Source organism: Mastacembelus armatus, chromosome 3, assembly GCF_900324485.2.
Source record: "Mastacembelus armatus chromosome 3, fMasArm1.2, whole genome shotgun sequence".
NCBI lineage: Eukaryota > Metazoa > Chordata > Actinopteri > Synbranchiformes > Mastacembelidae > Mastacembelus > Mastacembelus armatus.
The window spans coordinates 17,686,244-17,830,422 of NC_046635.1; the positions used below are offsets into that span (position 1 = coordinate 17,686,244).

A 144,179-nucleotide genomic window follows, 5' to 3' on the forward strand; every position below is an offset into this window, starting at 1 on the left:
TTCACTATAAGTCCTTTTACCTTGGAATGACCTGATTGTCCCACCATGTGTATGTGTGAGTGTCACTTAATTTCCATAGAGGTATGTGGAAGTGCATTCAATCTACTGCTCGAGGAAAGACATGGACACTAATACAGGCGCAGAGGACTTGGTCCAATGACAGAGAAAATTCAGAACATTAAAGCCCTTTTTGTTTTTACATCTAGAAAGACATCATGCTGACTTAGTTATAGTGATTTACCATGTGAAATATTACTTGGCACATGCCTGTATAATATTTGATATAAAAAATTATTATTGATGCAAAGACCTTATGACAAGTCACCTATCTTCACCATTCTCATGTTCTGTATTTCATATGCACATTGCATAAATTAATTATAATAACCATTTACACAGCATTTTAGGTTGCATGCCACCAGGATTAATTCTAAACTAGGTTCATTGAATTTCTTGTGGCATAAAACAAGAAGGCACTTTTTTCCCCTTGCATCAGTGGTGCAGTAGTTGTCACATTTTCCATAAAAAAGAAAATCAAGACAAACTTGGATCAGTTGTAAAGGATGCTTGTGTGTCTTCCTATGTTTGTTTTTTTTATTTTTTTCAAAACCAGTTATTATTATAATTGTAGGTGTTTTAAACACCTGCCACCTTCTTTAAAAGCTACAGTGAGGGAGTTTGCACACAAAATGCACATGCACACACACACACACACACACACACACACACACACACACACACACGTAAAATGAGAGCAATAGGGAGCAATAGGAAAATTGCTTTTTCTTGCTCTTTCTGTTTCTCCCTCTCTTTTTCCATGGTCATTTAAGAGGCCCAATCAAAAGTGTGTAAAAAACGCTCCACATATTCTGTGTGCATTAATCAATTGCGGCAGCCTCTCTCTTAGTTCTCAACCCTGAATCAATTACCAGGCTTTTTGTGGCTAATGTGGCACACATTACAAAACCAGGGAGGCAGTAAAGGAACATACAGGGATCAAGGCATACGACTTATCAAAGCTAGAAGTGCTGTGTCTAGGATAGATGTTCCTCGTCTTTCTATAAAGGAGGAAATTTGTTCAGAGTGAGGGCACTGAGGCTGGTCATTGCTCCTTTAAAAGGATGTGTTATTTAGGGTGAGAAAGAAATAAGCTGGTGTGAAAGTTAAGGTTAAACTACTAAAGTAAGTAGTGGGTATGATTATATATATGTAAAGTGTGGACACTACTCAAATCTGCTATCCCCAAATGACAGGTAAGATAAAAACAATGAGTTGAATCCAGTGAAAAAGTAAATGTTTAGGGTTTGCTAATTTTAAAAACAATACTAACAGAAAGGCACATGCCTTGCCAGACCTGATTCTTTTCCCTCTGTTTTCTCTTTAAATCCTTATTTTGTTTTTCCCCATTATCACTGTATCACTGTTCACTCTCAGCCTTCTTCCTCCTCTGAGTCTTCTATCTGTTTTTACCCTGTGCTTACCCTGTGCTTTCCAAACACCTGTCTTGTGCTCACATAAAAGATAATTAGACGCAGTGACATCAAACCTTGCAATGACAGTTACACCATCTAGCTATGCCACGCAGTATTCTCTCCCAAACAGGAGAGGTGAGGAAGAGGGGACAGAAGCGAAAACCTTGGACCAGTTGAGCAAACGTTCATTCTACAGTGTGTGTACTTGAATTTTAAAAGCTACATTAAATCAATTATATTGCCAGCATTTTACCACCTCAAAAACATTGCCAGAATCAAAGGGAACATGTCTAAACCAGATTTGGAGAGAAATATCCATGCATTTATCTCCAGCGGGTTAGATTACTGAAACGACCTGCTCAAAATGATCTGTAATAGACATTAAAACAGCTTGTGTATAAGTCTCTTCATGGCTCAGCACCACAGAACATTTCTGATATGTTGATGCCATATGAACCATCTTGGACTCTGAGAACATCAGGGAGAGGCCTTCTGCTTGTGCCAAGTCAGGACTAAACAGGGAGAAGCAGTGTTACGGTTTTATGCAGCTAAAATCTGGAATAATCTTCCTGATGATGTTAGACAAGCCTCAACTCTGACAGTGTTTAAGTCCAAGCTAAAAACTTTTCTTTTTAACTCTGTATGACAACTGAAAGTGTTTTATCTGCATTCATTCTCCTTTACTTTAATTTCAAGTTAATTAACTATTTGCTGTTTATTTTAATTTTTGACTTGTTTTTTATTTCTGTAAAGCACTTTGAATTACTCTGTGTATGACTTGTGCTATACAAATAAATTTGCCTTGCCTTGTCTGATTCATGCATCTCTACTCTATTTATTTAAATGATGCCTTACAATTGTAGAGTATTCATCATTTATTGCCCTAATAGGAAGATAAAGGACAGTCAGCACAGACAGATGCGTTTCTCTAAGTAATTACATTTTTTATTTTATTAGTTATCTGCTTGGAAACAGTGGTGAGAACAGTGGCTAAAGCACTATGTCCCACATCTGGCTGGGTGCCTTTGCTGCAGGTTGTACTCCTCATCTCTCTATCCTCACTATCTGTCATAACTTTATTTAATAAAAAAAATTTCCCGTCTCACCCCTATGGGTGGTGTGTGTCTTCCTCAATCTCGGGTCCTCTACCAGAGGCCTGGGAGTTTGAGGGTTCTTCGCAGTATCTTAGCTGTTACTAGCAGTGCGCTCTTCTGGAATGAGATCTCTGATGTTGTTCCTGGGATCTGTTGGAGCCACTCTCCCAGTTTGGGGGTCACAGCCCCGAGGGTGCCGATTACCACGGGGACCACTGTTGCCTTCATCTTCCACATCCTTTCTAGCTCTTCTTTAAGCCCTTGGTATTTCTCCAGCTTCTCCGTGTTCCTTCTTTCTGATGTTGCTGTCACTTGGGATCGCTACATCTACCACTACGGCTTCCTTCTGTTGTTTGTCCACCACTACTATGTCCGGTTGGTTAGCCATCACCTGTTTGTCGGTCTGTATCTGGAAGTCCCACAGGATCTTAGCTCAGTCATTCTCCCTCACCTTTGGAGGCGTGTCCCATTTTGACCTTGGGACCTCCAGCCCATACTCGGCACAGATGTTCCTGTACACTATGCCGGCCACTTGGTTATGGCGTTCCATGTACACTCTGCCTGCTAGCATCTTACAACCTGCTGTTATGTGCTGGATTGTCTCAGGGTCATCTTTGCACAGCCTGCACCTGGGGTCCTGCCTGGTGTGGTAGACCCCGGCCTCTATCGATCTTGTGCTCAGGGCCTGTTCTTGTGCTGCTACGATCAGTGCCTCTGTGCTGTCTTTCAGTCCAGCTTTTTCCAGCCACCGGTAGGACTTTTCGATATCAGCCACTTCTTGTATCTGTCGGTGGTACATGCCCCTGGGTAAGGACACCAGGGGAGCAAAACACCAACTACTGGTGGATAAAGCGGTCGCTCGAGACTGTAAGACCAGGCAGACCAACCTGTGCACCGCCTGGATTGACTACAAGAAAGCCTACGACTCAATGCCTCACACATGGATCCTGGAATGCCTGGAACTGTACAACATCAATAGGACCCTAAGAACCTTCATAAGGAACTCAATGGGACTGTGGAAAACAACCCAAGTAGCCAACCTCAAGCCGATAGCACAAGTCTCCATCAAGTGCGGCATCTACCAAGGAGATGCTCTGTCCCCGCTGCTGTTCAGCATAGGCCTGAACCCCCTCAGCCAGATCATCACTAAGACTGGCTTTGGATACCGACTGCAAAATGGGGCAACCATCAGCCACCTCCTGTACATGGATGACATCAAGCTGTATGCCAGGACCAAGCCAGACATCGACTCACTGATCCACACCACCAGGATATACAGCAACGACATTGGAATGTCATTCGGACTGGACAAGTGTGGTCGAATGATAACAAAGAGAGGGAAGGTTGTCAGGACTGAAGGAGTTGAACTCCCAGAAGGCAGCGGATGTTGAGGGCAGCTACAAGTACCTTGGAATCCCACAGGCAAATGGGAACCAGGAAGAAGCCGCAAGGAAAGCAGCCACAGCCAAATACCTACAGAGAGTAAGGCAAGTCCTAAGAAGTCAGCTAAATGGGAAGAACAAGGTCCAAGCCATCAACACCTACGCCCTGCCGGTCATCAGATACCCCGCTGGCATAATAAGCTGGCCAAAAGAGGACATAGAAGACAAGGACGCTCTTCACAATGCATGGAGGACTTCACCAAATCCAGCATCCTGAGACTGTACGCTAAGAGGAAGGAAGGGGCCGGGGACTGGTGAGCGTCAGAGCCACCATCCAAGATGAAACAACCAAGATCCATGAGTACATCAGGAAGATGGCCCCAAGCGATGGAATACTTAGTGAATATCTCAGGCAACAGAAGCCCGATGCAGAGGAAGAAGAGCAAGAACCATCATGGCAGGACAAACCCCTGCACGGCATGTACCACCGACAGATACAAGAAGTGGCTGATATTGAAAAGTCCTACCGGTGGCTGGAAAAAGCTGGACTGAAAGACAGCACAGAGGCACTGATCGTAGCAGCACAAGAACAGGCCCTGAGCACAAGATCGATAGAGGCCGGGGTCTACCACACCAGGCAGGACCCCAGGTGCAGGCTGTGCAAAGATGACCCTGAGACAATCCAGCACATAACAGCAGGTTGTAAGATGCTAGCAGGCAGAGTGTACATGGAACGCCATAACCAAGTGGCCGGCATAGTGTACAGGAACATCTGTGCCGAGTATGGGCTGGAGGTCCCAAGGTCAAAATGGGACACGCCTCCAAAGGTGAGGGAGAATGACCGAGCTAAGATCCTGTGGGACTGCCAGATACAGACCGACAAACAGGTGATGGCTAACCAACCGGACATAGTAGTGGTGGACAAACAACAGAAGAAAGCCGTAGTGGTAGATGTAGCGATCCCAAGTGACAGCAACATCAGAAAGAAGGAACACGGAGAAGCTGGAGAAATACCAAGGGCTTAAAAAAGAGCTAGAAAAGATGTGGAAGGTGAAGGCAACAGTGGTCCCCGTGGTAATCGGCACCCTCGGGGCTGTGACCCCCAAACTGGGAGAGTGGCTCCAACAGATCCCAGGAACAACATCAGAGATCTCAGTCCAGAAGAGCGCAGTGCTAGTAACAGCTAAGATACTGTGAAGAACCCTCAAACTCCCAGGCCTCTGGTAGAGGACCCGAGATTGAGGAAGACACACACCACCCATAGGGGTGAGACGGGAAATTTTTTTTATTTTTTTTTATATATGTATTAATGGGATGTTTTATCTTGGTGAATGAATGGATGAATAAATAAGCAAAGAGATCTCCACCAGTGGAATCAGGCTATCGATCAACTCACCTTTTCTCATGGAACTGACCATTTCTTATTGATTATCAATACTTTTACCACCTAGGCTATTTAAAGGTGAGTAGTTACAGGAGAACTGTTTCTACTAATGAGCATGAAAGTGAGTCACATTTAGTGTAAAGTATATTTTTTGTATGTTTTAAGGGCTGTGATCATGTCTTTTGAGTAGATAAAATGTCAGTTTTAGTTAACTCTTGTTATGTTCACATATTAATACTGAATGGACAATAATGTTTATTTTTGGTGATTATCATGCTGGAGCAGATTTGATAAATAATCAAATGTGGCACAAAAAGAGAAGAAAGAAGAGAAGAAGTTAGCACTGGTAGGAAGGGAACAGAAACCTGAGCTGGAGGAGGAGTGGGATAACAAAAGTCCAGGAATAGTGGCAATCGATGGATAGACAGATGGGTAGATGGATGGGGGTGGGGGGAGATTTGAAGCAAGGGAGGAGAGTTGAAGTGTGAGATGAGTGGACTCTTGGGTGGATTGGTGATAGTCTTGCTGACTGTCTGTGAGAACAAATCATTTCCAAAACAAGGGGAAAGGAACAACAGACAAAGAACAGTGTGTAAAAAGAGACAGGCAGGGAAACTATGAGAGGAGAGCAGAGGAGAGCAGATGAGAGCAGAGGAGAGGAGAAAAATATCTCCAAACAGACGTATGATGACAAGCAGTGGAATAAATTGCAAAGAAGTATAGAGGAATGCATAAAGATGAGACATGAGAAGAGGAGAGGTTAGAGCCTGGAAGAGAAAACATATGTAAGAAGTTGTTAAAGTTGACAAATATGGTCAATGTCAAGCACAGTCTTACAACAGTGTCCTCTATCTAAATCTATTTGATCTTAAACTATCATGTGGGCTTTTCTGCAGTGTTTAGATGATTGCAATACATACTTTATGAAATGCATTATTAGTCTTATTAACTACAAAGCAAAAGCTGTGGTGCCACATATTTAATAAGTGAAGCAGATGTTTAAACCACTATGTTAAAATGTAATATGGATGTGTTCAACAGGTGATTGATTGGATGTTCACATTATATGTTTGCTTAATTAATCCACAGCATCTATGCTGAACAATTTTCTGGAACCTTTGTACCAGTAATACATCTGTCAAAACAGCATATGAAGCAAATTGATAGTAAAATCATACTGCGGTCCAACTGTAAACACCTTGTCAGTGCAATGTGACATTTTATAAACTGTCACAGCAATGAGAAAGCAAAGCTGGGTGAAGAAATTAAGCCATTTTTTCTATGGAACTCTGAAGTTCCCAAATTGAGACAATTTATTTCACAAGTAGCATGTAGAACCACAAAACAACAAACGCACACACACATGCACACAACCACACACACACACAGTTCTAGAATAGCTGTAAAAACAGGTATTGATGAGAAGACCTAGTCAATGGCCATCAGAGGAAAACAGAGAATGCCATTAGCCAGCCAGTCAATCGCGAAAGCATTCTGGGTAATCCTAGCACACACATATATCCAGACATGAGGATACAAACATCAACAGTAAGAAGACAGCCCTCAGGGCATCTTATCCACAAACTCACCTAAAAATTAAGGCAGGATAGCACTTAGTCCATTACTTTGCTCTTAGTTATTTCCTCATGCTCTGTCCCTTGTCTTTTTCCATTCATGCTCTATGGGCCCTTTTTCCCTCTGGTTCTGTCTCTCATATCCTTGTGTATTCTCTCAGGGGTAGAGTGTTGGTTGGTTCTTCCTAGGAGGTTTTAAGCAACTCTCATAGTGCTTTAGTTTGTGTGTGTGTGTGTGTGTATGTGTGCGCGAATATTGGGGATGATTGTGCATTAGCCAGCCAGCTAATCAATGGGAAAAACCACTGAGCCTGGGCCTCTGCTTATGTTACCATCAATGCTATTTATAGAGAAACACACATGTACACACACACACACACACACACACACACACACAGAAAATCACAAACCACATGCTGTCACATGTTGTTTATATGGAGAGTTTGACTCAGGTCTTTAAACTGAAACTAAACTTGAATTTAGTAAGATATGGAAAGAATCAGCAAAACACTGAAAGCTACAGGGAAAAATTAAAATACACAATTATGCGGAATACTGTGCCAATTAACATGCTGCATTCCTAGCATGCAGTTCCAGTCAACTCAATGTGACAGACTACGTAGTGGATAACAATATTCTTTCAAATTTAATGCAAAATCCAAAGAAGCATTTTGAAAAAGACAGTAAACACAGACACTCAAATTATGTGGTCCGCATATGTAACAACTCAGACTTTCTTTGTGGTCATTACCTTTATTTTGTCAGTCACCTGGAGACTGATGGCAGCCTGTTGATCTGGACTCTTCACTATATTCACTCCTTTTGCTCTTATTTTCAATACACAATGTTTTAGTGACTACTTCACTACTTTCTCTGCCCCCCTTATCTGTCTTTCCTAGTGGGAGTGAGATTAACTTCAACCCTGGTTTTACTTATCATACTGTAGCCAGCACAACCCTGCAAGGGATAGAGTGGAGCTAACTACATCCCCATTCAACAAGGGGGGCAAACACTATCACTACTACAACTACAAAAACCATGTATGCATAGGCATACTGCATGTGCCTACATGGTACACTTTATTGATGTACTGCCCAAACAAACTGTTGATACTGAGAGGTAGAGAGCCATATCAAAATCTAAGGTTCTTTTCTTGAAGTATTCAGGTTTCTTCATTTATCATTCAAAGGCCTCATTTGTCTATGAAAAATCATCATTACCTTGTGAGCAATGCAGGACCACCTTGAAAACCACTATGCTGTAGTACAATTCCTGGTATAAAGACACACAGAATTTCACATTTTTTATATGTGCATGCTTATGTATGTTGTTTTATGTGTTTGGCAAACAACCTTCCTCATGTGTATGGGTGTATACTAATTTATGTGCACCTATCTTTGTGTGTTACCCAGAGGTCCCCCCTCCCTCTGAAACACCAAATACACAAACACAAACATTCACACACAATCAGTTAGAGCTTAATGAAGCAGAACTCAGCCTAGTGCCCATTAGTCTGATAATTAATAATTTCTCCCTGTCTCCTAACACACTTATCAACTTGCAGAAGAGGTTGTGTGTATGCATGTGTATCCGGGGTATGTGTGGCTGTTTGTGCCTGCCAGTGCCTGTGCACTCTGGTAGATAGGAGATGTTTTGAAATTGCAAACATACAAGCATATAATTGTTTGCGCTGGATGTCACTTCTGTTATGTGAAAACATGTGAAAAGTTCTTTTAAATCATATTGGCCATATAGCCAACACATGACAGTGTTGCCAATGCTGGATATGAAAAACATAATGCAGATTGACTGAAAATGACTAAAAAAGGAAATGATGAAATGAATCAATGAACCTTTAATTGTCCCACAGTAGGGAAATTCCAAATGTTACAGCAGTATATAGAAATGGATGAAAGAAATAGCAGCAATAATTAAAAAAAAATAACTGTAAATGTATTTACAAGGTATATACAATATATATAATATAATAAAATAAAATAAAATAAAGTAATAAAAATATAGAATAATAAAATGAAAACAAGGGGAAACATATTGCACTCAGGTGTAATAGAATATTTATAGCTTTTACAGTTTCGGTCTACTAGGGATGTGGTCTGCCTACTTGGAGCAGTGCTGGTTGTACAGTCTGACAGCAGCAGGAAGGAAGGACCTGCCGTAGTGCTCTGTCAAACATTTGGGATGGAGCAGTCTGTCACTGATAGAGCTGCCCAGTGCCCACGGTGAATCTGACCAGTCCACCTTACTGCTGACATGAAGACCCAGGTAACTCATAAGAGTCCTCACTCTCACTGTCCATTCCCCTGATGTGCACTGGTGTTGATAAGGGGTGTCTTCTCCACCAGCTCCTTGGTCTTCCCTGCATTAATCTGGAGATGGTTCCTAAGGCACCAGTCTAAAAGGTACTGGATCAGTCCTCTGTACCCCACCTCACAAAGCTATCAGAGAAACAGTTGAGTAAGCTGTACATGAAGTCTGCAGTACACAAGGTGAAGAGGGACAGTGCCAAGACAATTCCTTGTGTGGCCTCTGTACTGCAGGCTGCCATGTCAGACAGTCCCGTGCACTCACATACTGTTGGCGGTTAGTAAGGTAGTCCAGGATCCAGTCTGACAGATGGAAGTTCAGCCCCATGTCTCCCAGCAAGTTCCTCAGAAGCCTCGATTGTATGGTGTTGAGGGCACTGAAGAAATCAAAGAACATGATTCTCACAGTGCTCCCAGGCTTCCCCAGGTGAGAAGGAGCTCTGTGGAGGTGAGGGTGTAGGTAGACATTGCTGGTTGTGTAACAGAGGGGGGTTGCAGCTGAGGAGCAGGAGGATGATCAAATCTATTGAAAAACAAATTGAGATCATTCACCCTCTTCAGGTCCCCCACAGTCTGGGAGTTGGACTTCCTGTGGCCTTTCAGACTCCAGTGATGTTGTTCTGCTGCAGATGTTCCTCCTTTTTCCTCCTGTAGCTGGCTTTCCCCTCCCAGATTTTCCTCCTCAGCTCCCTCTGCACAGCTTTCAGCTCATAGTCAATTCAATTCAGTTTTATTTGTATAGCGCCAAATCAGAATACAATCATCTCAAGGCACTTTACAAAAAACAAAAAAACCCAATCCCTTAAATCCCTTACGAGCAAGCATGTGGCAACAGTGCATCTCCAGCAGAACCAGGATGAGTTTGGGCGGCCACCTGTCTCGATCAATTGGGGTGGATGGATAGAGAAGAGAGAGAAAAGAACAGCAACATCCATCTTCTATACCCGCTTTTCCTGGTTCAGGGTCACGGGGATCTGCTGGAGCCTATCCCAGCTCTCTCTCAGGTGGAAGGCAGGGGTACACCCTGGACAGGTCACCAGTACATCACAGGGCCACATAGAGACACACAAAGACAGACAACCTCACACACTCACACTCACTCCTACAGGCAATTTTAGAGTCACCAATCAACCTAACATGCATGTTTTTGGACTGTGGGAGGAAACCGGAGTACCTGGAGTAAACCCACGCAAGCACAGGGAGAACATGCAAACTCCACACAGAAAGGCCAGGATGCGGGATGCGAAAGGATCCCGGGAAAGGATCCCGGGATGCGAAAGGCCGGGATGCGAACCCACGACCTTCTTGCTGTGAGGCAACAGTGCTAACCACTCAGCCACCAAAGAACAGTAACAATAAACAACAAATAGACACTGCAAGTTGGTGGTCCCAGTAACTGCACATCAGTAACATACAGCTCCAGGACCAGGGACACCTGCAGAAGGTACAGAGAGAGAGAGAGGGAGAGGGAGAGAGCACAAATTAGGAGAGAGAGAGAGAGAGCACAGGGTTAGTGACATTCAATGGTGGAAAATACATGTAAGGGGGAAGAAGAGGAGGGTAGTGGAGGGGAAGGGAAGGGAAGGGAGCGTTAGGGTAGGGTAGAGTCGGGGAGCTCAGTGCACCGATTCCTCAGGCAGTCTATGCCTATAGAAGTATAACTAAGGGAAAGGTTTTAAGGAAGGTTTTAAGTCTAGCCTTAAAAGGGAGCTGGTTCCACAGGAGAGGAGCTTGATAGCTAAATGCTCTGCTTCCCATTCTACTTTTGGAAATCTGGGAACCACAGGTAGACCTGCACTCAGAGAGAAGTGCTCTATTGAGATTATATGGTACTATGAGGTCTTTAACGTATGAAGGAGCTTGATCATGAAGGGATTTGTATGTGAGGAGAAGGATTTTAAATTCTATTCTGGATTTTACAGGGAGCCAATGAAGAGAAGCTAATATAGGAGAAATATGATCTCTCTTGCTCTGGCTGCAGCATTCTGGATTAACTGGAGGTTTTTTATGCAGATACTGGGACATCCAGATAGCAATGAGTTACAGTAATCTAGCCTTGAAGTAAAAAATGCATGGACTAGTTTTTCCGCGTCAATTTGAGACAGGATGTTCTTAAGTTTTGCAATATTGCGCAAGTTTAAGAAGGCAGTTCTAGAGATTTGTTTTATGTGTGAATTAAAGGACATTTACTGGTCAAATATAATTCCAACATTTTTCACTGTTTTTCATACCTGTCTCCTGATCTCAAGGCCCTCATTTTCTCCTTCACAGAAGCCATAATGTCATTGTTGATCCAGGGTTTGTTGTTAGAGAAACACTGCAGAGTCCTTGTGGGTACAGTGTTTCCCACACAGAAGTTAATATAGTCTTGTCCATCTTATTAGGGAGAGGTCTTAATTTTCCAGTAATGACGGAGGGATGAACAGGTCTGTACCATCTTCTTCTGGCACAACATAGAGCACCGGCACGACATCCCCCTTATCTTTCTCCTCAGCTCCTGGTGGATGTCAGGTCTCTCCTCAGGCAGCACCACTGTGTTCCACATTGCTAACAGCTGATCCCTTATGTAAACAATAGGGATCTGCACGCCATCTCCCAACACGGTCGTAAACAGTGAAAAAAGTAGTTTGAAGACTAAAGCTCTAACATACACTTACAGACCTGTCTCTTCACTGTGATTTCTGAGGTTACATATATATCATTATCCTCCTGCTGCAGTGTCAGCATTTCAAGAGAGAGCTGGAAAAACAATTGAAAATTATGTACTGTGATGTTTTGTACTGGGATCAATTCTGCATCCTCCTGCTCCTCCTGAGCCCTTCCCTTCTTTCTCCTCTTTTGTCATTTATTTTTACTGCTGTGATTTGGATATTATTGGAAATAGACATGGATGCAGAGGCACTAAGCAAAACTAAAGGAAAAGGTAAGACAACCGTGCTAGCTTAGCCTAACACTTGGCTAAGTGTTTTGTAAAGGCTTACAGTATTTCAAAAAAATGAGATAAACTGCAATCACAACGCAACACACACACTTAATTAATACAGAGCCAGGCCAGTGCTTGCAAGGAGAAACACACACACACACACACACACACACACACACACACACACACACACACACATATTCTTTAAAAAAAACACATTCACATAGACAAACTTCAATTTGCTTAAGAAATTAAATGTCTCACTCCGTTCTCACATTCAACCAACTTCATTACTTCCTTCTTTCCTTTCTTTTTTGTCCTTTGCAGTCCCCTTATCTCTTTCACTACACTAACTCTACCTCTATCCCCTCCTTCACCTCCCTTCTCTCTATCTCTGTGAATAGAACATCAAAAGCCAGTGAGTTAGATGGGGAGTGACAGTGTGGCTATTGGTATGCAGGCAGACACGTCTGCTCCAAAGTGTTAGTCTAAAGGCCTTGGCTAAGTGTTTGTCAAGACTTACAGCTATTGTTCTCTCCTGTCAGATCTCAGCCCTCTTCCTTTTTTGCTCTCCATCTCCCTCTCTTGCTCCACTTTTGTACTTTGATGAAGAATTTTATTGCTGTGTGTAAGTGTGGGTATGCAGAGGCCAATATGAATCTGTGTGTGTGTGTCAGTGCTGTTTTTATACAGTATGTGGATCTGAACAACAAGCAAAGCTCATCCACTTGTTGCAAGTGGGGATGACTGGACTGCAATAAAGAGAAAGTGAAACTCTTTCTGTGTCAAGGTGATGATATGACATTTCCCCAAGGCTCCACAGATGATCTAGTTTTGACTGGATAAAAAGTGCTCTGTATCTTTGTTTTGTCAGCACAAAATGAAGCTTAAACTATATGAATTAGAATCACAAATGACATGTGCCTTACATCCTTCAACATAAATTCAGTACAACTCTTCAAACAAATGGTCTGAAAAGGCCTCCTGCTGAGATGAGGTAAATATGTTGGAAATTGTCTCATTTTATATAATGTAATTACAAGTTTTGATTGTGTAAGAGAAATAATATGGAGTTATGAAGTTATGAAGAGTTAATGTTTTTGTTTTAGTGATCCTATGAAGCTTCCATACTGATGTCAAAGAAACAGGAAGAAGAAGGTTTATCTGGTGTTTAATAAATGGTTATAAATAAATAGTTACTGTTCCAGCTCAATGCGTAAACACAGTCTACTCTCCGTTCTTGATATGTGATCATAATTAGAAAGAATGTGAGACCAAGACATTCAATAAGAACTGGACATAGCCACTACAGTAAGTAAAAACACTCACTCAAGAGAAAGATGACAAATCACAATGGAATCATATGAAGACTGTGTAAGACAACAGATAATTCCATCCATCCATTATCTATACCCACTTATAGCTAACCAGGGTCACAGGGATCTGCTGGAGCCTATCCCAGCTCTATATGGGTGAAAGGGAGGGTACACAGTGCAGGGCCACATGGAGACGAACAACCTCACACACTCACTCATATGGGCAAGTTAGAGTCACCAATCAACCTAACATGCATGTTTTTGGACTGTGGGAGGGAACTGGAGTACCTGGAGTAAACCCACGCAAGCACAGGGAGAGCATGCAAACTCCACACAGAAAGGTCCCTGACGGTTTGCGAACCCAAGTCCTTCCTGCTGTGAGGCCATCAGTGCTGACCACTAAGACACTGCCCCAACAGAGAAGTAATTTGTGAGATACAAAACAATAAGAATCAGATAATATAACTTGGAGAGAATGGACATTATTATGCTGCAACATGATGTAGTAGATGCATAAAGTGATGCTAATTCTATGTAGTTTTAACGTAGTCACATCATCGCTTCACATAAAGCTAGGATGTGCAACAAGCTATTTTGGTCTCAAGAAGATGACATTCATGTTGAAAGTTTGCTACACTTTGTGTCATAGACCATTTCTGTCTAGAATATGTATTGAATGTTGTGTGATTGAAAAAGATTCAGCATGGTGGACTACACCTAGCATGGCACCAGAACCAGGGCTCTGAGATGTGATGGCAGCATTGATAACAAGAAGGCACTGAAATAAATTAAGAAGGGCCTGAAAGAGATACTAAGCAGGCAAATAAGTGTAAGAAGAACCAGGTTGTGTGAGGTAACCTCAAAAACTAATAAGATTAGTGGCTTGATGACTAATAAAAACAATCAGACAGGGTTGCATGATCTCATAGATTACTTCATGCAAGCAAATGATGATGTTCTGCTGCTGCCTGATGATGAAAAGCAGAGCACTTCAGCAAATTCATGTCTAAAGTTGAAAAACTGCTGCAAGGCAACAGAGTGAAGAAGATGTGAGGCCACATGGCAGTGCATCTATTACTAGAGTGTCGGCAGAGAGGAAGTTTGGCTTCTGTTTTGGAGGAAGCATGGTAAGCAGCCATTCACAGAGTTTCATCATCATCATCATGGTTACAGGAACAAGCAGAACATGCTACAGCCTCTCTGAAGCAGAAAAGGGTGTTGGATATGGAGGAATGTAAGTTGAAGGTCAAAAGAGAACAGCTGGATATTGAGATTGCCTTAGCTGTTTCTACAGCTAAAAAATATGAACAATGTAAAAGTGACACAAGCACTCATCTTAAACCAAATTTAGCAGACAATCTTCAGTTGAATTATCAACATTCAGTAGGTAAAGATGATTATTGTGCTACTCATGAATACCCTGACCAAATGAATTATCAAACAGAAGGAAAATCAGCACTGGGTAAGCTAATGTATGTGGCATGAATCTGTGTGAAGTAATCCAAAAACAAAATTACATCACAGAAGTGTCAAACAATAGATGCTGTGCTAGAGTTTAAGTCTTTCAAAAGGGAATTTGAACATGCGATCCATGGCAAAGCTGATAGTTAGAGTTACAGATTTTATTACCTCAAAGAGCTTACAGAGGTGTGCCTAAAGAGTTGGTCAGAAGTTGTAAGCACATGGGCCCTGAGGAAGGCTACCTAGAATCAAGGAGGCTGTTGCTATATCATTACAGAGATTAACTAAAACCTAAACTAAAAATTGCAAAAGCCCTTACTGACAAAGCCTTTAACCAGCCACATATTAAATCGGATGATGCTAAAGCGCTTCACTCTTTCTCCCTGTTTCTCACTGGTGCAGTAACGCAACACAAGAAATAAACGACCTTGGATAAATGTGGCCTCCAACTACCCTTAGACTCATTGCCTCCAAGTCACCATATAAGATAAAAGAAATGACAAGATGAAAAAAGAAAAGTGGAAGGTGGGGAAGGTGCACAGGTCTTGTGAGATTCATAAATAGGCAAGCCAGAATAGCCTTGGATCGTCTTTTTGGGGACTTAATGCTGAGGAAAAGGGCACCCCTGTTTAAACAAGGAAATTAACAGAACTTCCAGACTAAATGAAAACACATATTCACACATATAAGTGTTGCACCAGTTCTACATAAAAGGTTGTCAGAAAACAGTAAGAATTCCTCTTGCCAAGCAAGTACTGTCTTCCACAACCCATGGATGTATTGTGAGAACCATCACACACTAGCTGAATGCTGCAAAATTAGATAGCAGCCCCACAAATAAAGGTTAGAGTTCCAGGGATATTGGAGCAAAGACTGCAAGAAAAGAGTTTCACGTGAACACTGTTCCAAGAAACGTCCATGCTTCACTTCATCAAGGATGAACATGAGCAACATGTTAAGTGCAGTCAAAGAAATGTTTCCTTTCTAATTAGACAGCATTCGTTAGAGGTGTGGAGCTACTGGGCTGGAAAATACAGTTTTGTCTTGGCAAGCATTCCTCACAGTGCATGTTCCTTTTACAGCAGAAGAAGAGCTCTTGGCTCTCACTGTACTAACGCTAAAATGTTAGCCCTACCACCAAAATTTAATCCTATAGACATGGGAAATTCATAACAAACTACCTGTTAGCTATCCTGCCCCTGTTTTTGCACACGGCCGAACAATGCATACCCAAATTAAACTAGCTGTTGTCTTTACATTTTAAGGGTTATATTGATGACCTTGGTGTCATTTAAAGGAAAAGCTTTCCAGTTTATTATTTCATGCTGTAAAATATGAAATATGACTCCACCCGTAGTTGCACCTGCTGCGTGCCCAGCGTTGTCAGGGAGACGGTACAGTAAGGCTGCGGGCCGACACGCCCAGTCCCGCGGTGGTACTGGGAATAAAGTGGCTTCAGAGACAAAACCCCTATATTGACTGGAACTCGGGGAAGATACTCAATTGGAGCCCATCCTGCCTTAGCACCTGTTTACACAATGCAGTCACGGCTGAACCGGCTCAGCCACAAACCATGTATAAGCCTGATTTGTCCCTGGTTCCGGAATGTTATCATGACTTACAAGAGGTGTCCAATAAGTACAGGGCAATGTCTCTTCCTCCCCATAGACCTTATGACTGTGCCATTGACCTCTACCCTGGGACGGTCCCTCCCAGGGGTCGTCTGTATCCCCTGTCTCGGATGGAGAAGGAGGTCACGGAGAAGTACGTCCAGGAGTCCTTAGCCTCAGGGATTATTAGACCTTCCCGGTCCCCAGCAGAGGTGGGCTTCTTTTTTGTGGACAAAAAGGACAGGGGGTTAAGACCCTGCTTAGACTTTAGGGGCCTTAATGACATCACTATTAACCCTCTGGGGTCGACGCACACGTCGGCGCGTTTTGACGCATCTTTTCCTGTTAAGGCCGAAAGAAACTTAAATTACTCCGTCAATTCTGATCGTACAGATAAAAGAAGTATATCATTCAAATCTGTAAAGGGTCTAGTTTTAGTGGTATACCATCATAATAACAACAAAACGTTGTGCTTTTTTTAAATAAAGAAAGCCGACAGGGTGCGCTCTCGGCCTTTTCTGTCTCTGCCATTTCTCTTCACAGAGGTGTAAATAAAACAACCACAATCTCAGCGAATACTTGGCTCATAAAAATAAGAATTATATGGCTAGAAAGCTTGAAATGTTTTCTTTTAAGTGAAACAATTCAAGTCGAAAACAAATCATCACTTTTTATTTAATCCATATGAACGTAAGGAGAAGTCCGTTTTTTCCTGTCTCACCTCATTACAGGTAATGCGGTCCCACCTTGTACACTGTCCACTGTTCACATGTAAATAATCTCAGGCGTCACGGGCGTGAAGAAGCGCTTCTTGTATTCCACACAGAGACAAATAGTTTAGTTTGTCCTCAGAGTAAAACACTGATTTTAACTCAAATGAGGATCGTTTGGCTCCTCATTGTGTTGTATTGTACAGCACTAATCCGTCCCATCTACATTGACTGAAAGGCTCATTATGCGCGCCTTTGTCTGGTCGGTCAGTGCGTCTTTTGTGTTCTCAGGTAAATCACATGACTATTCATCCTCAGACACACCCTCTTGCATATGGCCTCTCTGGACAAAAAGTGTCTTAGAAAATTTAAATCAGTGTATTGTTTACTGTGAATGTGTGAACAAGATGACATTCACAGCACTCTGAAGTAAACACTTTAGCCTACAACATGCTGGTCTCCAAAGTCTTGTGAACCAATGTTCTGTTTGTGTTTTATGGTCTTATTTCAGTGAGTAAAAAATTGTAGTTTTTCACTAACCATGCATAAACACTTTTTTCTCAAAAACACAATCATGTATAAACTTGCTGCTCACATATTATTGTAGACAATTTTGTGCTGATTACAGTGTTATTAGACTTTAGACATTAATATGTTCAAAAGACACTGAAAAAAGCACAAATGTGAGGACATGTCAAAATTTGTCCAGGCCCCCAAAACCTCCTCAGACCCCAGAGGGTTAAATCCCCCATCCCCTTCGCCCACAATACAGTATGACACATCGTTGGAAAGGGCTTTTCATTGGCTACAACATACGTCAGTCATCATTGACAAACAATGCGACTCACTGATTTTACTGTCATTAGAAGATGTTCTCTCTCCCTGACTGGGTTTGCTCTGAGTCATGACTCCCATTGGTTTTTGTACTTACTTACACTGTTAAATGTAATAAACAAGTTTGATTGAGGGCTCGTGCTTCACAGAAGTTTGTTATGTGTAGTTGTAGTGAATAAACGCCAAAATCAATCGTAAAACGAACCGGATTAAAACCTTTCATGAGGAGGATGATGGTTTTATGGATTTACTACCCATTTGGACGAAAAACATGGATGTGCTATGTTCCCTGTATTCTAATGAAAAAAATGATATGCAACAGTTGCTGTGTCAGTGCATGTTTGGATTTGTACACATCAGCAAAGGTAAGAAGTGGTGTTTGTCCAGCATTTGAACTCTAGTTAAACATGAGGAAACTGTAGTCGCTGTGATAATTCAATCCTAAATCGCTTTATACCATTGGAATCGTGAGACTTGACAGACCTGCTTTCAAATGATATATAGTTTGTTGGACTTTATTCAAATTGGTAATACATCTGGAACTACAGCCCAAATACAGTTTTCGGTCCACCCCTGGGTTAGAAATCTTAGAAAGGAACATACTTTATGTCAGTTTAGGTAGGAATAAAAATTACTGGGACCAAACATAAACCCACACACCTAACTATCATATATAAAGCAATATATTCATTGCTCTTCATAACTTTACATTTTTTCATCAATCTTTTCAATTTAAATGTATAAAATTTTGACCTTACAGTAGATGAACCAAACTTTTTTTTTAGCATTATATGGAGTAAAATGAAAATTGATAAAAGATAAAATGAACAAGCTTTTATGAGATTCACAACTAGTAAGCTGTTATATAAATTTTCATTTTGGACAAAATATACCAGCAGATTTTTAAAAGTTAGTGGGCCATTTTGGGCCCTCCCTTGACCCTAGGCCCAGAACAACTGAACCAGTGTTCCCCCATGTTGGCGAACCCTGCTGGTATCGAAAAAGAATATTCCCATGGAACAGGATTTAAAGAATTGACCTATGCTGCATGGAATTGAGCTGCCACACAGTGGTTAAGGACTCCTAGGAACCAATGCTTACAAGGCTATGGAACCATGGGAATGTGTTCACAGTGACAATGGAGGACCTTATGCAGTTTGAATGGTCGTAGGCTGGGTAATTGTTGGTCTTCTTAAAAGAACCAATAGCACTAGCTCTGTTAAGAAAGTAATACCAAAGCATTTCTGTGAATCATATCAAATGCAGTAGAAATACTGCTACTCCAACAGTCCAGTAATGACCTTTCTGAGAAAGTTAGTAAAGAAAAACATGAAATGTCAATGTGACATTCAGGAAACTAGGTTTCCGGTTTCGTGATTTTATTTTGAAGGGACAACGGGAAATGTTTTGGCTAGATGTACTGAGGTTTACATGATTGCTGATTTGTGTCACCTGTGGACCTATGCTTAAATAGCAGGGATTGTGTGGACACAAATTGCCGGGTTGTCTGCTACCATACTCTCAAGCGACGGATTTCACTTTAGCGGTATGAGTCCTGAAGTCTAGGCCACTGGAGTGATCGGAGGAATCACCAGTTCACGGCAAGTTACTTTGTTACTTCTCTCATTAACTTTTGGATACTGTTCTAGAGAAGCTAGTTGGCGTTTCTGCACATCTGGAGATCGGAGGAATCACCAGTTCACGGCAAGTTACTTTGTTACCTCTCTCATTAACTGTTGGATACTGTTCAAGAGAAACTAGTTGGCGTTTCTGTACAGCTGGAAGGATCAGAGGAATCCCCCGCTCACGGCAGTTTGATTACTGCTATCAATGACATTTGGATACAGCTCCAGAGAAGCTAGTTAGCGTTTTTTGTACTGCTGTTTCCCACGAGGCGGATTGTGATTCGACGAGGGGGACGCTTTCTCTTAAGTGGAATATTTTCTGACAATTCGTAGACGCTCGGTCTCCTGTCTCTATCGAGGAACGAGGGGATTAGGAGGCACATGCTGTGATCTCCGCTCCTCAGGAGGCTCAGGTGCGTCTACTATCTATTAGTTCCGTTTCTCAATATTAAAACCAGTCTCTTGTGTTTTTCTTTTTTCCCAAGCCTCGAAACTACCGGGACCTCTGACTGACCACAGAGGAGATAGTACTCCGTCAGATATTGCTCTGCGGGCATTATACGGACACTTCATCCCATCTCCGAGGACCAACTCGGCGGTACCGTGTCTGGCCCTCAAAGAAATCACTTTCTACATACTCCTCATCTGGATTGGCATCCGTCTCCTTTGGTCATCACTCACCTCCACGTTTCATTACCTGTACTTACCAATAAACTTTAGTATACCTCTATACTCTACTTCCGGGATCTTATGTTGATGGGGTCGTGATCCATACAAACCATTAACAAAAACATGACAGTCAAGCGAAGACATTTAGTTCACAGACTTTGTTTCTAAAACAGCCAAAAAAGTTAGGCACTATAGCATTCAATGAGTAGAAAACCTGAATTAAAAACTTGTCAAGGAGTATTTACATTATTCAGACATAATCACATTGCCATAATATCAGACATAGAGGCTATGTATCAGCTGATTGAAAGTACCACCAGAGAATATAGAGCTGCTGTGTTTTCTCTGGTGGTCTGCTGGGAACTTGAATGAACCATTACAACAACATAAGATGTTAAGCACTTGTCTGGGGCCACATCTTCCCCCAACTGTGCTAACTATGCCCTAAACAAGACAGCTTAAGATGCTAAAGATGCAATGGCACCTTCTGCAGTGAATCCAGTACTAAACAACATTTATGTCAATGATTGTCTCCTGTCTCTATCAGATGAAAAGCAGGCATGTGCCCCACAGCGATGGATGCACAATAACAGAGCTGTTATTGCATTCATTCCTGAAACAAAACAAAGGATGTCAAAAGATTTACATCTCAGTCATGACACTCACTGATGAAAGAGTACTTACAGTCAATTGGTGCACTGAACCTAATTCTTTCAAAATAATAAATCCAAAGGGCAGGTTACCAACAAGAGGTAGCTTTTTGACATGCGTTAGTTCTATTGATGATCCTTTGGGATTTTTACCTCCTGTCATAAAAACAAAAACAATCTTGCAGGAACTGTGTAGAAAGAAATTCTCATGGGATCAGAATATCTCTACTGAATTAGCTCACAAGTCCCTACAATGGCTTTCTGAACTCACAGCATCTGCTCTTGCTGTGACAATTGACACGCTCATGAAGAATGAGCTGCATTTACCAATGGAAAATTCTCTGATTTGTCTTACTGGACTCTTCTCTGTAATTGCTAGAGCTGAGTGTTGCATTTGACACCACTGACCACAGCATCTTTTTACAAAGACTGGAACATGTAATTGGAAAAAAAAGGAACAGCATAGGATTGGTTTAAATCTTATTTATCAGAGAAATTCCAATTTGTTCATGTTCATGATAAACCAAGAGTTACGAATGTAACTGCGGTTCTATGAATCCTGAATGACCGCCAGAGGGTGGTGCTGCAAGCACTGAATGTTCCCTTCACGCGTGAGCTGTTCGAGTAATTACACCAAAAAAAAAGTCACCTGTGACTCCGGATGACCCCCATAGGTGATATATATTCCGGCATCATCCGAGGCTCTTTTCTTTCAGAACCTTCTCGCGCTAAGGCAAGGATTCTGAGGGACAAGAGAGCTCTGGCGGTTATTCAGGATTCATAGAACCGCAGTTACATGCATAACTCTCGTTCTATTTCATCCTTCCTGACCGCCAGAGGGCGGTGCTACAAGCACTGAATGACTCATACCAGTGAAGTCACAAGGAATCCTGAGTGTATACCTCATGGAGTAGACCCCAAGGCCTCTGGCCTGAGGACCACATCCAGTGGCTGAGGGGTTACAACATTCACCCTGTAGAACCTGGAAAATGTGCCAGGTGATGCCCATGAAGCAGCAGCACATATAGCATCCAAGGGTATACCTCTCAAGGTATACCATGATGTGGCGACGCCACTGGTGGAGTGACCCGTCACGCTCTGTGGCAGGGAGTGGTTGCCTGCCTTGTAGGCATGAAAGATGACATCAACAGTCCAATGGGAGAGGCGCTGCTTGGAAAGAGCGTGGCCCATCTTAGGACCATCACAGCATAAGTCAGCTGGTCAGACGCTCTCACAGCAGCTGTAGCCGCAATGTACGCCCAATTTCCCTCCATCTCAGTATCACTGACTGAAAGGGCATACAGCTCGCTGACGCGTGTTGCTGAAAAAATGGCCAGCAAGAACGCAGTTTTACGTGACACCCACTTCAGCCCTGTCTGTAACAAAGGGTCGAAAGGGGGCCTACATAGAGCCTCCAGCACCAGAGGCAGGTCCCATGCCGGGGACCGTCAGTGGGTGCAACCGTCGGGCACCCTTCATAAAAAGAGACACCAGACCATGACTTCCCACTGTGGTGTTGTCCACTCGTGCATGGACAGACGTGGGGTTGCGCACATTAAAAAGTCCATGACACCTTCAGAAGTCGTGCAGACCTGGTGCCCCCCTGATGATTGGTGTGGTAGATGGACGAGATGTTGTCCGACCGTATAAGTACATGACTTCCTCTCAGGTAAGGCATAAAATGCTTGAGAGCCATATGGACAGCCTGCAGCTCCAATACACTGATATGGTTGGTGTGTTCCCCTACGGGCCACTGCCCCTGTGCTGCCCTGTGATGCCACACAACTCTCCATCCTGTGGGGCAGGCATTTGTAGTCACAATTTCCCTCCGGGACACCACAGTGCCCATAGGAACACCCCTGGACATGTAGGTCTCGCTCCACCAAGAAGCTAAGGAATGGAGACATTGCCCCGATACCCGGAGGTTTCGACTCCTGTGACGCTTGGCATCCAGGTGGAAGCTGTTCAGCCATCTCTGAAGGGGCCGCAGAGACAGCAAGCCCAGAGGAACAACGTGTGAGATCGAGGTCAGTTTGCCCAGAAGACGCAGGAATGTTATGTAGGGCAGTGACTTGCCCCGTCTGAAGCGACAGCCCGAATGGGAGCACCCTGAACTGCCAGTTCCCTGGTATGCAAAGCGGAGGAACTGCCTGTGCTGTGGTGCAATGAGGACCTGAAAGTACCCGTCCCTGAGGTCTATAGATGTGAACCATTACCCACTGGCGATGGATTGCAATACCTCTGCCGTGGTTAGCATATGGAATGGTAACACTTTCAAGTACTTGTTGAGTCCTCGTAAGTCTGTGATTGGGCGAAATTCCACCAGTCCTTTTTGGAATGAGGAAGTGGGGAATAGTAGCCTCTGGGTTGCAACAGAGGGTCTCCTTGGCCAGGAGGGTGGATAACTCCTGGTCCAGCACCAGGGCTCTTGCCGGGTCGCTGATGATAGTCATTTTGACCCGGTTCGAAATAGGGGGCTGGCATCGGGCGACGGGGAGGACGCTGGGCCCAGTGGTGGACGGGCTTGATCATGAAAGCCCCTCCCTGCCTGCTGCGTCCAATGTTGCTGGTAAGGAGCCGTGGCAGAATGAGTTCTAGGCGGCAGCCGGGTCTTGGGGGCTGTCGTCGGAACTCTCAATGTGGGTGGAGGAGCCAAGGATCTACTGAGGCCCGAAAGCTGCTGCCTGTTCTCCCGAGCTTGAATGGTTCACTCCAGCACCTCAGATGCAGCCGAACCAAACAACTGTCCAGGTTCCACAAGGACACTACGGAGGATTTTGCGACTCTGCACTGCCAGTGCCGACTGTGCCAGCCATACCTGACGGCAAGTCTGGACTAGGAATGACATCATCCGACCCAGCTCACGCATCAACAGGGCAAAAGCCTGCAATGCTGCATCACTAAACGCAGTAGCAGAAGCAGCAGCAATGCTGTCCTGATAAGAGGCCAATAAGGCAAACATAAGGTGCGCCAGTGAATTGCCAAGACGGCCAGCACGTGCACTGGCATCATAGGCCCTTGTCAGAAAGTCATCCGTGACTCGACACTGGGGTCGTGGGCACCGGACAGTTGGGTGCAGTGCCTCCTCAGGTGTCACAATGAGGGAGTCGATAGCTGGCTCAACTGCAGCATGTGTGCCAAGCCCACCTCTGCTGCATTGTGCATGGACGCCAGGACTCGACCATCGGCTGACAGCCGTGACTGGGCTCCGGGGTCCCTCCAGCAGGCATGTAATTCCTTCAGGTGGTCCCTGGAAGAGGGAACGACAAAAGCCGTAGGGGCCCATCCACGCCTGAAGAAGGCGCTCGGTGGAGCCGAGTCAGCCTGCTCCGGGTCTTCTATCTGCAACTGCTCCAGGGCTGTGCGCATTAGGCATTGCATAGAATTACCACTTGTGTCACTCAGTGTACTCCAACCAGAGGACAGTGAACTCGCTTCTGAAGCCCGAGAGGCCTCCTCAGCATCCTCCATAAACTGGGAGGCTGAGGCTGCCAACGAAAGAACATCATCCTCCAGCTCCAAACCAGGCATAGGCGAGGAGGACAGACCTGCTGTCACTGTTGGAGGGCCAGGATGTTGAGCTAAGAACATAGATCTCTTCTCAGCTAATTCCGTGGACAGCCGCTTGACCCTCGAGGAAAGCCCACATACAGTTTTGCCCTCTTCCTAGGGGGAGTTGTTGTAACTTTGGGCTCAGCCAGGCGTCTTGACCGCCGAGGTGGGGCTAACGCCTCTCGCCCTGAGGGGGGAAGGTCATCCCCACTCGCTGACGACAGCAGTGTCAACCTAGCTAACCTCAGTGCACGAGGCATGTAGCTGCAATTCATGCATGGGTTGTCAGACAGGCCTTCCCTTCCCCGATGACCCCATCGGTCGGAGAAGCAGAATTCCGCCCTCCAGGAGCTGCGACTGTCGGTTTCTGGACCTCAGGTATGTGGTTATATATCTCGTTTTCACCCTTGCTGGTTTAGATGCTGGGTATTGTAGGTTTGGTGGAGATGAGCAGCAATGCACTTTTATGCAGAAGACTTGAGTTTGCTCCCATTTTAAGCTGCACTCTAAGATTGAGATGGGAATTGCTTTTAATTTTTGCTGTTAGACTCTGCATATAATAAATCTTTAAGTAAATAAAATTTAAGCTATAGCTTGAGGGTCAGATATTTTGTCAGAAAAAAATATGTTGGCTGGAAACATTTTACTGATATGTAATAATGTATTGGCAGTTGCCCTTTGTACATGTATAGGTTACACAGCAAAATCGCCAGTGTTAAATTAAGTGTGTGAAGTGTTTATTTTACAATCGCAATTTTGCTGTTAAGGCATGTAATTCTTAAGAGGCTATACTGACACTGGCCATAGACATTGTTCTGATAACTGACCAGTCTTGCAAAACAAGGCTGTACGTTTTCACTGAGATTTAAATGCAGTTTTCAAAAGGTATTCATACCATCTCCATGGCAACCACCACACCCCCACCCTATTCTGTTCTGGGGAAATTCACTACAATTTACTATGAGGGAAAAGGACTTTATTTTTATTCCACACAGCCAAAGGACGAACAGAAAAGATAGAAAGTAAGACAGAAAATAAAAACAGTGCAATGATTTCAGCTCAGTTTAAATTTATTTTATTTGTATAGCGCCAAATCACAATAGAACCAGATTCAGTTTGGGTGGCCATCTGCCTTGGCCGATCGGGGTGAGTGGATAGAGGAAAGAGAAAAGAACAGAAACGGTAAAATACAGGAGTTTTTCCTCTCCACTGCGAAGTGCTGCTCATAAGGGATTTGTTGGGTTTTTGTAAAGTGTTTTGAGATGACTGTATTGTGATTTGGCGCTATACAAATAGTGATTTGAAATGAATTGATTTGACTTACACTGACTTGAATTGACAGCACCACTTTGTTAAAATACCTCGCCAGAGATAATGTTAGATTAGAAACCTCTGTAGCGAATAGAGTGTTACTCATCAGAAACAACACCAGATCAAGCAAGTGGATGTATTTCAACTCCAATTTGACAATTCTTTGAAAAGAATCAATGCAGACTGATTCATGAAATGTCAAATAACAACTGCAGATAGCCACTTGTACTGCTGCCTCTTGGCACCACTACAATGTGCATGCACGCTATGTGCTATGCAGATCTTTGCTTGATGACAAAGGCCTGAACAGTAAGCAAAAACAAAGTTTAGTTTTTATTAGTGCAGGAGTCCAACAATGGTGAATGTTTATTTACTACAAGTGACAGCTTTATACACAGCAAAATTGTTTCTTCTGAAGCATAGTTGTTGTCATTCTTCAAATTGTCTACTGTCTACCCCATTGTGTTGTTTTTCAAGGTGAAAACATTAGGTATGTAAATGGCAAGCTTTTCAGGGCTTTTTTGCTGGACCCAGGTGCAGGCAAAGGTGGGATGAAAATATGCAGGGTTATATTGTCAGTAGTCTCATAAACTTCAGGTTTTGTACTTTGGTATGACTTTCTGGGTCCATCAGTTAGCTTTCTGTTGCTTTATTTCTCGTAGTCCCTGTGTTTAATTAGTTTTTTAATGTACATACTGTATATGTGGACTTTTCTTTTGATCCTTGCCAGATTCTCTGTTTCTTCCTGTTGAGTTTACCTTCATGTTTTCTTCATGATTCTCTAGTGGTCTGCCTCGTTGTTCCTTTGTTGGCTTCCATTTTGGACTTCTATATTTTGCCTCCGTCTTTGTTCTGCTTCTGTGTCTGTATGGACTTTGCTCCCAGGGTATGTTTTGGTTTTTGTTTTTCCTCAGATTTTCCTGGACACTGTAGTTGGTTCTTTGTGTTATACTGAAATAAACAGTGTTCAGTCTCGCCCTGCACTTGGGTCATCTTGTCTGTCTGCACTAGTGAGCTAATCCTTAATACAAAATGTAACATTGATGGTAGCAAAATAAACCAAAAAAAAAACTAGAGTGGCCATACATACATGAGAAACCTCCAACCTAGAGCGTGAGCAACATACAGCAAGTAGTAACCTAGAACATAGATCGGAAAGGATGACAAATAGTGAAAGTAACACAGACTGTAAAAACTAGGATCTGACCACAGGGAAAACCCAGGTATAAAGACAAGAATCAGTCTATTCAAACACAGTTGAAAACAATCAAACAATGAGAAACATAAAGCAGGGGAACATGAACAAGAAACTAGCAGTATCAAAACAAAAGCACCAATACATTACTCTCACCCTCATTTTAATTTCTCTACCAGATTCAATCCAAGCTTCCCTCTGTTTCTATCTGTTAAACATGGAGTGTTTGTGTGTGAGTATAAACATTACATTCCTAACAGGAATACACTCAAGACCTGGAAACAAAAGCAACTCTTTCTTTGAAGTCCAACCAAACGTTCTATAGGTTGAAACTGTTAATCACTGATAACCCTGTAGAATCTCATTCTTTTGCCCGCCTCTGTTTGTCTCTTCACCTCATACCACTCTTCCTTTTCTGTAGCCTGGCACTGGCACTTTTATTGTCTTTGTGTGGTTCTCCCTCTTGCTTTTCATTCAGTCAGTTTTCACAAGAGGGTTAGCATCTGAAGTGGTTTTTAGCAGATCATGAGAGTTGACTGTGTGTGTAGGTACTGTCAGTGGTGTGAAAGTGAGCCTATTGGTCCCACTAAAGCAGATTAGGAGTCAGTTTTGGCAAAGGAGGATGGCAATTCCTTTAAACCAACAAAGCAGTTCCATTAGCCCCACACTGGTCTTCCGACAAAGAGATCCCATAAGACACTCAAAGAGTCAGTACACAGTTAAGCATACACACTCATACATAGTACATCATCAAATCCTCATCAGGCCTCCAAGATATTAACTAGGCAGCTGGTCAGTGTTTCTCAGTGGTTGCAGGAGAACTATTTAAATTTCTAACAAAACTGCATTAAAGAAAAAACAACTGGATAGATTTAAAATTAAAAAAGATTATTAAGATAAAGAGAAATTTTAACTTTTTGCATGATAAGACCATGTTTTTCTGTCTAAGCCTGATAGAATGTATATGCATGCCATGTTTCTGTCATCTGATCATCTGGGGCCAGGCCTCCCAGTCAGTAATTGAGTCTATAACATGATTATACACTTAAAGATGATGAATCCAAAGCCAATGAAATGGCATCATAGCCACATTTTGCAAAAACATTTTTTTTTTTTTAAGTTCTCATTTATTAAAACAATTTAAGTGTAGAAATGGCCTTGTTTGTAATGTAATCTCTCATTTTATACAAAAATGTAATAATGAAGGTGTAAAGACTAGAGGGGCAGTAAGCAGGGACTGTAGAATTTAGTGGTTCAGAATTACTGTCGGTCACTCATCTTTCTCAGTAAAAGGCTCATAATTTTGGAACATGAAACTTGTAGATTTGTTACAGGACTGTGTCTTCATTCGCCACCTGCTTTTGAATGACTGTCACAGGACTGTGTCCTCATTGGCCAGCTCCTTTTTCAGTGATTCAGAAAAACAAACGGAAGTGGAACAACTAAAAATATTTCATAGTTGATGTTTACCACATCAAATATCAATATGCATGTGTGTGTTTTTGGCAACCATTGAATCTTTATTTTTATTTGTCTGTGTGTGCGCGTGCAACATATCTGTGTGTGCGCTTATGTGTGTGTTGAGAAGTCTCTGTTGGCAAAGATTAGGGACTCTTGTCTCTCAGCAAAGATTCAACCAGCACAAAAAACCCGTGCACACACACACATACACACACACGCACACACACACAGCACAGCAATGTGTAGCAAACCTAAATTTGAGATTTTTTCAGTTTATGACTATTTGATTACTTCAGGAGCACCAGATCCATTTCTTCTCGGTGGATCCACCAAATCACGTTATAATTAGATATACAGCTTCAATGATCAGTCAATATTGACATAGTCAATGTCTAATGGATGAATTCTATGACTTTATCATTTTCACAACAAAAGAAGCAAGAGAGCAGAACTAAATTTGTGTAATTTAGTGGTTTAGACAGGAGTTCATAAACACAATAACTACTGGTGTAATGTGACAGAGGGTGAAGCAGCCGATGAGCCTCGTCAGTTAAAATGATTTGTTTTTTTAAATTCTGAATAGTAAGGTTGTAGTAAGGTCAGGATTTTACTATGAAGAAGTAAATTTTGAGGGACACAGCGGGTTAGACAGTGGGGACCCATACGCCCAACGTGAACCAAACAACAGAACTCCAGCATTTGACAGAGAACAAGAGAATAACTCAAGCCTACTGTTTGCCAATACTCGGTGCCCAATGATCTAGTGGCTTGTCCTACCTATGTGTAAACTGACATCCAGGTGATTCTTTGTTTGTCCACCATGTCATCACAGGGAGGTACCAGGACTGTTCCTCTGAGCTCTCGAGGGATGCAGACCAGTGAATGGCTGATATTGACTTTGATATTGGACAGCTAAATTTGCAAAATAGCTCTGGCTTGACTGGTAAACTAAATAAGAATTAAAGCTAAAATTAAAGATCAAAACTTGTGCGCAGTTAGAAAAAGCAGTTGCAGCTTGACCCAAAGGAGCTGGTCCTAGCCGTGGCTTCATAGAAAAGGAATTTAGAGAGATGTAAATATGAGGCAGTGGGAATCAGAGAGCTAGCCGTTAAGATACACAAGCTTCTCAACTACAAAAATAAAGATATAAAATTGAACATTCATGACAAATAACTGATTCTGAGCAGTACACATTTGTCGTACAATTTGTGCAATGTAATCTTTTAAGCTGTGGCTTGTAATTACCGTTTTGCCACGCAGTCCAGAGTTCCTGAATTTGCCTCAGGAATTTATGGGTATCTGATAAGTTAGTTAACACCGTGTCAGTTCTCTTCTTTCCTGAAGAATATCCTTTCATCTGGTCAACAGATGTTCAGTGTCTCTGATGCGGTTTCGTAGATCAAGGCAAATTTTCCTGCATCCTGGTCATCAAGTGACCATCAGGACCAGTGTAACACTTTAATCTCAAGGGTTATTGAAAGTTCATTTCTCTGCTGGTTCTTCGTGGTACAGGTGTGAAGCATGTTTTAATAATAGCATCATTGAAAATCTTTACTGTACTTTACAGTGGTAGCAGTAAATGTTTACATTGCCTAATAGTGCAAATACATTCTGAACCACAGAGATTCAGGTAGAAACAATAAGTGCTCTGGGAACAAAGTATAGCAGAGTTTCAATAGCACATCCACATGTATTTAGTAATATGTTCAACGATTTTGAGGGAGGGACCACAACAGGTTGCTTGCAGTTGGCTTTGTTACAGTGCTGGAAAATCAATAAATATTCCTACAAAACCAGGCTTTGTAAATACCTCCTATAACAATCTATTTGATTGGTCTAATAATTGATACATATGCACATTTTCTTGTCTGCAGCCTGTGTTTGAGTGTAGTTAAGGTTAGTCAGCTAATGGCACAAGACTACAGTCTCTAGTGTTACAGTTACACACTGTGTGACTCTTTAGGATCAGTAGCAGCTTTTTCACCAAAATAGGGGTAATCTGATACATGGTCAAAAAAAGTTAAAAGTTTTAGTGTGTATGGGCAGAAGTGGGCACACTGAGACACAGAAAATAGAGCAGACAAACTGGCAGACAGACAGCCAGACTAACAGAGAGAGTGGCAGGCACACAGTAGATTTGGGCTCTATGACCTGCTGCTATGGGATACAAACAGAGACATGCACAAATACACACAAGCACCAGTTGGAATATACAGACCTGCCACTGAACAGGATTACCTCTGTCATGGGACGACTGATATCCCCTCATCAGTGCATACACACACGCATCACATCATAATGGTTCACTGGGCAAGCTGATAACAACGTGTGTGTGTGTGTGTGTGTGTGTGTGTGTTCAACATGTCTGTGTGTGCACTTATGTGTCTCTGATGACAAGGATTAGGAACTCTTGACTCTCTCTCAGCAAAGAACCAACCAGCACAAAAAACATGTGCACGCACACACACACACAAACAGAAGCAGCGGTAAACTACAGAGTTCTGCTTTGGATTTCCTTTTAATGCGTGTTACAGCACATATGTGACTCTACAAAATAAAATATAATCCAGTTGATTTTTATAAGTAATGTGGCAGATGGGCATGTCACAGTGATATTAAAATATTTTCTAGAACTAATTTTCACTCTAATTTTTGATTTATCTGACCTGCTTACCAAAAAATGAGATTGTAAAAACAAGTGGCTGGACATCCTGTGTGAGCTTAGACTAGAGTAGCTGCTCCTTCCAATCAGCCTAAACCATCTGAGGTGATTCAGAATTCTGATTAGGTTATCTTCCTTTGGAGGTTTTCTTTGGACAACCCAACTGAGTAGGCCCAGAATATGCTAGAGAGATTATATACAGTATCTCATCTACCCTGGGAACACATTTGACTCCCCGAGGAGGAGTTGGAAAATGTCGCTGTGGAGAAGAACATCTGGACTGCTCTGCTGAACCTGCTGCCATGAGCTGACCCTGGAGAAGCTGTTCACAATAGAAAGATGGATAGATGTTTTTCTTTACCTGCTATAACAGTTGTATAATTGTGTGTATGCTGTATTTTACTGGCACAAAAATGTCGAAAGACCATTATATCCTCACAGTTCTTTTAGCATCCTATTTTTATTCTCTCATTAGTAGAACATGTCGACTATAAAAATGCTAACAAAAGAAAAAAAAATTGCCACTGTGTCCCAGACAATACTAAGACATGATAAAATTCCCTATGTAAGTGTAACGTAAGCTCCTTCATCATTCATTAGACTGCACCTGCATGACCTTTGATTATATCCTTTTAGTATACAAAAATAAGCTGCTCATTCATGGACATATTTGAATCACTTACAGAGCTGATTGATCAAGCACAAACATACACTTAGACTATAGACTGACTATATACCAAACATGCCACCCCTTTACTTCTTTGCAACTAGGGACCCATCTAATGTAAAGAGAAGGAAAAGAGGGAGAAATGCAATGGTCCAAAATATAGGAATGGGAATAGCATGTCAGAGTGAGAGAGATGAATGGTAAAGAAAAAGAAAAGGAGCACTTAACCCCTGGTTAGTGGGGTCAGGTCCCTGTGGTTGTGCAGGGAAAAAGGTCCCTGCACATACGCACACAGAAATACAGACACAGCAGGAGCACATGCATACACACAAAGTCGTTTTTCACACCCTGTGCATTTACATGCAGACTCTTTTTTGTGGTTTCAATTCTTGAGAGGGACATCTGGCTCTGTGAAGATCTCTCACTCTACACCTCTTACACTTCTCAGTTTTCTTCTCTCTCCCTATCCTTCTTACATACGCAAACACAAACATACACCAGGTACCTGAAGACAAGGGACTTGGCTTTCAGAAAGGTCTAAACAATAAATTTACAACCCCTGCATCTCCCAAAGTGGTGGTTATTCTCTTAAAGTTTACCAATATTTTTATAGCTGTGTATGTGTGTGTGGGTGTGTGTGTGTAGTTGTGTGTATGAAAAGAGAACACAAAAAGAGAGAAATGGAAATAAAGACAAAAATGAACCAAATGGAAAAAAACAGAGATACAAACAGAGAGAAAGGGAGCAAGAGTGTAACTCAGAAAGGGGGGGGCATCAATTATTTAGTGAAGGTAACATGAAGCTTCCTTGGATCAGGCAAACTGCCTGCTTGTCCCCAGAGAAAAGAGAGAATGAATTAGGGTGAATTTATTAGAGACCATGTGTGTGCCTTGGTTTCTACTGTGTGGGTGCAAAGCCAAACACACACACACACACACACACACGCACACACACACATAGAGATCTTGAGAATACCAAACCTGTTTCCAGGTTCATTAATAAAACAGCAGCTTTTTATATGTGCGCTTCCCCTTGCTGTATTGCCTTTCATTCTCTGTTTGTTTACACACACAGTGGGATTTTGCTGTGTGTGTGTATGTGTGTGCGTGTGTGTGTAAACCTTGACTGGGATTAGAGGATAGCTGTTTGTTCATCAGTCAGACAATAGTTGACCCCACTGAGGTACACATAAAAATGTTTTGTCATCAGTAAAGGGTAATACCACTCAACTGGAGCTTTTCTGTGTAAATTCTTCCTGTTGATTCAGACGGCTGAGCCATCATTTCAGCAGTTTATAATAATATAAGGAAATTATATAATATCATTTATTTGTAGAGGTTTGTAGTCAAAATTCTATGGAAAGTTTGTAAATGTTTTGGCCTCTGGCCTACAATGGGATCATTCAAGTTTACTGGAATGGAAAATATGAATGAGAGCAATGCTTTCCTGGGTGTTCTCCCTCTGTCTACCTACCTACCTCTGTCCATCAGTCTTTCTGTCTAACCTTTGTTACTTTTCTCTAAACTTTGCTCTTGAACATCTCATACCCCATTCCTTTATGCTATCTGGGTGTCATTTAGGATTGATTCAGAAAATACGGCCCCATGTTTTGTTCACAAATTCAACAACAAATCATTTCAAAAAAGGTACTGCTCTGAATGAAGAAAAAGAAGAAGTAATTAAAACTGGTGAAATAAACATACAGCATCATTACGTGTTTCTATGTTAAGTACGGTGGAGAATGTTAAAAAAATCCCCCATTACTTATGCCAGTTTTCTCTTTCTTGAGGCCCCCTCTTGCTTTGTTTTCACTTTGTTTTGTCTCATCATTATTTCAGCTATCTCTACAACCTACTGTCTTTCTACCTGTCTGTTAATTCCCTCTTTTTTGTGTATATGTGTATTTAAAGCATCAGCTGAATACCAAATCTTCCACTAGCACTTACTCGACTTGACTCGACTCAGTTTTTTGGGTTTCCCATTGGGGAACTTCAGACTGTACCTGGTAGAAGGTACTTTTTTAGTACCTCCTCGGCTGAGGTTCCAAGTGAGCTGAGCTGATACTAAAATGTGACGTCATCACGCTGCGGGCCACCGATTATCCAGGGAGACATCAATAGAGGAAGCATAAGTGCGACATCCGACCGTGTCCGACACAAGAATTTTTAAAAACCTGCAACAGCGACTGTTTGTCTTTCCATTTTTATCATCTTTAGCAAGGCAAATGGCTAATGCTACTCGCCAAACAACACCGTTGTCATATGAGGAGGTGTGAATATTTCTGTGCTTGTTGGCATCACGGTAGTTTGGCGCCGCCATGCTATGATGGATTGATGGAGTATTACTCAACTGTAATGGAAAATGACCAAAACAGAGTCAAGTCGAGTAGAGTACAGCCGAGTAGTGATGAAACTAATTTAAAAACGGCATAAAACTGCATGTGTCAGCCTCATGTCGGATTGTGTATGTTTGTGTATCTGTGTTTGCACATTTGTGTTAGTGTGAATTAGTGATTGTCTTAAGAATGTGAATACATATAGCTGACTGAGTAATTCTGTCTCCAGTGCAGCAGCTGCATATTATCTGTACTGCTGCTGTGATGTGTGTGTGTGTGCATGCACGTGTGCATGCGCATGAGTGAATGGTATCTGGCAAAAGAATCTAAACAGTTTTCCACATTAGAGAAAGGGAAACGTCAGAATGCTATTGTAAGAGATCCACTTCCTGTCTGATAAGCAAAAATCTCTTCTCTCGTTCACACACTCCCAGACACACACACTCACACACAGACATACCCAAAACTCCTGACAAGCAAAATTTGCTTTCTATTTAAGACCGCAAAACAGAGAGGTAAGATCTTTTTCTTCCTTCAGGGTTCACATTGTGAATAGAAAAAATGAAAGGTACAAATGTAGAACTTTACTGATGATACTTTCCTAAATAATTTGAGCTGAGAACTGATATGGAACACAGGTTTTATTACAACTAATTCTCTTTAAAGCAGACCTGTGGACATTTTCAGTCTTTACTTACCAGTTTTAATGCTTTCTAAGCAACACTGAATATGTACAGCCTAATATTAATATAACGATGAATACAATTGATTACATTTGAAATTTGTTTCTTTTAGCTTTTCTACAAAATTCTAGGTATAATATTAACTGTAGACTTTGGCATTTTCCTTTGTACCTTCTTTCATTTAGTCTTCTCCTTGCTACAGTTTTCGCCCATATTCTCTTATTTAACCAACTTCATTACCCTGTCTTCTCTTCTTGTCCCATTTTCTCATTTCTTACATGCATATTGCTGTTTTCACATCCATCCATCCACCCATTTTCTAGTAAACCCACGCAAGCATGGGGAGAACATGCAAACTCCACACAGAAAGGCCGGGTTGCGAACTCATGACTTTCTGCTGTGAGGCAACAGTGATCACCACTGCTTAAGAAAAATGCTGAAAAAAAAAAAATGGTTAGAGATGCCACGAAGTAGGTGGCAATGCCTTAACCGTATATGTGTTGCAGGTCACCAGGACCAATTCCATCCTTGTCAAGGGGAGTGCTAACCTTCTTACCTTTCATACAACACCTGTTTTCACATTGTGTCCAAAATTTACTTTAAACTTTTACCTCCTCCCATCCAGGTTTTCACTAAGGGGAAATAAAGTATGCTTTAGGGCCCTGCATCATTGCCGTATTTAGTGTAGCGGTCACATTATGGCTGAGCCTATGAACAGACAGCTTTTACACAATATTAACTAGGCAACTCATTCAGTGCACTTTATCCGATTCAAAAGGGTGGGAGGACGTATTTGCTACCAGGTGAACATTTATACCATACATACCATACATTTATACCATCAAGAACAAGGTACCACAACAGTAAAGTACAGACTTGCATGGAGATTTCATTATTCTGTTCACATTTAGGTCCCAATCTGTGATGCCTATTTGCTGCTACTCAGTGTGGTCAAATCATCCACTTATATTTTACTAAATGTTGACTAAAAATGCATTCGACACATTGAAAGAAATGTGTAGCCCACTACATTTGACATGTTTTACTAGTTCATTTGTGCATTGTACTGATTGTACAGTTGCGTTACAGATGGAGTTTTTTCCCACACAAAAGATATTTGGCCAGCTTGCAAGAGCCACTTTAAGTTGTCCTCAAGTAGCTCTGGGAGTTAGTCAAATCATCAAATTTATGACCTATTGCTAAGACACCAGCATTGTTGGTTTTTTTTATTTTATTTTTTTATTTTTTTTGTGAAGTGCCTTGAGATGATTGTCCTGTGATTTGGCACTATACAAATAAACTGAATTGAAATTTTATTGAATATATGCTCTATCTCCGCTGCTGCTCTGCATAGGCCTGAACCCCCTCAGTCAGATCATTACTAAGACTGGTTTCGGATACTGACTAGGAAATGGAGCAACCACCAGTCACCTCCTGTACTGATCCACACCACCGGGATCTACAGCACCAACATCGGAAAGTCATTTGGACTGGTGGTTGGACGATAACAAAGAGAGTGAAGGGTATCAGGTCTGAAAGAACTGAACTACCAGAAAGTAGCACAGCAGATGTTGAGGAAAGCTAGAAGTACCATGGAATCCCAAGGCAAATGGGAACCAAGAAGAAGCTGCTAGGAAAGCAGCCATTGCCAAATACCTACAGAGAGTAAGGCAAGTCCTAAGAAGCCAGCTATATGAGAAAAACAAGGTCTGAGCTATCAACATAATAAGCATAAGGCATAATAAGCTCGCCAAAAGGAGGAGATAGAGGCCACTGGTGTCAAGACAAACAAGCTCCTCACAATGCATGGAGGGTTTCACCCCAAATCCAGCATCCTGAGACTGTACACTAAGAGGAAGGAAGGAGGGCGAGAACTGGTTGAGCGTCAGTTCAGTTCAATTCAATTTTATTTGTATAGCGCCACATCACAATACAAATCATCTCAAGGCACTTTACAAAAACAAAAAACCTAACAAATCCCTTATGAGCAAGCACTTGGCGACAGTGGAGAGGAAAAACTCCCTTTAACTGAAGAAAAAAACTCCAGCAGAACCAGGCTCAGTTTGGGCGGCCATCTGCCTCGACCGGTTGGGGTGAGTGGATAGAGCAGAGAGAAAAAAACAGCAACAATAAACAACAAATAGACACTGCAGGCTGGCGGGGCCAGTAACTGCACATCAGCGATATACAGCTCCAGGACCGGGGACACCTGCAGAAGGTACAGAGAGAGGACAGAGAGAGAGGTGAACCACCGACAGATAGAAGAAGTGGTTGATACTGAAAAGTCCTACCAGTGGCTGGAAAAGGCTGGACTGAAAAACAAAGAGGCACTAATCAGAGTAGTACAGGAACAGGCCCTGAGAACAAGAACAATAGAGACTGGACCCCACCACACCAGGCAGGACCACCGGTGCAAGTTGTGCAAAGATGCCCTTAAGACAATCCAGTACATAACAGCAGGTAGTAAGATGCTATCAGGCACGGCATACATTGAACACCATAACCAAGTGGCTGGCATAGTGTACAAGAACATCTGTGCTGAGTATGGGCTGGAGGTTCCAAGGTCAAAATGGGATACACCTCCACAGGTGGTGGAGAATGACCAAGCTCAGATCCTGTGTGACTTCCAGATACAGACCGACAAACTGTTGGTGGCTAACCAACCGGATATAGTAGTGGTAGACAAACAGCAGAAGAAGGCTGTAGCGGTAGATGTAGCAATCCTAAGTGATAGCAACATAAAGAAAAAAAGAAGGAACATGAGAAGCTGGAGAAATACCAAGGGCTGACCCCCAAACTGGGAGGTCCCGAACAGATCCCACAAACATCAGAGCACTCAGTTCAGAAAAGCACAGTGCTAGGAACAACTAAGATACTGCGAAGAACCCTCAAACTCCCAGACCTCCGATAGAGGACCTGAGATTGAGGAAGACACACACACACACACACACACACACACACCACCCATGGGGGTGGGAAGGGATTTTTTTTCATTTAAACATACACACACACACACACACACACACATACACACACAGACCCAATGCTAATCCCAAGCATCAGGTTGAGACATCTCTACCCTCAAATTATTGTTTTCATTTATATCTGACTACCATGGGTATTTATGCAACTGAGGTGAATTTATAGTGGATATTCTGTATCTTACCACAAGCATATTGTTCATCAAAGCCCCAAGCAACACTATAGTTATATGCTCTGGACCAGAAAATCTGCAGTGATTGTGTGTGAATGCACGTGTCTTAGGGGTGGGGGGCTACATGTATTTGCCTGTGGGTCACAGTATGCCCATCTGTTGTAAACTCAAGTATATCAAGCACACAGCTAGAAAAACTCTCCCACAAACCTGACCTTACAATACCCCTTCACTCTATATATACAGAATACACATGCACTGTATATACAGGCTACATGTGTGTACTCTCCATAGGTAAACTTACATAGGCACCTGTGTTACAAAATGTCCTACCTACTCTAATTATATACAAATCATCAGGTGACACTGAGGCTGACATTGTTGAAATTTAAATTATGTTGCCATCAAAACATATTAATGTCTGTATAAGTGTATGATTTACGAACAATGTTAATACTCCTAATCTGTAACTTGCAGTGATTCATAAAGCAAATTAGTCATCAATATATAGCACAATTTAAATCCATCCATTATCTATTCCTGCTTATTCCTATTTTGGGTCACGGGGATGTGCTGGAGCCTATCCCAGCTTTCTTTGGGAAAAATGCAGAGGTACACCAGTCTAACACAGGGTCACATATAGACACAACGACATATACTCACAGCCACCCTTATTATGATTATAGGAATATAAACCTGTGGGAGGAAACTGTAGTGCCCAGAGAAAGCTACATGCAAATGACATAGAAAGGCCCCTGCTGGGTTTTGAACCAGGAACCTTCTTGCTGTGATGCAATAGTGCTAACCACCAATCCACCATGCTGCCCACAATATAGATACACAGTAAAAATAGCAGACCTCTGCACAGAGTACAGTTCCCATAAATACACAAAGGAAGGCACAGACAGGCTCTGTCCATGGTGCTGACTTTCTGCATGGATGCAACAATGAGACTTCAGTAGCACTAAATACAATACAGAAACAGTTATATTCAAGCAAACAAGATACATTTTATTTAAGCAATGTCTAAACATGTCAATAACTGTTTAGTGTGTTCACACACTACAAAATAGCCTATTCAACTTATAATAATAATAAGTATAACTTATAATAATAATAATAATATTAATAATAATATATATTTTTAGAAAGACTGCATATTTGGAACAGGCTAAACACACTCTTTCAATTGCCCCTGTATATTTTAAATGCTAATTTTAGACAAAACAAATGTAATGTAATGCCAATGTTATTCAAAGGACCTTGTATTTAAATTGCTGTAAGAGTTAACATGGTCACAAATATAGCAATTTTTCAGTTATTGCCCCACTGGTATAATAACCTGAAGAAGGCCATGAAAATGTCCAATACTATGCTTTGAGGACACACATCATCCTCTTGAAATTGCCAGTATGGAGCATGGATATGTAGCACTATGATCTATTTCAGGTGACATGTCTTCTAGGCTTTTAAACAGCATTTTATCTTGAAACTGCCTAGGAGCAACAGCTGTAAGCTGCACCACAAGCTCACCAGACATCAGCTTTTGCAAGAAAAAACATTTTAAATGAGATTTTTTAGCTGCCCAAGGCCACAAGGCCACTGTTTGGAGTTTTACAAAAATAGCAAGGCAAGAGCATTACTAGCTACATAAAAACATATTACTGAGGGTGGCCAAAAATGAACTACCAACAGTTTATGCACTTGTGAATGGGAAATATACCTTAATGAGAAGATATACTTTCTGGTGGTCTAGGCTTAAGCTGAAGCTGTAATGCTATTTTGGGTCAGTGTTTAAACAATAAGGTTTACACATTTTTTTAAGAAAAAAAAATCAGTTTTCCTTTGCCCTATTCTTTCCATCTGTCACCATCAGTCATCACCCAGCATTTACATTCCATACGGCAATAGCAAAAGTCTTTCGTACCTTCAAAGTTCAAATATTTTAGAGCTAAGTGAGAAAATTTTAGAAAAGACAGGAAAAGTAGATGCAAGAAAGGGGATGAGGTGTGTATGCTGTTTTCTCTGTTTGTGTTCTATATCCTGAGATAGGCAAAAGTTATGAATATGCATAAAGCACAGCGCTACATGCAGGTGACATGCTTGACTTGTGTTAGTGCTGCAAACAACTGCACCAGACAAATGTTTTCTCCAGCTCTCCTTTTCTTAGAAACAAGGGAGTGAGAAGCGTAATCTCATGGGAGCACTTTTCTTTTTCACTCTGTGGATGAAAAACCCACACACTAATGATGCAGACACACAAGCAAAGAAGCACAAAGCTGTGGTATCTCATACATGATGAGAAACAATTATATACCCCAACCACACACACACACTCTCTCACACACATACACACGTGTGCACGTACACACACACACATGCATTCACATATATAGTATTTGAGTGGAATGTTCAGTAAGGTAATCCAATTCCTTATTACCTTGGACAGTTCAGTCTGAATTTTGAAAGAACGTGTCCTCAAAAGTCACAAAAGTCATTGCACATACTGACTTCACATAATATTAATGAAAAAATGTATGGTCAGATCATTCAAAGCATCTGGTGGTAAAGATATTTAAGACATCTGACAGTTCTTCAATAAGACAGAAAATACACACAGAGCACAGAGAAGCCTGACCATGACATCAACACAAAGTGAGATTTAAAAACCCGGAAGGTATAGAGGTATGGAGCTGATGCAGGTATCTCTAAAGGCAAAACCAAGAATCCAATTTAATAACATAAAAAAATCTTGGAGAACAATAGAAAGAAAAAGATAGTGAAAGGTTAATATAACAGGCCATTTCACCCTCACTATATAAGCTCTAAAATTAAAATTATAATTTAGTAAGAGTCATGCCAATTAAGTGACTGACAAGTAGTAGACACACAGGTTCACAGTTGAGAGCACAAAACTGATCTAGTTTCTGAGGCAAGTCAGTGTGTTTGGAGGTCACTGTGGCAAGGTGGGTAGGTTTGTGAGTGAGGGTGGCCATCAGTGATAGACACTGCTGTCACATGAGTTGCAGATGACCCAACATAATTTGATTATTATTTAAAAAACAACAATCAAAACTGTATTTTTTCATGATAGAATATGATTGGACAAGCAAAAGAAGAGAACAAGAGAAAATAAGAGAACAGTGGCTGAAGAGTGGAAAAAGAAAACAGAGCAGCAGGTGTTACAGAGGGGATTTAGGGAGGAGGGTATGGAGGAAGGGATGAGGGAAGACAAGGGAGGTGAGCAGGGTCAGACAATGGGAGGAAGCTAATGTCTTTATATCCTGGTGAGGTGGGACCTTGGATTTACCCCTGAGGTCAGTGGTCATGGACAGGGTGACTGGGGGTGCTCTGAGAGGGTTATCTCAATACACAGGAAGAGAGAGAATATCTATATAACAGCATGAGGTGAAGGGAACAAGAACAAGAGAGAGTAATGGGTGAAAGATAGAAAATAGAGAAAAGGGAGACCTAGTTTCAGTCAGAAGGGGGATGTGCAAAGGTGGAAAGGTTGGAATAGGTTGAGGAGGTGAGAGTACTCAAGGAAGAGAGGAGGGACACACACAAACTGTACACATGAAATCAATGTAAATCCTCACTATGGCAACAGTGCTCATAAATACGCACCTGCATTTATCTTTACACTGTATGTCTGTGTGTTTATTGCATGTAAGTGGAAGCACTACTGTTTTTGTTTAGATGTATTTCCTTATCTCTAGAGGCCCTGGCAAAACAGCTGAGAGATAAATACAAACAGATTCAATGTATAATTCTATCTCTAGAGCATTGTTAGCATTCATCCTCTTGAATCGCTTGACTTAAAGCCTTTTATTCATGTAAATCTCATTTGTCAAATACGATCCGATAAAATCTGCCTCTACTGGGCTCTATGGCTTGCTGCCTTTTAATCCAACATGTAACTGCATTACCAGCAATCACGTGAATTAATTTTGACAAATATGGCAAGCTAAAACAAAGATTGAGTCTCTGTCTTTGATGTTCCTCGAGGGCATTGTTTCTACATTTAGTCCTGTTTAATTGCTCAGCATTGTACTTAATATTAATACATTTATGATGTTTAACAATAGCCTGAGTGGTTAGCACTGTTGCCTCACAGAAAGAAGGCCCTGGGTTTGCAACCTATTAGGGACCTTTCTGTGTAGAGTCTGCATGTTCTTCCTGTGCTTGCGTCAGTTTACGCTGGGTATTTCGGTTTCCTCCCACAGTCCAAAAACATGCATGTTAGGTTAATTGGTGATTCGGAATTGCCCATAGGAGTGAATGTGAGTGTGAGAGTTGTTTGTCTATGTGTGGCCCTGCGATGAACTGGTGACCTGTCCAGGGTGTATCCCTACTTTAGGAATAAGCGGGTATAGATAATAGATGGATCCATCCATCCATCCATCCATTTTCTATACCCGCTTTTCCTGGCTCAGGGTCACGGGAATCTGCTGGAGCCTATCCCAGCTCTCTCTTGGGTGGAAGGCAGGGGTACACCCTGGACAGGTCACCAGTCCATCACAGGGCCACATATAGACACACAAAGACAGACAACCTCACACACTCACACTCACTCCTACGGGCAATTTTAGAGTCATCAATCAACCTAACATGCATGTTTTTGGACTGTGGGAGGAAACCGGAGTACCCGGAGTAAACCCACGCAAGCACAGGGAGAACATGCAAACTCCACACAGAAAGGCCAGGATGCAAACCCACGACCTTCTTGCTGTGAGGCAACAGTGCTAACCACTCAGCCACCATGCTGCCATAATAGATGGATGTTTAACAATAATTTTGTTAGAACTGGTGGCTTGTGTGTGTGTGTGTTTGTATCTCTGCATTTCTATCTCTCTCCTTTCAGTGGAGTTGGTTAGAGAGGTGTAGCTGAACGGCTGATTAGATGCAGCTGTACCGTATCAGTCATCAGGCCGACTACTTGAACCGCATGCATATGATCTTCAGTTGTTGAAATATTCTCTCCTGCTCGTGCGCCAGTATTCAGTCTTCAGTTTAGTGAGCAGCTATTAGATACTGTAGCTCTGTCTCAGTTTCTGTATTCTTCAGTTCTCTGCTTTTTGTAAATAAATCCTTGTTTTTATTGAGTCTCTGGAATGTCTGCATTTTGGGAATGTTCTGGAGGTGAAGAGAGTGTCAGATAGGGTGATGAATCTGAAGCTTGAAGTTAAAGGTGTGATGTTGAATGTTGTCAGTGGTTATGCTCCACAGGTAGGATGTGAGTTAGAAGAGAAGGAGAAATTCTGGAGGGAGATGGATGAGGTGATTCAGGATATCCCTAATGGTGAGAGAGTGGTGATTGGGGCAGACTTCAACAGACATGTTGGTGAGGGAAACAGAGGTGGCGAGGAAGTGATGGGTAAGTTTGGTATGCAGGACAAGAATGCAGAAGGACAGATGGTGGTAGACTTCACAAAAAGGATGGAAATGGCTGCAGTGAGCACATTTTTCCAGAAAAGGGAGGAGCATAGGGTGACATATAAGAGTGGAGGCAGGAGCACACAAGTTGATTACATCTTGTGCAGACCTGAAAGAGATCAGTGACTGCAAAGTAGTGGTTGGCGAGAGTGTAGCCAGACAGCATAGGATGGTGGTGTGTAGGATGACTCTGGTGGTGAGGAAGATGAAGCAGACAAGGGCAGAGCAGAGGACCAAGTGGTGGGAGTTGAAAAAGGAAGAGTGTGGTGTGGCTTTCAGGGAGCAGCTGAAAAAGGCTCTGAGAGGTCAGGAGGTTCTTCCAGATGACTGGACAGCTACAGCTAAAGTGATCAGGGAGACAGGTATGAGGGTACTTGGTGTGTCATCTGGAAAGAGGAAAGCAGATAAGGAGACTTGATGGTGGAATGAGGAAGTTCAGGAGTGTTAAGAGGAAAAGGTTAGCTAAGAAGAAGTGGGACACTGAGAGGACACAAGAGAACAGACAGGAGTACAGGGAGATGCAGCGTGAGGTGAAGGTAGAGGTGGCAAAGGCCAAACAAAGGGTGTATGACGATTTGTATGATAGGTTGGATACTAAGGAGGGAGAGGTGGATTTGTACAGGTTGGCGAGGCAGAGAGACAGAGATGGGAAGGATGTGCAGCAGGTTAAGGTGATTAAGGACAGGGATGGAAATGTGTTGACAGGTGCCACAAGTGTGATGAAAAGATGGAAGGAATACTTTGAAGAGTTGATGAATGAGGAAATGTTAGAGAGTATAGAGTAGAAGAGGTGACTGTTGTGGAGCAGGAAGTAGCAAAGATCAGTAAGGATGAAGTGAGGAAATCATTGAAGAGGATGAAGAGTGGAAAGGCAGTTGGTCCTGACAACATACCTGTGGAGGTATGGAAGTGTTTAGGAGAGCAGTAGAGTTTTGACTGGGCTACTTAACAAGATCTTGGAGAGTGAGAAGATGCCTGAGGAATGGAGGAGAAGTGTACTGGTGCCCATCTTTAAGAACAAGGGAGACGTACAGAGTTGTGGAAACTACAGAGGAATAAAGCTCCCATGAGTCACACAATGAAGTTATGGGAAAGAGTAGTGGAGGCTAGGCTGAGGTCAGAAGTGAGCATTTGTGAGCAGCAGTATGGTTTCATGCCAAGAAAGAGTACCACAGATGCCATATTTGCTTTGAGAATGCTGATTGAGAAGTACAGAGAAGGCCAGAAAGAGCTGCATTGTGTCTTTGTAGATTTGAAAAAAGCATATGACAAGGGGTGAGAGAGGAGCTGTGGTTTTGTATGAGTCTGGAGTGGCAGAGAAGTATGTTCGAGTGGTGCAGGACATGTATGAGAGCTGTAAGACAGTGGTGAGGTGTGGTGTAGGGGTGACAGAGGAGTTCAAGGTGGAGGTGGGACTGCACCAAGGATCGGCTTTGAGCCCCTGTGACATTTTAAGTACCTAGGGTCAACAGTCCAGAGCAACAGAGAGTGTGCAAAAGGAGTGAAGAGACGTGTGCAAGCAGGTTGGAACGGGTGGAGGAAAGTGTCAGGTGTGATGTGTGACAAAAGAGTGTCAGTAAGAATGAAAGGAAAAGTGTACAAGATAGTTGTGAGACCAGCAATGTTGTATGGTTTAGAGATAGTGGCACTGAGAAAAAGACAGGAGGCAGAGCTGGAGGTAGCAGAGCTGAAGATGCTGAGGTTCTCTTTGGGAGTGTCAAGGATGGATAGGATCAGGAATGAGTACATCAGAGGGACAGCTCATGTTAGATGTTTTGGAGAATAAGCCATGGAAGCCAGATTGAGATGGTTTGGACATGTTCAGAGGTGGGACAGTGAATACATTGGTAAAAAGATGCTGAGGTTAGAGCTGCCAGGAAGGAGGCCTAGAGGAAGACCAAAGAGGAGATTCTTGGATGTAGTGAAGGAGGACATGACGATAGTTGGTGTGGGCGTGAAGGATACAGAGGATAGGCTTAAATGGAGGCAGATGATTCACTGTGGTGACCCCGGAAGGGAGCAGCCGAAAGGAAAAGAAGAAGACACCAAAAACCTAAAATAGGCATGTGAAATAAATAAAATATTCTATGAAATGATAATTTGTTGCTTCCTTTCAGCGTCATTATTTGAAGTGGTGATGGCACTGAGTAACCTGTGGAGGTTACAGCAAGAAGTGGCCATCTCTCAACCAAATAATACACTCTCAATAATGCACTGTCAAGACTTTGACCAAGAGCAGACCACAAGATTTACTCTTACTCTTACTTGCTCTTACTTGAGGAGCCCTTTGTAACAGACTCCCTCTGCTCACATTCAGCCATAAATACCTTACAACTATTGCTGGTTCCCTTCCAGAAATTACCTGAAACTTATGCAATGACTTATGAATTGTTCCTGATATATTTTTGCTTTGATTGCTAAATATTTAGCATGTGTGACCAGACCTACAGAGAGCATCGCTTTCAGACTATGGTGCGAGATGGAAACTGTGCTATTGTCTATCTGTCACTCATGCTTAATCCAAGTTTTATTGACTTTTATTTAAGTTATTGTTGAACTCTTGGCTCTGGTTACTTGCTATGTGTGACACGTGTATGTGTTTGAATCTTGCTTGAAAAAAAAATTTCCATTTTAGAAAACACTCGTAAAAATACTTAAAGGAAAGCTTAGTCTTTCACATCACATAGTGCTCAGACCAGTGAAACTACACCATCACAGTCAGGTGACTAACCAGATGGACTCCCCGCCCAACGCGGCAAGACACAAAAAGACACAGACACATGAAAACAAGGCTCTGCTCTCAGGAAAAGACTCTCTAAAGAGAACTCACTCTGGAAGATCACAGTTGCTCTCACCCAGAGTCTGACAGAGAGGAACTCTAAAAAAGAGAGCAATGGCAGAACAATGAGGTAGAAACTGCTTATTGCCCACACGGAGGAGAGAACCTAAAGACATCCTGCCCACGTGTGGCCATCTTGTATCAAATAGCCCCCCAATGAAGTGGGGGGATGACCATCTCATGTCAACAAAACTCCATAGGACAACCCAGCAGTGGCCAGATGAACAGTGGGGAACGGATTCCAGGCCTGCAGCCTAAGACTTCGGGGAATGCCTGCGTCTCTCGTGGAAACCCGCCAGTCGGACTGCAGTTGGACCAGCCCACAGTGGAATGGCCCGAGCCTCAGTCAACCTGAGGTCAGATAAGTAACCTGTGGCTGTGCTGGTTGTCTCACATTGATCTCAGTTGGTCTCCATAGTTAGATAAAGTTTCCTCCTAAACTGGTGTTTAGACCTCAGACTCAGAACCTGAACAAAAATTGATTTTATTATTTCCACCACTGCAAACCACTTACTCTTACAATATTATAATGCTTCAATTTGTTAATTCTTCTAGTTTCTATGTTCAGTTTTCCTTGTTTCCCCTACCCTGGAAACAGTTAATAAATAAATCTTTTAAAGGCATCTGTGACATCCTTTACATTATTTCACACTGTAAACTGATAGCCTGCATTGCCAATTAATTGACTGGTTGATCCACCATCAAAAGATCTAGTGCCCCGAAATTATGACGATGGTTTATGATATTCATAATTTATAAACCAGACATAATAATGTGGTTGGCCTCAGAACTTGAGGATCGTGCACAGTATCTTAGCTATTCCTAGGCCTGCACTCTTCAGGACAGACATCTCAGATGTTGTTCTTTGGATCTTATGAAGCCATTCTCCGAGTTTGGGGGTCACAGCCCCGAGTGTTCTGATTATCATGGTGACCACTGTTTCTAGTTCTTCTTTCAGACCTTAGTATTTCTCAAGCTTTTCATGTTTCTTCTCTCTGATGTTGCTAGCACTTGGGATTGCTACATCTATCACTATGGCCATGCTCTCCTGCTTGTCCACCACTACAATGTCTGGTCAGTTAGCCATTACCAGTTTGTCAGTGTGTATCTGAAAGCCTGGGCATTCTCAACCACCTCTGGGGACATCAACACTTTGACCTTGGGACTTCCAGTCCATACTGTGCACAGATGTTTCTGTACACTATGGTCTTGACATTCCTATGTACACACTGTCTGCAAGTGTCATACATTTTGCTGTTATTTTTTGGAAAGCTGAGTTAAATTTCACTTTGTACACACTGTACCTGATTACAGCCAGACTTGTTGAATCAAGGAATCACTTAAATACTGTAGAACTTGTCTGACAAAGTGAAACATTCTAAAAGACCTTAAAAAAGCAACACACCATCTAAAGAAACTCAAGAACAGATGAGAAACAAAGTAAGGATAAAAAGCCATTTCTAAAGGCTTTTAGCAATCCTGCAAAGAGAGGCATTATCCATAAATGACGAAAACGGCCAGGAGTGGCCGGCCTACCAAAATTACTCCAAGAACACAACGACGACTCATCCAGGAGCTCACAAAAGAACCCAGAACAACATCTAAAGAACTGCAGGGCCTCACTTGCCTCAGTTAAGACCAGTGTAGTGTTCATGATTCAACAATAAGAATGTGCAAAAATGGGACTGGTCAAAAATGGCATCCATAGGAGAGTTCCAAGTTCAAAACCACTGCTGACTAAAAAGAACACAAAGACTTGTCTCGCATTTGCCAAAAAGTTTAACTTTTTGGAAGGTGTGCATAGCATTACATCTGGTGTAAAACTGACACAGCATTTCATAAAAGAGCATCATACCATTAAACATGATGGTGGAAATGTGATCGTCTGGGGCTGCTTTGCAGCTTCAGGACTTAGACGACTTGCCCTCATTGATGGAACCATGAATTCTGCTCTCTACCAGAAAATCCTGAAGGAGAATGTCCAGGCATCAGTTCATGATCTCAACACTTGGGTGTGTGCACTAGCAAGTCCACCTCTGAATAGCTAAAACAAACAAACAAACAAAACACAAAAAACAAAATTAAATCCAATTGGGATGTTGTGGCATGACCTTAAACCCTCCAATATGGCTGACTAAAACAATTCTGAAAAGAAGAGTATTCCACCACAGTGATGTGAAAGACTCATTACCGCAAAAGCTTGATTGCACTTGTTGCTATCCAGGGTGGCACAACCAGTTATTAGGTTTATGGAGCAGTTACTTCTTCACATAGGGTCAGACATGTTTGGACAGCTTTTTTTCCCGTTATAAATGAATATTATAATGGGATATTATTATTATAATATTATATATTAAAATTTACTTAGAGCAATCACAATCCAGTGATTGCTCTAAGTAAATTTTGGCTTTATTAAAACCTACTAAAAAGTTCCATCACCAATCTCAAACTACAGGAAGAGTCATTTTACTGAATGTGAATCTCTGTTTAAAAAGAAGTAGACTATATTGTCGAGTATGTTGTTTGTAAAACCAGGTTGCCCATGATTCCTACCTACATCTACAAGGACTGTGATTACATGGTAGTTTTAATCAATTAATAAACTATATTTGGATTTAATTGTTGAGTTGTTCTTTATGGTCATGGTGTCATTTGTATCAAAAGGTGACACAGCATGCTATGTATATGGCTCTTGGCTTAGTTTTCCTTTACACCCATTTTTCTGCCTGGTTCTGGAGTTATTCTTGTTCCTAGACTCACTGTTGGACATCTGTGTGACAGAATGTGATTCAGTCAGCTATAAATTTGAATGGCCTTTATGCTCAGCCAGTTGTGTGGATTAGCAACTCTTCTTGCTTTTCCACTGGGCTTAAAACGCACTGCAGCACGCTCTTTCTCTCTCTCTCTGATGCAGACATACACCAACACTTACAAATAACTAACACACTACAAATAACAACTGACCATCATGCACACACTAAGATAGAGATGCAGCTGAAAATAGCCTGTCTGTTGCAAAAAACAGAGTGATTAAATCTCTTTAGGTTTCTGTACATCTTGCCCTCAATAAACTATTGTCCTAGATTGAGAGGAAATCAGAATGATTTATCTGTGAATAATGTGCACACTGGCATACAGAAAAACAAAAGTTAATTTTGCCCATTGCATGATAGAGGTTTGGGCAAGATTAAGTCATTCTCCACTTAATTTACTAACCAAATTGTGTGTTTGGTTAGTAACACAGAAGTCAACTGAGTAATGGAATTTTAAACAAAGTCAAATGACTCTGACTTCCTCCTACAGTCCAAAGACATGCAGGGCAGGTGTGAGGCCTGTGACACTCTGTCCAGGGTGTACCCTGCCACTTATTTAAATTGGCTTCCACCCTTGATAGGATAAACCATACATGGACAAACCATACATTTCAGAATATGTCTGAAATTAGTATCTTAGTATTAGTATCTTTCTAAGTCTTGTAGGGCAAAGTGCTTAGTCACTATCAACATTATCACATTTTGTGTTGCAATGGCAGAGTTCAAAACTGAGCATTTGAACATGTCATTCAGGCCTACTGACCCCAGTGTTTAATGTAATGCCTACTCTACCTACACTTGACACTGGTACTTACCAGTTATAACATGTGAGTGGTGGGTATAATCTGGTTTCAACAAAAATACTAAGGCTGATACATAATATTTTGTCAAAGGAGAAAAGCCAGCCATAAGTGATCACCAGTACCTTGGATTTACCATAACCAGTGCACACTACTACACACACACTCATGCACATGCAGACACACATACCTGCATGCATGCACAAATAAAAAAAGCACGTATCAGACAATCACTTTTGTCTCAGTAACCAAGACATTAAAAACAGTCCCTGTTGCAGTGTTACGCCCCAGCCTAGGGGTTGCCGGAGCGTAACACGATTGTGGAGTTTTCCTCCAAACCTTTTCCACTCTCAACAAACACGAACGAATAATCGAATTACAATTAACACGAATATTTATTCTGTTTAAACACAGAATACAATACAGAATGTACAACACAAACAAAACGCTAATTTAGCCCTACTCAAAACAAAACGCTCCTTGAGCCCTACGATATCAAACAAACGAAAATCAATAACAGAAACGCTACAATAGCCCTACGATCTCAAACAAACAAAAGATCAAATAACAAAACGCTAAACAGCCCTATAATAGCTAATCAAAAGAAATAACACAAAATCACAGGTCACTAGCCTGGAAACTCCTAAAACAAACAGGAGAAAACAAAACACAAACGTAGCCTAAATCTCTAAGTATTTCTAAACTAAATAACGAAAATCCTAGCAATACTAAATCCTTTAATCGAAACAAAAACCTAATCTCTAACTAACTAACTAACTCGAAGTCGAAATCTCTATCAAAATAGCTGGGAATGGCAAAGGTGGGAGAATAGCTCTCCTGAGCAGCAGACCGTGGGCTTCTTATAGTCCTTCCGGAAGTGTTGGACCAATCCCGGAAGTCCAATCCACGGTCCTCGAGTCCACGCCCACTCCAGCATCCGTCACACACACACACAAACATACACACTCGAAATGGGGAGGGGAGAGCCAACAACACACAACCACACACACAATGACCCCTAGGGTCATAACAGCAGTGTCACAGATTTAATGTCCTTCTCAGTTTTGTTTCAGTTTTTAAATTAATTGACAGAGTAGTGACAAAGAGAAGAAGAACAGGACTGACTAGGATTCAGATAACATAGCAACTGAGGAGGCCTAAAATTCCTATGCTTTGGAGTCCAGCTTCTCACCAATAATTGTAAACTGGACACGAAACAAACTCTCTGATGAGGTCAAAGGTCAAGATTGGTGTTCCTAACCTAGTTAAACTGCCTTTAAAACTGAACAATTGCATATCCACATATTCTAAACCTCTAGAGATACAGTAAGAGAGGCATCTAAATGCCAAAATACCTTCCTTTATTAGTCTTGGTAAAAGTTACAAAACAATAGTATAATACTTGTTTCATGTCCCCAAAACTCAGTACTGATGATTTAAATAAGAATGATGACCACATTTATAACAAGGCCCAAATTCTCAAAATACTCTTTGATACCAAAATGGCACCACAGACAGCCATGGTATTTGCACCTGTTTTTCATGGAGTTTGTCGGAATCCCAGGAGTGCTTGTCAATTGCGGACTCCAGTCCAGTCTATACATCTGGCGAATGTCCTCTCCCTGGCACAAAAGATGGAAGGGGCTGCTGCTTCTCAACACCAAAAACTCAGATTTTGGCAGAACCACTGCACTCTACTTCACTGAGCCCTGGCTCAGCGGACACGTCTCGGATAGCACATTTTGGCTGCCAGGATTCTGGAAAAACAAAGGGAAGTTTAATCTGCTTCTATGTAAACTAATGTGTTGAAATACTCATGCAGCCCTCTCTTCATGAACCGCAAACTGATGATGTGCGAATAGATGCAGGAGCTTGTGGCTCTCTGATACAGTGTGTTTGAGTGTGTGTGAAGACGTGTCCTCAAGCTAGACACTTCTACAGTCACCTGGTCTTGCTTAACATTGGACATTGTCAGATCAATGATACGAGCATTTTTCATCAAGATCATCCCGCATGACATAGCAAGGCCACTGGGATCTGCTTGGGTTGTTGTCTGGCCGAAGAGGCGATACAGAGATGCTGCCGGGAAGGCCTACTAGCTCGACTAAGGAAACAACCACACAAGCCGCCGGTACCAAGCATATTTCTCACCAATGCCAGATCCATCATCCACAAAACGGATAAATTGGATCTACTAAACGCTGGAAATTCCACCATCTGCATTTGTTGTGTGATGATTATAACAGACTTGCCTACACCAACTGCTCCCAAACACACCAGTACAGCTAGCAGAGCACTCCATACACTGCCTCAACAGGAACAGAGACTCCACAAAGCAGAGGAGGGGGTCTATGCATATATTGTATGTTCATTAACTCTAAGACCAACACTCATTGCTGACCAATGACTATAATTTGTAGAACCCTATTACCTGCCACAAGAGCTCTTGGTAGTTGCTCATTACGGCTGTTTGCGTGCCACCAGATGCTAATGCTCTCACCCTATTGCTCTAATGCAAAAGGGCGAGACCTATGCTAGCATTAGCATTAGCATTAGGAACCACAAAGTAGAGACAGGTTTTAATGCCCACGCAGTACAACCAAAGACATCCTCCCCGCGTGTAGCAGTCTTGCAGCCCAGGAATTCGGGGAACACCTACATCTCTCCTAGAAACCCGCCGGCAGACTGCAGTGTGTCACAGTTATACTTACAGTTATAGTTAAATCTTTGCATTACTATTTGCACCAGTTCATAGATTGTATATAGAAAAATATTCATTAAGAATCACTTAATGTACATAGAATGTAGTACAGAATAAGAATGTACATATCACTTTAAATTCCTATTCTTTTATTTTGCTTTCTTTTTATCTCCTATCTAAAGTTGAACTTTTATGTTATTTTTGTACATAGAAAGCTTAGTGAACTGGAGTCAAATTAAAAATATATATTGTATGTAAAATGTAAAATATTTCCATTGATTTGAGTTTGGCCCTGACGGGAAATATTTTCTCAGTAAGGGCTAGTAACACTTTATCAAAGTAGACAGAAGAGCTTATGATTATAAGTTTCAAACAAACAAACTACAGCAGACTGCACACACATACAAACACATATGCCCCTGAATATGAAGGGTTGAACAGTTTGCTGTACTTACCGTGTTTGGCATTATCGAAATGGTGAGAATAGGACTACAAAGCAGCAGTCTTGAGTGCTTAATTCAGCGGGTTCCATCATGGCAGTTTTAATAATGTTACTCTCAAATGGACATGTTAGAATGCAAACATAAAGGTGTAAATATAGGTGTCCCAAGATCCCAATTCTATATGTTCTACCAGGCACTGTACTATCTATCTTTCGTAATTCCATACAGAATACACCGCTGAGGGGCAAAACATGCAGTCCTTCTGCTAATGAAGCTTTCAGCCCTGCACCACAACCACACAATGACAGCTGGCAGGGGAGGGGCAGGAACTACACGCCATGAAATAAGAGTGGGTAAAAATTGATTAGCAATTTTCATTTGCGCTAAGCTAAACAAAAGAAGGCTGCTGCCCTACTCTGCATATCATCATGGGGTGAGAGGAAAGGAGGGTGGGTGGTGTTGATGGTGTTGCGGTGGGATGGATAGTGATGTGACAGAGCTCAAGGCTTAGTTAGAGAGGATGTGTGTGTGAAGGGGTAAAGAGGGATTTGGGATGGGGGAGACAAGAGGACGAGGGCTGAAATAGAAAATGAAAAGAGGGGGCACAAGATGCTGAGGACAAGAAAAGGAAAGGGAGAAAAGTAAAGAAATGGACTGGGTGAGGGACAAGTTGGGGGGAGGTAGTGGGGTTAAAGACAGTAAAAGAGAGTGGAGGGAGAATTACACCAGGGAGAGACATGGAGGAAAACACTGAGGGACAAAGTGATGAGAGATGTGAAGTACAGAAGGTTAAAAATGGAATGAAAGAAATGAAACAAGGGAGAGGGAGGGAGGGAAGAAGAATGATGAAGACTGGCAAAAGTAATAGGGTGAAAACATGTTCGAAGGAGATGAAAGAACGTGAATATGCACTATGAAATAATATCAACCAAATGTAGCTTTAGTTTTAACACATACATCTGTGGTCTTGTTTTGGCTGCTGCTGATGATGTTGGAGATGAGGAAAAATTAAAAAAGGGTGGGTTGGGGTGGCGGGAATTCTGGAAGGGCAGAGGGAAAAAGTATTGGGCAGAGAAGTGTCCAAGAGTTCATGACCAATTCTGAAAATGGATGGAGCCTCAATTCTCTTTCAAAAACAAAAGCAAAGTGAAAGGAAAAAAACACCCCCATCACTTCTAAGTTATTAAAGCCATTAAATACAGAGGCTCCAACAATAGATAAATTTGCCAAACAGAAAAAAATGCTGTATGTGTGCTGTACTCTGGCCAAACCATGTTGTGGTCAGGTCCGTTTTGGCATAACCAGGATGAAAAGATGAACAACTGTATTAATGCACCTTTCTGTCTGTGTATATATGTTATTTTCAGCAGGTAGTCATTAAATTTTAGTAGTTCACACACACACAAATGCATACATGGGTCAACACACACACAGTAATAAATGCAAATAAGAAAAAAGAAAAAGCTGGGAAAAAAATAGCATCTGGTAAGTGAGTGAGGGGGGAAAATCAACAATTTTTAAGCAAAACACTGTACACAACTCTAAATTTAATTTTCTGCAAGATTAAGCACAATAATGACTAGCTTTATAAAAACCCATAACTAATGGCTTCCAATGAGCCAATCTATAGGCATTGATCTGCTCAGTATCTCATAGACTTTCAGTGCAAAGCCTATAAATGGAGGGAAAGTGGTGAAAGTGGAAAGACGAGGACAGAAGAACACTGTGGAAAAGATGAGAGGGCAAGACAGAGAAAGAGTCGAGAAGGAGAAGTTGGTGGTGTAAGAAAGACAAAGGCAGAGAAAAGGGATCATGAGCATGGGACAAGGAGAATGGGAGGATATTAGGAGAGGAAAGTATGGAGAAAAGGCAAGAAGAACGGAGATGAAAAGGGAATAGAAGAGAATACATGCCACTTATATACATTTTCTTTAGAATACATACTATCTATTTGCCATATGCCACATGTAAATATCTTGTGTCCCAGAAATGTGCTGAAGCAAAGACTCTATGGGACAAATAAAAGGGCACCAAATAAATTCTACACATGAAGTTCAGTTTAATCTTGAAACTCTAAGGAAACAGTTGTATACTGTAGGATCCTCTGTGGGTCTGAGTAGCACTTTCTAAAGTTTTACTAGCATTTGATAAAATATGCTGTTAAATTGCACGGTGGGAAATGTAGGAGCAGTGTTTTGGAACTTGAGACGTATAAGGCAGTAAAATTAAGGATATCTTGGCTGTATCCACTTCTGTTTTAACCTTCCTTTTTATTCAGTTTCTTGTGAATCCCATAAGTTTATGGAGGCCCAATGTTAAAATCACTGGAGGACCCCTTAACTGCTTCAAGCAAAGTACTTAATGAAAAAGACCCTGAAATCCTCTCCACAGGGTTTGAACTTGTCATTCCATTTCTCTTCATATGATTACCTCTCATTTTTCACATGTAAAAATGAGCACAGCACCAAATAAAGCTTTTTATGGGGCTTTTCCACTAGCACTACTCGGCTCGACTTGTTTCTTTGGTTTTCCATTAGGGGATAGTACCTAGTAGCAGTTAGTTTTTTAGTACCTCCTTGACTGAGGTTCTAAGTAAGCTGAGCCGATACTAAAATGTGACGTCAACAGACTGCAGGCCACTGATGGACCGGGGAACAACGTCACTGGAAGAGAATCAAAAACCTGGCATTTTTAAAAAAACATCAATAGCAACTGTTAGTTTTTCCATTTTTGTTGTCTTTAGGGAGGCAAATGGCTAATGCTACTTGCAAAACAACATCATGGTCCTGCGAGGAGGTGTGGATGTTTCTGTGCTTGGTGGCGTCACGGCAGTTTCATGCCACTGTGCTATGACAACCCTGCCCACGTTGAGGTAGTACTCAATTGTAATGGAAACTGACCTAAGTCAAGTTGAATAGAATAGAGCAGAGTAGGGCTAAAACTGTGTAATGGAAAAGGGGCAAAAGAAAGACTGTCCAAAATTGTCAACTGTTATCTCCACTTGAGTCACGAACACATCTCGCCAATCTCTATGACGGTAGACTTTTCACCCTGCCTTTGAATGGGCCTGTAAGCACTTTTGCTTTCCAACATAATCAATACATTGTACATACTAGTTTGTGCCAAGTAGCACTTGGTGCTTCTAGTTGACATCTTATAATTAGGGATTTGCTATCAAATCCAAGCACAATACTGTACAAATTTGCAATTTGTCACTGTTATTTATTGTCTTCCTTTATTGCCTGTTATTTATCTAGTGGCTGCTATAATTCCTGTAATAATACAAGTGTCTCTGCGTAAAAATGTACAAAGACACAGCTAAACATGAGCAACTTAGCTGGAGTTAAAACAATGTGTCACAGTGAAAATGATCACTATATTTTTAAAGGTCATTAGGGCAATTAGCTATCTAGTGGTATTCTTCATTGCTAATCCCACTCTTGACAGCTTTTTAAAGGCTCACAGACTAAGAACTAAAGGTGGTAGCTTGCGAGGAGGAGGATGGAGTGAAATAAAACAATCCTTTGCTGAAAATGCACAGAGCCTTAAATCCGAGGAGGGCTGCTTGCGATAATCCCCATGGATTAAGCTTCTAAATACTCCTATTCAAGCCAATTAATTCATGCCTGTATCTGTCTCAGACTCTTTTCATGTCATTTAAAATGATGGAGGGTGACTTCCTGGGAAATATGTATCTACATTAATGCATGCAGGGCTCTCACTTTGGGACCATGCAGCTACATACATCCTAATCACTCACATACACACACAAACACTACAATGCAGGGGTATGCAGCGATGTTTTAATAGAGAAGTGATGGTTGAGGGTAAGGATGGAGATGGGGCTCCAGAAGATGACTGACATATTCTGACAGCTGAATACCAATCATGAGATCAACCTCTGGCTAGATCTACAAAATCTCACTAGGGCTTCTGGCTGGGAGTAACATAAAAAGGATTAGCAGTAAATACAGAAGGTTTGGAGAGAACAGAGAGAAACCAGTGGACAGACTTAACAACTTGAAACAAAAGGCTGAGAAGACAGAAAATGAGGATGCAGTAGTGGACAGTCAACAACTACAGTGATCTAACGTTATGTAAACTAAGATAGAAAAGAATATTCATGGTGTGTTTCTACATTAATTCATTTCCTGTTTGTAGTGATGTCACTAATGATATGCTGCCCCGAGTGACATCACCAGGGCCTAAATTGAAGCATGGCAAACCTCAAGTCTCTGGTTACCCGTCTGTGTGTGTGTGTGTGTTTGTGTGTGCAAGCAGGCTGGCAGGCAGCAACCACTCCATAGAGTATTAATAGGAACTCACATCACCCAGAAAGGCTTTCAGTTAAATAGAAGCTCACATCAGGCCAGAGTCTATGATCACATTACAACTCTAGATCATATCCAAGGTTTGAGGGGAGAAGCACAGAATAATTAAAAAAGTAAGTAAAGGCTGACAGAAAAGAAAATGATTATAAAGATTTACAAATATGTAGTAGTGAATTATTCTTTACACAAACCACACAAAACATAAATGGGTGACAGCACAGACAAAACTAATGGGTAAAGCTCATCGCTCAAACTGCATCAGTGTAAAAACTCAGCAACCAAGGCCAAGCCACAAAAAGTTACACTGCCAAACAAACATAAGATTAATAAAGAGGTGTGAATGGTTTCCCTCTGGCAGCTGATACTTCACCTGCATCAGTAACATAACCCTAACATTTCAAAGGCATCACTAGCACATACAACTGTAATGATTCTCTTGTTATGCTATTGTAACACCGCACTTATGATTTTTTAACATATGTACATAGGCAAGGACAACTAAGACAATGTATTTTTTTGACATTCAACGTATTGCATTTAAGATTAGCATGATTTCACAGCACAATTCATTCAAATGTAATTAAACAAAGATGATTTTGGTACCATTTGTACTACAAGTTTGTTTCTGTTTTTCCACTGTACTGGAGATAAATTCCTTGTATGCAATAAATGATTCTGAGTCTGAATCATTTAACCAGAAAAGCAGCTTATAATGATGAGTTGGTTGCACTGCCCCTTCTCTTTTACTCAGGTAACTGCTATAAGGTCTGCTCGGGCCTCAGGTAATGTAATATAAAAGTAGATACAGTATATCGTAGCTGGAAAACTAATTTGCCAGATTTATACTGCAAAAAGTGAACAATGGGACACAAATGGCATGGCACTGTATAAGGTTGACCAGCAGCATTTCACGAGTAAAGACCCATACAAGGACAGGATGCTGATAAGAACAGAAAACATCATCATCTCAATCTTTAACCTCTCTCCCAGGCTCTGTCTTTATCTTACCATTCTACCTTTCTTTTTACAGTCACATGGACATTCTGTCACTCTCATCTGACATCAGTCTCTCTGATTAACCGACCCAGCTCATGCACTAACCAGTGACATGCTTTAATTATTGAGCGGCTGACCTCAATTGGTTGGCTGGAGCAGCCTAAAACACATATTGTGCCACACACAAGCACACTGCATGCATGTACACAAGTATTTTATTTGCACATCATGGTTAGACAATCACAATCTCACTACACGCTGCACACTTACATGTTCACCCTGGGGACAGTTCCTAAAGTGTAAATATATACTGTGCACAACAACTCTGCATGTTACTTCCCTAGTTCTTTGATGCTAAGAGCAAATTATGATAAGACTTACTTGTTTAACTTGTTTCACATTATCACTGCAGTAATTACTATATTAAAAAAAAGAAAGAAACTCAAACATTCAGGTTAGTGTTTCAAATGTGATTCATTATATAGTGATTCCTTTTTATTTGATAGCAAATAAAATGATTTCAGTAAAATATACAGTATATGTAGAATACTTTTTAGTTGGAATTTATTTTAGATCTGTACAGTATGTTATATACATAAAATACACGTATTACTTGCTGCTAAAATAAAATGGTGAATGAAGCTCAAGTAACAAGAAAGAAAAAATAGCAGAGAATCAATGATTCACACTGACAGACAGTAGCTAATAAGGGCTGTCAAGTCTGATATTAATGGTTATTACAGTTCATCTGAGAGTCTTACAAGGGTTTCATTTAAAGGAATAAGATGTTAAAATAATTCATAATAATTTATAGTACAACACTGATGTTGATTAAAAACACAAATCCTGTCACATGTCATTTATACTGTAACTGGTGCTGGAAGAAGACGAATGATATGTATCATTTGGTATGCTTTCTATGCATTTAGTATGCTATAATTTCCTTCCTAATCCTTGAGAGTATGATCGCTGTCACACTTGTCTTCTTATAAATGATCAAACACAGTAGATGATACTGAATATGTGATATCCACATTGCTTCAGAAGACATGACAAAACCAGAGCATTTTTAGATTGGGGTTTGATGATATCTTAAATGAGGTATTTAATGAATTTCCAATGGTTGCACTTAATAGTAAATGTGAGATTTATCTGGTAGCCTCATATCTGAACAATTTGACACTGAAGGTAATAAAGTGGTATATGTCTTCAGTAATGACATTCATCTTGAGAATATCTTTGGAAACATGAGTGACGTTGACTCTCAATATATTTTGATGAGTGTAGTCTAACTGTGCTCCATTATCGAAGTTTTCTGGTTTCTTTATTCATTTTACAAATGGAAAGGTAATATGTAATTTCAATATGCAAATTGGAAATGCCTTTTGCAAATGACTCGTAGCTTTGATTGGTCTAGCTTACAGTTAGAGTAAGCCAATCAGAGGCAGAGTAAGAGACCTTGATGAGAGGGTCACAGTGTGTGCATTTTAATTTGAGTGTTGACACCAACGAGGGTTGTAACAATGAAATGAAAATACAATCCACTGGGGGTGCTGTTTCAATTGATTTAGCTTTCATTTAAAATTTTAACCAAATTTAATTTAATTTAAAGTTAATTACATGATGAATTGCCAATTCTAAAATGAATTGCAAATTGAATAAAGAAGCCAAAAAAACTTCCATACTTCATGGTATGCTGTGTAGCCTGTGGCTTATGATTAACTACTAATAATTGGTGGGTCACACAGCAGAGCTGAAGATGTTGAGGTTCTCTTTGGGAGTCACGAGGATGGATAGGATCAGGAATGAGTACATCAGAGGGACAGCTCATGTTAGATGTTTTGGAGAAAAAGCCAGGGAAGCCAGATTGAGATGGCTTGGACATGTTCAGAGTAGAGACAGTGAATACATTGGTAAAAGGATGCTGAGGTTAGAGCTGCTAGGAAGAAGGCCTAGAGCATAGGTCACTAACAGGCGGACCGTGGTCCGGGTGTGGACCCAGAAGCCGCCCCATACGGACCCAGACCTACAGCCAAAAAAGAAGATTATGATTTAAAACCTAACGGGGCGCTTCTATTTCCACCGGTGGAACTTTTTTAGACTTTACGGTAGTGGAAACGCACAAACCAATTGCATGCGAGTTGAGCCATCCCACGTGATACCACTTAGTCAATCAAGTCTGTGCATCCCAGGCGATAAACATTACTCTACAGTGTAAACAGCGCTAGAGACAAGTTACACATGAAAAGACAGTACAAAGAAAAAGAAAAAGAGAGTGATACATGTAGAAAACAAAGGGAGAGAAACTGTCGAGTGAGACGGAGAAAGAGTGAGAACTTAGTTAATGAGAGAACATTATACAGCCATACATATATGTTCAGTTGTATGTTACATGACAATAAATATTGTCAGAAAGTTTTTGAATTGTACTGAATTCATTTGATTTGACAGTCAGATATTGATTACATGCAGATGTTGATAAAACTACTAGGCTACTTAAATACATTTCACACTAACTAGTTAGACATTATGATCTTCCGGACCTTTGCTTCAAGAAATTTTCTCTAACTGGACCTCTTTAAATTTTAGTTGAATACCCCTGGCCTAGAGGAAGACCAAAGAGGAGGTTCTTGGATGTAGTGAAGGAGGACATGAGGATAGTTGGTGTGGATGTGATGGATACAGAGGATAGGTTTAAATGGAGGCAGATGATTCGCTGTGGCGACCCCTGAAGTGAGCAGCCGAAAGGAAAAGAAGAAGAAGAAGTTGATGTGTCACACCATTTGGCATTAATTCTCAAACCTCACAGGGATAAAACATCCCCCAAACCACACAGCTATTTGAATCATAGTTGCTGAATTCAAATTAGTTTAGCAGGTAGACAGTATTTTCCAAAGTATTTAACTGTCTTTAAACAAGCAGGGCAGAGCATTGTGTAGGATACTTAGTTTATGCCAGTTTATAAGTCTCACTGTATTTAAGTTTCTGATTAGTAAGGATAATAATATTAATATAGTCATGTAGTTTTAGCTTATATTGGGCCTAATGAAATTAATGTTCCCTCAACATAGACTTTTTCCTCATAGTTCCAGATGGTTTCAGTGCTACCATTAGTGTTCACAAGTTCACAGGTATGCATTTCTATTAGTACTATTACTCAAAAAGAACAATTAAAATTTTTGGTAATGCAGATTTCTTGATGAAAACAGACATCTAAATATCATATAAATGCATTTTAGCATACACACAGAAACAAATACAGATATAAATGAGTGCTGTCAAACTGAGCTCTCAATATGGCACTTCATGCATGCATGCTTGTCTGTGAAGTTTGGCACTGTGTTTCTTTGGTCCATACGGCATTTTGTATTTGCCATAATCCCCTGTCAGCAACACTTAGGCAGGCAGACAATAGCAGAGAAGATCGGCAGCCAGAACTCTTTGGCAGGTCAGCGTGCAAGCAGCAGGTTACACACACACACACAAAACACACGTCCCGCTGAGATGCACATTACTCACACCATCTCCCGGCTCTCTTCAAAGAGTTGTGGTGCAGTTCTCAAGGACATCGCTGTCTGACATGTCCTCTCTCTATCTCCCCTCACTCTGGCATACTCTCTCTGCCGCTCTCACACTTATTTGCTTCTCGGCTGCAGGAAACTGCCACAAAAGATGCAACTGTGTTGCTGCCTTTCTCTGCTCTTCCTTGCTCCTTCCTTTTTCATCTCTCTCCTTTCCTCTCCTCAGTCTGCAGCTATAAGGCTGATCTCATTCTCTGAGCTGTGAAGCAGAGCTTCTCTCTTTTTTTCAATTGCTGGGTAGTGTGAGAACAAGGAAGTAAGAGACAGAGGAAAGGAGAGAGCAAGAGGCAGCTTGGCTAACTGACCAAGCCGATACACCACTCCAGGACACGAGCGTTCTGCTCTTGTCCTGAAAAATCAGAGGACAGGATATAAGAAGGTCATAAGAAAGGATATGGGAAAGAATATGAGAAAATCAGATGAGATAAAAGAAGAGAAGAGAGATGTCTCAACAGCATCAGAGGGGAGAAGTGGAGAGGAGGGTAGAAAAGAGGAAGTCTAAGTATTCCCCAAAGCTTTGCTGTCTTTCTGAAAAATGGTCCCTGCAGGCCCGATCCAGAAAGAGGCAACACAAACAAACATAGATAGCAGAAACAAACATCTATTTATGGACAAGGGGGGTCCAGTTTCCAGCAACATTTGTTAGCAGCTTTTTTGACAATGTTACCAATTCAGCAGTTTAAGAAATAACAGGAGAGGAGAGGACAGGAGAGAAGAGGAGAGAAAAGGAGAGAAGAAAAGTACTTCAAATCCAACATCCTCAAAAAATGAGCCATAATAGTTTTAAACTAACACTTCTAGAGCAAAGCAATGTTAATCACTGCTCACAACAGTTTCCTAATAATATCAAATATGTAACTTTCCATCATCTTGTTTCAGTGCAGCCCATAAATAGGTTGATGCACACATCTCTCTCTATAAACACACATCATCACAGACTCAAAACAAAAAGTTCAGGTTTTCATAGGAATATTAAGTTGTGAGTTGAGTCTATTGTAAAAGTAAGAAATTTAAGCCAGGTAACACTTTGGGGATGCTTTTACTCACCAGGATTTTTGAGTATAATATGTGCAAGTATGTGTTTAAGGTAACACAATGAACTGAATGCAGATGTGTATAATGCTAGTGTATGCTTGTACATACACACCAGAAGAGGGATTCTTCCATTATGATTGTATTGTATATTATTTCCTTAAAGGCAAAAGGTGAAAAAATCTGATCACAAGGGATTGTTGAGGAGGAGGCCACATGACATAACAAAATCACAATAAAGTGATGCAAACTTGTAGTGTAGATGTGGCAGAGGAAAAGGAAGGAGATATGAGGAACAGAAAAACAAGCAGGAAGAAAAGATGAAGGAAAGAATGACAACACAGAGAAAGATGATAAAAGCAGGGACACAGAGGAGGAGAAGCGAAAGAGGGTGGAGGGCAAGGACAGGGGTGAAGGGTGTAACTCACTCCCCATCACCAGCGCCCAGTCCTAATTTACCCAGAACAATCAATCAGATCAGGAGGCAGACACTGATAGAGGACTACAATGCAACAGGATCCATCACATACACATACACACACACACACGCACAGAGATGGAGGACTTGCATGCAACAGGATCTATTCTCACACACATACTTTTATGCTGACTATAGAGAAAAAGTTTCTGGCTCATATCTGTAGCCTCTGCACTGACCTCTATTAACTAGGCTGTACTGTGTACCAAAGTCACCGTGGCTCAGTGGGGGTCAACATGGAAGGTCAAGGCCCATAGGACTGAGTGAGCACAAAGGGAACAGAACAGGAGTGAGAGAGCAAAGGGTGAAGAATAATGGATAAAGAGGGAGCAGTGACAATAAGAGAGACAAAAGAGCACAATGCAAAAAAACAACATGAAAATAACAGGAAAATAACAGACAAAGTGACTGTATCCTGCCAAGCACTTAGAAAATGATGAATGCACTAACAGAGAAAAAGAATTAAAGAAGAAGAAAAAAGTGGCAGACAGTATAGGTACACTGCACAACGGTGAGAAGTTTGTTCTTCCTTGAGTGTTCCAGGCATCATACCTATCCCCAAGGGTGACACAGTGCACACACACCTAAAATATGCCTATCTTTCACATAGGCATTTACTCTTAATACACAGCAGACTAGAATGTTTCTCTACAGGATATATCTACTATGTTTTTGCCTTGATGTCTGTGTGTATTATAAAACCTGGTAGGGCTGGAAGTCTGGCATTAGAGCAAGCTGGCTCTTGATCACTCCAACTTGGTTTACAAAGGTCTCAAGTCACTATGAGATACATCAAAGTAATCTAAAACCTTCTTTCTTGATAAATTAAGACAGCAGGAAATGGATTTAAGTGTATGTGCAGATAAATATTTGTAATACTTTTTAATGTGACATTCAAATTTGTGGATTACAGCTGTGACAGAGGAAGACATTTGCTGTGTTTAGTAGGATACGTTCAACAATCCACAATTAAACCTGTCCCATGATCTTCTAGTTATCGAAGAATCTCCTAACTAGGCTGCTGTGACATTCATCTATAGCAGTCAGGGCAGACTTTCAGACAACACCAAAATGTGATTACATTAAAAATCAGTTTCTAAATTTTAATTTTGAAAAAAATGAAATTGGAATAATCTATGAATCTATGAGGTTTGAGGATACTGACTTTTTTCTTTCTTTTGTCATCATATCATTGCCATGTATTTCTAGGTGCTGATGTGTTCACATACAGTGTCTGATTTATCACAGTTTTCTTGGGTTTGCCTTGTCACCACAATGATTAACCATACACCATATAATCTTTACCTGCTGCAGCTAAGATAACGTTGTTGCCTAGAGATAATATTTCTAAAACAACCAACACCACAACTCTCAGCTCCATAAAATAGAGGTGATTGAATTAATGAAAAATTTATTTGACTTAAGACTAATTGGAGCAATGCTTTATTTATTCTTTAAATTATCCCAAAGCACCTCACTGTTTGTGTGGTGCATGACAGAAACAGAAGCGGGACAGAGGGGGAGCGCAAGAGAGGACATGTGAGATCTGCACTATTCATTCTAAAGGATGACACATTTAATTTAGGCCCTGCAAGAGAAATTAAAAAGCATAGCCGTTATTAATGAAGATGGAGCATAATGAGGATAGGCTATACAATCACACACACAAACACACACACACACATACAGGTTCCATTAGACCTTCTCTTTACACTGATATAACCCTTAAAATAAGTCTAATTTTTCTTAAATATACTTGATAATTCTCAATTGTAAGGTATTAGCAAAAAAGCACAATAAATTAGGGCAATTACATTGTACTCTTGTAAATACTGACAGTACATAAAAATGAGTATAAAAAGAAACCTTGTAGTAGTGTTCCATTTTCAGATTGATGGAATTGCCTTGCTTTGTAACAGACTAGTTTACTTCAGAGAGTGCTGCTGTCAGGATTTAACTTAGTCAAAGACCCAATTGCAAGTAAAACAGAGAGGGAGGGAAGTTCAGAACTTTTTTTTTTCATTCAAAAAAAAAAAAACCAGGGAAAAAGCACACTAGGGAAACACAAACTGAATGAGGTCGAAAGAGTCTAGCAAAATATAGATGTTACAGTCCAAAACGAAGCAACTGTCTAGAAGAATCCAAAACTATTAACCAGCTTGAGGGAAACACACAACTACATAATCCAGGGCATGACACACGGTCCAGAACATGACACAGAACACAACAAAACAAACTGGCACAGGAGAGTAATACAAGGTGTATACAGAAACACAAGATACTTGTTAAATTAATAATTAAATGCTAAAAACAAGAAAAAAGTAGAGACAATAAGATAAGGAACAAAAAACAGTAAATACTTCAAATTAAAAGTCCTAGACAGGAAATGGTGCAGGTTGTGACATTATCCCCCAATAAAGGGCTGACTTCCAGATGGGCCTAAGAGCCCCTGACAAGCCAGATGGGTGGATTGTGTCAGGAGGTAGGTTAATGTGGGTGGAAGGGCAGGCAACCAAAGCCTGAAGAACCACCATAATACAAACAAGAAAATAGCTCCACTCGGGGCTGTGTGAGTGGCTCCATCAGATCCCAGGAACATCTGAAATCTCTGTCCAGAAGAGCATAGTCCTAGGAACAACTAAGATACTGCGCAAGACTATATATAACTTTAATGTTCTACCTGAAAAAGAGCATCAGCAATTACATTATCAGCACCATTTATATGACAATTGTATGGCTGCAGAAACAACAACATCCCATTAGCTTCTGATTTGAGTTCTGCATAGATTTAAAAGTGAGGATATTGTGATCTGTGAAAAGGGGTCAAAGGGACCATGTTCTACCAGACATAGATTCCCAACAAGTGCAACAGCTCCTTATTGGTAATTGGCTGAGGGAACTATTTCACAGCAAAAACATGTACCGGGCGTAGTTGACCTTGGCCTATCACATTTTTCAAATACATTTCCATAGCCTTGGCAAAGTCACAATTTGCAAGATTAACAATTAGCTAAACAGAGACAAACCTATCAAAGAGTGCACAGATATGCTTGTGCAGGTTCTTTCCACATATCAGAGAAGACCACCAGACAACGCCATTAGTCAGCCGTTAAAAAGTTGCAAGAACATTCCTTAGGCCAAAAGGCCTAACTGTATAAGAATACAAACCAGAAGGGGTCATGAAAGCAGCTATTTTCCTCACCATCATGGTAAGAGGTATCTGCCAATACCCTTTCAAAAGATCAAACTTGCTTACCCATTTAGCTTATCCCACCTGATCAATACAATCTTCATTCTTGGAAGTGGATACAACTCAGGTTTTATCTGTTTACCTTACGATTATCAGTACAAGGCCTGAGTATAGCTTTTTTTTTTTTTTTTTTTTTTTTTTTACCAAAAGACAAGGTGAGGCCCATCGAAATGTACAGGGCTCTGCAATATCATTTTCCAACATACTGTTGAGATACATATGACCTAGTCAGCTCCGAAACATTTTTTTTTTCTGACAACTAATCACAACTATTAGAGATAAAATTCAGAAGATTCTTCCTATACCTGCAATAAATGAATCTTCTACTACAGTAGCTCTTGAATCATCTGTAGGACCTCAGTTATGTTTAGACTGCTTCTCTCCCATAGATCTCTCTGAATTTACATCAGTAGTTGTTTCATCAAAATCATCAACATGTCTCTTAGACCCCATCCTGACTAGACTGCTTAAAGACACCCTGCCATTAATTAACTCATCTTTATTAGACTTGGTAAATTTATCTCTAGTATCAGGCTACGTACCACAGGCCTTTAAGACTGCAGTAATCAAACCTTTACTCAAAAAGCCTAGTCTTGATCCAGGAGTCTTGGCTACTTATAGACCAATATCCAACCTGCCATTTATTTCTAAAATCCTAGAAAAAGCTGTTGCTAAGCAGCTATCAGACCACTTACACAGGAATGAACTATTTGAAGATTTTCAATCAGGATTTAGAGCACATCATAGTACAGAAACATCACTGTTGACGATCACAAACGATCTTCTCTTAGCCTCAGATAATGGACTTGTTTCTATACTTGACCTCCTAGACCTTAGTGCTGCATTCGACACCATTGACTACAACATCTTATTACAGAGACTGGAGCATGTGATTGATATCAGAGGAACAGCGCTAAAGTGGTTCCAATCCTATTTATCGGACAGATTCCAGTTTGTTCATGTCCATGATGAACCTTCCACACGCACAAAAGTTAGTTATGGAGTTCCACAAGGCTCCGTGCTAGGACCGATCCTGTTCACCCTGTACATGCTTCCTTTAGGATATGTCATTAGGAAGCGCTCTATTAATTGCCACTGCTATGCAGATGACACTCAGTTATATCTATCTATTAAACCTGTTAACACAAACCAGTTAACCAGACTTCAAGCCTGTCTAACTGACATCAAGCCCTGGATGACCAGTAACATTTTACTTTTAAACTCAGAGAAAACAGAGGTCATTATATTTGGGCCAAAAAATCTCAGAAATAACTTTTCTAAAATTATAGCTACTCTAGATGGCATAGCCCTGGCCTCCAACACTACTGTAAAAAACCTTGGAGTTATTTTTGACCGGGACATGTCCTTTAACTCACACATAAAACAAATTTCTAGAACTGCATTCTTTCACCTGCGCAACATTGCCAAAAGTAGGAACATCCTGTCTCAAAATGATGCAGAAAAACTAGTCCATGCATTTGTTACCTCAAGGCTAGATTACTGTAACTCATTACTATCTGGATGTCCCAATATCTCCATAAAAAGCCTCCAATTAATCCAGAATGCCGCAGCCAGAGTCCTGACAGGAACTAGTGAGAGAGATCATATTTCTCCTATATTGGCTTCTCTTCATTGGCTCCCTGTAAAATATAGAATAGAATTTAAAATCCTTCTTCTCACATACAAATCCCTTTATAATCAAGCTCCTTTATACCTTAAAGACCTCATAGTACCATATTATCCCAATAGACCACTTCGATCTCAGAGTGCAGGTCTACTTGTGGTTCCCAGAGTTTCCAAAAGCAGACTTATCAAGCTCCTCTCCTATGGAACCAGCTCCCAGCCTGGGTTCAAGAGGCAGACACTCTCTGTACTTTTAAGGCTAGACTTAAAACCTTCCTCTTTGACAAAGCATATAGTTAGGACTGGCTTCAGGCAACCCTTTATTGTTTCTGTTCTTTATTCTCTGCTCTATCCACTCACCCCAACCGGTCGAGGCAGATGGCCGCCCAAACTGAGCCCGGTTCTGCTGGGGGTTTTGTCTTCCATTAAAGGGAGTTTTTCCTCTCCACTGTCGCCAAGTGCTTGCTCATAAGGGAATTGTTGGGTTTTTAGTTTTAGTTTTTGTAAAGTGCCTTGAGATGATTTGTATTGTGATTTGGCGCTATACAAACAAAATTGAATTGATGTAAGAACCCGGGCTCCGTGACTTCTGGGAAAGCCTTTATTTTGGCAGAGCCAACAGGATCTCCTCGCCCCTCACCTGCATCAGCTTGTGTCATTCATTAATTGTTTTCAACTGTTCTGTACCTACCTTCCAGATAAGTACCAGACACCTGCTCAGAGACAACCGCCAGATTGTCTGCCGTCTCTCCCGACCTCCAGACGTTCCGGCCCAGACTGAATCTGTTCATTCCCAGTTCCCTTGGAAATCTCGGACCTTGGCCTGCTCACTGTTTTTTTTTGTCTGTGCTGTTCACCTGAGTTTCTGAGCCGGGAGATTATCTCTGCTCCTTTTTTCAAAAGACTGATCTACTGAAACCGCCGAGGAATTTTTTGTTGTGACTTTCTTTTTTCTCTCTGACCCGGCGGAGAGTTTTTTTGTAGAAGCTTCCTGTTTCTCTCTAGGCGCCCCTGAGCTGAAGTTCCAGTACCACACCTCCGGCGTTCCCTCCTCATAAGAATCATTCCGACCAGCTCTGGATCCCTTGACCAGGGATAAACCGTTTTTCCGTCAGATTCTGCTCTGCGGGTCCCACCCAGCAAACTCTGCTCCATCAACCACGACCGGCACGGTGGTACTGTGTCCTGGCCTGGCGGCGAACCTTTCCTTGGCCAAGAAAATCATTACCAGGCTCCCTGCTCCATCTACTGGTCACCACACCCACTCACCTGTTTTCAAATAAAATAAGCAATCTCCTTACCTGTCGACTCTGTACTCTGTGTGTGTCTCGGTGTGCTCCTGACCTGTTGCCTGAATCATGACAATTGAATTGAATTGAATTGAATTGAATTGAATTGAATTGAAAAAATAAAAGGTTGGATAACTCTTTATGAGCCTAACATTATGTTTCCCTTAATCCAGATGGGCTAACGGGGTGCCTCAAGTCTGGAAAGTTTCTGAATCCCTTAACCAACCAAGAGTGCAAACACACAGGTCACCAGCACCAAAATGACACTTAACCTCTTGTTGATCAAAAATGTGATTTATTTTCTGCTATAAAGCCTCCAATCTGTCCTTACCCAATTCACCTCCTCAGTACACTCATTCATTCTGGGGAGGCTCCTCTGGCAGACATCCATCTTTCAAAACTGCCACTGGACCACGCACATTATGGCCAAACAACAAGTCATAAGGAATAAAATAAGTGCTTTCCGGAAACGCTTTACATGCAACCAACAACAACCAAGGCAGCATATCCACCCAGTCACCAGCCAGTTCAATGGAACATGCCTGCAACAAAGACTTCAACATTTGGTGAAAATGTTCCAAGGCACCCTTGGTTTTGTGCATGGAATGCTGTAGATTTATTATGTTCAATATGCATATACTTGAAAAACTGAGCAAGTAAATGGGATGTAAAATCAGAACCTTGATCAGTGTGTATCACTTTTGGAATTCTGAATATGGAAATGAACTAACTTAATGCCTTCACCACAGCTTAGGCTGTAATGGTGCAAAGTGGATAAGCAGCATGGTACCTAGTTGCTTAACACATCACTGTCAATAAAAATGTGTGTCCAGATTTTGAACAAGGAAAGGACCCACACAATCAATAAGTAAATATTCAAAAGGTTGACCCACAGCAGGAACTGGATAAAATTAAGCTAGTTTCACCAAGTGACTGGGCTTACAGGTAAGATGACATGTATTATGGGTCTTAAACAAGGCAGCATCTTGCATGGCCAGAAAAAATGTTTCAGCACTAGGTCATATGATTTATGAACACCCAGATAACCTGACACACCACCATGGGATGCCTGTAAGGCTTGCTCACACAGCAGCATGGGAACTAATTATTATCTGAAAAAGTGGCTCCTTTAGTAACTGCTTATCTTGTGGCACAAATTTTCAAAGGAAACATGTTAGGATTGACCAAAAGGGGCCCCAAGATGTACCCCTGGTGGACCCCACATGTCTAAGTCATTTGGTCAAAGATAGAGTTACCAATTTCAGCAAAGTACTTCCGCGGATGATAGGCTGGTGCTAAACTAAAGCCTAGAAGATGGAGATACAAACTTTCCTACTATCCATCATCATGGGGAATGTCAACTATCTACTGAAGAAAAGTGATGAGCTGGAGGCACTGGCTAGGATCCCGGGAGCATTTCGTGAGTGTAGCTTGATGTGTTGAGACCTGGTTGAATCAAAACATTGAAGACTCCTCTGTGGATGTGCCACACATCAAGGAAAGGATATGTTGTCAGGACATTGAGCTTTTAGCAGTTGGTCTCAGACCTTATGTTCCAAGGAAGTTCAGTCATATCATTGCCATACTTGTTTACATTCAACCAAGAGCCAATGCTAATGTTCCATATGAAGTCATCCACGAGACTGGTGCCAGGATACAAACTCAACATTGTAAAGCCCTCATTAGATTTGATAAGATAAGATACAATAAACTTTATTCATCCCTGAAGGGAAATTCAGGTAGCCTTGTAGTTAAGTAGTAAGTCAGTAGTGAGAGTAGTCTACAGTAGTAGTCTAAGGTGTTGTAGAGCCTGATGGCAGTGGGGATTGGACCTTATCTTATCTTATATTATCTTATCTTATAATAATATATCAAATACAAAATTAAAATCCTCAGAGCACCAGGTGGATTTTTGGTGGCCTGCCATAAAACAATTATTAATATTAAATATTCATAATCCGAACAGATAATTCTGAAGACAGTGACATCTATCGTGAGACATTATGATAGGCCAGTTCTGTACATTTTTAGAGAACTTTATTCAAGCTATTTACAAGAACAAATGGGACAGGGAAGGTGTGGGGAAATGGATTAAAGCGTAATGGCAATAAACGGTTACGTATCATAACCCAAGATTCTGTGAATTGGGCACTATGGATCACTATGGGTCATATCCCGTCTTCGCACCTGCGCACTGAATAGAAATTAATTTACGCCCACCCGGGGTGGGCCCCCCTCGCCCGGACCGAGTGTCCACACGTCCGCAGCTCCCATATATAAGGCGGCGGTTCGGGCAAGCTCTTCCCTAAGAACTAACCAGTCTTTTCTTCAGCTGGCTCAAGGGACCAGTGGGGCCCACAGCCCTGAGGGCTGCGCCCAATTCATAGAATCTTGGGTTATGATACATAACCAAAGTTCTGTCTCATTGGTGCACAGTCCTCTGGGCAATCGCTATGGCTAAGCGATAGCCAGAAATACTCTAAGCCTCACTGGGCCCGGCCACCCAGGAGAAGAGTCCGAAAACCAAAAGAATGCGAGTAACCATCTGACCGGAAACGAAGCAAGCACAAGGTGGGATGCATAAGCACTGATTTCATATAAAGCTGAAAACAGACGGATGCCTGTCCCACATCCGTGTAACAAAAACACGTCTCCCGGGCTTGCCAGCCTAATTACGACTGGGAAGCTCCCAGGACAGCGTGAGAGAGGGATGAGCTCGCACCATCCCGCAAATAGAAACGCTTGAAGGAACACGGGGAGGCCCACGAGGCCGCCGTGCAAATGTCTTCCACTGACAAACCGTGCAGGAGAGCCGTAGAGGATGACACTCCTCTAGTGGAGAGTGCACGAATGCCGGCCGGAGTCTCCCTGCCCAAGGCGGAGCAAGCCTGTGCAATGGTCTCACATAGCTAGTGAGACAAACGTTCTGCAGAGAGGGGGGAGCCCAGTGAACACTCTCTGTAGTGAACAAACAAGTGCTCCGAATGGCATAACATGCCAGAGCATGCACCAGGCAGAGAAGATGCGAAGCAGCTTCCTCTGTGGATACGTGAAAGAAGCCCTCCAGCATGATCACTCTAGATCTGAAAGAACTAGTGATGCATTTAGGCATCTATGCAGGGATAGGACGCAGAACTGCTGCACTGTGATCCTCCCTGATCCGAAGACAGTCCTGGAATACTGATAGAGCCTACAGATCGCTGCCCATTTAGCACCATACGATGCTGAAGTGGACCGTTTGTATGGTGGCGACGACACCGGCGGAAAACCCCAAACTCTTTAACCCTATTACCGGAGGCCTGATTATCACGCCCCCTGCCTGCGACAGAGCATCCTCTCTCCATGGAATCTTCCAGGGGGAAGATGCCAGCATGCGCTGGAAGAAGGGGAAAACCATGATGCTACGGGGCGGTCCGGAGCTATCAGAATCACTTGCAGATCCTCCTCCAGCAGTTTGAGGGATCATATTTCTCCTATATTGGCTTCTGTTCATTGGCTCCCTGTAAAATATAGAATAGAATTTAAAATTCTTCTTCTCACATACAAATCCCTTCATAATCAAGCTCCTTCATACCTTAAAGACCTCATAGTACCATATTATCCCAATAGACCACTTTGCTCTCAGAGTGCAGGTCTACTTGTGGTTTCCAGAGTTTCCAAAAGCAGACTTTAGTTATCAAGCTCCTCTCCTATGGAACCAGCTCCCAGCCTGGGTTCAGGAGGCAGACACTCTCTGTACTTTTAAGCCTAGACTTAAAACCTTCCTCTTTGACAAAGCATATAGTTAGGGCTGGCTTCAGGCAACCCTAAACCATCCCTTAGTTATGCTGCTATAGGCCTAGACTGCCCGAGGACCATCGGTGCACTGAGCTCCCCTACCCTAACCCCCCCTTCCCTTCCCCTCCCCTCTCTTCCTCTCCTCTCACCTCATGTATATTCCACCACAATGTCCCTAACCTTGTGCTCTCTCTCTCCCCTAGTTTGTGCTCTCTCCCTCTCTCTCTGTTCTCTCTCTCTCTGTACCTTCTGCAGGTGTCCCTTGTCCTGGAGCTGTATATCGCTGATGTGCAGTTACTGGTCCCACCAACCTGCAGTGACTATTTGTTGTTTATTGTTGCTGTTCTTTTCTCTCTGCTCTATCCACTCACCCCAACCGGTTGAGGCAGATGGCCGCCCAAACTGAGCCCGGTTCTGCTGGAGGTTTTTTCTTCCGTTAAAGGGAGTTTTTCCTCTCCACTGTCGCCAAGTGCTTGCTCATAAGGGAATTGTTGGGTTTTTAGTTTTAGTTTTTGTAAAGTGCCTTGAGATGATTTGTATTGTGATTTGGCACTATACAAATAAAATTGAATTGAATTGAATTGAATTGAATTGAATTGAATTGACTTGAATTGAATTGAATCAGGGAGATCAGGGGAAACGCACAGAGAAGGTAACGGGGTCATGGCCAATGAGCAAAGGCGTCTACCCCCAGCAGAGGGTTGTCCTTTGCACTCAGAGAAAACCACAGGTCATGTGGAGCCCCTCTGCTGCTCTCTGTGACAGCTGTTGTACGGCTCTCTCTGCCGTGACCGAACCCGGAAGCAGACCGGCGGTAACCATGGGGATGGATGTCTGATTCACGGGTGCCCTCTTGTGGTCAAATCAAAGATTAGCCGACAGAGGGCCCAAACGAGACAGTTGTGTGAAGGGAGTGTGCTGATTATGCTCGCTCAAGCTAGCCGGCACGTGCAGCATGAGGGCTGTACTGTGTGGGAAATGTGCATAAAACAGCCATGGCTGCCTTATGACTGGCAGGAGTCGGCTGAGGTACGGAGGAAAATTGACCCTTCAGTAGAATGTAAACATGTTTATTTTCCTCATTTTCCAACATGACATATACATTCCTCCGAACTTAGAACACGACACACATTCCCTGCGCACCATACAAACCTTTGCTGTTTGCGGGGGGGGGTTCGCCTCTCCGCCTCGTCTGCGGCAGATTGGAGCTCCTTAACCAGCTCCTGGAAATGTGGCCCAAATAAGCCATCACGGCTAATGGGACCCTCCAACAAATCCTTCCTCACCATCTCTGGAATGGGAGAGACGTGCGGGCCGCTCTCACAGCAATGGGGGCGCAGAGAGCGAAAATAGCGCCCGCTATCTTGCTAACCTCCTCTGAGCGATCAGGTGGGAGGGCTTCAGGGTCCGCCGCGAACTCGTGATCCAAGACGACGATGTTATTAGTTGCAACGGCGGTCTGGAAAGCGCACTGATGGAACCTGCCCGCTAGCTTAGCAGCTAGCAGGTCCTTCGGATCCAGGGGGGCAAGCCGCCACCTGGGAAGGGGGAAACCATGGGAGCGGAGGGCAGAGCAGAGGGAGGAGGCCTCTCCTCGGTCTGCCAGCACTCATCAGCAGCAAGAATGAAAAAGTCGGCTTTCTGGCGGAGTGCCTCGAGGGGCAGCCGCTTGCAGAACGCACAGTTCACCCTTGGGGTGAGGGCTCTGCCAGCCTGTTCGGCTCCCATGCAGTCCATGCAGCGAGGGTGCAGATCATCGCTGTTACATTGAATTTCATTGATGTAAATAGAGAAAAGAAGAGGTAATAATACACATGCTTGTGGTAAACCTGAGTTTAAAATTATACAATCAGATGAAATTAAATTAACACAAATTCACTGTGGCCTATTATTTAAATTCTCAGTCCATGAAACCACTGATGATTTGGTTCTAGTTTCCTGCCAAACAGACATGAACAGTCCAATTTACCTTGATTTCACTGAAAGTCTTGTGCAGTGGTTTGATAACAGTCATCTACAACTGAACACTGAGAAAACAAACGAACCAAAAGAAGACAAATTTGGCTGGTATTTCATATGACAAGTCACTATAAAAGGTAAAGAGTATCCAGTTTTAAATATTTAGGCACGATTATTGATGACAAATTTTCATTTCAGGAAAACGTGGACCACATACAAAAGAAAGCAAGACAGTGTTTAGGTCTGCTCAGGAAGCTAAGTAACCTAAGTGTCAATGGGAGGGTTTTGACTTGTTTATAGATCGATGATTGAAAATGTTTTACCATACAATATTGTTTTGTGGTATGGTAGTTTAACACTGAAACAGAAAAATGAACTAACACAATTAATTAATGATGCAAATAAAATCATAGGCCAAAGACAGAGAACAATGCAAGAGCTGTTTTCACAGTTGCATTATACTCTGACCAGACTCATCCACTCCATCCCTGCTTTGAGGCCCTCCTTTCGGGGTGCAGGCTGCGTACACCACTGGCAAAAAAGAACATTTATCCCATTGGCGGTGACTGTTTTAAACCAAATTTTTTGAAGTATATTTTGTGGGCTAGTGTGTGTGTATAGGCATATACATATACGTATTGTGCCTTGTTTTACATGTTTTTACTAGGGTAATGTGTGTTTCATGCGTTTTAGAGATGTAAGTATGTTTACTGTTTATTGTATGTTTTATACAAGTGTCAAATATGAATTTCTGTCCAGAACACCTGTATAAGTAAAGTAAAGTATTTTGCATTTGCTGAAATTCAGCTTGGTCCATTAGAGGAGGCCTGTGATTGTGGATCCGTGGATCCCGAGTGGAGATGTTTCTGTGGAATTCCTAATGCCTCTCGTGGCTGCTGGTCATCAAGTGTCTTTGTCACCTTTGTCTCTCTTGTTCTTTGGTCCTTGTCTTTGGGCCGTTCATCATAGCAGGACCAATTATTCTGTTCAACTGATTTTCCCTGGCCAGCCAGTGTTGCCAAATGTCTTCAATAAACAATAGGACTTTGCAGAAGTGTGAGTAGCTTTGAACAAAATCTCTAACTACAAAACACAAAACAGACGAGGTCACAATCTTAAAGGGTTGAACACTTTATTTCCTTGTTGTCTCCTCCTTGTTGATAAGGGTATAAGCATAAAAAATGAGGTGTCCGTGAGTGTCTTCTGAAAAGGCGAGGTGAGTGAAAGTCAAGAGAGTGAAAAAAAAAACTTAAATAATTTGATTTACTTAGATGGTGTTTGTACAGGGTTTTGTATTTTGCTGTACTGTTTTGTACACTGTATAACATTTCCGGATTGGTTTGTGAACATGGTCAGCTTTGTTTGACTGATTCAAGTCAAAACAACCATGTTGAAGTGTTGGGATTGGATTTCAACTTCACAACCTGTGGGAAATAGGTGACTGTCCTTATATTAAACAAACAACACCTATTCTGATATCTGTTCCTTGTGAGGAGGTCTATTCTTGTCATCAAATGGGGCTTAATCCAGCCTTATCTGGCCTGGGCATTCATTTCAGCTAGCAAAATAACTTTGTTAGGATAGGTTTTGGCTCAGGAATTATTACAATGAGCTTGTTCTACCTGCTGGGCCCATATTTGGTCGGTGTGTTATGTCAGAATTTAGCTTAGACGAAGACCTGATTGCGTGCAGAACTTGAGAAGGTGAGGAAGTTTACAGCAAGGGTTTTTAGTAAACAAACAGGAAAACATTTTAAATTCAGAGGAATAAAAAGCTAATATCAAACCTGAAGTTACAAGGTAGTTTAATGTGGTGGCGATAAGCCGTAAGCCTCAAAGTCATGTTTCTGTTGAGGTCACTGACATTGTAAATTAACTGAAAAGAAAAACATTCATATTCTTCCTTTAATTTTGCCACAGGTTTGTCATTCTCATGCCATTAGATGTATGGCCCACATAGCACTTCTATTGATTAGCAAATGACAACAGTGCCAATGTGTTGCAATATCAATCTGAGGTCAGGGACTTAACAACTCCTTCCTTTCTCTCTTTTGCACACTCTCTCTTTTTGTCTTTTTCAGCAACTCTGCATCTCCTCCTTTACCCCATTTTATCTTTCCCTCATAGTCTTCCCTTCCTTTCCCCAAATAGATATTGAAGTTTTCTATTTAAGGCAGATGCTGTTTAACTTCCTTGGGGTAGGAAGCGAAAGGCAGGCAGGGGGCCATTCATCTCGCTATCCACTTGCTGACATCTTTAAACGCTATTGACACCCATTGCCAGCATTAACATGCAAAACCACACTGCATGTTTGATTTCATTAGCTCATTGTGTGAGGGTTTTTTTTGTTTTTTTGTTTTTTCTGCCCGGTTGTTGGTAGGTTTCTGGAAACAATGGATGCAGAATTGGTTAATTTTCTGACTTGTCAGAGAAATGCTATCTCTATGCTGCACTAGTGAAATTTTACCCCTCACTAAACTTGAAGTTCAAAGTAGTGCATTTGTTCGTTCTTTTCATCCTGAGAGGATTCTACATTTTTTGCTACTAGGCTATATTGAGAAGTAAAAGATCTGGTGTCTTTAATCAACATTGGGAACTATAGAGACAGAGAGCCAATTAAAAATCAACATGTGGAGTGCACCATTTGTGGAATAAGGTTCTACAACTGCAAATTGCTATTCTGGAAACAGTTATGTTCAGTCCTCTTCCACTAGAAAACAATATTTGAACTTATATAGATTTCCAGTTGTCAGGATCTGAACCGGGTTTCCGGTTCTGAGCCCTGCCTGGCGTCTTATTTTGGTTAGTTTCCTGTTTCTGTTCTGTGTTTAGTTCCAGGTGGCTTTATGTCTTAATTATCATTAGTAGATTGCTTTCACCTGTGTCTTGTGTTTTAGTATTTAAGTTCTCCAGTTCCCTTTGTTCCCTGCCGGAACATTAGTTACCTTACCGATGCTAAAGATAGTTACTCACAGTCGTTCGAGGAGTTTGCTAGGTTTCTGTTTCCCTGTCTGTCTGTCTGCCCGCCGAGTAGCGGAGAGTACCTTTTGTGTCTTGTCTGAGCCCTGGACGATCCAGGGAGAATAAAATCCTGCAGTGTCCTGCATTTGGGTCCTCACCACTCTTTTGTGCACCGCCAACACCCGAGGGCGTAACACCAGTGCAAATAAGATTATATATACAAAATAAAATCAACCTCACTGATTGTTTAGTTTAACCATGTGATTAAATATTTTTTTCACTGAAATTTTGTACTTGTAGTTTTATGGTGCCCTCATATGTATATGATGTGCTACATTATGTGCTCATTATGGGTTATGCACCTACAGTAGCAAAATAGCCTCATCTCTGTAATGAAGTAGCCTAACTGTACACTCTGGACACTAGATCCACACTCAGCTTTTGTGTTCATTTTGACCTGTTGACATATAGTGAACATGAACTACTGTGCTGTACAGCATATGTCAGTATATGTGTTTACTTTCTGTATTACATTCCAGCCTTCGTGTATGTCCTTTGGTTGTGTAAAATAAAAATAATACAGAGGTATTTATTAATACTAATAAATAATCACGTTACCACTGCAGGTGTCTGACAATCTATAATGTATTTTTCTGTCATTTCTTTCAGTAACTCGTATTGAAAAAACAATTCAACCATGGAGATGATTTTCCAACTGAAAGATGTAAATTCCTTTTGACATCTGCTTTTAAATGTGAATAAATACCTAGAGCCTTGTTTTGTTTCCGTCAGGGACTATTCTAACTACTGACAAAGTCTCTAAAAAAATATCATCCCTACACAGCAAAATCACCAGTGAAATAAACTTTGAAAATGTGAATCTAACACTAAAGAAGTATGTTCATACTGTCCACATATAAACACTTTTTATTCAATTATTCTGGCTAAGGTTTTTTGGTCCTGTTTCCTGATTTTTTTTTTTTCATATTGTGGTATAAATTGCAGAAACAAAATAATATCCGTGTCTTTTTAATACAGTGGACCTTTCCCACCCTAACACTTAGTTAAGTAATGTCTAAGATCTAGAGCTACCTTCATTTCACATTAGTATACTGCAGTATTTCTTTATTCAGACTTCTCAGTATGTGTTCATTTGTTTAAGCTAAACTGCATTTGTGACAGCGCAATGTTTTCAGGGCTACATCAGGAGCTGTAAATATAGTATTATATATGTAGTTTAGAAAAGTAATAACCTAAAAAAGTTAAGGAAGTATTGGTATGAAGTACCATAGAAGTACTGTTTTGTAATATATTATTGTCAATGAAATTTGGACTACGTTGATTGCAATAGACTTTACTGTTTCCATGTCCAAAGTCAAGTAGCTTGAGTAAAAACTATAAAACTATAAGCCTATACAATAATGCTCTCTGCCTCTCTCTCTTTCTCTCTCTCTCTCTCTCTCTCACACACACACACACACACACAGTCATACACTGCACTGAGAAATGCACCATAGACTGAGAAGCACAGTACTGTATCTTTGCTGCCACCTAATGCAGATAATACAGGCGCTGTCTCCCAGCACCAGGAGGCTTTACTTCTACTTTGTCTCCAGCTCAGGCTTTGGGTTTATTAATCCTGCCATGTGGGGTTTTAAACACACTCACAGGTCCTGGGCTCTTCAGCACTGCGGCAGGCCTTAGGTGGCCTGGGATTTTGTTTTCCAGTGGTGGCAATGTGTGAGGTGTTTGTGATATGCTAATTTAATCATTTTGTCCACTCCTCTCCTTCTTTTTTCTCTTTTGCACCTATCAAACTAATCACTTCATTGGTATTCCTAGAGCAGGTGGGGGAAAGGGGTGGGGTAGGGGGAACAGTATGAAACAAATAGAGAAAAAGAGGGAGTAAGAAAGAAGAGTCTCTAGCTGTGCAAATACCACAACAGCAGCCCTTTCATCTATGAGCGGATGTGGCCTCGTCCATGCTTATATACACATACACACACACACACACACACACACACACACTGGAATGCTTTTAATTTTAGTGATGGTTCTCTTTATTTATTGTGAAAATTAAATCAAATATGTGGATTAACGCGATTGATGAGATGATTCAGTCTCATGGTGATGAGAGCAGGGTGGATCATCTATAAATCACCACAAAAATGCTCAGGAGGAGTTATGCAGCTCTACAAGCAGGGGTGGAGAGGGGTGTAAAGTCAGGTTATACTCTTATCTTATTTACACATAATTTTCATACTGACTTCGCAAATTAACAGGAAGTTTCATGTTTGTAACTGAGTCTATAGATTTAAAATAAAAAGGAAAATACAATGCAAAAGCAAATCCTATTGCATTCTGAGTAAAACATGTGAACACAAGTACAAGTACTTTTACTCATATGAATGTGTGATAGCCAAAGATGGGCCCATATCAATGCATTGGCACAAGCCTGTGCTTACTGTGAACTTTATACAAAACATGTAAATATTGTGTGGTAAACAGGGTAGAGTATTGAAGGGCAAAGATGCCTCCAGGTGAGTAGCAGGGGCACTTAAAGAGAGGGGAGATAATGTTAATGATAATTGATAATGTATAATTTGCAATGAAGACATAAGGTGACACTGACTTCTTGTGTCTGACTACATCTGTCCATATTTGACAGCTGTTCAGACAGTTTATGACAGATGCGATCAGACTGTCCAGACATCTTTAATCCAAAACTGTTACACCAACTGATCCTGCATTTACAGCAATGACACAACCCTGTATTAGAGTCCACATAGCACACCTAGAAAACTATTTTTATTCATTTACTCCCGTACCTTCCTTCCATCTCTTTTATACTAACTTTATGTTCTTCAGTTCTTCCTCCCTTCCTTCCTCTTCTTCCTTCTTTCTCACCTCCTTCTCTCCCTCCCTTAAAGCCTTCACACACCAGAGGCGAATTTCCCGACCGATTTTTTTCATGCTTCAATATTTTTCAAACCAATAACTTATCAATAGAACATTTCACATCTTGGCGGAAGTTTGCTGTGCAAAAAAGCGTCATTGTTGTTTTCGCCCCAGGGCAATTTTACCAGTAACAGGAACAACTCTGACCAATCACAATGCAGCTTGTTGGAACATCACTTAAAAACATTCACCCTGGCGGACCGTCTTATATTAACTTTGTTTCAGCTAAGAGAGTTCTTACAAATGCAAAGGGTATAAGGACAATGTATGGAAAAATATTGCTGCATGACCATAGGTGAGAGTAGGAACGCAGATTGACTGGTAAATCGAGAGCTTCGCCTTCCGGCTCAGCTCCTTCTTCACCACAACGGACCGGTACACCGACCGCATTACTGCTGCCGATGCCCCGATCCGTCTGTCAATCTCGCGTTCCGTCCTTCCCTCACTTGTGAACAAGACCCCGAGATATTTAAACTCCTCCACTTGAGGCAGGATCTCTCCCCTGGCCTGGAGATGGCAAGCGACCTTTTTCCGGTTGAGTACCATGGCCTCGGACTTGGAGGTGCTGATTCTCATCCCAGCTGCTTCACACTCGGTTGCAAACCGCCCCAGCATACGCTGGAGATCCTGGCTCGATGGAGCCAACAGGACAACATCATCTGCAAAAAGCAGAGATGAAATCCTGTGGTCCCCGAACTGGACTCCCTCCGGCCCCTGGCTCCTGGCTGCGCCTAGAAATTCTGTCCATAAAAGTAATGAACAGAACCGGTGAAAAAGGGCAGCCCTGCCGGAGTCCAACGTGCACTGGGAACAGGTCTGACTTACTACCGGCAATTCGAAACAAGCTCCTGCTCCATTTGTACAGAGACCAGATAGCCCTCAGCAAAGGGCTCCGGACCCCATACTCCTGGAGCACCTCCCACAGGATGTCACGAGGGACCCGGTGGAATGCCTTCTCCAAGTCCACAAAACACATGTGGACTGGTTGGGCAAACTCCCAGGACGTAAACCGCATTGTTCCTCCTGGATCCGATGTTCGACCACCAGCCGGATCCTCCTCTCCAGCACCCTGGCATAGACCTTCCCTGGGAGGCTGAGGAGTGTGATCCCTCTGTAATTGGAATTCACCCTCCGGTCCCCCTTCTTAAAAAGAGGAACCACCACCCCGGTCTGCCAATCCAGGGGTACTGTCCCCGAGCGCCACGCGATGTTGCACAGGCGTGTCAACCATGACAGCCCAACAACATCCAGAGACTTGAGGTACTCGGGACAGATCTCATCCACCCCCGGTGCTTTGCCACTGAGGAGCTGCCGAACTACCTCAGTGACTTCGGCTTGGGTGATGGATGGATCAGCCTCCGAATCCCCAGCCCCTGCTTTCCTTATGGAAGACGTGTTGACGGGATTGAGGAGATCCTCGAAGTATTCCTTCCACCGTCCGACAATATCCCCAGTCGAGGTCAGCAGTTCCCCACTTCCACTGTAAACAGTGTTGGTAGAGCACTGCTTCCCCCTCCTGAGTCGCCGGACGGTTGCCAGAATTTCTTCGGGGCTGACAGGTAGTCCTTCTCCATGGCCTCACCGAACCCCTCCCATACCCGAGTTTTTGCTGCCATCATCGCCTGGGCTGCAGCACGCTTGGCCCCTGGCAGGGCCAAGTATACAATAATGAGCAACGTAAATCATGTTACAGTTTATTCCCATTTATCTGAGAATCATGACAGGAGATGAACAGCACGTTTTCTGTTACGATCCTGCTAAAACAGATATTAGTTCTTGGCATTATACACTGCATGATAAGTGGGATTGAGTGCAATATAGTGACTGTTCTTGTGTGTTGTTTTGGATTGTATTGCACCCCATGTTTTTATGACTTTATTTAGTAAAATCTGCAAGGTCATCATCCCTTGATGAGGAATCCATTTTTTGTAGCGCAACTCTTTGAAGCTGCAGTTGCATAGTTGTGTTGCACTTGATGTGAATATCTGTGGTACGTTTAATTTGCCTCCGAATTTTTTGCATTTTCGTGATGTTTATTCGCGTTGTTCCTGCTGTGTTTGATTAAAAGGCCTTTAATCAAAGATTGAGAGGGAATTGATAACTGTCTATTACCATATGTTGGTCCATGGTTGGTTAATGTTCTCAAGCCTTTCTTTTGGTTTCCCATTCATAGTACACGTCATGGCCCATAAAGTAATACCTAAAGAAGATCTGCCAGATGATTCCCACTCTAAAAAGAGTTGAGAGGAAAAATATACAAATACTAGTAAAGGGCATGAGGAGAGGGGCTGTTAGGAGCACTATAGGAAAGTCAACAATGAAACAAATGCTTCTGTCTCTCCCTCTGGGCTATCACTAATGGGTCTTATCACATTCCTCATGCTAAGCACCGAAGAGAAAATTGTCTACTCCCACCTGGGGTGGGCCCCCCTCCGTCCAAATTGACCTCATTGTATCCATACTAACCTTCGGGCGAGACCTTCGTTTTCGTTTTTGGGCTATACTGAATTCAATTCAGTTCAATTCAATTTATTTGTATAGCACCAAATCACAATACAAATCATCTCAAGGCACTTTACAAAAAACAAAAAACCCAACAAATCCCTTATGAACAAGCACTTGGCAACAGTGGAGAAGAAAAACTCCATTTAACGGAAGAAAAAACCTCCAGCAGAACCGAGCTCAGTTTGGGCGTTTCTGCCTCGACCGATTTGGGTGAGTGAATAGGGGAGAGTGAAAAGAACAGCAACAATAAACAACAAATAGACACTGCAGGTTGGTGGGGCCAGTAACTGCACATCAGCAATATACAGCTCCAGGGCCAAGGACACCCGCAGAAGGTACAGAGAGAGAGAGAACAGAGAGAGAGAGGGAGAGAGCACAACGTTAGTGACATTCAATGGTAGAATATACATGTGAGGAGTGAGGAGAGGAAGAGAGGGGTAGGGAAGGGAGGGAAGGGTTAGTATAGGTGAGCTCAGTGCACTGATGGTCCTCGGGCAGTCTAGGCCTATACAGTCTTATGCAAAAGTTTAGGCACCCCTTGATAAATAACAGATTTTGGTGATTTTTTAATTGAAAAGATGTTAACACAGTCTCTCTTTGAAATGGAAAAAATGCACAATATTTTCAGCAAACACTGATGCATAGTTACTTCTTATGCCATAAACTGAACAAAAATAAAAAATAAAAACATTATTATGGCACTGTGCAAAAGTTTGGGCACCCTACATAATCAGTACTTAGTAATACCTCCTCTGGCAGATATCACAGCTTGCAAACGCTTTTTATAACCAGCTAAAAGTCTTTCAATTCTTGTACTTGGGATTTTCTCCCATTCTTCCTTGCAAAAGGCTTCAAGTTCTGTAATATTCTTTGGTCATCTTACATGCACAGCTCTTTTAAGATCTACCGACAAATTTTCAATGATGTTTAAATCAGGGGACTGTGATGGCCATTCCAAAACCTTCAGCTTGCGTCTCTTGAGGTATTCCATAGTGGATATCGAGGTATGTTTAGGATCATTGTCCTGTTGTAGAAGCCATCCTCTTTTCAGCTTCAGCTTTTTTACAAATGGTGCGATGTTTGCTTCCAGAATTGGCTGGTATTTAGTGGAATCCATTCTTCCCTCCACCCATGCAATGTTTCCTGTGCCACTGGCTGCAACACAACCCCAAAGCATGATAGATCCACCCCCATGCTTAATAGTTGGCAAGGTGTTCGTTTCATGCTGCTCCTTTTTTTTTTCAAACATGCCTTTGCTGATTGTGGCCAAAGAGTTGTATTTTAACTTCATCAGTCCACAGCACTTGTTTCCAAAACGCATCAGGCTTCTGTAGATGTTCTGTTGCATACTTCTGAAGTTGGATTTTATGATGGAGACACAGGTAAGGTTTTCTTCTGCTGACTCTTCCATGAAGGTCTTGTCTGTGCAAGCAACGCTGCACAGTGGAACGGTGCACCACCACTCCTGAGTCTGCTAAATCTTCCTGCAGGTTTTTTGCAGTGAAATGGGGGTTTTGATTTGTCTTTCTGACCAGCATACGAGCAGTTTTCTTGGTCTTCCAGATCTCATCTTGACCTCCACAGTTCCCTTGAACTGCCATCTCTTAATTACATTTCTCACTGTGGAAACTGCAAGCTGACAACGTTTTGCTACCTTCTTGTAGCCTTCTCCTGCATTGTGGGCATCAATAACTTTCATTTTCAGAGTCTTACACAGCTGCTTAGAGGAATACATGGTTGTTGAGTGTCCGCAAATGTGTGCACAAGGTTTGAAGAGTCAAAGTGTTTGTAAAGCTTTGAAATTGGCATTTACTAATGACAGCTGTTGCCATACATCAGATCTAACGAGCTGATTAAGGTCTGAAACCTTGCAAAAAGAATCTGAGACTCTGGAACTCTTAGAGTGCCCAAACTTTTGCACAGTGCCATAATAATGTTTTTATTTTTTATTTTTGTTCAATTTATGGCATAAGAAGTAACTATGCATTTATCAAGGGGTGCCTAAACTTTTGCATAAGACAGTAGCAGCATAACTAAGGGATGGTTCAGGGTTACCTGGAGCCAGCCTTAACTACGCTTTGTCAAAAAGGAAGGTTTTAAGTCTAGCCTTAAAAGTACAGAGTGTCTGCCACCTGAACCCAGACCGGGAGCTGGTTCCACAGGAGAAGAGCTTGATAACTAAAGGCTCTGCCTCCCAGTCTGCTTTTGGAAACTCTGGGAACCACAAGTAGACCTGCACTCTGAGAGTGAAGTGATTCATTGGGATAATATGGTACTCTGAGGTCTTTAAGGAAAGAAGGAGCTTGATCATGAAGGGATTTGTATGTGAGAAGAAGAATTTTAAATTCTATTCTGTATTTTACAGGGAGCCAATGAAGAGAAACTAATACAGGTGAAATATGTAATATATATGTAAAATATCTCTCTTGCTAGTTCCTCTCAGGACTCTGGCTGCAGCATGCTGGATTAACTGGAGGATTTTTATGGAGATACTGGGACATCCAGATAGTAATGAGTTACAGTAATCTAGCCTTGAGGTAACAAATGCATGGACTAGATTTTCTGCGTCATTTTGAGACAGGATGTTGCGCAGGTAAAAGAAGATATTGTGGTCAATAGTGTAGAATGCCGCACTAAGGTCTAGGAGGACAAGTATAGAAACAAGTCCATTATCTGAGGCTAAGAGAAGATTGTTGGTTACTTTTAACAGTGCTGGTTCTGTACTATGATGTGCTCTAAATCCTGATTGAAAATCTTCAAATAGTTCATTCCTATGTAAGTGGTCTGATAGCTGCTTAGCAACAGCTTTTTCTAGGATTTTAGAAATAAATGGCAGGTTGGATATTGGTCTATAATTAGCCAAGACTCCTGGATCAAGACTAGGCTTTTTGAGTAAGGGTTTGATTACTGCAGTCTTAAAGGCCTGCAGCCCAGATTTGCTACAGATTGAGGAGGGGTCCAGAGAAAATTACGGTATCTGATACTGTTTCGGCAAAATTACACACTGACTCAACATTCATTTTAGTGACCTCCAATTGGCGTAATCGGGTGTCGTTGCTGCTGACATGAATAACAATTTTCCATATTTACGATTAGCCTTAGCCAGCAGCTTCAGATTTGACTCGATGTCGCCCGTTCTGGCCCCAGGAATACATTTGACTATGGTCGCTGGTGTCTCTAACTTCACGTTTCTGACTATGGAATCGCCAATTATCAGAGTTGGTTTCTCAGCGGGTGTGTCGCTGAGTGGGGAAAACGTGATTGATCGGGCAGGTGATGAGCCGTGAGCTTCTGCTTAGGAGTATGTTTCCGTCAGACTATCACCCAGGCTAATTCTCCGGGCTGCTCTGGAGCTGCCCTTGGACCGCTAACAGACACTGAGCTCGGTCGCTCCACACCTGCTAACGGGGCCAGGCTAGCTGGCTTTTGTTCAAAGGTGCAGAGCCGCGCTTCCAAATCAGTGATCCTCGCCTTCAAAGGTAGCAAAACCTTGCACTTATTACAAGTATTATTATCACTAAAGGAGGCAGAGGAATAACTAAACATGTAGCACACCGAGCAGGAAAGAGAGATAGAGAGATAAGCCATGTTACTAGCTAGCTAAGCTAACTGGTAGGCACTAAGTCTAGAAATAACAATAAATACTGGTCAAAATGTGTAGCAGTTAATGAATTGTTTAGAGAGTTTAGTTAGTTCTCAGGTGTGTTAGACTAAAGACTAGTCTGTTGCTAATTTGTAGATGAACTATACAGCACAACACGCTTGCAATAGGAAGTGATTCACTTACCCGGAAACAGTATTGAGGTATTTGGTATTAAGGTTTTTTGTTACTGCAACATGGTTTTCACACAGCAATGATGTTGCCAGGTCTGGCAGCGAGTGTGAGTCTGGCGGCATCTTTGGGGATGATCTGCATCCCCACTACATGAGGCACATGAGGGCTGAGCACGTTGTCTGGGCCCTTTAGCCTCAGCAGCCAATGCTTCTTCATGAGGCTGTCCATTGAAGAGCTAACATTAGCTTATGACAATGCGAGTAATGTCTTTCCCTTGCCAACTGACGAGTGCTAATGGACCAAAGAGCCCTCTCCCCTCTCTGCTCCCTCCAGTGCCCCTGACACCAAAACCTATCCACCTCCATCCCGGGAGAGGAGTCAGACCCGGTACTCGAATTCATTTTTGGAGAGATCTACCTGCCACAGCCCTCCCAGTCTAGGGAGGCGGAGTAGAGGCATGCTAGCTAGCATGCTAGGCGAGGGACCTAATATTATGCTGGCCTCCTTCTCCACTTAATTTTCAGGTGATGGGTAGCTCTTCATAGGGGCTCACGGACAGCAGCTAACTGGTGTGGTCTCCTGGTCCCCCTCTGTTATGACCCGACCCTTTCCGGATGCCCAGTTCGGCCAGCACATTCCGCGGCAGATGCCGTAGCCTGTATCAGTCTGGCCTTACTCTTCTGCTGTCGCCATATACCTTCGCCGTTTGGGTGAAGTGCCTCCAGAGGGCTGGTCGGTGGTAAAACCCCCCCCCCCCCCCTCAGTCCCAGGGGTCACCTGTATTGAGATGTACTGTGATATTACATCAGCATGTACTATATGGCAAGGTCCTATTACCACATTAATATGAGTATGGAGCGATAATTTATGTAATTAAATGTTTGTCAACAATTTTAATTTTTCTACCCAAGCAGGAGCAATTCATACATGCATACATATATCTTCTGCTCCAGTTTTGCTGTCAAAATATCATAGATCCCTACATCAAGTGGCAATGTGGTAGAGGTCATACAAAGTAATGAGGCTACAAAAAATTACACCCACACCATTCCCCCACCCACCTCCATTCTGGAGAGTCCCTCATGTTTAAGAAGGTTTGTAGCAGGTTTCAACTCATTGCTTAAGGCTCAGCAAACAAATTCTGCAACTTTTGAAATGAATGATGAGATTGATCAGCAAAAGCAAGCTACTGAGTGATGAGGAAAACACAAGACAGCTAAAGAATCAGCAGCTGTAATAGTCTATTGTATTACAAATGTGCAAATGTTATAAATCAGAGCCTGTGTATCTGAGTCATCTGTGGCACGGTATATTTAAACTTAGTAAACCCTGGCAGACTCTGTTTCCAGATGGCACGCACTTAAACAAATTAATACACACATACACATACAGGTCTCAAAAGAACCTCAGTTTTGACTGAAATTTGGCAAAGAATATAGAGTAGGCTGGTCCATGGTGACAAACAAACTAAACCCTGTCCCCACATAGCATACAGCTGAAATACAAACACATGAATGCATGTACAGTCCAGCTTCTTGCAGTGTTTTCTGGTCATTAAGGCTGTCTTCTAATTTTGTCTCTTATTTTATGCAGACAGACATGGACACACATAATAAATAAAAAGTGACACACTATCAGAGGAATGTGAATGCCTAATTGATAAGTATGGATGGACAGATGTGTACAACATACAGGTGCACTGCACTTGAAATTCTTGCAGCTAAACATGTTGCCAATATATCTAGGTAGTGGACATAAAAATGTTTATAATGTCTGGTTTATGAATTATTATCATCACAAACCATAATTATAATTTACCTTTGATGGTGGATCTACCAGTCAGTTAATAAGCAATACAGAATATCAGTCTTCAATCTGCATGGGAGTTCTTTGATTCAGTAATGAGTTTATTATGTGAAATAAACATAAATGATGCCGGTCATAGATGTATTTTGAAGATTTATTCAACTGTTTACAAAGGAGTCAAAGCAGAGGGAAACCTGAACGGGGAAACTGGATGAATTAACCGACTGAAACATCTTTAAATTGTTGTATAAGTAGTAGGTGATCTTGTAGTGGTGGAAATGAGATTTTGAAATCAATTTAGGTTCAGATTTGAGTCTGAAGTCTAAAAGCCAGTTTTCAGAGGAAGGGAGGCTAACTGGGATCTATGGAGACCAGCTAAGGGAGGTTTAAGACAATTAGCACAGCCACGGTTGCTTATCTGACTGCTGGAATTGAGTTTACTGAGGTTCGGGCCATCCCGCTGCAGGCTGGTCTGACTGCAGTCCAGAGTTCCTAGGAAGTCTTTGGCTGCAGGCCTAGGTGTCTTGTCGCCTGGTCGCAGCTGGATTGTCCTGTGGAGTTTCGGTGATGGGAGTCAGCTTACGGCGAGGGAGCGGCTTAGTGATCAACTCTCTTTGCTTCTGTTCCCCACACGGACAGAATCCAGTCAGTCTACCTCATTGTTCTTCTGTTGTTGTGTTCTGCTTCCAAGTGAGAGTCTCTGAATGTTTCTCCATCTTTGCCTTTGTTTTCTGCCGCTCTGGGCAGCGAATTCATCCAATTTGTCGGTAATCATGGTCTGCATGATGTGGTTGGTTAGGAAGGTGACAATGCACCATCTGGTTGAGGTGGTGTCACCTCTTGCTGCTTTATTTACAGGCTGCCAGGGTTATCAGTTTCAGAACAAAAAAATCCTTAAGGGTAAGTCTCAGACGACTCCTTAGTTCTATCAGTCTAGGAATGTAAAAATATACGTAAGGAGATAATTTGGTATTATTCCTGCCTTGGGTGTGGTACATATGAGATGAGGAAAAATGTTATTGTTTATCACCACAATTTTATTTCATAACTCATTTGCTTCAGAACATTAGCTAAACTGTCATCTGACACAAAAATGTTTCACTTACCTTCCATTTTCACTTGTAGAAGCCTCCTTTAATAGAATGAGCTTATGCTTGAACTTGAATTCTTCAATCAGAATTTCCAGTGGTCCTAGTGCAAGATACAAATAAAGTTTGTATTTTCTTTTTTTTTTCTACAGGGACATTATTATGTAAACCAGGTGTGCTTTTTTGAAATAAATTCTACTTTGTATTACGTTCTGGATTTCTATTTAAATTAGTTAATGAATTTCCCAACAGAGATCTATTCTTGTGTGGGTTCCCAAAAGGTTCAAATGAAATTCACTCACTGAAAACAATTGAGGTGTAATTAAACAATGTCAAACAACTGTCTGAATTTTTTTTTTAAACCTATTCTATCCAACTGCTTGGCATACAGTATTGAAGATATGGGTGCCTTGTTGAGCCAACAGAGTTGCTTTCCCAAGAGGTGTGGAACCAACTCCTGTTGTTCAATAGATGTTGTATATTTTAATGATGCCAGAAAGTCAGGGGGTGGGGGGACATAAGGGACAGGGATAGAGAAAGAGAGCAGATAGAGAAGAGAAGAAAAGAGAAGAAAAAGACAGACAGATAGAAAACAACAACTGCAGTGATGCATATACCATATAAACCAAAGAAATGTCACTAATGTCACCTTTGAGACAAAGTCACTGATAAAAACAATGCATTACTATTGTCAGTGAAAACAGTGCAATACAATATTGCTAATAATAGCAATAACAATCAAGCAAACAATACCGACTATAACTATAATGTTAATAATGCAATTTACACTGCAAAGACACACAAAGATGACAACTACCATAACATATGTTTATGTGAATATGTGCATGAGTATATGTGTGAGTGTGTGTGAGACCACCACACCACCACCCCGGCCCCGGCTGCAGACAGGAGCGTGGATAAATGCCCAAGACTACACACACGCAAAAGCAGCCACGCACACACCCCCAGGATGCCACAGCTGAGGACCGAGACCCCCAGAAGACCGGACAGGTAGACCCTAGCCCAGCCAGAGATCCACCACTCAGACACAAGCGGAGCCTGGGCCCGACGCCCCATGAGCCCAGACACCACACAACTTCCGAGCGAGGGGCCAACACAGAGAGGCCTGCTGAGTTGTGTTGGGTGCATGAAATGCAGTGTAGAGTGCTGAATATTGTGTGTGGTGAAGTGAGTGTGAGGTGCATAATGATTCAAGGTGCAATTAAAATGAGGCAGCCATGGCACAGATCTCCTACTGCTGGCTGACGATTGTGGGACAGACACTCAACAGGGCAGAATTGCCCTAGAGCCGAGCCCATCAAACCCCTCCATCCATCTGCTCCCAAGGCGTTACATGTTTGTGTTGAGCTGAAGGAGCAAAATAGAGGGAGCACCAAAGGAGGCAAAACAAGGCCTCCTCCCTGGAGCCAGCTTCCTGACTGGTCCCAGGACTCATATGCTACACCCCACCCCCGGAAGCAGGGAAGTAGGCTTACTGAGCCTAGGGTCCACAACTGGCCCACCACAGAGCACCACCATTGCCCCAGCCTGAGGCCGGACACCCAAGCCCAGGGGCAGTTCAGTCATACCCGCACACACTCTCAGTCTCAGACACAACCCTACATATACTGACATATATTCAACAGCCACCCCCAACCTGGATTAATCGTCCTGTCCACCCACCCACCAACACCCGCAGGCCTCCCAACCCGGGACCAAAACCCACCCAGCCTCCTTTGTCCTGTGTAGTGTGTTCTGTGGACAATTATGTACTGTATGAGCTGTAAATTTGGGGTTTTAATCATTTTGAAGGTCTGTAAACATATCCAACTTCAGACGTTTTGATCAGGACTAATGAATAGATCTGCCTGCCATTTTGAGGTTGGGAGAGAAATCGCACCATCAGTTTTAGATATTAGGGGTTGACAGGTTGATGAATTTGCTTAGCATTAAAGTAGGCATAAGTCAAGTTGGCTACATTTGAATTTAGCTTAAATAATGGATTTCAGTTGTTATTCAGGGAATTTATTTCTACTAATTTCCTGCTGTGTCAATAGTTCCCAGAATGGGATAAAGGTTCCTGATTGGATAATATCTTCAAGATATCATATACCTTTGCTATACTACACTTTAACATTTTTGTTATTTACCAGAGTGTCAGGATTGTTCCAAATACAATAAATCCATATAGAGATATATTGTAATCTATTTGCAAGTAAATAATGATAAAAATTTGGTATGTCTAGACCACCACAATCCTGGTTTGTTTTTCTATAAGAATTTAGATATGCTTTGGTCCAGTGATTTGAACCAAAGAGTTGACGGTCTAGTAGGAATCACTGAGAACAGATAATTGATTTTAGGGAGGATCATCATTTCTATGGCTGCGACTCTTCCCATGAGTTATATAGGCAAAGTGTTCCATCGCACAAGGTCATCCTCCTCTAACTGTCTGGAAAATATAATAGCTAACATTAGCCTTTGCTGACAACAAAACTCAATTAACAAAATGTGCAAGTGGCAGTAGCAAATATGAGGTGGTAAAATAGAAAGCCAAAGTGGGAGAGTTAAGAAGACCTTTGAAGGAACAGGTTATAACAAAGAGATGGAGCAGGAAAATATGCAGAAACTGACTATGAGCACAGAAAAACAAGGAGTTAAATGAAAAATAAATGAGAGAAAAGGAAATAATGTGAGTCAAGTAGTGCATTATAATGTGCACTACACTCATATTTAACTGGTGCCACTGAGTTGCTAAAACAGAAAGCAGATAACTTGACTGGCGGGTCTGTATATACTAGTGAAGTGCTATGCATATGTTATTCTGGAGTTGAGATAATTTGTCGACAATTAGCCAGAACAGGGTACAGCGAGAGGCTGATTAGCATGTTGGTACCAGCCATAGGAACAGAGACACTTTGACTTTAATTCAACATAGCACATACCTTGTCATGCTTTCTTTTTCCTCATTTATTTTCTTGCTTTTTGTTTCCACATTCTTTAAGACAGAATTAATATTCATGCAGAAGCAAATGATGAATATGGATGTGTGGCCAAACTGACTTGTTTCAGTGATGATAACAAGAAAGAAAAAAGTGGCAACACAAAACACAGTCCCTTGGGAAGCAGCGTGTGTGGATTTTTAGTAAAATTTTCAGCTCATCTGTAGTGGGTTTTCTAAGTCAGGGGAATCGAGTAGTATATGGATTCCCTACAGTGTACTCTCTTTGTGCTAAAAACATATCAGACAGCACACTGGGTTTTAATATTTAATTTTTGTACCAGAGAGTTCATTTTAATTGTGTGTGAGGTTCCTGCATTGCTCAATGTGTCACACAGTGACTTTTCATCAGATCAAATATGATATTTTGCAGGTCTTTTTTAAAAAGGTGCTACTTCTTTTCATCTGCTTTTTGGAGGGCAAAACTAGAAAGATCTAAGAAACTCCAGGCTTTTAAGATACAGTTAGCTGGAAGCCCTGTGTACAAAATGATAAAATGATCTGTATTTCATTCAGTATTTGGAGGCCAGACATCAGTACTTGTGCCAATACTTGTAATTACTGTATTTTCTAGCTTAATCAGACTCAACAGCATGTTAACAACGTGTCTGTGACCAACAGAGGAGAGGAGTTCCTCAGAAGAGTTTACCAGAGGTGGATGACCAAAGTGCACCACATATCTTCCAAGATGTCATAAGAATAAAAACATGTCATTCCCAAAATTCAGCACTAGTATACATACACACACAATGATGCATTATGAGGCAGATGTGAAAGCTAAACAATATCTAGAGTTTTTAAGGCATGAAGTTGAAATGAAGTTGAGTACCATTTTGAAGAAACACAAAGGTGCTTCTAACACCAAGGGCCATGCTGCAGAGTTGCACTGGGGTCAAATAAACTCCAATCAGCTTTACTACTGGTAATGGCAGAAAAACTCCATCAGAAATTAGTTGAGCATTGATTAAATTCAAGGTAGGACAAGATTAACAAATCAATAGAGTTCATAATTTCAACAAGCTCTTCGTTGGAAAATCTTCAGAGGCCTATGGTCAAAGTAGGGTTATTGCTAATACTTTAAAAATGTTCAATATAATACACTTAAGACAGCCAAACAGCCAATCCAGTGCCTTGTGTGATGTAAATATAGTAGAATGTGACTGATTTTATACAAAAAAATATAGAAAAGGTCTTATAGTGCAGTTGATTGAATCCATTTCCATTTTAATAAATGAAATTGCAGCCTGTTGTCCACATGTGACTCACTCCCTCCGTGTATGTTGTGTGTCATAAACACACTGGACAGTATATAAATATAACTATAATTATAAAATATAAAAAAGTAACCTGGCACTTTGGTCTTTAAAATAACCTTTTCATTCTTCCTCTACCAGCATCTCCTCTAAAGTATCTAAACAAAATAGCACAGTGCAACATACATATGATTTATTGTAAAACCTGGTTTAGAATATCAATTCCGTTTTCTTCTTTTCTAGAGTTCAGGGATCACACATTTTCTGGTGTGGTTTAAGCAGAGAAGATATAACATCAATGAAAAAGCAAACCTCCAGAAACTAAAATAAATAAATAAATAAATAAAACAATCCCATCTATCCCACACTGCATCTCTCAACCTTTCCTGCTTGTCTTTGGACAGCAGGCTGTGTTTGAAGCCTTATCGGGTTTGCTGCTGTTTCATGTCTGCTAGATGAACGCTTTAATGTCAGAGCAAAAGGTAGCGTCTGAATAATTACTAGGGCGCCAAGCTGCGAACACAAATTACTGCACACAAAAACAGATGTGTAGCACAGACACCATCAAAGCTGCACAAACATGACACACATGCAAACAAACAGACCATCTACACACATATAAACGTAATCATGCACAGCTATGCAAACCCATCTTTGTCTCAGTTACACACATGCGCACAATAATAACACACACGCAGATAAACAATAAAAGTGCAATTCTTTTCAAACTCTGAACTACTAGTTGATAAAACATGCACCCTTGGGAGGTTTGGATGGCAACATCTCAGGAAGAAATATTTTCTTCAAGCTCTGTTTTTTGACATGTTGGGAACCCCTGTAACTTGCTTCCTGTGACACTTAGAGTTCTTAGAGTTCCCTTCTATTCATTAAACTCCACTATAAACCAAGTCATCATAAACACTTTTCAAAATGCTTTGTTGGAATTTTGCAGCACTACTCAAATACTTCACTTTTATAATGTTTATTGTCTCTTTCTTTTTGTGTAGCGTTCGTTTTGCACATAAAGTGGAATCAGTATACAGTTCACAAATGAAATCTACACCTTCTGATCTGCTGGCTTGTTTACTCTGGCCAGTGACAATTTCAAACTTCCTTAATACTGTATTTGTAAGAACCTGTCAATACTTTTTAAGCAGACCACAGCTTGTGAGAAAAACATTTGCCAGACGTGCCAAGCATTTTGGTTTGGATACAAAAATGATTCAAAGTCTTTGAGTTAGCAGAATCATGTATCATGTCAGTTAGAAAGTTGAGAAAGTTAGAAAAACTTGTATTTTTGGCTCTGTTTAAAAATGACGGGTACAGAAATGTTCAAGACAAACACAAACTGAAGCTGGTTTGAAGACTTTTACAGCAGCCACATCTGAGTCCATAGCAAAAGCAGTAGGGACATTTGCCATTCTTCCAGGAATTATTCAAATTCTATGCAGGTGAAGTCTTTTTACACGGCAATTATATAACTTCTTGTTGCGCCTTAAAGCTTGTAAAGGTATTTCTAAGGTATAAGCAGGTATGTATGCTGGAGAAAAGATTGGATTTTGGTCATATCAGGAAACAAGTTTCTGTCACAGAGCAGTTTGTGGTCTCATCAAGTATTGTGCAGTAAGCAAATGTGTACATTTAAATAACACAATCAAAGAAATAAAACAAATGAATGTTAATTTAATTAATTTTAAACAAATCAAGTAATATCTTTTGATATGATAGTGTGCCTCATCATTTTAAACTAACCAAAGTGATTAATGACCAGGTCAAGATTAATACTAATGAGATCATCTTTTTCTGCTGACAGAAGTGCCTAATAATCAGTTCTGTCTTGGCCCATATGATGTTAAGCTTGGTAAATTGTATCAGTCAGAGAAAATAAGAAAAAAAGAAAATAAGGAGAAAATAAGCAAAGAAAAAAAGAGAACTGTACCAAACAAATAAACAAATACACAAAAAAACAAGATTTAAAAAAAATGACACTAAATACAATCTCAAACATTATAGTTTCAGATGAAAAAGAAGACATAAAAACAGGGGAATAATGTGAAGTAGGGGATGTAAAGGTGAATCTGCTAGGAAATGAGAAAAATAAAATGACAAAAAGTTTGCCACAGCAAGCTCATACAAATGTAAAACGAAGAGGCAAAACTACAAACAAGAATAAAAGACACATTGCAATAAAAATGGGAGGAATGCTGGAAGCTAAAACAATTGCGACAGGAAATAAAATATAAGACAAGACAAATGTACTTAAAGAAAAACTGTATTACTCACTTTAGTGATGAAAAAGAGAGTTACAACCAACAATAGGGTAACAGGACAGACATGTATAAGAACTCCAGGGTGCAGTCTCCTCAAGTAGGAGGTCGTCAGGACAAGGTCTAGAGTTTTGTCCTATAGGCCCCTGCAATGAGCAACCCCCCACTACCCACCACCTCCACCCCGGCCCAACTTTCTTTCTTTATTTCAAGTCTTTATCAGTAAAAGAATAGGCTATTTAAGATACACATCATTTCATTTTTAAACAATTTAGAATCATTCATCAATTTGTATACTTACTCTGTCACATTCTGACAAAGGAGCAGCCAGATGCACGACAGAATGACAACTGATTAAAAACCTGTTGTCTACCCCGCCCCTTTTTTTGCATACGGCCGAACAACACGTAGCTAAATTAAACTAGCTGTTGTTCTTACATTTTAAGAGTTATATTGACGACCTTGGTGTCGTTTGAAGCAAAAGCGTCCCAGTTTTCTATCGGCGCGCTGTAAAATGTGAAATATGACTCCCCTCCCCCTCTAGCGTCGAGCGCTGCTTGCCCAGTGTTGTCTAGGCAACATTTACAGTAAGGAGGGGGTGCGTTAAAGCCCACTGTTGCGTCATCTGGCATGACGTGCCATATATTGTGGCAAAGGTCTCATCATTGGCTACAAGATGCGTCAGTCACCATTTACGAACTGGCTAATTCTCCTGTCAATCGAAATTAGACTATGCCCCCTGACTGGGATTTTCTCTGAGGATGTGAATTCTATTGGTTTTACCGTTAGTTACGCTGTGAAACATGAGGCCTCATGTGATTCACAGAAGCTTGCTATGTCAAATTTTATTGAATAAACGGACAAATCAACCGTAAAACGAAGCGGTTTACGCCTTTTTATGAGGAGGACGATGGATTTATGGATTTACTGTACAATATTACGTCTTTTGGACTAAAACATGGGTGCACTTTGTTCTATGGATTCTAACGAACAAAACGATATGCGACACTCCATATTTGAGTACACATATGAACTAACGCGACAGAAAGGTAAGGAGCAGCGTATTGTACTGTATTTGTACTTTTGTTAAATATTAAGAAACTGTAGTCGCTGTGATTATTCAATCCAAAATTGCTTTATGCCATTTGAATCATGAGACTTTAAGGTTTTATTAGACATAAAATTTATTAGACTGTATCCACATTTTCCGACGATCTTTTTGTGACATATCTGGACATACAAATATCGGAGCGGATCCACTCCAAGGGTGCCTAAATGACTCTTTATTCTGACATCAGCTAATATATACAGGAAACTTTTATAAATGGAGCTGGACATTTGAATTGCTAGAAGCATTGCTAGAGGAGCAATTTGCAATGTCCCATAAATAACAAAATAAACAAAGGAACATGGTGAGGCCTCCACACAGATGACCTCCACTTGGGAGGAGAGTCGCCAGAGAACACACGCTCCTCGTGGAGTGTGCACGGATGCCGGCCAGGAGCTTGCTGTCTGCATCAATATGAGCCTGTGTGATAGTGTAGTACAATAAGTAAGACAACCACTTCACTGAGAAAGAGGAGCCCAGCCAATTGACTCTATAGTGAACCAAATGCCACTCAGTGAATAGTGAATATCCAACATGCATTTCATGTAGCAGACCAGATGCTGCTTCCTACTCAGAAACATGAGGAGAAGGTAAAACCCCTTGTGACAGGAGGAAATAGCCACAGCATAGGCATTAATGGTGCTAAAAACCAAATTTGTCTCCAGGAGCAACTGGTGGAAAAACAAAACCAGAGGGAGGGACCCCATAGAAAGAGAGACACCTTTCTCCATGCAGACACATTGAAAATGCAGCCCATTTCAAAGCATATAAGCCAGTAGTAAAAGGCACACAATGGCTGGATGGTGGCTACAACTCCAGGGGAAAAAACCCAGATTCTCTAAAACTCCCACTCAGCGGTCAGACCCACAAGCATTCCCCCTATCCTTTAGCTTTTTATAAAAGTGTAGTTCATTAAACATGTTTGTGTGGTTTCCAACACAATTATTACATAAACCTAATTTTATATATGAACACATCCTATTTCAATTTTCATGTTCTTAATGAATATTATCAATTTTGTTTTTACAAGGTTCAAGATAATTTATTGATATCAAACCAATTTTACTGTTTGTATTTCTCTTACCATTGGTAATAATAATACCAGATAACTTGTTTTTCTTTTAACTGGCTTCATATTCTTTTTACATTCACCATTCATCTTTTACAAGTCTCTTACTGATAGAGTTGCGTTATTCCTCTGACAAGAAAGTAAACTCTTTACTATGGGTGCAGTATCTCTTAATGTTCTCATCTAAGGTAAGTGATGTACTCATAAGAACAGCTGAAGAACTAATTGTAGGTTTACACAATTTCTTAGGAGCTTTAGGCCTTAGTTCCTTGCTATTTGCTGCAAGGCCAGTTGGTTGGGCTGAAAATATTGACAATTAAGAGCTGACAGTATTGGTGAAGGGACAACGTGAGTTTCTATATGAATCAGCTATCAATAGTAGCTCCTCCGTTTCCCTGTAAGGGAATGCAGTGCATGTCCTCTGACTGGTGCTGTCTGGGGAACACTTGTTGGCATGGGGGAATCAGTAGCTTGTAGCTCTGGGGCCTGAGTTGTTTCAGTTGGTCTTTATTGTGCTGACTCTGATGACAAAGAGTATAATTTACTCTCTTTAACTCTGTCAGTGCTCTCATTAGATCTTTCTTCTCTCTGGTTGCCTCTTTTTGTGATTCTCTGTCACAAGGCCACTGGTCACCAATAGTCCACTGTGGAGCATATTTTTGACTGATGGGTGTCACTAAATTTCTTTCTACTGTGGCACCCTCCTCATCCTCAATATCAGCTCCATACTGATGGATGGGTGAATCAGGTGTAAGGGGTCTTGCATTATTTTTATGATAACCAGACACGTCACAATGTTCTAGGTGAGCAGATGCTCACTGCTCTGCTTCTTGACTGACTTTGACATCTTTGTAGGTGATGAAATGTGCATCCAGCTCGAAGGACCATGAAACAGGGTGCTTACTTTAATGGTGTCTCCCTCAATAAAAGGTTCTTTTAATTACAATCCGTCACCAGTGTGACGGTTAGATCACATGAAATCTGGGGAATCACAGTGGAGTTGAATGATTTAACAGAAGCTGGCTCCCAGTTCAAACACACTTATAATGAATTGGTACAGCATAGCATATAAGGTACAAAAACCAGACTGCACCAGTCAGAGGACATGCACTGCATTCCCTTAGAGGGAAGCGGAGGAGCTACTATTGATAGCTGATTCATACAGAAACTCACATTGTCCCTTCACCGATACTGTCAGCTCTTAATCGTAAATATTTTCAGCCCCACCAACTGGCCTTGCAGCAAATAGCAAGAAACTAAGGCCTACTAAGGCCTAAAGCTCCTAAGAAATTGTGTAAACCTACAATACATTTCACATTCAGCCAAATCATCTACCAATATTAGGTCAACAATACAGAACATCACCAAATTGTGTGGATTAACACACAATGAAGTAATAGCTACAACACTAACATACTCAGAGGTAACAATTACACTAGCGTTAGCTTAACACCATATCACGTGCTCTAATAAACAGCAGTAGCAACAAACATAAGAATGACCATTATGTAACAGTTTGTATTTGCAATTCAATGGATGCACATCCCTTAGAGACACACATGCAATTCGGCAATTTACAAGGAAACTCAATTCAACTCAGATAAACTCCATTAATGAGTGTTCTATACATGGATCGAAAGAACGGCAGATAGACTGTACCATCCTAAGGAGAGAGGTGAGATGAACCAATCCTGCTATCCTCCATGACATGTACCCATCCATCTATTTCTATACCCGCTTATTCCTTAACCAGGGGTCACGGTCATCTGCTGGAGCTTATCCCAGCTCTCTTTCGGGTGGAAGGCAGGGTGCACCCTGGACAGCTAACCAGTCCATCACAGGGCCACATATAGACACACAAAGACAAACAACCACACACACTCAGACTCACTCCTATGGGCAATTTAGAGTCACCAATCAACCTAACATGCATGTTTTTGGACTGTGGCAGGAAACCGGAGTATCCGGAGTAAACAAACCCAAGCACAGGGAGAACAGGCAAACAACATGGAATTTTAGCTAGCCTGGAAAAACAGTCTGTTAACATATAAAAAAGCACTCCGTAAAGCCAGAACTGCATACTATTCATCACTAATAGAGGAAAATAAGAACAATCCCAGGTTTCTTTTCAGCACTGTAGCCAGGCTGACAAGAAGTCACAGCTCTGTCGAGCCCAGTGTTTCCTTAGCTCACAGCAGTGATTACTTTTGAGTTTCTTTACAAATAAAATCACAACTATTAGAGATAAAATTCAGCAGATGCTTCCTATACCTGCAATAAATTAATCTTCTACTATAGTAGCGCTTGAATCATCTGTAAGACCTCAGTTATGTTTAGACTGCTTCTCTCCCATAGATCTCTCTGAATTTACATCAGTAGTTGCTTCATCTAAATCACGCATCTCTTAGACCCCATCCTGACTAGACTGCTTAAAGACACCCTGCCATTAATCTGCCATCTTTATTAGACTTGGTAAGTTTATCTCTAGTATCAGGCTCTGTACCACAGGCCTTTAATACTGCAGTAATCAAACCCTTACTCAAAAAGCCTAGTCTTGATCCAGGAGTTTTGGCTACTTATAGACCAATATCCAACCTATCATTTATTTCTCAAATCCTAGAAAAAGCTGTTGCTAAGCAGCTATCAGACCACTTACACAGGAATGAACTATTTGAAGATTTTCAATCAGAATTTAGAGCACATCATAGTACAGAAACAGCACTGTGAAAAGTCACCAACGAGCCTCAGATAATGGACTTAGACCTTAGTGCGGCATTCAACACTATTGACCACAACATCTTATTACAGTGACTGGAGCCTGTGACTGGTATCAGAGGAACAGCGTTAAAATGGTTCCAATCCTATTTATCAGACAGATTCCAGTTTGTTCATGTCCATGATGAACCTTCCACACGCACAAAAGTTAGTTATGGAGTTCCACAAGACTCTGTGCTAGGACCGATTCTGTTCACCCTGTACATGCTTCCTTTAGGCTATATCATTAGGAAGCACTCTATTAATTACCACTGCTATGCAGATGACACTCAGCTGTATCTATCTGTTAAACCTGTTAACACAAACCAGTTAACCAGACTTCAAGTGTGTCTAACTGACATAAAGGCCTGGATGACCAGTAACTTTCTACTTTTAAATTCAGAGAAAACAGAAGTTATTGTATTTGGGCTTAAAAACCTCAGAAATAACTTTTCTAAAATTATAGCTACTTTAGATGGCATAGCCCTGGCCTCCAGCACTACTGTGAAAAACCTTGGAGTTATTTTTGACCCGGACATGTCCTTTAACTCACACATAAAACAAATCTCTAGAACTGCCTTCTTTCACCTGCGCAACATTGCCAAAATTAGGAACATCCTGTCTCAAAATGATGCAGAAAAACTAGTCCATGCATTTGTTACCTCAAGGCTAGATAACTCATTACTATCTGGATAGCCCAGTATCTCCATAAAAAGCCTCCAGTTAATCCAGAATGCTGCAGCCAGAGTCCTGACAGGAACTAGCAAGAGAGATCATAGAAGAAGAAGAAGAAGAAGTACTTTATTAATCCCCAAGGGGAAATTCAGTTGTTACAGCAGTTATTAAATTTGAGATTATTTAAATTATATTGATTAATAGTAATTCATAAAGTAATTAATAAAGTAATTAACAAATTTTTTATTTGGGGGGGGTTTGTGTGTGTGTGTGTGTGCGTACATGCATGTGTGTGTGTGTGTGTGTGTGTGTGTGTGTGTGTGTGTGTGTGTGTGTGCGTGCGTGCGTTATTGTTTATATTGAGGAACTATGGAGTCTTATGGCTGTGGACACAAAAGACTTCCTGAATCTTTCAGTCTTGGCTTTAGGGGGAATTACTCTGTGGTTGAATGAACTTCCCATTCGCCACAGTTCCTCATAAAGTGGGTGGGCAGAATTGTCCAGTATGGAGTTGATTTATATTATATATATTTCTCCTATATTAGCTTCTCTTCATTGGCTCCCTGTAAAATACAGAATAGAGTTTAAAATCCTTTTCCTCACATACAAATCCCTTCATGATCAAGCTCCTTCATACTTTAAAGACCTCATAGTACCATATTATCGCAATAGACCACTTCGGTCTCAGAGTGCAGGTCTACTTGTGTTTCCCAGAGTTTCCAAAAGCAGAATGGGAAGCAGAGCCTTTAGCTATCAAGCTCCTCTCCTGTGGAACCAGCTTCCAGTCTGGGTTCAGGAGGCAGACACTTTTACTTTTAAGGCTAGACTTAAAACCTTCCTCTTTGACAAAGTGTATATTTAGGGCTGGCTCCAGGCAACCCTGAACCTCCCTTAGTTATGCTGCTATAGGCCTAGACTGCCCAAGGACCATCGGTGCACTGAGCTCCCCTACCCTTACCCTCTTTTCTCTCTACTCTATCCACTCACCCCAACCGGTCGAGGCAGATGGCCGCCCAAGCTGAGCCCGTTCTGCTGGAGGTTTTTTCTTCTGTTAAAGGGAGTTTTTCCTCTCCACTGTCGCCAAGCGCTTGCTCATAAGGGATTTGTTGGGTTTTTAGTTTTAGTTTTAGTTTTTGTAAAGTGCCTTGAGATGATTTGTATTGTGATTTGGCGCTATACAAATAAAATTGAAATTGAAATTGAAATTGAAAAGAGCAGCAAGAATGAAAGGAAAGGTGTACAAGACGGTGGTGAGACCAGCAATGTCATATGGTTTAGAGTGAGTGGCACTGAGAAAAAGACAGGAGGCAGAACTGGAGGTAGCAGAGCTGAAGATGTTGAGGTTCTCTTTGGGGGTGACGAGGATGGATAAGATCAGGAATGAGTACATTAGAGGGACAGCTCATGTTAGATGTTTTGGAGAAAAAGCCAGGGAAGCCAGATTGAGATGGTTTGGACATGTTCAGAGGCGGGACAGTGAATACATTGGGAAAAGGATGCTGAGGTTAGAGCTGCCAGGAAGGAGGCCTAGAGGAAGACCAAAGAGGAGGTTCTTGGATGTAGTGAAGGAGGACATGAGGATAGTTGGTGTGGGTGTGGAGGATACAGAGTATAGGGTTAAATGGAGGCAGTGTTTGTGGCGACCCTTGAAGGGAGCAGCCGAAAGGAAAAGAAGAAGAAGTGATATCAAACAAGCTAAAACAAGCGGTAAAACAGCAGATCTGATGTATATTTTCTCTTCAAACAAAATGACATGTTGGGTATGAGGGTGTGTTTATGTATGTGTATTGGTGATACTTTTAATCAGGATGACAGACAGACAGAGCAATACTCCCAGCCATTTAACTAAGAAGCTGTACATTCATCTGCCAGCTCTTTCTGTCTACTTCACACGTGCACACTTTCTTTCTGTCTTTCTCATTCTCTCGGTGTCAATTAATCTTTCGCTCGATATTCATCCAGGTTGTCCCTCCCACCCTCCCCTTGTACCGTTGCCAGTGTAGTTAAGGTGATGGCTTGACAGACAACGCTTTAGGGTGACGCCTGTTTGCCTTGTGTTTTATGGCGTCAGTATTGTGAAGAAGGCATTAAGCATCTGTCGCCATCATTAGCCAGCCAGCATATCCAGTCTGTTATGAGATGTAAATGAATGACTTGAAGGAAATCCAAATGTTCACATTCTATCATGCCCTCCTCAGAGCGTTTTATTGGAGTTTCTAATTATGCTATATCATTTTTCTAACTTTGTTTCTAGTGATCGATACAGGACAGATGTCAAAATATCATGGTGAAATTGTGACTTTAAAGATTATTGACAATAACTCCATTATTTTTTTTTCCATTTTTATTATTAAAAATGTAGAATAGTGTCTCATGATGCTAGGAGTCACGTGTAGAAATTCCTTATTTTTCTTATATTGAGTTTTAACCATTTTTTGTCCGATTTTTATTTGTAGAATTGTAGATGTCTAGACACGTTGTATATGTTGTTTAAGCACTTACTAAATTAACAAAGTTGTAAACATGTCACAACCCACCTGACCTTCCTGTCCCAGACTTTTATTTTGATGCTTTGACCATTTCCTGTAGTCCCTGTTGCCATTTGGAGGTCAACCTCAGTCAGAATGTTTAGGAAGTCAGGGCTGCTCATACAACCAGAGTTTTCTTATTGGTAAACATAGAAATGTAGAAATATCTGTAACTTTCAGATTATAACTCAATTTTTTCTTTTGGTGAGACAAAACATTTTTTTTTAAAAATAGGCCTTTTGTGTTTTTTGGTGCACTATAGTCCCTGAAAATGTATTCAACTCTTTACTTTTTTCACATTTTATTATAATGCCTTAATTTAAAATAAGTTAAATTTGGAATTTGTGACATAAACTTGAAAGTGTCGAGTTGTTTGTTTTTTTGTACTTTGTAATGTACCTGTCTCTGTCAAATTTCTTAAATCAAAGCCTTATGTGTGTGTCTAAAACGCTGACATCTTGTGGTTGTCCAGGCATGCATTCATGTGTCATCTGTCTTTGGATGTATTTGCCTAATGCAAAGCCCCCATTGGTCAGACAGACATACCAACAACACAATCAATACACAATCTGAAGTTTTTACCCTAAAACTGTGTATTTTAGGCAGTGTTTTTTCAATAAATATACAACATGGCCAGAACCTCAGCAGCATAGACAGGTCCTGTCCTGGGGAGAAGTATCTCAAAAATGACAGAAAAAGGAGGAGAGGAAAACAGAGGAGAGGAAAGCATAGGAGAGACTTTGTGGAAGTAGGTACCACTGTATTCATTGGTCAAGCCAATGAATACAGTGGTATAAAAAATGTATTTAACTTCTAGCATGAACTGGTCAAAGTGATAACAGAAGAAGAGAAGAATAGTATAGTATAGTATAGTATAGTATAATAGTAAAAATCAGAAACAACAATAGAAAGAGTCAATAAAATAAAGTAGTGATACTCTAAACTAGAGAATTGTGCAAATCATACATCATATTATTCATATTTGTGTTTTTGTTTTAATCAACATTTTTGTCATTATCTGTATGCCGTATAATATTTTTCAGAAAAAAGGTAAGAGATGCACAAATTCACACAGCCAATTTTTTGTGCACGAAAATACAAAATTACACCTTTAAGCATGCATGTGTGTTTGTGTATGTGTGTGTTCATGCATATGTGTGAGTGTGTTTGGGAAGGGCCTCTTTGCCAAAAGCACTAATTAGAGGTCAGTTCAGTTTGGGTAGACCCTACACTTTGATTCCACTGACAGGTCACCACAAGACTTCTATTCTCTATGTGTCCGTGTATACACATGCCTGTAAGCTCCTATGTGGCAGAGAGAGAGAGAGGTGAGAGCTGGTGTTTCTCGGGGCCAGACCAGGCTAGTCAACCCAATGAGAAGGGCTCCATTACGGAATAAAGCCACTGGCTGGCCTGCCTCTCTGGCCTGGATCTTTAAATCTCTTTCTGCAGGCCCTACAGGTTATGGGCCTAGATACATCTGTTAGGCTACTGTCACATCACATAATAGCAGACAATCTTGTTTCTTGTGGTCTTCGCAGCTCACTGACTCCCTCTGCCTCTACCTCTCTCTCTCTACATTCTTCACAGTTAACTTGTATATTTGTATCTTTGAAGAAACACCCTAAAACTTAAACTCATGATCATATGCATGATGACATTTATTAGATGAATGTGACATATGGTATACTTTCTAGTTACTTAGTCTCAATGTCAAAAAGGAAATTGGCAAGTGATTTATACACAATACTATATTTATTCATTTATGTCTGTGTGATGTAATTAATTTGTAAAAAATGCTGAAACTGTAGGTCTTGTGGAACACCACAGAAACAATCAGCTCACTGAAATACACAAGCGATACACCACAATATCAAAAAGATACAACTCTGTCAGTATGTGTCAGACCGCCAACAAACATGGCAAGAGAGAGGAGATAAGGGAAAGGAGCACAGCAGGTCATCTGGGTCCTGCCAAAGGAGGGATCACACATATGCTGTTGGGGTGAATCTGTGCAAGTTTCTAAGGGTTTATTGAATAACAGATCTGGACGTAGGATTGGATAAAAACGAGTATTAGAACAGGAGTATGAAGTATAGAGGCCTGAAGCTGGGGGCTAATATTAAATGTGTGTATGTGTTTGTGTTTGTATGTGTGTGTGTGAAGGGAATGCCAGAATACTTAATACCCTGTCTGATGAAATTAGATTATACAGACTGAAATTGCCATTGAGGGTGTTGGTTGCTGAGGCAGGAGTCATACACGTTTGTAAGATGTGCACAGAGAAGGCTGTTTACCCAGCCTTTTCATTCTTTGTGGGGACTTTACCTTAACTTTTCATTAACCTCAACTATTCATTTCCCAAAGACATAACATAACTTTAACTACAGTATAACCATTACCTGCCTGACCCTAAATTTTACCCTAACTTTAAACCTAATTGTCTCTTGATTTATTTATATGGTGTGGACCAGCATCTGATCCGCACAACAAAGCAGTCTTTTTCTCCTCAGCTCAAATCCTCTAACAGAGGCCTGGGAGCTTGAGAGTCCTGTGCAGTATCTTAGCCATTAGGATGGCACTCTTCTGGACAGAAATGTCAGATGTTGTTCCTTGGATCTGATGGAGCTGCTCTCCCAGTTTAGGGGTCACAGCCCAGAGTGGGCCAATTACCACAGGGACCACTGTTGCCTTCAATGTCCACATCTTTTCTAGTTCTTCTTTCAGACCTTGGTATTTCTTCAGTTTCTGGTGTTCTTTCTCTCTGCCTTGTTCTCCTGTTTGTCCACCATGACTGTGTCCAGTTGGTTATCTTAGCACTTCCTTTTCCATCTTCTTGGGTTTCTGCTGCCTGAGGTATTCACCAAGCAGATCATCACTTAGGGCCATCTTCCTGATGTACCCGAGGTACTTGGCAATTGCTGCTCTCCTTGTGGCCTCTTCACGAGGAACAATGTGTTTTTTGTCCTGGTCATGGAACACTGGACTATTTACCCTTGTCAGCATCCTTGAGGAGTCATGGGAATTTGCCCAGACAGTCCACATGTGTTTCGTAGACTTGGAGAAAGCATTTGACTCGGGGACTCTTCTGGGTGATGCTCCGGAAGTATGTGATCTGAGACCTGCTGCTGTGGGCTGTCTGGTCTCTGTTCAACCGGAGTGAGAGTCTGGTTCGCGTTGCTGGTGTTAAGTCGAAATTGTTTCTGGTGTATGTTGGACAGTCAGGTGTCAAAAGGGGTCCAGTTCAGTGGCCACAGGATCTCATCTGTGCTCTTTGCTAAGGATGTGGTTCTGTTGGTTTCATCAGGGAAGGATCTGCAGCATGCACTGAGGCATTTCACAAGGATTTACTTTGCCACAAAGAGTTTATTGTTTGACTTTTCCTGTCTGTGTACCTGCATCTGCTACACTGGAAATACTTTGTGTCTTCATGTGGGGCAACAGATTCTTCCCCTCCTCCAATGATTCAAGCAAAGTTCTGCTTTCAAGTGTAATGATATGACAGAGAGTAGCTATTTTATTGCAATTGTTATACTGTTACAATGTTCCAACTTGTTTTATCAGTGTTTATTCACCAATTATTGTCAGGGTTCAGGAAATTATTGTTAGTTTTTTAGGACCAATGATGCACCCCCACTGGTACTCAGGGTTCAACCCAAAGACTTTATTAAACTAAGCAAGGCAAAACAGGAAACAAACACTTGGCTAAGTGGGGACAGGTCAAGGCAGGGAAACACATGGACATGAAACATGAACACAGGGACAAAGACTTGGATACAAGGGAACAAGGCAGGAGGGTCTGGGTCACACACACCTGGGGAGACGCACCAGACCACACAGACACAAGAACAGGGAGTCAAGGCGTGAAGTAGTCTGGGTCACACACACTTGGGGAGACGCACCAGACCACACAAACATATGAACGTGAGATACAGGGACAACAGGGCATGAGGTAGTCTGGGTCACACACACATGGGGAGATGCACCAGACCACACAGACACATGAACATGAGGATGGAACAAGGCATGAACACAAGGGAAACAATGAACGTGAACACAAAGGAGACAGTGACACAAGACGAGGCATGGGAAAAAGACCAGAAAACAAAAACAAAAGGTGGCAGACAACTTAAATCAAACCTGGGAGAACAAAAGGCTGTCCATGATCAAAACTCCAAACGAGAAACACAAAGGGCTCAAAACAATATCTTAACAGACAACCTGGCAACTAAAATGTGGTTGAACAAAGGTATATAAAGGAAAGGAACAAAACAAGACACAGGTGAAAACAATAACTAATTAGGTCAAAGTAAAGTGAACAAAATAAAACAAAAACCAGTTCCTGTCAGGATCCTACAAAATAAAAGAAACAGGAAGTCAAAAAATGCGGATCCTGACAATTATAGTATATTTTATTTTATTTGTATTGTATATTCTGTTGTTCTTGGCTTTTACTTTTTCTTTTTATGCATTATGTAATGAAGTTACTGTATACTTTGGAAAAGCCCTACTCATGTACCCATGTGCCTACTCATTCTGTCTGCTATGATGCCTGACAGGAGCTTCCATGTTGATCAGAAGTAGGTTATTGGGCGGTACCAAATGAATCAATTACTATAACAGCCTTTACAATCATCTGCTTAGACTCCTTTGTTTCCATAGATCTCTCTGAACTAATATCAGTTCAGAGTGACACAAGTCATTCAAACAGTTGTTTGATGTAAATCAACACCGCTTATTCCTAACCAGGGTCACGAGGATCTGCTGGAGCCTGGTGAAATACACATGGCCACACAAAGACAAACAACCTCACACACCTATGGGCACCTATCAACCTGACATGCATGTTTTTGGACTATGGGAGGAAACCGGAGTACCTGGCGCAAACCCACGCACACACAGGGAGAACATGCATACTCCGAACAGAAAGGTCCCTGAAGGGTTGTAAACCAGGAAACCTCTTGTTGTGAGGCAACAGTGCTAACCACTCCTCCACCGTGCTGCCCAGATAAACACTGGTGATTGGAATTTAAGGAACAGTGCTAAAGTGGTTTCAATTTTATTTATCAGACAGATTCTAATTTGTTCATGTTCATCATAAATCTTCCATGCACACAAAAAGTTAGTTATGGAGTTCCAAAAGGTTCTATGCTAGAACTGATTGTCTTCACCTCATATATGCTTCCCCTAGGTAATGTTATTAGGAAGCACTGTGTTAATTCTCACTGCTATGTAGATGACACATGAGCATCCTCATCATCATTATATGTGTTGTCAGGTGTCACATCAGTCTTATCACTGATGATGGGTGTATTTTCCATGAAGTTTAACTGGCACATTGTTGTCTGGAAGCTGGTTGACATTTTAAGATCTCAGATCAATATTCAGTTATGCCCAGTCGTCTTGTACAAGTCATAGTTTTTATATGGAACAGGTGAACCTTTTATCTTCCAGTAGACTGCTAAGGTTCCCTGGTCAGATTCTTACTGCAGATTAGGGTTGTCTGTTCCCTTTTGGCTTTTACCAGTATCATAAATAGAGGAAATCCTTGAACTTAGCATAATCTCTTATGTCCAGGGTCATTTGGGACTTTTTAACAGTAACGGGCTATGATTTTTTTTTCCTTATGAAAATGTGTGTACGTGCATGAGTGTGTGAGAGAAAGCTTACTGTATGTGACTGATGGGGTTGTGGGGAAATGTAATGACACACTCCAGTGGTCGAGACAAGGGCAGAAGCATGGTCTCATTGATAACTGGATAATTATGTACTCTATCATCATGTTATTGTGTGTGTGCATGTATATCTTATTTTTAAATGCATGCTTGCTGTATGTAAATTTTCTGTATTGTCTTGAAGTTGGTTTTCACATCCATAAGATTGTATTTGCATGTTTGCTGTATATGCTAATTAAAGGTACTATGGTATTTTTGATCTTTGTTTGCTGGTCTGTATGTTGGTACAATACTGTAGATGCAATTTCGATGATTGCACACAGTTTGTCACATGCTTTTATACTGCACCTACTGTTTTCTGCATGATAGCATGTGACAGCATTGAAGCAGGACGTTAAATTGTTGTAAAATGTGAGTACACCGTGTAATGTACAAATACCTGCTCTCTTTCTCTGACTCATATGCATAGACATTATTAGGATTATAGGAACCCTCTTACAGTGAAAAGACAATCAATTTCATTCCAAATGACTGTCATCAACCATTTTTCATCTCCCCATCATCTCTGATGCCATCATCTCGCTTCTATGCATGGATTGCATATAAGTAAGTACACACCCACACACACACGCACACACACACACACACACGAAAATATCTTTGAAATAGCAGCTATACTGAAAACGCAGGCAGGTGTACATGGAAACACCACAGACATACACATACACGCCAGGCCTCCATCATGTCATAGAGCTAAGCCCTCAGCATGTCCCACACTCCCATTGAGAATGTTTTGGGTTTCCACTGTTATAGAGCTTTTTCCAGTTTTCCATTGTTATACTGGTGTTCCCATTGATGTGAGTTTATATGTCTTTGTGTCTTATTTGTTCCTTGGTGTGTTGAGGTGATAGAAGCTGAAGGAAGCCATCTGATTGGACTATCACTAATCCTTTAACAACACGGTAGACCATGATTGGCCATGGCCATCAGAAGGGAATTGAGGCAGCAGGTGTTATGGAAAATGATTGAATGGTTGGAGAGATGCAGCAATAGGAAGGTGGAAAGTGAAAAATATAAGGAAGCTACTGTAAAGTGTGTTTCTGGTTTAAGAGTTGTGAACCAGATTGCCTGGCTTATCCTACAAAAGATTTTGTGCTACTACTACTACTAGAATCAAAACAGTTTTTTTGGCCAGCTGTGCACAGAAAAAAGGAATTTGACTCCAGTTCACTAAGCTCTCTCTATGTACAAGAGTTAAATAAAGTTAAAATAAAGAAAGATATGAGGTCTAAAATAAGAAGGAAAATAAATAAACAAAAAGGTTAGAAAAAGAATTATATTTTTATATATACAAGGCCTGATTAGGAAAAAATACTCAAATAAAATTAAATATTGCTTTGCATATGTGTTCATCTATGTAAGTGTGTTTGTGTGTTATTAACTACTGGTATGATTGCTCTCTGTATCTGTAAGGATGAAACCCTAATTAGAGGAATCACACTACAGGCTTGCTCTCTTTCTTTCAGTATGATTATCTCTTCCCTGCATACCTTCTTCCTAGTCCCTCTCTGCTCTCCAGTTTGGGGAGCAGTGGTTTTAACCCTTCACCAAGCTAAAAATAAAATCCAACATGGAGTTCTCATCTCTGCCAGCTGGTGTTGCATGACCTATTAGCCTCCTCAATGAATATTCAAATATATAGGGGCAGCACCAAATAAATAATTTGTCACGCTGGGTTTCATGTATACAGTCAAAAATCTATTAAATAAAGGGCACAACACCCCATGTTGGTAAAATAGTAAACACCATATAGAGTTTACTAGAACGAAAACATCTTTGTGAACACTCATGTCAAATCTGATATATCACACAGCTGCTGTCACAAATATATGTTGGCTTATATTTTTTTTAGTAAATGTATTGTCAGCTGGGCTTCATTAAAACACAATATAGCTGACAACAGAGAGGGGAGTCTGGAGGTTTAACAGTATACTACTGCACTAATTTACATTAACTCCAACAGATGTCTGTCCATCCATCTATTATCTATACCCACTTATTCCTATTGGGAACTGCTGGAGCCTATCCCATCCCTCTTTGGGTAAAAAAAAGGGGTACACACTGGAGAGGTCACCAGTACAGATTACTACTTTATATGAAATATCTACAGATTGTAATGAAACTGATATGGCACTGGGTAAAAACATTATTCCCAGCATCTCAAAACCTTTGTCATATATTTACAATTTTTTGTTCCAAACAGGCACATTTCCAGATTCAATGAAAAGAGCAAAGGTTGTACTACTGTACAAAAGTGGAAACAGACATCACTTCACAAATTACAAACAGTTTTCTTTACTTCATCAGTTCTCAAAAATATTAGAAAAGCTTTTCGATGAGAGGTTGGGTAAATTCCTAGATAAACACAATTTGTTTAAAGACAATTAGTATGGGTTTAAAACAAACAGATCTTCATCCCTGGCAATAACTGAAGCAATTGAAGAAATCACCAATTCTGTTGACAATAAAAAGCATGCAGTTTGTTTATTTATAGATCTCAAAAGAGCATTTGACACAATCAATCATGTAATATTAATTTTGAACCTGAGCATCCACAAATTTATGGACTGCTACCAAACACAGCGTGAAACAATGCCAAAGGAATATAGTAATGTTTTACACCAAATTAAACAGCAGAATCTGGGCTATAAGAATATATAACCATTTTTTTACATGCCCCAAAAACAATTCAAATGAATTGCTTAAATATCAAATTTCACACCGCACCCCTCTACTGCTGGGACACTATACAAATCACACAATGTCCACCCCAAATGAAAGCTGAGACTATGACACTGCATGTAAAAACACAGTACAACAAAGCATCAGAGAGATAGAAGCCAAAACACACAGCAGAAATCACTTTGCGTAACTATAGCTGTAAAATTTCTCTTTTCTTTGCGATTTTGCCGTCTGAAACATATTTTACCATTAAATACACACTAAATCCTGTTAGACCTGTGTTATGCAACATTCCAATCACTCTGGGTGTTTCTGAAGGGCTTTTCCAGCAGAGTTCTAAAAATTGGCTTTGGGCTCAAAGGCTTAATAGGCTGCAACGGTATGGGATCAGGGGTGTGGTGCTGAATTGCGTAAAGAGCTACTTAAGTGGAAGAAGGCAATTTGTGAAGATGGGAGAGTTTATTTCTGAGCGTTTGAACATTACTTGTGGTGTTCCCCAGGGCTCAATGTTGGGCCTGAAATTGTTTATTGTTTATATAAATGACATGTGCAAGGTGTCTAAAGTTTTTAAACTGGTACTGTTTGCTAATGATACAAATATTTTTTGTTTGAGGTCACAACAACAGAAATGTACAAATTAAAAAGGCAGTTTGATGAGAACAAGTGATCACTTAAATTAAAACAAAATATATGTTATTTGGTAAATTGTTCACTGAGTGGGAGGGGGGATATAATCTGAGGGGAAATATGAATTTCAAAACACAGACTCAATGGACTACCACAAAGAATTTTTGTTTGTCTTGTTTGTGGGGTTCAATTGTGGAATTATGTGGAAAGGGCACTAAAGCAACCTTCAACTATTCACCAAATCAGAAGAATGTATTAGAGTTTTCACAAGGTATAGAGCTGAGGAGGAACTTTGAGAACCACAAGGGTTTATAGTATGTTGAAGTGATTTATATTTTTGTATTTTTTGCACAATTACTTATCATTAATATTCTGTTAAAACGAAGCTGTAAAAGATTTGAATTAAAAGGGGGTGGGATTTCATTGGGTTTACACTTCTATCCACTTCTTTTTGGGACATGTATTGTGTACTTATATTTTTTCTCTCATTTTCTCATTTTTGTAACAGATAATTGTTCGACAATAAATAAAATGAATGGAACTGAACAGTCTATTTCAATTGGTCAAGGATAAATTTATTTATATAGCACTTTTTCAACAAGTCATGCTGCACAAAGTGCTGTATAAGAATAGACAGTAAAGTCAGGCAATTTGTCATGCGTCATTCATAAGAAACAGGTTGATTGATTGTTCGGGAGGATGGTGAAGGTATGATGGTGAAGGTAGAAAACGTAGTGCTATCACATGAAAGACTCTTCCAGCCTGAGTTTTGCTCTAGGAATAAGGCTGAGGTTAATTTTTATTTAACTTAACTTTATTAAATCCTTTTTAAACTGAAAACAACATAACAGAAACAGTTATGTACGCTGACACACAGAAAACATAGAGGGACAGCACGAGATAAATAATTATAATCTGTTACAATGCACAATCATATTTGAGCATGCTACATGAGTTAATATATCTCAATATATTGCACAACTCATGGCCTGGCTTCGCGAACGAAGATTAGAATGGATGCTGTCCACATCTGCTGCAAGTCCAATGCGGGACAACAGCTGCAAGGGAAGTGTTGGTTCGGGGTTGGTGCTGTACAACTATTCTTTTGGCTTCTTTTCTCTGCCTGTCTGATCTGTGCTGGGTCTTGAAGGAGCGGGTAGCATTGTTAACAGTCTGTCGCCAGAAGTCTGATTTGCAGCAAGATCAGACCAAAGGTGATAATGTCTCAGGTTTTGAGGGCTCTTTTCAGTGAGTCTTTGTATCTCTTCTTGGGTACCCCTTTATCACAGTGCCCAGTGGAGAGTTCACCATATTGCGTAATCTTGGGCAGGCAGTAGTCTTCCATCCTAGAGCCATGACCTGTCCAGCATAGCTGAGTCTTCAGCACCATAACCTGTCCCTGTTCCAGGAATTTCGTGTTGGTGACAAACTCAGGATTCTGCAGAGACAGCGCTGGTGGAAGCACTCCAAGAGACGCAGGTGGTGACAGTTGGTGGCCCACGACTCAGAGCCATACAGCAGGATGGTCAATATGACGGCTCTGTATACACAGATCTTGGCGCTTGTCTTCAGGTGCTTGTTGCTCCAGACATGCTTGTACAGCCTACCAAAGGCACAGGTTGAATTGTCATTCTTCTTGTCAATCTTGGTATCTGAGTTGATGTTAGCTGAACTGGTGTACTGCCTTCAGCTCCGTCTCTCAGTCTGATGGAGTTTTTTCAACCAGGAATTGGTTGAAGGATTTACATAACGTGATTCGACTTGAGATGCAACAACATTATGTTATAGGATATATACTTTTTTATCTGTTGAGCAATGGCCTGTAATATTTTACCTGTAATATAAATGCAGTTATTGTAGTTTGTTAACCTTATTGGACCTCTGATTATTTCAGGTGGAGGAGTTGCATGAGCCAGACATTGCTGATACTCCTGTTGGTTACTGAGAACACTACAGGTTCAGCTGAATTTAGCCCTGCAAGCACTGCTATTGTGGTGGAAGATAATGTTGTGATGAGTGATATTGCCAGGTTTGTTGATGCATTTGCATTGTTGTTTGGATTGATGTAAGTATTAAATTTTGACTACCCAAGTAAACTGATTCACACATTTACCTTCATCCAAAAAATACTGATGGGGCTTGTGGTTCTCAGTATCATAACTCGATGCTATCTAGTTGAACACTGCTGTTTAAAGCATTTTAAAGAAACAGTTTACATTTAGTAGCTTATGTTTGCACCAAGAAATGCATCTCTGTTGATGTTTGTACTAATAGTTTGTACAGCAACTCAACCCAGTCGTTATCTATAATACTGTGAGATGTGCCTTGTGAAATAGATTGGACATATTTAATTTGTTGTTTTATGTTTACAAATGAGAGACTTGACCTCTTTTGATCTCTTGGCTTTAGTAAGTTATTTTTTCTTACTCTTTTAGAAACATAAACTTTTAAGTTTGAGTAAATAGTAATTTTGAATTATTACTATTTGTTGGTTGACAAATATTTCGGGGTAATCAGTTTACACAAAAGTTTCTTTGCGTACTGTGAACTTGTTTGGATTTACAGTGCACATTTAAACATGTTTTAGTGTTCAGTTAACATTGGTGATTTTGCTGTACATATGTTCTGACTAGGGCTTAAATTTTATTTACTTAATGTTTTATTAAGTGCAGAGTGTCACATCAGAATTAAAGAAATTCTCATCTCAACCACAGAAAATTGCACAGAACTGAATGAATGTTTTAGGAACAAGGGGTTGACTTTTGCCAAAAACACTAAAATGCCATTCTTTGTTTAAACTTTTCTTAAATTTTCCCCCCTTGTTGTTAATTTTGAATATTCTCATATATTTATTACACAATGCAATGTTTTTTAGATGACAGCACATTGTGCATTCTTCACAGATGGATTCAGTGACAACACTATTGAAATTCTACAGTGGCCACCCCGGCCACACCAGAGGCATTAGCATGATCCACCAGGAAGTGCCCTTTCTATCCACTGAGGCTCTATGCATGGGTCATATCACAGATAGAGCTGTGGCTCCATCCATCAAGTGGGTTATAGTTAGCCACCTATGCTAATGTCTGACCCTATGAAAAGTTTACTGAGAGATGGACAAGGACATTGGGGTGGATTCTTGTCATTGCATGTCATAAACACATAAACACTGTATCTCTCTTTTTCTCTCCCACACACACATATGCACACAGGCATACGCACACTCCACATTTCAGCACTGTGGGGCTGTCATATTTCAAAGTACCCAGTAGCGTGGGGTGAGTTATAGCCATGTCACAGTATAGAGGGAGAGTGTATGGTGTATGTTTATGTGGTTCCACATTTATGTGGGGATGTGTTTATGTGTGTGTGTGTGGGTCTGGTCCACTTCTTAAAAGTTTATTTATAAAACACCCCCTCACAACAAATCAGTGGTGTCCAGAATGCCGGTGCATGTGTAAATGACAAAATGATTTATAGAAATATTGCCAAAATAAAGTCCTACACAATAGGGGTTGGGGGTGGGTGGGTGTGAGTAAAATACCCTCAACAGCATGGGCCCTCAGTTGGAGACACACATTAAATCTATGTGTACACAAATTTAGTACCCAAGTTAATGCATACACTCTCGAAGTGCACACACAGGCCTGGTGTGGACAGAGAGGACAGGTCTCTGCTAAAACAGCTCTGTAGATTTATGACCTGGAAACTAGAAGATGGACAAATGGATGGATGGAAGGCTGGCTCAATGGAAGGGCAAAATTAAAAAAAATGAAAAGGATTAAGAGAGGGAAAGGGATAGAAGGACAGGAGGACAAACAGATGATGGACACAGACAGACAGATAGATAAAGGAAGAAGACAACAGAGAGGACAGCAGTTTTAGAGATTGATGACCTGTAAAGTAGCAGACAGACAGAGGGATGGATGGATGGAAGGATTTAAGGAAATGAGGAACAATACTGTGGAGCTGGAAGAGAAGAAGAAAATAAATGGTTGGATGGACAGATGAATGAAATGTTGGCTGGAACAAAGGGAGGTCAGGGCAGTGATAGGATGAGAAGAAATGAAATGAAAAGAGAAGGAGAAGAAAGGAGAGGAAGCGAACAGAAGAGTCCTGAACTCTTTTTCAAACGGACATAGACATATAACAAATCCTGAAGTGGTCTTTGCTTCTTTGTGTGCCATGATTCCTGGAGGAATTGTCAAAGCATGAAATGAGTCTTATGCTGGGAATTGTCTCATTCTGACTGTGTGTGCAGTTATTAATGGTGTTATCATTCTGTGCTGGTAATTATGCTCTCTGAGGGAGCTGGCATAGACAGAAAGAGACAGAAAGAGCAGAAGAGAAAGACACACTTTGATCTTTTGTGAACATGATGGGTTAGGTTGAAAGAAATAAAGTGTCTGTGAATAAGTGCATGAATAGTACATGCAAGTTGTTTTTCGGGACTAGAGGTTACTGTCATGTTAACAGGTTTGTGTGATATTTACTTAACTACATAGACCAATGAACTGAGAGATGTGTAAATGTGTAAAAAATGTGTAAAAGTCCTCACTGTAGTCACTTTTTCCAAAAATTTTCAAAGGGTTATGTTTATGTGACAGTAGCATCCTAGAAAACAACACACACGCACACACAAAAAGGCCAGTTCTATGTTATTTTTAAAATTTCCAATACTGTCAGCTGGCTGTGTAAACTTTACAATAATCCATAAAGAGATGTTGTGGAATTTGTTAGCAAAAACGCTAAATGGAGCACAATCTCATCTGTTATTATATGTATTTGTTATTGTCTCCCATCCATTTAAACCCCTCCCCACCCTTCCATATTTACCCTTTACTATCCCAGCCCCCCACTTTATTTTGTCTTTCAGTGCCACATTGCCATGTGTTCTGTGGTGTAAATGGGTTGTGTTAAACGTTGTTCTGTCCCTGGTGAGTGTTAATAGTATGGAAAGAGAGGCTGATAATCTTTAAACAGGGCATCTGCTGGCATCTGTTTTATCTTTATTGTTCCCTGGGCACCCAGCAGAAAAAAAAATATAAAGGCAGTGAGGAGACAGACAGACTCACAAGCATAGTCAACACCTTTGCTTTGTAGTATAGGTCTATACAGCTAAATATACACAGGCACCTACTCAAAAACACACAAGTTCAGTTTGTATTCACAGTGTACAACCCCAAGCAAATCTACACATACACTGAGATTTATTTAAAAAAAAAACAACTTTAAGGTAGATGAAGAAATAAGTAGAGTCGCTGAATGTGTCTAAATTCACTTCGTGGACTGGACACATGCTGTGGAGTCACACTCACCCTGTCTCACAAGAAATGCATACAAAACCCTTTTTGGTGTGGTAGCTGTGTGTCGGACATTTTAATGAGGGAATTCAGAGCAGACAGAAGTCCCATTTATAGGGACTTCTGTGTTCTGATTACTGAAAACAATGTTGAAAAATGTCTACTACAATATCATATGTATAATTTTACCTCAGTCTGTGAAGCATCAGTGCTTTCTATGATAAGCATAATCTTAGCACTTAAAGAAAGCAGAGATGTAGCAGGAATTGGAGAAATGTAGAAGGAGAATGGAAAAGAGATGAAGCGAGAGATGGGAAGATGATGTGATTGGGCTGCAGCAGGGATGGAAATCTCATGAGTGGGAAGAGAGAGATAAATGGAGGGATAGATGGACAAGGAAAGGGAGGAGTGACAAAAAGACAAGAGGAAGCTGGGCTTTCCACAGGGGGTCCAAGAGCTGGCAGGCACCTGAGTCACACCTCCACTGTGTGTGTGTGTGTCCTTCTGTCTGATTCACTGATTAATGAAGATATGTCAGTGTGGTAATCCTCTCTAATAAGCACCAGTAGAGCACCTCTCAACAATGTGTGTTTCTGTGTGTATTTTATGTTTATGTGTGTATACGCTATATAAATGTGAATTTTTATGTTAAGTGGAGCTTTGCAGCTTGTATGGACATGACCAGAAAAATGTGGCAAATATGTAGTGCACATATGTGCTCACATATGTTAGTGCATGCGGGTACTGGAGAACAAGTGTGACAGAGAACACCTGTAATATCCTTAAAAGCAGCTTGTATCTATTTGTGTATGTGTATGCATGTCTGAGCTCTTATGTAATTCTTTATAAGTTTACCCAGATGTTGACAATGGAATGGCTCTTTAATTACCATGTAAACAGTGGGAGCTGTGTGTTTGTGTGTGTGTGTGTGTGTGGGTGGGTGGGTGTGAAAAAGAGAGAGATAGACAGAGCGTGAGAAAAAGAGACAGGGAGTGTGCAAATGTGCGTTTGTGATGTTGACAGCAGAACTACTACTGTTTAATTACCATTTAAACTGCAAGAGCTGAGTGGATCATTTAAAAACAGAAGAGCTCCAGCTAGCTAAATGATGAAAACAATACTATTATAGACACAAATACACACACACACACACACACACACTAATGATTAAACCACACTGTTCTATCTCATTGGTACGTAGCTCTCTGTGCTATCAATATGGGTCCTATCTTCGTGCTAGTGCACTTACGAGAAAATTTTCTAAGCCCACCTAGGAGTAGACCCCACTACCGCCCAAACCGAGTAGCTCTATCCAACCACACTGCAGCAGTTTGGATGGGATGTTCCGTTCCTTTCCTCCACTAAAGGATTATATCCCATTCTAAAAAGCAGCTTTTCATAACAAGATGACTTTTTGCATTAAGAGTGATGGTACCTGGATCTGTGGTGAGTGCAGCTCCAGCTACATTTTTAGGGATGACCTGTCATGATTTGTAAGGTATCTAAGCTGGAGCCAAGTTTGCAGTTAAAGAGTTTTAACAGTTTTAACAGTTTAACAGTTGTTTTAAACAGAAACATAGTTAATAACCTGAAGGGCAAGATAAACACAAAGAGAATATGAACTTAGGAATACTTAATATAGTCCTTTGGAAACTTAGTAGACACAGGAGGGAGTTGGAGTTGGGGGCTCGAAAATCCAGTAGGTGAACATGAGGCCCATGAGTAATATTGAACTTGGACCAGGGACCAGGACACTCGGAGAGACAGGTGAGTGGCTGGCACTGGAGATTGGGAATTGGAGCTTGACTTCGGCAATCACAAGGAACTAAGTGAGTGGGAAATGAAGGAAACAGGATACTAGGGAAATACAGACACAGGAACCCAGAGGAGTGACTGCTGAGACCAAGGAAAGTTGAACAACAAGGGAACATTTAAAGCTGAAGCATTCTCAGCAAGAAACGTGAACAATGGGGGACTTTATGGAAAATCCAGGGAATGTGGCAAGATGACTGTTACCATTCCAGGTTGAAATATGATCTGGCAAAAGGCTATTGAATAGCACTGTCTTATATACCAGGTCCTCCTAATGCCTAATGACCATTAAGTGTGGCTCATTACCTTGTTGCTTTCCCAGCACACATACACAAACACACATAAGGAGAGAGACAAAAGGGGCACAGAAATCAGGGAACAAAGAACAAACAGGTGAAAGTAATCAAGGATAAATTAGAACACAAAGTTACAGGGAACTAAACATGGAGAAAACAGGAAATAATATAAAATAAAGGTCTCTGACAGGAAGCAGGGCATGGATCCTGACATGACCTGCATCACCACATGGTACATGGGGGCTGAGCACACCAGCATGGCTTGTTCCTCTTATAAGCAGCTGTCTCTGGTGGCCAACCAGGTCCCTCCACTGTCCCTGCCACCACTTCTTCGACACAACCTGCCAGATGCTCAAGCTTATGATGGCCCCGGAAGTCGATGATGCTGCCTTCATTCTGGCCCCTCTCCAAGGGCCTCACCACAACACCGTCTCCCCACTGGGGAGTTGGAACAGTTTCTGGATGATAGCTTGCTGTGTGAGTGAGCTCAGCCAGCTTACACTGCTATTTATGCTGCTGGCATTGGGCCAGTTACTGCAGGAATTGCCTGATATCATCCAAAGAGCAAATAACCAGTGTGGTCTTCCAATTCTCCCCAAGCTAACCCAACCCTTCCAGGATATCCAGTTTGGTCAGGAGGCTTTACATGCTCATGATGGTGCAGGTCATAAAGTCCATTTGCGAGATCGGCTGGTTCACATTGATAGACCTGAAGGATGCCTATTACCAAGTTTCTGGGTTTCTCCTTTCACAAAAGGAGTTGTCAGTACAATTATATGCCATTCAGGTACTTTTGGAGACAGTCTTAACGTACCTGAGGAGATGGGGAATGAGGGTGCATTCCCTCTTGCTTTTTATGCATGAAAAAGGGGGCCCTTGTCACATGCCACATGTCCACTCCCATGATGTTGTCTTTCCTTCAGTTACACCTGGATAGAAATCAGGATTTTAGCACCATCAACATGCTGCAGTAATTTCCTCCTGTCATGAGAGATTTGGTGACAGGTTGGTATTTAGCCACTTACTCACTAAGCATTTTTCTGATGGGGGTATGCAGAGACTGCCCGGTGGCATGCTCACTGGTGCTGCAATGGGACACATACTCACGGTGATTCTCTTTGAGCCTCTGGAGCAGGCTCTCCTCTGAAAAATCACCATACAGGCTTTGGCATTGGCAAAGAGAGTGATCAATCTCAGCTCTCTCTGTGTCCCATGCATGCCTGCAGATTATTGAAGATCATCATGCAGCTATACTGCACCCTAACCCTGCATACATACCCAAGTTCGTCACCATCTCCTTCAGATCTGGACTTGTCTATTTAGAGGAATTTTTTCCTACACCTCTGAGAAGGAAATAGCTTTTGATGTACCTGGTGCACGTTCTGGCAGAGAAGTGCACAGTGGATTTTCGCCAGTCTGAGCATCTTTTTGTACACTATTTAGACACCCCATTGGGCTCAAATATTTCAGCAGAACCTTTATCTCATCGGCCATTTGACACTAACATTCATGCTTACACTGCATCAAGGCAAGAGCCTCCAGTCCGTGTCCATACGCATTCCACTAGAAGACTCTTCTTTTGCATCTCACCAGGGGTACATCGGTAGAAGACATCTGCTTGGCGGCTCTTTGGTCAGCCCAGTGTTCTTCTGTTCATTTTCATCTGCATTCATTCCTCTCCCATGCAGTTCTGGGCACTTCTCAGAGCTGAGCAGGACAGGAAGTTGGAGAAGTGTGTGTCACAGGTACAGTTGTGTTGTACTGATTGAGAACCTTGGTTCTCAACCACATCATGCGTGTGTGTTCTTGTGGTGGTAGTGTGGCCCACTCCTAGGTGGGCATAGACAATTTTCAGTGCGCTACCGCAATGATGGGATAGGACCCATAGCGTTAGCTCAGAGGCTTGTGCCCCATTCAGAGAATCTTGGGTTAAAATACACACAGATAACACTGCTACAATCTAATGATTAATACGCCTGTGATGTGTAGCTATCTTTTTTAAGTAATTGTGAAGACTTTTGTTTATTCAATTCAATTCAATTAAATTTTATTTGTATAGCGCCAAATCACAATACAAATCATCTCAAGGAACTTTACAAAAACTAAAAACTAACAACCCAACAAATCCCTTATGAACAAGCACTTGGCGACAGTGGAGAGGAAAAACTCCCTTTAACGGAAGAAAAAACCTCCAGCAGAACCGGGCTCAGTTTGGGCGGCCATCTGCCTCGACCGGTTGGGGTGAGTGGATAGAGCAGAGAGAAAAGAACAGCAACAATAAACAACAAATAGACACTGCAGGTTGGTGAGACCAGTAACTGCACATCAGCGACATACAGCTCCAGGACCAGGAACACCTGCAGAAGGTACAGAGAAAACAGAGAGAGAGGGAGAGAGCACAAACTAGGGGAGAGAGAGAGCACAAGGTTAGTAACATTCAATGGTGGAATATACATGAGGTGGGAGGAGAGAAGAGAGGGGAGGGGAAGGGAAGGGGGGGTTAGGGTAGGGGAGCTCAGTGCACCGATGGTCCTCGGGTAGTCTAGGCTATAGCAGCATAACTAAGGGATGGTTTAGGGTTGCCTGAAGCCAGCCCTAACTATATGCTTTGTCAAAGAGGAAGGTTTTAAGTCTAGCCTTAAAAGTACAGAGAGTGTCTGCCTCCTGAACCCAGGTTGGGAGCTGGTTCCATAGGAGAGGAGCTTGATAACTAAAGGCTCTGCCTCCCAGTCTGCTTTTGGAAACTCTGGAAACCACAAGTAGACCTGCACTCTGAGAGCGAAGTGGTCTATTGGGATAATATGGTACTATGAGGTCTTTAAGGTATGAAGGAGCTTGATTATGAAGGGATTTGTATGTGAGAAGAAGGATTTTAAATTCTATTCTATATTTTACAGGGAGCCAATGAAGAGAAGCCAATATAGGAGAAATATGATCTCTCTTGCTAGTTCCTGTCAGGACTCTGGCTGCGGCATTCTGGATTAATTGGAGGCTTTTTATTGAGATATTGGGACATCCAGGTAGTAATGAGTTAGAATAATCTAGCCTTGAGGTAACAAATGCATGGACTAGTTTTTCTGCATCATTTTGAGACAGGATGTTCCTAATTTTGGCAATGTTGCACAGGTGAAAGAATGCAGTTCTAGAAATTTGTTTTATGTGTGAGTTAAAGGACATGTCCCGGTCAAAAATAACTCCAAGGTTTTTTACAGTACTGCTGGAGGCCAGGGTTATGCCATCTAGAGTAGCTATAATTTTAGAAAAGTTATTTCTGAGATTTTTTAGCCCAAATATAATGACTTCTGTTTTCTCTGAGTTTAAAAGTAAAAAGTTACTGGTCATCCAGGGCTTGATGTCAGTTAGACAGGCTTGAAGTCTGGTTAACTGGTTTGTGTTAACAGGTTTAATAGATAGATATAACTGAGTGTCATCTGCATAGCAGTGGTAATTAATAGAGTGCTTCCTAATGACATATCCTAAAGGAAGCATGTACAGGGTGAACAGAATCGGTCCTAGCACGGAGCCTTGTGGAACTCCATAACTAACTTTTGTTTGTGTGGAAGGTTCATCATGGACATGAACAAACTGGAATCTGTCCGATAAATAGGATTGGAACCACTTTAACGCTGTTCCTCTGATACCAGTCACATGCTCCAGTCTCTGTAATAAGATGTTGTAGTCAATGGTGTCGAATGCAGCACTAAGGTCTAGGAGGACAAGTATCAAAACAAGTCCATTATCTGAGGCTAAGAGAAGATCGTTGGTAACTTTCAACAGTGCTGTTATGTTGCTGCACTGTAAATAAGCCTTTGCTTTATGTAGACACATACACAAACACCCACATACCATTAATTAGAGGTGGAACGGTACATGTATCCCGGAGCATGATGCCTGTACCATGACAGATACAGGCATCACGGTCCGGTTCATGTACTCCGATGACGAATACGGTCAGTCACAGGCGCCCAGGTGGGGCACGTGTGATAATTCAACGCTAACTATCACAACAGGAAAAAGCAGACGAAGAGATCTGCTACACACCAATCCAAAACAAGAATGGCAAATTCAGACAGCACACAAGAGCTCGAAGACTTGCCTGCTTGTTTTAAATCCGTAGTGTGGGAAAGTTTCGGGTTTCCTGTCAAGTACGGCAGTAAAGGAGAGCAGATGCAGGTGTAAAAGATGCAGGAAAAAAACACACATCTACACAATCTGCATATGTTAAAAAACATCCAGTATAAAGGCAAAACACCTTCAAGTATTAAAATAAAAATACTCCAATAAAAGCAGTATAAGTGATTAATTGTAATAAAAGGGCAATTATGAAAGGTAATACCAAGTTTTTTTTACAGTGCTGTCGCAGGTAGAAATGATGATAAGGCTAATCCCTTACAAAGGTACTTAGATAATTATGGTGTGGCAGTGAGAATTATAGGAGTGATCGTATTTGTGACATGCAGGCTGCGATGCACTGAAAGTATTATGATAATGATATTAATGATGGATCTTTACAAATGTGTGTGTGTATCACAGTTCAGTAGGAGATGTCCCACCTCACACTGGGTCTCTCAGCCCAGTGCCATCTGTTCTGCCAACACACATACAAATATACCCAGAAAATCACACAGACACATGCATACACAACACACACACGCAAAACTGCACTTTGTATGCAAAAACTGAAAAAAAATAAGCTTCCTGTTCAAGCCGACACACACAAAACACACACATAAAACCCACAAAAACACACACTCTCACTCTCTTGGATGGTTGATAATCCTCACACTACCTAGACCTCTCAATTCTGAGGGTTCAGCCAAAGGGAAACCAGCGTGCTGTCAGTCTACTGGACTTACCCAAGATCAGGGACTAGTTTGTGTGAGTGTGTTGATATACTGTGTATTTGTGTATATGTGTCTGTACATGGAAAAACACATGAAAAATGGATATGAAATTTTGGCCAAAAATGTTTATTTTAAATGTACAACCCAATTCCAAAAAAGTTGTGATGCTGTGTAAAATCTACATAAAAACAGAACGCAATGATTTGCAGATCTCATAAATATATTTTATTGAATGTAGAACACAGAAACCATATCACTGTTTAGACTATTGATGGCAGCAACATGTCTCAAAAAAGTTGGGATTGAGGCAACAAATGGCTGGAAAAGTAAGTGGTACTAACAAGGAAAAGCTGAGAGAACATCTTGCAACTAATCAGATTAATTGGCAACAGGTCAGTAACATGACTGGGTATAAAAGAGCATCTTAGAGCAGGGTGGGATAGAGCAGGACAGTGGCCCTTGATGACCAGCGTTAGAGACCTCTGTCTTAGAGAGTCAAAGTCTCTTTTTAACCACAGTCTCTTTTAACCAATCTGTTGAAAAGTAAAATTGCAGACTTTAAATATATCATCATCTACCGTACGTAATGTCATCAAAAAGATTCCTAGAATCTCTGTGTGCAAGGAACAAGGCCAAAATGCAATAGTGGATGTCCATGATCTTCGGGCCCTCAGACAGCACTGCATTAAAAACAAGCATGATTCTGTGATGGATTTGACTGCATGTGCTCAAGAATACTTCCAGAAACCACTGTTTGTGACCACCATTTTGCCATGCCATCCAAAAATGCAAGTTAAAACTCTATCAGCCAAAGAGGAAGACATATATGAACATGATCGAGAAACACTGTCATCTTCTCTGGACCGAAGCTTATGTAAAGTGGTCTATGGCACAGTGAAAAACTGTTTTATAGTTAGAACATGGGCACCGCGTCCTCTGGACTAGAGAGGAGAGGGACCTTCTGGGCTTTTATCAGTGCTCAGTTGAAAAGCCTTCACCTCTGATGATATGGGAGTGCATTAGTACCTATGGAATGGGCAGCTTGCACGTCTAGAAAGATTACCTTATTTATTTCTTAAAATGGTACATTTTCTTAGTCTAAACATTTGGTATGTTTTCTATGTTCTATTGTGAATAAAATATGGGTTTATGCAATTTGCAAATCATTGCATTCTGTTTTTATGTACAGTGTCCTAACTTTTTTGGAATCTGGGTTGTATTTTGCAGCGTGAGGGGGGTAAAAAAGTGTCATGTGTCACAGATAGATCAAGAAAGTGGAAATGTAATGAAATAAAAAAAAAATTTGCCAGATGACATATTAAAGGCCTCATCTGCCTTTTCTCTCACTGTGACAAACATATATAAGTTTGGGTTTAAACTATGTTCTTGAGTATTCTGGCAATGCCTAGACTGCATATGACCAACATGACACGCACAGACATACACACAGACAAATACACATGCAATATGTGCATCCATGTGGCGTTGCCTGGACGGTGTAAGAGCAGCATATCTGTCAGTGTGTGACAGGTTGACAGCTCAAGCTCCCAGCACTTTGTCCACTATCATCATGTCATGAAACCACACACACACACACGCATGCACACACAAACACACACAGTTGCATACAGTAGTGACATCAAAATGAGCACAGCGGTTACTTTAATAAATTAATGTGCACACACAGAAGACCAAATTTATCAAATTTAAAAACACTCCATTTCTGAAAAATGTCAGTCATGTGAGAGTTTCCTTCAGGAGACAGGTGCCATAAAACCATAACGTCATGAATTTGAAAGCTTTTAAGCGTATGCCACCCTCTCTCCTTGCACTGTATTTGCTGTCACTCTACACTCAGCACTATCTGTCACAGCAGAAATGCTGTCTTTCGAAAACAATAATTCAAATTAATTAATAGTATCAGATTTAATGGGATATCAAAATCCAGCAGGCACTTTCAGGAGTTTTATACAGATTCTGTTCAATGTCACTCCAAAGTTATCTGCAACTTACTCTGCCTGACCTACAGGCTCATGGCAATGCACAGTATGCAGATGGCACATGAGCATCAATAGTATTATCTCACTATAATAGCTTCATTCAATGATATACACACTCGCCTCAAGTCTCCTTTTTATTTCCATAGATGGAGTTTAGTCCTTACAAAACCAAGCCAGGTCAGACCAGATAATTTGACTTGCTCAGACAACCACGGATCACAGATTTAGCACATTTCATACAATTAAGGCTTGTGGATTTGAAGCAGACTAAACAATGGATCCAAATTAAATTTTGAATTTGTCAGTGAAAGACACTCTGGCTGCTCTGAAAATACAATCAAACAGAATGAGAATATAGACGTAGTCTCTAACAGGATTGCTGTGCATACCCACTCACAATATGGCATCTTTCTCTGTTTCTTTCTCACTGATATTCTATTAATCTTTCTGTCTCTCACTCACAGTTCAGCACTGAATGGCTGTACAGCTGCAGTTTAATTCTGCCGTTCTTCTATTCTAAAGCCTGCATTATGTCTGCTGATCTCAAACCGTGTAAAAGACCAGGCACAATAACACAAAGCAGCGAAGAATAATTACAGTTTTAGCAAGAGACACAGAGATGGAGAAAAATCAAGAGAATGAAGTCAAGGAGAAGAATGAGGAAATTGATTTTTTTTTTTTAAGCATGGTAATATCGAAATAATTCCTCATTGGGTCAACACCCGTTCATTACTACAGGAAAAGGTGAATGTGAATGTTTGTAAAGTGTGTGATGTGTAGAAAAAGGGAAGAGATATGTTAAGTAACTGAGTTCAGACAGATGAGAAATGATGGCAATTCAGTTTGAAAGTGAATAAAAAATGAAGAGAACAAGAGCCATAAAAAGAAGAATGAAGGAGAGCAGGATAAAATTGATTTTTTAGGACACTGATATATTTAACCAAGTTCGCTGAAGAGGTGGAAAGAGATAGAACATAATGCAACGTGGTAGATAGAGTTACAGATCATGCACAGGGCAAAGGCCATACACGCAGTAAGTAAGTTGGTCAAACTATACATAGTTGAATACAAGGTAGAAACACACATTTAATAGAACGTTATGGATAAAAAAAGTTAAATAAAAATTAAGTGTACAGACTCAAGCTGGAAACGCAGTAGATAATTTCATGCCCGATTTGAACCCAGGATTTGAACCCAGGGAGAAGAACAAGATAGCGTGGCCCAATTTGAGGCTTGGTGCAACTGATGCTTGGTCTAAACAATTCTCAAGTATGTGGTGTCGATAAAATATTTTAGTGCTCCTGATCAAGTTGGAGCTTCAATCATATAAACATAAATATCACACATTTGATATTTACAATTCCTGTTCAGGGAGGCTCCCATGGAATACCCACAACAGCCAATGAGAACAAGAAGCCCAGTAAGTGTCATCAACCAGATGTTGTGTTCTTTTACAGCTCCAAAGCGCAACAGGACCACAACACAACCTGAGCCAAACAGGGAACTAAAAAAGAAAGCAAGCTTGTTGAATTATGTCAATAACACAAGTGTCTCATTTCTCTCATTTCTATGGAATCTCCAATGTGAAATCATTAGTACAAATAGCAGGTGTGTGTGGTCTTCCAGTTTACTAGAATGTGTGTGTGTTCGAAGGATTATAAAATGTTTAAAATCGGTGAAAACTTGAAAATCATCTAGTGTGTAGGTAGGGTCAGGAGAGGCCAGAAAGAGGAAACAGAAAAACGAAAGAAAGAATATACATGAATCGAAACTGAAAAAGACAGAGAAAGAGAGAGAGAGACAAAAAAATAGTTACAGAAAAGTTACAGAAAGACAGAATAAAGAGTATGAAAAAGATACTGAAAAAAAACAAAGATATTGGGAAGTGCTTTCTCCATGTAAGTAAAAGACTTCAAACCACAGTGGAGGAGAGCTGCACTTTATGGGGCTATCCTCTCTGCATAGCTCTCAGACTGACAACACAGTCCTCTGCTCTCAAGGTCAGGAGGGGCATATGCTACCACAGGCCATGACTACACAAACACAGACTCTACTTAACAACACAGGATTCAGGCACATTCTTATGAGCAGACTGATACAAACACACTGGCACATGCAGACACAAATTCACACTGACACAACTAGACACATGCGAACACTTGTCCAAACTGGAGGATGCAGGGCCCACACTCAAAAAAAAATATTTATTTACCTAGAAACGGTTCCATGAATGGAGCCACCTAGTTGCCCAGTAAATGATTGTGACTAATTGGGTTATGAAAATGTATTTTCCAGTACAATATAGCAAAAAACAGTAATAAATAGAAGATTTTTACTCTTCATTAATAAGGGCGCATTAGATGTGCCCTTATTAGATGCACCCAGTGGTTTTGTTTAACAGGAGGTTAATAAGACTTCACTGTGGAGTGAAGACATTTGCCACTGAATGAGAAAATATCTTGGAACTAACAAGGATGTTAGGGTAAACAATACTGTACTCTCAAAACAATTAGAAATTAAATACCAGGCAACTTAAAAATTAAAGGACCAGAGTATGAAAAATGCAAGACCTGAACTGGAAATTCTTTTCACTTGCTTGATAGTGGTTTTTTTTTTCAGTTTTGTTGCAAGGTAGTCAGTTAATTTCCAGGAAATTAACGTGGTCTGGCCTGCTGCTTATGACAACACTCCAACACATCTATTGTGTAAAAAGTGAGAGAAAGAGGAACAGATACTTATCTTCCTATCTTGTACAACTAGACAAAAGACAAAATTTGACTACAGACCTTCTTAGTGGTCTTTCATTGAAAAAAATTGACACTGCAAATTAGTGTCAATTTTCAATAGGTTACTTGCTTTTCCAGTCAGCAGTTGACTTTTTGGATACAAAAGGTTTCTGCAAGAGCACAAACACACACAAGGAGAAAGAAAAAAGAAACAGAGTGCAGAGGCAATCTGTGATGTGATTTTTTGATAACCATAATCACAATCTGCCTAGGGCGATCCAGTTCCTGAGACAGGGGAGGGCCATCAGAATTAGAATGAAATGAGCATAAATGGCTATTTATGTTCTGTGTGTGTGTGTGTGTGTGTGTGTGTGTGTGTGTGCGTGCGTGTGTGTGTGTGTGTGTGTGTGTGTGTGTGTGTGTGTGTGTGTGTGTGTGTGTGTGCGTGTGTGTGTGTTTGCGTGTGTGTGTGTGTGTGTGCCCGTTGTGGATGACTATTTATCTGGATTAACGGACTGGTGAAATCATCTCTTGAGAACTTGGATGTGTTCTTAAACAGAAGTCTGTTTCTGTAAGTGTGTGTGTTAGAGAGTGACTGAGTGTTGAGAGAGTGGTAATTACCATTCAGCAGTAGCTAAAGCGGCATGTTTGAGGAAGAGATAAGGGGACATAAATTGGCCTGGTAAAAAAAAAAAAAACTGCGATATTTCCTCTACTGCTTTAGAAAAACCCATTTACTCTGCCTCTTTAGCATGTCAAGACCCCTGTCACTACCCTCTCATCCCCTTGGCCAGAAGGACTCAGGCACACACACACACACACACACATACACACACTCACGTCCATGCCTCATGCAGTCAGCCAGCTCCTTGTGAAAAAGTGCTCATCTGCATTCTGCTATTAACTTGGAGAGACACAGAGAGAGAAAGACAGAAAGGGAGAGAGTGTGTGTAAATCAGTGTAATGGGGCCAAGACCTCAGTAGCTCTAAAAAGAGAACAGACGTGGAGGACAAGACATGATTTTTTTCCTTTCATGAAGAGGAGCGTCGATACAGCACATCTGTCACTGCTGGCCACACAATTGCTTCTACAGTCAGACAGAGCAAGAGAAACATAAAAGGAAAGAAAGGGAATAAAAGAAACAGAGAAAAGAGCGATTGAGTGGACAGTGCTCAACACTTGTGGTGTTAAAGCAATTTTCAAAAAAAAGCCTATTCCACTTTCTCACTCTGAAACACATGCAGTTTTGAACACCTATATCTTACCATTTAGTGTGGTATTAAAACATAAGACCTAAGAGTTTTTCGTGAAGTGAAAAACAGCTGTTTTCTTATCAGATTCTAAATGTTTCATCTATATTATCTGTAAGTATGTATTGTGAAAATTCAGCACGGACCCAGTTTCCAGCAAATGACCAAGACTTTGCCTTGTTGCATTCAACTAAATTCTAGCAACCATATGTATATGTCACTGGCTTTGTTGCATTAGTTACATATACCTGTAAAGGAACTGCAGGCAACAACCTCAGCACCTGTTGTGGATTGGGGTGAGCCAACAAGAAATGCTGTTTGCATTAGTATTACCAATCACTGTGTTTCTGTTGTTCACTGGTCTGAGTGACATGAAATCTTTTCTCCTTGAACAAAGTTACAAAAGACAAAACCTTTCAACAGCGCCACACAGAGAAGATTGTGAATCATTTCTATGTGCCATGTGCTCCAGGTCGCAGGTCAGAGCCCTCAGTGTGTTACTTAGCAGACACACACACACACACAAACTCAAGCTGCAGGGGAGGAGGTGAGAAGAAGGGAGGCAGTGCAGAAGAAGAGTGGAGAGGAGCAGAGAGGTGGGGTCAGACCTCTCTTTAGCCTCGCAGCAGTGAGCGAGATAAGCCGTTTTCTCACAGGTAAATAAAAGCCACACCCTGTGAGTGTGTGTGTGTTAATGTCAATGAGCATGGCTTCCCCCTCCTGCCATTTCTACACTGCTGACACAACCCCACGCACAATCTCTGTGCTACGTCCCTTCCTGCCCTTCATCTATTCTTAAACCCTCCATCTTTTGTTATATACTGTCCTCGCTCTACTATCTCACCTTTGTCTGTCCTCTCTCTAATATCTCACCTTTGACTATGTGTGTGCATGTGTGTGTGCATACGTGTGTGTGTGTGTGTGTGTGTGCGTGCATGGTTATACAGTATGCATGTCCTGGATAAAGTGAAAGAATACAGGACAGGATTCAGAGATAGCTATCAAAATGTGTCCTTCTTTGGACCAATCTTATACATTTTTATCAACTTTCTTGATCAACTCCTGCTCTCTCTCATTCCTGTTATTGTGGAAATATGTGATAATATTCAGCTAGCTGTTTCTTTACTCTCTCCCCTACAGGTTTCTCCTGGATGACATTCTGTTGACAGACATGTTTCTTCTGTGTTCCTCTTAATTTTCACACCTACCATGCCAGTTCTTCTATTTACATTTCTCTCAATTCCATTTTTCATTTATTATTTTTACTGCTGCTGTGGTTTTCCTTTGCTCTGCACCTTCACATTGTGCTGTTTTCCCATTGACATTTTGCTTCTTCTGTTGTATGTTATGTATTTTCTCTCATCTCTTTTCCTTAGTTGGCTCATTTCTTTTGTGACATACATAGTGATCAACATACTGTTTATCTTTCTGTGTCCATCTCTCTCATTTATTATTTCTCTCTTTCCCTCCTCTCACACACACACACAAAAAACACAGTTCCATGCCAGAATCAGTTTTTTAACCATAAATGTTAACTGTAAAAGGATCCTGTCAGATTTGGGCCTTGGGTGTTAGATCTTATATGGCCCCTGCACAGAAACAATTTACAGTCTGCAAAAGCACTCTAAACACATGAACAAACGTACAAAAATACACTCAGAAATGCCAGAAGCCACACAGTGTGATGTGTGTTTCTTTTTGAAGAGCTGAGAAGCACTTACAATAAAAACAAAATAAAAAAAAAAAAAATCAGTTGGTTGCTTTTGCACTTAACTGAATGCATGAATGTAATTCCTAACTGCCATGTGTTCTGTTACACGTTCTATGTTGATATCATATTCTTTCTTTTTCCTCTCATTTGTAACAATTCTGACATTTTATGGACCTTCTTCAGGGCTTAAAAACATTGTAATCATTACAAGTAAATTCAATTTAAAATATCCTCCAGCAGAAATTTAAATAAAGGGACAGTGCAAACATAAATGCACATATACAGTTTATCTACACACATGACTATCTTAGAATATAAAAACAATGACTTTAAAAAAAGCAAAAAACGCAAGGGAGTAGCTGACCGTCACAAAAAAAAAAAAAAAATCTGAATTTAGCACTCTATACAGAACAGACAATTGCTTGTACAGTGATTTTTTTTCCAAGACTTTCTTCTGGAATAAAATCAAACTTCCTTTATTGGGCTCTGATGTTGCTCCTTTTTGGGTCAGGAGCTAATATAAATAATTTAGTATGTAAACTTTATAATCTGTAATTATGTAATCTAATGGAATTCATGCATGGTTATTACTTGTTAATTATTATATTTTATAGAGTGGTTCATTCCACAGTAAATGCCTATGTATTGTCAAGATTAAAGTGCATTTCTATTGTAGGCAGAAAAGTAATCAGAAAATGTAGTTGAAAAAAGCTGATATTAGACAGGTAATCAGTATTCTGCAATGAACATGTTCAAAGTAACCTTCCCAAACCTGATTGAGTCAAATGAACAATAAGTGTGTCTGACAATGAGAATGATATTATTGGTAAACAAGCAGGTCTGGTGGATTAAGACACCAACCAGCATACTCCTGTGCAGTGACAACAGGAAAGCCATGTACCAATTGAAACTGAAGTGGTTTTCCTTCATAAGCGCAGCCTGTATAATTATTTCAAACATGAGGAAAACCAAATCACTTTACAACGCGGATTTACATATGATTAGTGCCATACAAAGACAGGATTACTACAAGTAGTTGAGAAGCAGCCTTTTCCCTCTCACCATCTCCTTCTCCTTGTCTTGATTCAAAGAGCCTTGACAGGAGTTAGAACTGCTTTCTAATCTTACCTAAAAGGTGACAAAAGATACCAGTCTCTACCTTTACACTACATCCCACATGATAATATTGACATAGCAATATTTCAAAAGAAAGCATTATTAAAAAAAAAAAAACGACAAAAAAAACTTGGCTTTGCCATTGTGTGTGGCAGGCAATTCAAGTTAAACTAGTTAAAAAAAACAGAGATAAATGAGCTTGGCAGGAATGTGTGTGTGTTTGTAAGTGTCTTAGGTGAACATAAGTTTTCTAAGTTCTTATAATTGGTCCAAACTATGAACGGGTGTTCAGCCCCCTCTAACCACTGCTGCCATTCTGCTGGTGTGAGTTTAATGGCCAGTATGTCTCGATTCTCAGCATCATAGTTGTGCTTTTATAAAAAAAAAACAATGCACACATAGATACATCTTGTCTTTGGCTGTATGTTGTGAATGAAGCCCCCCCACTCCTGTATCCAATGGATCAACGTCAACCATTTAAGGGAGAAGGTTCCAGAAATATGATGATGGGAAACAAGATGAACCACGGAATTAGTTTATGAAATGCTGATTCTGCCACAGGGCTCCACCAAAACTTGACATGACCGGAAATGATTTTGTGAAAGAATGGGGCTAAATTCATTAATGAACCTCTTGTAAAACTTTGCAAACCCCAAAAACATTGAAGGAATTTGTGGTTACTGTAAGTAGCTCTTTTCTGTTGAAATGAGAAAACCCATTAAGGATACAGTGGAACTCTGGTTTCCTCCCACAGTCCAAAAACATGCATGTTAGGTTGATTGGTGAATCTAAATTGCCTGTAGGAGTGAGTGTGAGTGTGTGAGGTTGTCTGTATTTGTGTGTCTCTATGTGGCCCTGTGATGGACTGGTGACCTGTCCAGGGTGTACCCCTGCCTTTCACCCGAGAGAGAGCCTGGATAGGCTCCGGCAGATCCCCGTGACCCTGGCTTTCAGGAAAAAAGCGGGTATAGAAGATGGATGGATGGATGGATGGATACAGTGGAGGTATGAAAGTGTCACTTCTCTGCCTCTCTCTCTTTAAAGAACCAGAGAAGATGTTGTCTAGGTAGACAAAAACAAAGCAGTTAATCATGTTCCTTGAGACATCATTAACCAACAACTGAAAGACTGCCTGACCATCACCAAGATCAAAATGTATAACTAACTACTCTTAATGGCCACTAGCCATATTAAATGCCATCTTCCACCTGCCTCCTTGTCTAATTGTGACTAGGTGGTAGGCATTGCGCAGCTCAAGCTCAGTAAAAATCTCTGGTCCCTGTAATACCCCAAACCCTAATGACAGGAATGTGATGGGGTAATGATTCTACACCATGATCACATTGAGCCTTCTTGCTGTGAGGCAACAGTGCTAACCACCAAGATGCCCTAACATTAACTTGACTTGGGTAAATCTAGTCTTTAACATGGCTGAAGCATAGCTTAGTAACACCAATACATCTAAAGTTGTAGCTGTGACTGATGATCTGATAACAATAATTGGCGCAGAAAGCTCATATGCTGTAGGCCTGATTGCAAATTCACTGGTCACTGGTCTGTGGAGATGGAGCAGCACCAGCAGTGGGAAATGGATATAAAGGGACGAGTGGCTCGATATCAAAACACAAAAGGGGACATATCCCCATGACTACAGGAAGGAAACACCCCAATCAACATACTAAGAGAACAGCCAGAAGTGTGTGACACATTTGCACAACTGACTCCAAGAAATGAAAACTGGTGTGTTAGTGCATATGTCTGTATATTTGCACTTGTGTTGATCCAGCCATCCAAGTTTTTATAATTTGTAATTTGTTTTTTTACCATCATGATTTTCAGTCCCTATTATGATTTTAACAAAAGCTGATTGTCTTATACTTTTCATAATTATACGGTGTAAATCTGATGAATGTAAAAAAACTGAATTCTCATCTAGTTTATATTCTAAACCTATTTAGATGTAAGTCTCTAGGCTGTGTGACAGAGTAGCTTTGACAACAGTAATGAAGCTCAGAGGAAAATGCAAGTTTATGAAGCATAAGTTTATGAATACGCCATAGTAGTGAAGCTGAATAATACAAAACTGAAGACAGAATGACAAGAGAGAAGCAGAAACTGGAGAAGCCACAAAGTTAGATGAAAAAGATCTGAGGAGGGAGATGAAGTGATGGGCAGGCAGACATATTTGCATACATAGTGACACAATACATAGTGACAAACAGACAATCCTCTCATCGAGGGACAGTGGTGATAGACAGCAGGCAAGCAGGAAGTTAATGAGTAGATTGTGGGCCAATAACATAACCAGTCACCCACAACAACGCACTGGCCGTACTCCTTACCTTCTTTGCCTTGCATTGTAAGAGTGGAAGGGCAGAGCGGAGTGACGATGGGATTTGAAAGGCGTTCTGCTTGGGCAACTCACTGATTTGCATTCAACAATGGAGACACACAAACACATACATCAACCAATCAAAGCACATGCACACAGCAAAAATATCTAAAATGTTTGTAAGCAGCACAAACATGCAATCATGTATGAGCACACACATTTAGATATTGTGGGCTAATTATTAATCTCTCTCATGTTCAAGTAGTCTGGATGTGTGTGAGAGAAATGGATAGAGAGGGGGATGATTGGAGAGAGCAAAGGGAAAAAGGAGAAGGATTAGTGGTTGGAAGGAATATACTCACCCTTCTCAATACCTTCTCTCCTCACCCCTTTTTTTCTGTGGCATGTTATTTTTCGCTTTACGATTCTGATAATGATGATATTAGAAAGGGGGAACGGGGGGTGATGGGCACCGCGTGCAATTGTGCACCCTGTCTTTCCTCTTTTTTTTACGGCTACACATCACATGGAGCGAGAGAGAGAGAAAGACAGAAGAAGGGGTTCCTCAATGACTAATTTTCCTTTCTTTTACGGGAGCATAAATTTGAGGGAGGGGGGGTTAGAATAGGAATCATTTTAGAGTCTGATTTATGTACGTCTGATGGGCAAATCATAGATCACCACCGGAAGATGGCAGACACACTGATGATGATGGGGCCCTTCAACGGGGCCCAATAATGCCCCACCGAACAAAATGTAACCAATCTGTGGGGGCCCTCAAGCATGCAATGGTCCTCTAATAGAAACTATAGCAAACTATATGCCTGTCATCAATGACAGGAATGGGGGAGGTGTCATTGAGCAAGTGTGTTGCAGTGAGGTTGAGAGAAGTAGATGGAAAAAAGACAGAAGTTAAAAGAATGTCATGTGTTATGAAATGACGATAAAAGATATAAACAGCAAGAGCAGAAAGAAGAGGCAAAAGGATATCCAAAGCATAAGAGAGCTGTGGAATAAGAAAGAGGGAGCGTGGAAGCCAGAGTGATGGAGAGAGATGGAGAAACAGAGGGAGAGGGGTAACCAGTTGAAGGGCCTCTAAATGTCAAGAAAAAAAAAAACAACCAAACAATAGACAACAACAAGTAAACGGTGCATGAGTGTCCACACTAAATCACAAGATCACATTCACACACACACGCACACACACAAACACGCACACACACACACATCAACATGTACGCACACATGCAGGCCTGATGCACAGTGCGGCACATGCAACCTCACCAATCATCTTTATATCAAAACATCATTATGCTGGCTGACAGCAGCTAAGATTCCAGCGAAGCCCCGTTGTCATAAATCGTCAGCTGTTGCAGAGCTGCAAAGAGAGCCTTTTCATTTAGGAATGTCAAAGCTCTCCTGAGCTTCATAAAGATCGTAGGAGACTCAGGAAATGGGGATGGGAGAAGCGAGGGATAACTGAAGACGGCATTGCTGATACAGATGGCATGAGTGTGAGAATTAGAGCCCTGCCTTTGCCAGCATTGATGTAACATAATTCAAACTATGCGTTTGGACATACTTGTCAGCTTGCACAGTACAGCTTGTCCCATGTTGCAACACATCTTTTTCAACTGATTTCACTGAATTGTCAGTTTGAATAAAATGAAATAATGGGAAGTGATGAAGGAAAGGACCTGGCAATGGGAAACAGAGTTGGAAAAGGACGGCTGCTCGTTGACCCAGCTGCACTGAAAATTGCTGGATTATCATTTCTGTGTACTTGTTCTTTTAGCTACAGATATCAATGTCAGCTGATCAGGTTCACTTTGATCCTGGCCAAAGTACTAATAATATGATGAACTGCCAAATAACCTTTAAACATTTGTCGTCTCTAAATGATGTGTCCTAATGACATAATTTAGAGAATTTTTTGGGTAGAATGTCTCAAACATGATGAATTGCTATGAAAAACCTGGCTGTTAGTCTAATTATCTGGTCAATTTTTTTAAAATTTCCAGATCTTTGTTTTGTAACCAAAACCTTCCAAACTAATTATGGTCCCATTAGCCCCAGTTGTCCTTTGTGTTTAGTGAGAATATGTGAATGTGTCCAGAAGGCAAGAGGAAACATCCAAAACACAAGAAACATTAGAAATACTTAAATACAGGGGGCTTAAATACCGAAGCATACCAAAGCATACAAAGAACACTGTGACAATGTTTGCATTCTAAGATACAAAGCATTCGCATTTACTGATTAGCATTTGGCTAGAAGCATTCAAGCTGATAAAGATTATCTTGTAAAATCCTGTGAAGATTTCAATGTGGTTTACAGCAATAAGTTGTAATTTAATTAAAATGAGTGAGGCAAACATATACATAATCAATGCTTTAATGTTTAAGTGACCATACTGAAGTGGGAAGAAATCACTTTAGTTTTATAGCTGTTCACTAAATTTATCATTAGCCAAAACAGCCACAAATTAAAGCAGGCAGTCTGCACTTCACAGTCACTGTATCATTTCCAATCTAGAAGTAGGAGTGAAAAAAATGGAAGTATATGTGCGTTTTCAAGTGTGTGTTTGTATGTGTGTGTGTGTGCATGCCTTTATGCATATGTGTGTGTCTGTGACTAATGTACTGGAGAGCTCTTCACTGGTGCTGACAAAAAGACAAGTTTGCATCACTGGTGCTAGTGTGTCCCTTCAGGGCTTCCGTCCATCCACTGGCAGGGGAGATGAACTGAGACAAGATGTCAGAGCAGGAAATGTCAGACCACAGCCAAACCACTGTGGCACACACCGCTGACAGGGGCACGTGGGCACACACACACACAAACAGTGTATGCAAAAATTATAAATACAATAAATGGTTTTACAGCTTGTCACACAAGCACAAGCACAAATGGACACTTTTGTAAACCTGCAACTCTGCTGTCTTTCTCATGAAGGTTTTTGTCTACCAGAGATTTCATTTAAACCCTTTGATAAATCTGATGCACATTTTAAAATTATCAATATCCTTTAAAAATGATTGTGCCATTTTGTAATTTTATTTTTGTAGCATGACAATAAAAATGGAGCAAGAGACAGAAAAAAAGAGGTTTACATTGGAAAGTGGAGAGGCGCCATGAAGGAATAAGCAAAGCAGCAGTTTATGTCCACTGGCCAGTTCTTATGTTTGTTTTCTTTGGTGGTGTGTACACATTACAGATGTCTTGAGTAATGCCTCCATCTGTAATCTCTCCTCTCTCCTTCTCATCTCTCTCTCTCCCTGCTATCCGCAGGACTCAGTTTTCCTTAAGTGTGTCAATTTGGGTCTCCTTGCTCAAGTTCAAACACTTAGCCCCCAAACCGCCATTTGCCTTCAACTTACAAGAAAGAGAACCTAAAATAGAAGAAAATACCTCAAGAAATGAAGAAGAGAGAAAGGGAGGAAAGAAACATCATGCCTGTTTGACAGCACTTTTTGCTGCCTGGTTAGAGTGTACACACACACACAAACACACACACATCACCCCACCCCACCCCCATCTTGTCTGGTTACTGGCTGTGCACTTGCAGTCCCTCTAGGGTGTGAGGGGTCATTCTGTGATTGTGTGCGTGGGTGTTGGTGTGTGTGTGTGTGTGGGTGTGCGTGTGTGCTAGTGGGTGAAAAGAGTTCACCCTATGCCAATCCCCCCCTCAACCATTCACACTCCCACATACACACACCATATCTACGCAACCCTGTCTTCACAAAGCTACAGATGATGTGCCGTCGAGCTGCATTTCTGTCACTGTGACAATGAGTACTTCTGCCAAACGCCCGGCAACCAGAGTCACATCTGCTTCTGTCTCTGTCGCCACAGCAATACTGCTGAAGTCTGCACAACAAGCAGCACACAACCAGGGGGCAACACTGGGTGGCACAGAAAAAGAATCAGACAGTGAGAGAGCGAAAGAGAGTCAGTTACAGAGGATATTATTTTATCAGCTTTGAGTTCATCTATAGGTAACTTTCTCTTGATTTCTTTCCATGATGCCAAGAAACCCTGCTTGTAAAAATAAGCACTAATTAAGATAGGCAGAGTACCAAATATGTTTGGACAGTATCACCAACATGGTAAGATTATGTATATTTATTACCTGTGGGATCTGTCTGAGAAAAGTGGCACTTATAAGACATCAAAGTCAAAATGCTGTCAGAATATTGTCAATGACAATTGCAAAGTCAGTGACAGATAACAGATGTGCATCTCTCTATGTTTCCAAGATAATCTGGATACCATTTTACACAAAGACCACAAATGATGACTTAACATTTAGCTTCAGGATGCATTTAGCACAAATGTTAGACAATAAATATGGAAATTTAGAGTTTAATTTTGGTCATACATAAAAATCAACAACAACCTGTCATAAAACAACCACAAAGCCACACGTTGACATGAGACCACAGATATTTCACCTTTCAAATTAAATGTTCATTCTTCATATAAAAATGAATGTGACATCACCCTAAGAGTGGTTGAAGGTTTCTTACACTTTTTTTGTGACTGATTTCTGTATGTTCTGTAAAATATCTTTAAACCAACAGCTAATGCAGTATTGTCTCATGACCCATTTACTCTTACAGAAAAGTCTATGATGAAATTCCAGCTGCTGTGTAAAACTAAGCTTCAGTTTAGCTTATTTTATTAAATTGAATTGAATTTTTTTTAAGTGTTTTATTTAGAAGTCATTCTTTATTTGGACCATTGTTGAACCACTTCCTCCCCTCCCTTTCTTCTTCTCTCATGCCATTCCTATGCACTTTCTTGACTGACTCTGCCTTTCTTTCTATCCTTTTCTCTCCTGCCAGGGTGTTTGTTTGCCCGGCCAACGGCTGAGTGTCTAACAAGGTGGAAAGAATTAGGGGTGAAAAGACAGTACTGCTGCCAGCTATAGTCTCTTTCTCTCCTCCTCTGTCTTTCTCTTTCTGGCTGTAGATATATTTCAGATAATTTGCTCCTGAGCTCTTCTACTCCAATCAAGTAGCAATAAAAACAGTAATCTACACTCTTAATAATGCTGCTCCTAAAGAACACTCAAATGTTGTCAGAGTGTCTTCTGACTGGCAAAATTATCCCAGACTCTGTTCAACTCACTGAAAAACACCTCTTTTCTGTGGATAATGCCCTTTCTCAAAATAACTCCATGGTGTTGCAGCTTACATTTTATGAATTGTTCAGCAACATGTAATTGTTTTGTTTAGCTTCTCCTTTGCTTCCTTTCCCCCATTTTTAAAAAATAAATTGAACCCTTTTCTTGTCAACTCAACTCATAATATACAAGTGTAAAAATTATATTAATACCCCAAATACCATGGGAAAATACCATGGGAAAAACACAAGGGAATAAGAAAACCTCTCCCACTCCCTCAAAACATCTAGAAGAGTTCAGGTTTTTAACCTCACACTTGCCTGGGGTCAAGAGAAGGGAAGTGTGGCAGACAGCCTGTTAATGACTACAGCCAAGGAGTCAAAAAAAAAGAATAGGAGAAGCAAAGGAGTAAAATAGTGGTATGTGTGTGTGTGTAATCTTTGAATGCAGGCAGAGTAAAGTCCTACCAGCTCCTCATTCTTCTTTACCCCCCTATAGGTAAGGCGCTCTCATTCATGGTGGTGGCGGCAAGGAGAATCATATATTATAGGTCTGCTGTGTCTCCTTATGATAATACTTTTGTGTTATTATGTGCTTTGCATACCTGTGTGAGTGGTAACACCTGCTCAAGAACACAGTGATTAGTTGAATCACCTTCAGCCTGCGCCTTAGCTTTTAAATATATTTTCAAAGTCACAGTGTTTCAACACAGGACATAAAAATATCCTGCACAAATAACGGTATTAGCGATAGGAAGTCTGATTGTTGGTGGTTGTGTCATTTTAAACTGTAATATATTAAACATTGAACTGTATCTCAGGCACTGTACATGGATTGTTGGAACCTTTAGAAACAAAATGGACCTGCAGTTCAAATGTCACTGATCAGGTGTGTTTCTGAGTGTCACCTTACAGTTTTATTTAGCTTTAATAATGTAGCTTTATGCTTTATGAAGGAACACCTTCTCACAACAGAGTGAAGAGAGTTCATTTTTAGGCCTTCAAAACCATGAAGCTAAATAAATAATTTAGATCTACTGTGCTATATTTTATACTACTGTATATTGGAAAACAATGATTTTTTAAAAATTTTAATCAGGCTTTATTTTCTCTTTGTTATAAAATGTCTACACAAGTTATGTACAGAAGCTATCTTTTTAACTCATTGCATAAATTGCTGTACATGTAACATAACATGATTTAATAGCAATGCATAAATTTGAAAAGAATTTCCATGGAACCCCCACCACACCTACAGCATATACAGCTGTCTTACTATAAGGTAAAGTTGAAGTACTATGTAATGTAATTGTAGAATAAAGTATTTCATTATGTATTTGTCAAATTAAAAAGTAGTGATAGGCATTTAAACTTACATTTTAAAATTAACTAAAAAGGTCACTTTTATTTGGCTGTAATTTAAGACATTGTTTTAATTTACCATATTTCTTAAGCGAATAATAAAATTATAAACTTT

General features: G+C 41.0%; 1 non-coding gene across 1 annotated transcript; it reads right to left on the bottom strand.

Annotated features, from left to right (window-relative positions):
• Positions 1 to 35,336: 35,336 nt before the first annotated feature.
• LOC113122861 (U6atac minor spliceosomal RNA) lies at positions 35,337 to 35,464 on the bottom strand. The gene has a single exon (XR_003294911.1). It is a non-coding gene; the product is annotated as a U6atac minor spliceosomal RNA (small nuclear RNA).
• Between the last annotated feature and the right edge of the window lie 108,715 nt (positions 35,465 to 144,179).